The 144,179-nt window shown below is 37.6% G+C and overlaps 1 protein-coding gene across 4 annotated transcripts; it reads right to left on the bottom strand.

Moving 5' to 3' along the window:
- Positions 1 to 27,551: 27,551 nt before the first annotated feature.
- On the bottom strand, positions 27,552 to 132,059 carry UBE2E3 (ubiquitin conjugating enzyme E2 E3). 4 transcript variants are annotated; one of them, XM_067026414.1, is made up of 8 exons: positions 131,686 to 132,023; positions 130,427 to 130,645; positions 128,607 to 128,657; positions 48,457 to 48,589; positions 43,977 to 44,124; positions 30,422 to 30,457; positions 29,850 to 29,969; positions 27,552 to 28,224 (listed from the first exon to the last, which is right to left on the bottom strand). In XM_067026414.1, the coding sequence occupies exons 2-7, from the start codon at positions 130,618 to 130,620 to the stop codon at positions 29,869 to 29,871; spliced, it is 663 nt and encodes a 220-aa protein (XP_066882515.1). In that variant the 5' UTR covers positions 130,621 to 130,645; positions 131,686 to 132,023; the 3' UTR covers positions 27,552 to 28,224; positions 29,850 to 29,868. The 4 variants fall into 4 exon arrangements, with proteins under 4 accessions (XP_066882515.1, XP_058907971.1, XP_058907973.1 ...); XM_059051988.2 differs by lacking the exons at positions 27,552 to 28,224; positions 29,850 to 29,969; positions 30,422 to 30,457 and adding an exon at positions 41,742 to 42,380 and having other exon boundaries at positions 131,686 to 132,059; XM_059051990.2 differs by lacking the exons at positions 27,552 to 28,224; positions 29,850 to 29,969; positions 30,422 to 30,457; positions 131,686 to 132,023 and adding exons at positions 41,742 to 42,380; positions 131,277 to 131,575.
- Between the last annotated feature and the right edge of the window lie 12,120 nt (positions 132,060 to 144,179).

Here is a 144,179-nt window from a genome sequence, read left to right as displayed (position 1 = left end):
CAGCTCAGGTTTATGTGCAGATAAGTCATGTGTATAAAGCACATTGGATGCCACGCTAACAGATGCCCATAAAATGTGAGATATGGATGTTATTTGTTTTTTTGGTTATTTTTTAATCTTTCTTTTGGATGGATGTCATTTTGAAAGCCTCTCAGAAAGGAAGTCATTTGCAGAAGCAGTCTTAAGGGCCTAATAAGCCAATGTAAATTTTTTACGATTGTCACAGGATTAATTGGGTTACACAGAATTGCCCCCACCCCAAATTCTTTCAAACTTGAGAATGGAAGCATCCCTGCATAGAGGACGGACCTCACAAGAGGACAGAAACCACTTGACAGAGTGTGATTCAAAAAGATGCACTTGAGAAGGTCACCAGTCCCTCAATAATATCCTCATTGACTTTTGCCACAATGGTATCTTTCTTTCTTTGTGTGTTTGAGACGGCAACAGCTGAGCGGAGGGAAACAGAAGGCATGATTAAGGCACCACAGATAAAATTCATTTTCTCACAATCTTGGTAGGACCTCGCTTGATTATAAAGACACAACTCTGTGTAGATAAAGATGTAAAGAGCCTTTTTCTCCGAAATAACATGCTTCATTAATTTTGAAGCAAGATTACTGATCCAGTTAACCAGATAACTCCTTTTTTCCCCATATCTAAGGTCTAGTAAATTATAGGTGTTTTAGAAAAATTGGTATATATAAGACGCTATAGCTTGATTTATATCTATTATTGACTTCCATTACAATTTTAGGATTCAAAAAATATCAGCCCTAAAAATTAATTTTAAAATCACCTTTGAAAATATTGACAGTTTGCCTCAACATGCTCTGGATAAGGAAGCCCCACCCCAAGGCACTGCATTACCACTGGCAACATCTCCCTACTTCTGGAGTGTAGAATCTAAATCGTTCTGCCTCCTCTCAGCCTTGAATCTCATATTATCATACTTTATCAATCACTACTCCTCCCTGTGAATCAGTAACCAATTACTGGGTCATTTCCCATCATTTTTTAAAGTATTATTTCCAACTAGCTTCCAAAACTTTACATCTTGAGTCATGTTTTAGATTTATAGCTAATCCTCTCTGCTGTAGACTGAATGTGATCCCCACCCTAGCCCCACAAAACTTCATATGCTGAAACCTAATCACCGACATAATGATATCAGAACGTGGGGCCTTTGGGAGGCGATTAAGTCATAGGAGCAGACCTAATCATGTATGGGATTAGTGCCCTTATCAAAAAGATCCCAAAGAGTCCTATTGCCCCTTCTGCTATGTGAGGACACAGTGTGAAGACACGGTCTATGAACCAGGAAGCGGGCCCACAACAGGCCCCAGATCTGCTGGGCACCTTGATCTTGGACTTCTCAGCCTTCAGAACTGTGTGAAAGAAATTTCTGTTGTTGATAAGCCACCTAGTCCATGATATTCTGTTACAGCAGCCCAAACCAATCAAGAAAGCACTATAACCTGCCTAAATGTGTCTCCCTTCCTCTTTAAATAAAACTTGGTGACTTCTACTTATTTCAGCTTCTCTATAAGGCATTCCATAATCTTTCTGGCTTTTCAAACTTCAAGTCACTTGGGCATCTTGTTAAAAATGCAGATTCTGACTCAATAGTTCTGGATGAAGCGAGAGATGATGCATTTCTAACAAGCTTCAAGGTGATGCTGCTGCTGCCAGCCCTCAGGTACAGTTTAAGTAACAAGGTTCTAGCTGACAGCTGTATCTACTTCCTCTAAATTCACATAGGGCAGGGCAGGCACCATGCATGATTTATTCATCTTTATATCTCCAGTGAATCACAGAGTACTTGGCACATCACAACATTCAATAAATATTTGTTGAGTAAATGATTGCCTGAATGAATATATTCAATGTGACATACATTCAGTGTAACAGTCAATCTGGCAATTAGAAATTCTGCTTAAAATAGAGTTGTGTTTTGTTTTTTTGCGGTACGCGGGCCTCTCACTGTTGTGGCCTCTCCCCCTGCGGGGCACAGGCTCCCGACGCGCAAGCTCAGCGGCCATGGCTCACGGGCCCAGCCGCTCCGCGGCACGTGGGATCTTCCCGGACCGGAACCCGCGTTCCCCGCATCGGCAGGCGGACTCTCAACCACTGCGCCACCAGGGAAGCCCCTAAAGTAGAATATTTTTTACGTACTTTTTCTTTGACTGAAATTTAGTTTTGCGCGGGTATCATATTGTAGTCCTTTGCACCTTTAAAGAGCTATATATGCCCTTTGGGTCCACAGAAAGTAGACACTCAATATAAATATTGATTAAGCTGTCAATTGCTAAAAGGATTGACTGAGTAAGTAACTGTCAAAGGCCAACAATCTGCACATGAGCTACCTAGAATGCAAGGGTCATTTGACAAGCTGACCGCACTAATAAATGGAAAGCTTCATGTTCATCAAAAGGCTGAGTCAGGGGGCAGAAATGTTAAAATGAGCAACCAGTCAAAAGAGGTCCTTTGTAGACACAGACACACTCTAATGAGAAAAGTGCTTCAGTTAGTTAAAATGCCAAGCCAGTGGTTGATATGCTTGGGAATAAAACCAAGCATTATTACTCGGGTAGGCAGATGGTGCTTTTTTTTTTTTTTTTCTTAATTCAAAGCTTCACTTTTGTAAATAACAATGGAGATTGAACAACTGGCACATACCAAGCTTTGCAGGCTGTATTACGGGTGTTCAGCAATGAATTTCCTCGACAATTCCTGCCTTTGGAGTATTTAAATGTATACTGACCTGCAGTATGATTTATTCAGTATTTCCCATCTGTGTGTTATCTTCTCAATCTGGACGCAGCCGCCCAGGAGTAGGGACCTTATCTGTGCACATGGTGGGCACACAGTAATACTTGTTGAATAAATAAAATATTTAGACGAACTTGGATAGCACACAATTCTGGTTCCAGATATGGATCTGGTATTAAGCAGAGAAGAATAAGAAAGGTTCAGGAAGTGGAATTTGAGGCATGTAACTTGAGTTGATTCCCAGACTGGAGAGAGACTTCATGTACATTGGATATAATTTCTTTTTCTTTTTCTTAGTTATATCCCCAGAAGATGAACTAGCTTAGAATTCTGCCAGCGACTAGTTCTTTAAAAATATCATGTCATATAAATAAATAGATGAAAACTGCAGTGCCCTGAAACTTTCAGAACCACTTCACCAAACATTGACTCTGCCATGAGATTACAAATAAACAGATACAAATAATTTATCAGGGGCAATGTGCTGTTATCTTCTGATTATATTTGTATAATATATGTATTTGTATAATATGTATATATATGGCTCAGATTACTATATGGTTCAAAATATAATGCTTAGAACTCATGTTTTGATCTATTAACTACCTATTCTGTAATTACTTAGACAATTATGCTTTGATTCTGCTTTAAAAAGCATTCTGCAAAAACATAGGAGCTTCTCATACATAAAGTATTTAAAATAGAATGGAAATAGCAATCTGTAACTTAAAATTATACATAATGTTTAGCATCATTTAAAATTAGAGCACCAGAAGCAGATTTCCATGGCATTTTCATTATGCAGAGAGGCAAACAACAAATAAGTAAGTCATACATGAATATGAAATTAACAGCACGATAATTGCTTTATTCCTAGAGTGTGTGTGATATTAAATCCTCAAATAAACACTTACTTAACCTCATTCTCACATATGGCTATTGCTTTTATCAAAAGCAGCATACCTGGAACACTCAAACTAAGACAGCTTCCGCAAGTCCACAGAAATCACTGCCACCCGCTGGACATTTCATAGCGGTTTCTTAGCAAGCTCTAGTATTGGAGGGATATTAGAGAATCCGTGGAAGTGAGAGGAAATGTAAAAGTCAGTAAAAGATGCATTTCACATATTATGATTTTGCATGTGACATCATACTTCACTCCTCTGCTAGTTCTTTAAAAAGCCTCATCCGGATCATCAGCCCAGCCATTGCAGGGAAGTACTACCACCCCACTGAGACCAAGTCCAAGCTCTCCCTCTCTTGCACAGACCCCTGCTGACTTGTTTCACAACATTTATGCTGGAAACTGTTAAACCTTATATCTGCTGAATTTTTCCTTCTCTGCAGAAATTCATTTTTTTGTATTTTTCTTTTGACTCTTAATAGCAACCGAAGTCTATCTTGTGCTCTGGGCCCAGCCTTGCCCTAAGTTTAACCCAAAGTAATGGTTTCTCCATCTTACTCAGAGCCTGAAACTTACTCATTTATAAAGAGGCGTCTGACACTACTGGAGTTTTCCAGTAAGCAAGGGTTAAAGGGTCAGTAATAATGTTACCTCTACCCTTTGAGTATGAAACTGTTAATTTTCAAAGTTATTTGATGTAACCTGATAAAAACCATCTCATCATTTTCCACAAGGCACTCAAATGTAAGGTTCAGAAGGGATGTATAGCCCATGTACTATGACACTATCTTTCCTAGCAAGAAACACCAACCACTTCGTTGGAAACCAAAGACTGAAAAATAAAATAAAAGGAAAAACATGAGACAATTATGAGATCCAAAGAAAAGAAAATCTTGCTATCCCAAATAAGTATGTTTAAAAATTATTAAGTTCTATTGTTCCAGTGATGAAATTAGTATGTCTTTGTTGATCTAAACTTAAATTTGACACAATGGGTAAGTTTAAGCCTGAGGCTTTTATGCCATTATCAGAGCCTCTGTCAGTGAGTGCTTTAACCTAATTATATTTGATGCAGCAAATCAACAAAACCACTGCTGGTTATGACCTCTGCCAAGAGCACTAGCGAGCTAGACAAATGGAGCTTAAGATGCTATTAGTTGTTCTGTTGCAAAGTTCCAGATACAAGCCGACAGGAGGCTGTTGCTTGACTGGGGCATGCATCCACCAGATGGCATTCTGCACTGGCTTGTGGCAAAGCTCACAGGGATACTGGCACATTTTCTCTGTCAAAATGAAGGTTTTCCAATTACAAGGAGATAATGCGAGGAGATGCAAACTTAATCTCTTGAACAAAAGGTTGCAAGCTGTGTAATAGCCATTTCAGGGGAGTGATTTCACTATTGTTCAATTGATTTAAACATTGCAGATCACAAAATAGGCCATCTTTCCTAATAAAACCAAGGAATCGGCTGCAGTTGATTTTATTTCCTGGAACAATGTTGTAATGGTTTCATCATCTGAGCGAGGCTTCTTTTGAATTAATGCTCTACCATTGAATTGAACCCTGTGATTATTTATTTTTTTTCCTAATGTGTGAACAGGTACAAAGAAGCCATTTTTCCCTTTAGTGAAACACAAAATGCCTTAAATGAAGGCTTCAGGTGTGATGTTACAACAGACTCCTGTTGTATACCAGACCATAGAATTTCATTAGGAAGACTAGACATGTTAAATGTTAAGAAGGCACCATTATTGTCAAAACCTGTGAGACAATTTAGCAAAAACGTTTGCTTCTTCATTTTCTAACCCAGTGAGCACTGGCAAAAATTGTATGCAGAACTATCAATAGCTATGGAAATAAGGTGACATGCCTCAACACTTGTCCAAAAATACCTGACCCATCAAAGCAAGTCAGTAGGTACTTTGTTGTAAGGTTACTTCTCAGGAAGGGGTGAATTTGCCACTTGACATGAACACGCTGTGACAAAACAGGAGAGTCATTGTACATCCACTTCTGCAAATCCAACAGGGATGAGAGCTTGTGTGTGCGACTTCCAGCAGAATGTCTCACAGGATAACCACAACCACACTCCTATACCGAATACTTTATACAGAATTTCAGCAGAGAGTAAATGTCAATGATCACACAATTCTAAAATAAGCAAATATCCTTCAATATTTATGCTGGATTCCCGTGTGTGGTGTGTGTGTGTGTGTGTGTGTGTGTGTGTGTGTGTGTGTGTGTGTGTATGTGTGTGTGTGTGATTTAAGGAGAATCAACCAATCTCCAAAGTTTTAAGCACAGATTCAGGATATTAAAAAGGACAGGGTAGACTTCCAAACATTAATTAAGCAAAAACACACAGAATGTACTTTCACATCAAATTCCAAAATCATTTAAAACACCTATTTTACTCACTTAGATGAAGATCAATGTTGCAAGTTTGTATAAAACACCGAATTGCAGTCAATAGGGTAAAACCACAGTAAGCAGATGCCTTTTTTCGTTTCCATAGAAAGGAGCTGGGAAAGTGTCGTTTTTTTTTTTTTAACTGAAAATTCAGTCAGCTAAATAAAGCACGATTATGAAGTCTTAGTCTCCACTGTAACATTGTAAGATCTGTAAATCAGTCAGAAATAAATGCAAGTGCTTCAAATCACTCAGAAAACTTAGATTCCTATTGAAGAGCTAAAATTTTCAAGCCATGAGCATTTTTTAAAAGTCTCAACATCAATATAAAGTGGTCTATAACAGCTGTTGTAAAGCTCGACATCAATTTTATGTTGGCTCAACTGCTAAACAGCAATCACAACGACATCCCTTAGGAGGCATTTAAGGGCCCAAGTGGATAACAATTTAAAAACTGAGAAGAAAAAAAAAAAAAAAAAAAAAAAACTGAGCAGGAAATCAAAATTAATTCTTAGTCTGTTTACAAAAATACCTCTCCCTGTGTTCTTGTACCACCACCTAGTGGTTACGTAGCTCTCAATCCGCCCATTAATAGAAACCAAACAGAAGCTGTTGTGATCTTAACAAATGGAGAGGAGAAGAAAGGAAGGAGACAGAAGGAGTGAGGAAAAAAAGGAAGGAAAACAGGAGGAAAAGAAAAACAGAAAAGAGAATATAAAAAGAAAAAAGAAAAGGAAAGAGGAGAAGAGAGTAAAACCAAGCAAAAGCAAGTACACATAGCATTTCCAGGTCTTAAGATCTAATTCCTCATAAAAGCTATAGAATGCTATCAATTGAAATTAAAATATTATTTAAAACCATTTTGTTTTGTGCATTTATCAAGTACATGAAAATTCTGTAGTTGAGATGACAATGGCCTGTTCAAAAAAAATGATTGGTGAATTTCTAGAGATTTATCCTACACTACAGAACCTACAGATATATTCCCCTGTGTTTCTGAAGTGCTATAAGTACAAAATTACACAGGTATTTGTAAGCTTCACTGTTGATCAGTTTATGTAAATTATGGCACATCCATAAAGTAAAGTATGAAATAGAGCTTTATGTTGCTGTGGAACAATCTCTAAGATATTTGGTTAAGTTGGGGGAAAGCGAGATGTAGAACAATGTGTTTTACAAACTACCAATTGTACAAAAATATGTTTTCTTTTATATGTATACAGTCTCTCTGGAAGGATAGACAAGAAGCTGGAAAAATTACCTTCACAGAGGGGCCTGGGTGAATTGGAAGCCAAGGTGGGAAGGACATTGTAGTTTTGTAGTTTAAACCATGTGGATGTATTCCCTATTTAAAACTAAATACATTTTAAACCTAAGAAATAGTACATGATTAAAAGAAACGAAGTATTAATGTGACTTTTTTTAAATCAATAAAACCAGCTCTGAAACTTTCCATTTGAAGAAAAATTTGTCACATTGAATGTGAATATAAATTTAATCTAAATTTAGTGTAACTGTGACAAAACTGAAGTTTCCATTTTTTTTCTCTAAAAAGAAATACAGGGCTTCCCTGGTAGTGCAGTGGTTGAGAGTCCGCCTGCCGATGCAGGGGACATGGGTTCCTGCCCCGGTCCGGGAAGATCCCACATGCCGCAGAGCGGCTGGGCCCGTGAGCCATGGCCGCTGAGCCTGCGTGTCCGGAGCTTGTGCTCCGCAACGGGAGAGGCCACAACAGTGAGAGGCCCACGTACCGCAAAAAATAAATAAATAAATAAATAAATAATAAAAAGAAATACAGTGGTCCAAAGGAGAGAAATTATTTGTAAAAGGCATAAAATTAAAGTAATGAAATATTAAAACCATTTTACACTCACAGTTTGACACTCTCTAGAGACCTGGGTTGAGGAATATTCTTTCCAAAGAGTTAGGATGTTTTGGGCCCTCTACTCTGGGCTGAACTACTTGGACACTGAGAAAAGGACGTTGGAAGCAGCACTAGTTGCTCACCAGATATCTAAAAGTAGAAAAGTCAAGAACTATTAGGAGTAAAAAGAAGTAGGGAAGGTATACATAGTCTTTAGTAGAGAAGGAATGCGATCTGGACCATTTGGACTCAAATCAACCTTGACAAAGAGCTGTGCTTTTAGACCTTAGCCATTGTCTTCCAAATGAGGCCACACACACAGGCCCAGAAAGAGGTTGATAAAACTGGCAGAAGAACAAGGTCTATTACAAATTTTTGTGTTAAAATGTTCATTTGTTAAATACAAACATTTAACATATGCCATTGTTTCTTTAATCCTGATTCAGTAGTGCTTTATTTAGTATTATTCTAGGGGCCTCACAAAATGAAAATATCTGACAAGCCCTAGAGAAGACCCTGAGTACTCAGGAAAGCTGGAAGATAGGTTTAGAAAGGAAAAAGAAAACTCAGCAGGTTTTGAATCATGAGACCTGGGGAAACTGGGACTGGAAAGGGCTATAAGAGGGCTAAAGGAATAAGGCCGGCGTGGGTGAGGCACAGACAAGGCACTGCTTCTACCTTCTACCTAAGAAAACCACCCTAACAAAAAAGAAATGCATTGGAATTCTTGACTTTTGTTTCATGACCTGATAAAAACATTCTACCCTTGATATTGCCTCTTTTCTTTTTTGTTGATATTCATATTATTCACTATATTTCAAAGGTCAATATAAGCCATGCCACTGAGATAGTTAATTGTATGTGTCAACTTGACCAGGCCATGGGGTGCCCAGATATTTGGTTCAACATTATTCTGGGTGTGTCTGGGAGGGTGTTTCTGGATGAGATGAACATTTGAATCTGTAGACTTGAGACAGGCTGGAACCTGGGACCCTTTGCTGCAGTGCTGCAGTGCTGCACCTGGATACATCTCTCCTCTAGCAACAAAATACAAAGAAACTATAAGGGACTAAAAGTAACTGCAGGCATGTGCAGTTGGGGCAAATTCTGGACAACAAGGTACAAAAAGACCAAAAAACCCTGTAGGGTCTTAACTATACTTACACCCCTACTTCCCTATCGATACTTTTGAGCTTTGAGCTTTTTTCGGCAATAAGATACTGGAATGTCCCCCCCCCCCGGGCAGAAACCATTCCGAACAAACAACAAAGGCCTGGAAAACAGGACATATCTGAGACATGCCCTAACCGAGAGCAAACAAGTATGGCGGGGGATAAGACCTCCAGCAAACAAGCATGGCGGGTGATAAGAATGATTAAGCCAAAGAGTTTAAAGGTCGCCCCAGCCAACCATAACTCATGTGACTCAACCCCCCACCACAAAAACACGAAAATGTAAAGTAGGCATCCGACAGCTAACCAATCAAGGAACTAGAGCCAAGACCCCACTCCGGTCCGGAACAAACAAACCAATGAGAAAAAAACCCTTGATATATCCACACTTTGCATAATGAAAAATGAAAGCTATAAAATGTATGTGATTCCGCTTGGGGGGGGTTCCTCTTCGGCCTCCTGCGTGAGGACCAAGGAACCCCGGTGCACCGGCTCCTAATAAACCTCTTGCGTGTTGCAGCGACTCTCGACTCTTGGCGGTTCTTGGGCGAGCTGGGATCCCTCGTAGACCGTTCAGGTCTAACAACCCAACTGACACTTCTGAAGAGCTGGGAGCAAAAGCAGGTGTTGGGAGAAAAGCAGGGTACTGCACATGCCTCCTGCATAAAATACCACCAAAGGGGTGGGAAAAACACCTAAGCGTCCCCTCTGGCCCAACTCCTGGACACACCCCTACCCTCACCCTTGGGGAGCAAGCAAGGGAAACTGTTACTTGTTTTCACTCCCCCCTGCTGCAGCAGGGGCCCCCAATAAAACCTTGCCTGAATGCCGTGTCTGGCCTCTTATCAATTTCTATTGATTAAGGAAGGCCAAGAACCTTGGTCAGTATCAGACTGAGTAGAAGATTGCCCTCCCCAATGTGGGTGATGCTTATCCAATCATTTAAAGGCCTAATAGAATAAAAGGCTGAATAAGAAAGAATTCTCTCTCGCTGACTGTCTTCAGCTGGGATATCACTCTTCTCTTGCCTTCTTGCTCAAACTCAGACTAGAAGTTACATCATCAGCTTTTCTGGTTCTCAGACCTTGAGATCAGACTGGAATTACACCTGGCTCTGGGCTTCTCAGTCTCCGTAGTCATGTGAGCTAGTTCCTTGTAACAAAGAAATATCTACCTACAAACATATATACATACATACACACATATGCCCTATAAGTTCTCTTTCTAAGCAATCAGAACCCTAATATAGCCACTTTACCAGGTGCTAAGTTCTGTAAAAAGTTCTTAAATAAGTAAACATGTAAAATACTTAGACTTTAAACTACGAATAGATCATTGTTGGGAACGTGGTGTGAAATCAATACTACTACATCCTGTGAGGGCAAAAATATTCCTTAATTAACATATTCTGTGAACCTAACATTAGAAACATTAAAATATATTGTTTAATATTTTAGAATATTCAATAATCAGAAGTGACTAGGTTCTCTTTGGGCAAAGGTATGGGGAAGAAGATATGTCCAAGAAGCAAAGCAACAAAGAGATACTCCCATGACAAGGCTGGTCCAACCTCATAGCTTTTGTATAAAATTAGATCAGTGCTCACTAGCATAAGCACTGACCCTTGAAAACAATATAACAAATTTATTTCTGCATTAAATTCATATCATTCCTTATTTCAAAGTAATATTTCATCATATGGATATATCACAGCTTGTTTAAATGTTCACTTGTTGCAGGACATCTAGGTTGCTTCTAATTTGGGGCTATTACCAATAAAGTTACTATGATTATCTTTGTATAGGTTTTTATAATTATTTCTCTGAGATAATGTCTAGGAGTTCAATTACTGGGTCACATAGAAGTTGCATGTTTAGTTTTCTTTTTTTTAAACAAAATACCAAACTGTTTTCCAGAATGGTTGTACCATTTTACATTCTCACCAGCAATGTATGAATAATTCAGTTTCTCTGAATCCTTACCATCATTTGATATTATTACTGATTTTATTTTAGCTATTCTATTAGGCATGTAGTGATACCTTCATTGTGGTCTTAATTTGCATTTCCCAAATAGCTAGACTGTTGAATATCTTTTCATGTGCTTATTTGCCATCACTATATCCTCTTCAGTGAAATGCTTCTTCACATCTTATGTCTGTTTATATATTGGATTTTTAAAAATGTTTTCAAAGTTTTTTACATATTCTACATATCAGTCCTTTGTAAGATATGTTTGCAAAAACTTTCTCCCAGCTTTTTTTTCTGTTGCTTTTTAAAATTCTCTTAACATGGTCTTTCCTAGAGCTAAAGTTTTATTTTTGAATTTTGATAAACTCTGTCTTTAGGGATTGTGATTTTGCTGCTGAGTTTAAGAACACTTTGCCTAGCCCTAGACTCTGAAGATTTTCTCATGCTTTTTTCCTAAAAGTTTTAGTGTTTTATGGTTTATATTTAAGTCCATGTGTTCAAGTAATTTTTGTATAAGGTATATAAAGTATTTTGTATAAAAACTTAATGCAAAGTTCATTTTCATTTTTTTCCCCCACTGATGTTCAATTACTCCAGCACCATGTTTTTTAACAACATTATCTCTCCTCCATTAAATCACTTTTGCACCTTTGTCCACAATTAGTCAGGCATATTTATGTGAATCTATTTCTAGGTTCTCTATCCCTCTGCCACTACCATACAGTCTTGACTGATGTGGCTATTTAATAAGTCTTGAAATTAGGTAGATAAATTCTTCCCACCTAGTTTTTTTTCAAAATGGTTTTAGCTATTTTAGTTCTTTTGCTTCCCATATATGTTTTAGAATAACCTTTTCTATATCTACAAATAATCTTGCTGGTATTTTGACAGGAATTGAGTTAAATATGTATAACAATTTGAAGAGAATGGTTCTTTACTACTATGTTGAGTTTGTCAATCCATTAACATCGTATGCCTCTACATTTATATAGATGTTTGATTTCTTTCATCAGTGTTGTCTAGTTTTCAGCAACAAGTCCTGCACATGATCTGTTAGGTTTAAATCTAAGTGTTTCTCTTCTTTTGAATGATTTTAAATGGTATTTTATTTTCAATTTCAGTGCTCATTGTTAGTATACAGAAATGCTATTAATTTTATCTTATATCTTATGTTTATCTTATATGTTTATCTTATGTCTTTTGACCTTACTGAACCCACTTATTAGTTCTAGAGGTTTTTTGTAGATTCCTTGGGATTTTCTACAAAAACAGCCATGTCATCTGCAAATATGTACTGTTTCATTACTTCCTTTCTAATCTGTATTACTTTTATTTCCTTTTCTTGCCTTAATGCATGGGCTAGAACTTCCAGCATTATGTTGAATAAGGGAGGTGAGTGTGAATATCCTTGTTTTTTTCTGTCTTAGAGGGAAAGCATTCAGTCTTTCACCATTAAGTATAATATTAAGTGTAGTCATTGTATAGATTATCCTTATCAAGCCAAGGAAGTTCCCCTCTATTTCTATTTTTCTGAGAGTTTTTATCATGACTGTTTACTAAATTTTGACCAGTGTTTTTTCTGTATCAATTGATATGATCATGTGATTTTTTTCTTCTTTAGTCTATCAATATAGTGGACTACATGGATTAATTTTTAGATATTGAAACAGCCTTATATACCTAGAATGAAACCCACTTGGTAATGATGAATTCTTTTTAGATATTGATGAATTCATGGAGCACTGATTGAAAATTAAGTGTATTTAATTGTTAATTGGACACCTGAACTCCCACCCCCACCCTGTATGACCTTCCACCACTCTCAGGTAATAGGTACTTCCAGGACAACAGACAGCTAAAGAAAGGGTGAGGCATCTATGGAAAAAAGGGGGTATTAAAAGAAAGCCTGAATGCCAACAGTAACAGTCTACCCACCCCACCTCCCAAACCAGACCATGCTTCAGTCCACACACAGATTTTGACAAACAAGATATACTCCCAGGCTGAAAACTGGAAGATTCCTTTGGTTACTAAACTAAACCAAAGAGGAAAATCCTACCTATACCACCATTTATGTGTTTTTACCATGGAAAATCCTTTTTATCCTATAGTGAAACACACACACTCAGCGAACACAGCCATGCACATAGAACTTCCAATCAGCTTTTTAGTGACTCTTAAATATAAACAATCAAGAATCACCTGGCATTTAAGGAAATCTGCTGATGTGAAAGAGAGAAACCAAATGAAATAAGCAGAAAAATAAAAATTTGGAAGAATGAAGAACAATGCAGTAAGCTGAAGAAAAGTTAAAAGAGAGACAGAAGATATTGCATTCATGAAGAAAGAGAGCAAGAGACCAGAAAAAGGAATATTCAGAGAACAAGAACGAGCTCTTAAAAACCAAAAACATAATAGAATAAAAGATTCAAAAACAGGTTGGAAGGTAATGTTGAGGATATAGCTTAGAAAATTAAACAAAACAAAATCAGAGAAAGTATAAAAGCAGGAGAGGAAAAATAAGAAAATAATAGAATCAGATGAGGAGTTCTAATATCCATTAATAACAGTTCCAGAAAACTATTTCAGATAAAATAAACAGGGAAGATATTATTAAATAGTAACTAGTATGTGATTAGGACTGGAATAGAAGACAGAAGTTTCCAAGTGCTGACTTTGAGGAAAACATTTAAACTGATATGTTAGCTATGTGTGGAACCATATTAAGATAAGTTTTAGAGATGTAGTAGTATGGAAATGAGTTAAGCATAAGAACATAGAAAACTAAGTAAACAAAATAAAATTAGGCAATGAGGGGGGACAGTAAGCTATATAAGAAAGGAAATTTAATTATAAAATAATATATTGCTTTGCTGTGGAAGACATTTATGCTATCATAATAATGCAACACTAAACATATATTTAACCCAAATGTGATATGGTTTGGGGGGAATGGAATGAGGGAAATTGGCAGAAAGTATGGTAGGGGGTAGTGTAAAACTCCATCTTCCATGGTAGAGTGTTGTATCAATAGATGATGTCTCAAATTTGAAAGCCAAGACTGTATAAATGTGTTTTTGGAAACAGAGCTGTATAAATGTGTATAAACTCTCTGTTTTTGGAAACAGAGAGTTTAAAACCAGAAGAAAAAAAAAAAGTTACAAGAGTTAAAATTGAAAGCCTGTGGGAAATGGGAATCAGAAGTTGGGGAGGGCTGGAAGAGAGGCCTGGGAATCTCCACATAAGCTTTGTACTATTGTTTTACTTTAACTATAGGTATATTTTATTTTGATTAAAAACTAATTTGAAAATACAGTTGACCCTTGAACAACACAGGTTGGAACTGCTCAGGTCCACTTATATGCCGATTTTTTTCAAAAAATGCTCTAATACCTCATTATCCATTCTTGGTTGAATCCATAAATGCAGAACCATGGATATGGAGGGCTAACTACTGGACTTGAGCATCTGTGGATTTTGGTATCCATGACAGTCTTGGAACCAATGCCTCAGGGATACCAAGGGACAACTGTATAAGTAACAGTGATCACAATGCACTCTGAAAAAAATTTAAGCAATATAGAGTGGTCTGACCAAAAAAGTAAATTTCTCTCCCTTTCCCACTGCCCAAGGTGATGGATCCTCTCTAGTTGTAAAGTGCGTATACTTCAGGGCATTTTTTTTCTGCACATGCAAATGTGCACCAAGGTAAAAGAAATGGCTTGGTGGTAAGTAGTTTTTATTCTTAATTTTGTGTCAACTTGGTTAGGCCATGGTACCCAGATATTTGGTTAAAAAGTATTATAGATGTTTCAGTGGAGAAATTTTTTGGATTGGATTAATATTAAATCATTAGACTTTGAGTAAAGCAGATAATGCTCCATAAGTTGGGTGGGCCACATCTAATCAGTTGAAGACATTAAGAGAAAACAGACTGAAAGCCCCAAGGGAAGAAGAAATTTTGCCTCTGAGCCCGTCTTTGAACACAAATTGCAATTCTTTCCAGGGTCTCCAGCCTGCCAGCCTACTTTGCAAATTTTGCCTTTGCTTCCATAGTCATTTGGACCTGTTCCTTAAAATAAGGCTCTCTTTTGATCAATCTTGTGTGTGTATATGCACACGTCCTATTGGTTCTGTTTCTCTGGAGAACCTGACTAGTATAGGAGTGTTTTTAAGGATATATTGAGAATAGACTTGAAAGCTGAGAAGAATGAGTCTGAACTAAATAATACAGGATATGAGCTAAAGAAATCCTCAGACAGAAAACGGAAAAGCAGAGATAAACTGATTAGGTGTTTTGTGTGATTGCAGTACAGAGAAATGCATAAAGAGGATCATTAATATGGAGCATATTTGTAATTTTAATAGTAATTTAAGAGATGACATGCTGGTGGTTATGTTCACATTAACACAGCTGCAATTCTTCTTTCAGTCAAGACAAAAATGGAAGAAAACTTTGGAACAGAAGCTGAAATAGTAGAAAGTAGTAAGGAGTCAAACTAACTTACTCTCAAATCCCTGAAGACAGAGCTGGTTTCAAATCCTATTCTGTCTTGAATTTTCTGTATTGTCTTGGACAGGTTATTTCATTTCTCAAATATTATGCTCCCACATGTATAAAAATAGGGATAATTATACTTCTCTCACAGAGTTATGGAGATAATTAAATAGGAGAAGGTATGTGAATGTAAAACCCACATTATGTTGGGCAAGAAGTCATTAACGAGTAATGAATATTAGTTGCTTCCAAGGAGCATTGTAAAGCACACCAGGTCTTAAGTGACTTTTCCTGGCAGGGGGAGTTTTATTCCTCTCTCATCACCCCAGGGGAGAGAGGGGAGAAAAGCAGGGAGGGGTGGAGAGGGGAGGTGAGGGGAAGGATCCTGATCACCGGGAAATAAACCAACTGCCATTTACAAAGCGAATGTAGGTGGAGTGTCCAAGTTAGTGAGACAGAGAGCTTGAGCTACAGGGGCAAGCTAAGAGGACCTGGAGAGAATCCTTTTTGTTCTAGTCCTTGTTTGTCATTGTATGTTCAGTGAAGTTAATTTTTTCTTAGGACTTTCACAGCTGGCACCAGAATTTCTCTTAGGGAAAGAACTGCCTTTGTTCAGGAAGGTGTCATGTTTTTGTGCTCTTTCCTTTCCCCCTTAGTGCAGACCAGAGTGGAAAGCAAGATGTCAGAGGACCGGGAAGCTGCTCAGCATGGGATGAAGAAAGGGATTTCTCATTTGTCTTTTCCCCTGTAAATAAAAGGAGCAAAGATGGGTAAAGGTCAGAGAGAAGAAGGGAGGAGAGCCAGCAAGATGGAAAGAAACTAGGAAGAGGTGGGAGGAATTAACGAAACCTTTGGTGGTAGAGGGGCTGAGGAAGGACTATCTGATGTGACTGGGCTTTTTAAGGTATTTGCTTTCCAGTGATGCAAATTTGTATCTCCACTGTCTCCCCATTGGACTTTTGTGTGAGGTGATTTCTAAGAGGGGCTTTCATCTGTATGTTGGTACTTTTGTTCTCAGGAGCATATATTTTGAAGACCCCAGGGCAGAGATTTTGCATGTGCCCCATCATCCTCAAGGAAACTGTTTTCAGTGAATTCACTTTTTCAACCTTATTTTCCACTCCTTTTCAAAGCAAGTATTCTCCTACACCTATTCCTCAGCAAACCATTTACCAAATGTACTTTTTTTCATTATCATCAGAGGTATTTCCACACTCTTCTCCCTATTTAATTCCTATCAAAGTTCAGCTCAATAGCCCTTCTTCCAGGAAGTCTTCCTGATTAGTCCATCCCAGATCCAGTCTCCTCTCCACCACTGCCCCCAACATTAATGGCTTTAGGATATATGTATGTGTCATTAATTTGATGATTAATCCCTATCTTTTCATATTTATATACCTTAGTCACTAGACCAGTTCAGGGAAGGGGCCAGTAAACTCAGTAAAAGTAACCAGAAACATCAGTGTCATTGTTTAATGTTGTAGAGACAGATGACAAGGAAGTTAAGTTGTCTGAGTCTCTCAAATTTTCATCTATATGTTTTAAGCAGAATCATTCATAATAACAAAATCTGGTTAATTATCATTTCTTTGAGATTTTATACTAATTCTGTGTTACAATGCTTTGGCTGATACTCCCAAATTAATCTTCATCATAATCATAAGCTACAAAACATGTCATTTGTGGAGGGTAGGACTCGGGCTCCACCAGTGAGCAGAACGGATCTAGTGTGCTTATTTATCAAATGCTTGTTGAGGTACCTCTCAAAAAGCACCTCCCTTTTAGTCCTAAGTGTAGTTTTCTGGGCACAACATATTTTTGGCTGAGGGGTCTTCAATCAATATCTCTCACATTTAACAACATGGATGCATGCATCCATCAAATTACTTTATTGATCGCTCTATCAATATAAAAATAATGGCATTTGGAGCCAAAAAGCTGTGCACAGAAACACTTTGCTTTGCTTTTTCTTGGTCACTTCTGGTTTCATATGATACTATTAAAAATAATCAGTGATGATGACACGCTGTGCTCCCTATGGGACACAGTTTTGCTTCCAGTTTCACTGAGCATTGTTTTGGGGTACCCCTGCACAGCAGTTTACTAGTGCATTACTTGGGAGAAAAATATTCTTGGCCAACTCCAAAAAAATTGCAGACTACACCTATAGAAATTAAAAAAGGATGCTGTGAAAATCAAACACCAGTGTTTTGTAGCATATGAAATACCTCTCTTAACAAAGCACATATACTTTTAACCAGCAAGAGGAGAGGCAGCTTTTTATTTATTTATTTATTTTTTTTTTTTGCGGTATGCGGGCCTCTCACTGTTGTGGCCTCTCCCATTGCGGAGCACAGGCTCCGGACGCGCAGGCCTAGCGGCCATGGCTCACGGGCTTAGTTGCTCCGCGGCATGTGGGATCTTCCCGGACCAGGGCACGAACCCGTGTCTCCTGCAACGGCAGGCGGACTCCCAACCACTGCGCCACCAGGGAAGCCCGAGGCAGCTTTTTAGAAAGCTATTGCTATCATCTGTGTATCTTGACTGTAGCAGTATCACAGGTAAGTAAAAATGATGACTTCCTTTGTGCCCTTATGAAACTAAGCAGGACCCTGTGGGGCTCCTAGGTATGGAAGCCTTTCAAACATTTGGTAATCAGGGAAGGGAGAGGATGCAGAGACAGGGAGGAGCAATCAAGAAACAATGGTGCAACCTTGGGGCAGGGTCCTGGTTCTGCCTCGAGGGATACACATAACAATATCTTTGAGCTCTTCCACAGAACTAAAACCCCAACAAATGGAAGATGTTAGCATTCTTCATTCCAGAGAAGATCACAGTTTGATAACCTCCAGAAGCTCATCAGGAGACCACCTGAGATCAGATTAAAGGACTACAGGCCCTGTACATACCTTGATCCTTATCAACAACCCCGCCCTTGAACCATTGCTGTAAAACTCCTCACCAAATCCTCCTCGGTTGGTACACACAGTTTTTCAGGGCACAAGCCTGCTGTGTCCCCCTGTGCCTGGTAAATCAATAAAGCAATTCTTTTCTACTTAACCCAAAACTCTGTCTCTCACAGATGTAGAGAACAAACATATGGACACCAAGGGGGAAAAGCAGTGGCGGGTGGTGGTGGCGGTGTGATGAACTGGGAGATTGGGATTGACATATATACACTAATATGTAATATGTATAAAATAGATAACTAATAAGAACCTGCTGTATAAAATAAATAAATTAATTAAAATTTTAAAAAGCCAACTCTGTCTGATATTCGATTCAGCGCTGGTACACAGAGGCTGAGTTTTCAGCATCACTTATAGAAGGCAAATGACCAATAGATTGTTGTAGAAAAAACATTTCTAAGGACTCCGTTCTTGCCTGTTCCCCTGGGAGGAATCCCTCTGCTGTCAACAACACAATTGTAACAGTGCTCTGTCTACACACATCTTGACCAGCTGTTTCAAAGAGCATATGTGAAAATCATATTGGACGTTTATTAAAATGCAGATTCTTGGATCACTTTGCAATAATTTCTGTGAATACATTTGGAGTGGGGCCCAAGCACTCGAGTATTAGCTTCAGCCCAGATGAGGAGTGGTTGAACCACACTTTAAGAAACACTGCTTTGGATCTTGGACAACATGGGGCCTATGTTCTCAATAGTGAGAAATGGAAATAATGTTGATGGGTCTCCCGCCAATACTGCTCAGGACCTGGGCCAATCTGGGCTCTGAGATTGTTAGTAGTGTCTGCAACAGCATGCTGCACTAGGGAAGGATGGGCTCTAATATGAAGATTTCCAGTAAGGGAGATTTGCTATAACAAGGTCATAGAACTGGCAGCTGATTTGGTACAGAACGTTTGATGCTCAGTTTCAAGGCTCCCGTGCAAACTTATAATTATCAAAACAGCAAAACACTTCAGTGCTGCATTTTGGTGGTTCGATTGTGTGGATAACTTTCTCTTTAATTAAATAAATAGCATTTGATGTAAACTGAGAACGTCTGACTGGGCAGGTTGTTGCAGACATTGAGTCCTCACAATAATGATTAATTTGGGGGGCATTTCAATACATAAGATCATTTTTAGAATTGGGCCACAGTGCTAGCAGCATAAGAAGCATCTTAAGATAGTGTGCCTTATGGTCTATTCTCTTTGGTGTAACAAAAGGTCATTGGCTTTGTAGTTGCAGGGTCTTGAGTTTGAATCTTGGTTCTGCCATTAGCTTTGCAACCTTGGGCAACTACTTAGTCTCAATAAAATCTCCTATATTGAGGGTTTTTTTTTTTTAAGGAATCAAAGAAATCCCATATGGAGATGACAAGGCATAGCTGTAGTGAGTTCTCACCCTCTCTTACTCTTACTCCCCTCTTTAGTAATACATTTCCTTTCTTGATTGACAGCATGACTATGTAGCAAGTCATCCAAACTAGAAGGTTCAGGGTCATTTTAAAAAATTCACCCACTTCTTCAAGTTCCTTATCCAATTTAGTCAGCAAGTCGATCAACTCTGCCCCTAGAAACCTCACCCACACCATTCGCTCTATCAGGCCTTTATACTTGATGCCTCCTTTATCTAGATTGTTCTTCCCCTTCTATTCCTCTATAGGAGAGAGGGTGATGTCTCTTGCTTTGAGAATGTCACAAAGCCTTTGGCCATTCAGTGCTGCACAGGCTTCCTGCGGGGTAACAAGGCAGCTGAATGGCACACAGTTCTGTCAAAACCACAACACTGCACAACTGCATTGCGCCCTATGGCTCAGCTCCTTCTTCAGCTGGATCCAGGCTCTAGGAGTTAGAGACCTTTTAACACAAGCTCTGGGTGGAATCCTGAAGAGGGACATGATCCTTAAAGCAGACAGTCAACACCTATCCCTGCCCTCTCTTGAGGCTCCTAAGGCCTGTGCAAAACAATGTCCACTGCTAGCTTACCCCCTGGGGCTTACCCCTGAGGAAAGAGAAAGGGAATCACCCATTTCACAGGCATCTTAGGTCAGATAAAGTGAAGGCACTGTAAAATAAGTGATTCTCAGAAATCAATATATCTGCGATAAATGATGGGCCTAGATATTAAGGAGTACAATTATACAAAATAGAAAGTGATGACTGAAACAAGAATTTCATTGCCTTATTCTTGTTGCTGCCAATTCCTAGAACCAAGTTCTAAAGGTTTGAATGCCAATTATTGAGAGCACAATTATGTGCCTGGTGATGGCACACTTAGAACTGGCAGGAAAAGAAAAGCAGCACGCACGGGCCCCAGGGACTGTTCCATTGTTCCTAGTCGGGAAATCTGTCCTCAACTGGGTTAAACACATTTAGGACCTGACAATGGTTAAGAGATTTATTCAGACATTTGCCAAATACAAGACAGCCTCATGAGGTTACTACAAGAAAGTGTTCTGGGATTTGGGCAGAGGCATGGATCCTTTTGAAATATCATGACAAGGAAGACTTCCACGACACAAGTTACCTACTGCTTTATTGTTCCATCTTCTTTAAGTTCATCTATGGTCAGAAATGCTGACGCTAAGTAAAGAAATAAGCTCCCTATGAGAGGCTGGAGTAGGTGCAGTTAATCATGCAATTAGAGCTAGAAAAAGAACTCATCAGATTGTCTAGGAAATAGTGTTCCTTTTCTGAAAATAAAGATTATGAGGAGCTGTTTGATATTTTGTACATTCAAAAAACACAGTAACTGACACTGATGGAGCACCTAATTGTGCCAGGCTCATGCAGAGTCACACTATATACACTCCTGATGAAACCAAGCAGGACCCTGTGGGATTCCTGGGCATGAAAGCCTTTCTGTACCCTGTTCCTTGTTTGTAGGGAACAGACTCTAGCCTTCATGACCTTCCCTGAGTCCCAAAGGGCTGATTCAAACAGCTGCTAATCAGGGAAGGAAGGGGATGCAGAGACATGGGAGGAGCAGTCAAGAAACAATAGTGAAGCCTTGGGGCAGGGTCCTGGTTCCACCTCAAGGGAGATACATAACAATATCTTTGAGCTCTTTATGAATCGAAACCCCCAACAAATGGAGTTAGCATTCTTCATTCCAGAGAAGACCACCTGAGGGCAGATTAAAGAAACCAGAGAAGCTCATCAAGAGATTACCTGAGACCAGATGAAAGGAGTGCAGGCCTTGCACATACCCTAATCCTATCAGCAACCCCACCATTGAACCATTGCTATAAAACTCCTTACCAAATGCCCCTGGGTTGGGACACACGGTTTTCAAGGGAAGGAGCTTGCTGTGTCCCCCTTTGCCTGGCAAAGCAATAAAGCTATTCTTTTCTACTTCACCCAAAACTCTGTCTCTGAGATTCGATTCGGCACTGGTGCACAGAGGCCGAGTTTTCAGCAGCACTGACAACCGTATCTCATAACAACCCTAAAAAATATGTACTATTGCAATGTACATCTTATAGATGAAAAATTTAAACCACAGAGAGGTTAAGTAATTTACCCAAGGTTAAACAGCTAACATGGGGTAAAGAGACCATGTGGTTAACTGCCACACCATATGCACCATCTTACTGTGTGATACTGAGAGATTTAACTAATCAAATTTCATCTGCTTCTCATAAACTGGAAAAACAAACTCTTGTTAAAAGCTTTAAGGTAATGATCAAATCATACTTCCTTTCTACTGAGCATAAAACTGTAACTGAGTAGGACACTACGGGGCCTTCCAGGGACAGACCTCTCCCCAATATCCTCTGCTTTAGCTTCTCTCTGAAGTACCTAGATAACAGTATCTGATACACATTTCCTGAGTTGTTTTACAGATACTAAAACCCACACCATGTAGCCCTCCAGACTACTGGAGCCTAAGGATTGAGAATGTTAATCCCTGTGACACGGCCCTGTTACCTCACTGTCAACTGATCAGAGAATTGCCCAGAAGCTGATCACATACCCTGGGATGTCCCTCTGTCACCCTGTCTTTAAAAATGCTTTGCTGAAACCCTTCAGGGAGTTCGGGGTTTTTGAGCACTAGCTGTCCTGGACTCCTTGCTTGGCGCCCTGCAGTAAATGCTACACTGCTTCACCACAACCCGGTGTCAGTATATTGGTTTTACTGCACACAGGCAAGTGGACCAAAGTTTGGTTCCATAACAAAACTAAAGATTTAATTAATCCATATAACAAGATTATACTGTAAAAAAATATACCATAAGACTAGAGGAAAGGGAGGTACTATCTTGATGAAAACCAGGGTGGGGAAAAGCCAAAGTTTTCTTATGAAAAACAGAAATTGAAATGGTACAGATGGCCCAAGGTTTTTTTTATTTTAAACTCATAAAACTTGTAAAACGTTTTATATCTACAACCCCCTCCCCCAAATAGCAATAATGCTAAATGTAGAAATAAACTTCATGCAAAACATTTGTTTCTATATATTTCCTTCATGTCACATTTTAAGATAGGAATGTACATTTTCCTAGTCAAAACCCCCCTTGCCCTATCACAGGAAATTGTGCCAGGGGGTGGGAGAAGTGCTTGGCAGGGCAAAGAGGATCTGGAACATAGGTAGGTAGGACCCAGCCTGGCTGATGAGCACACATCTCCCTGCCAGAGCTAGGAGAGAATGCTCAGGCTGGGTTGGGTTGAGAATGGTAAGAGACAACTCAAAACAATTTCAGAAGCATTAGAAAGAGTGTGCCTGGCTAGCTAGCTCCTTTGATGATGGGCTCCCGTGGAGGGGTTGTGGGCAGGTGGTGGGATGGTGGTTCACTGTTACAGGAGAAGGAACACAATGGAGGCTTCAAGTCCCTAACACAGAAGTAGAAAACTAACCTCTCAACTACGCTTTGCTCACAAGAATTTACTAAGGGGACAAAAATGTGTCCATCATCAGGTTAGACTTTGATTCTAGAAAAATGACAACTGTGTTTTCAAGGAGCCTACTTGTAGTCTAGGATGAGACAAATAAGATTTTCCCCAGTCTCTCGTTATGAAGGGGCTGCTGCGTTCATCAGGAGCGGAAGCAGACAAGTATGGTTTATGGTTTCAGGACACGGAGAAGCCTCTCAAGCCTTGATGGCTCCCATCTCCATGGAAGATATAGCCTCTGTGTGAAGTGACGGCTCCAAGCACAGGGGTGGCGGCTGTGGAGCAGAGAGGCAGCAGCAGCCACGGCCCCTACGTTCCCAGGCCTGCCCACTAGGAAGTCAGTGAGAGAAAAAGCTGCCACGTGGTTTTTTTTTTGGTTTTGTTTTGTTTTTGCGGTACTCGGTCCTCTCACTGTTGTGGTCTCTCCCGTTGTGGAGCACAGGCTCAGCGGCCATGGCTCACGGGCCCAGCCGCTCCGCGGCATGTGGGATCCTCCCGGACCGGGGCACGAACCCGCGTCCCCTGCATCGGCAGGCGGACTCTCAACCACTGCGCCACCAGGGAAGCCTCAGCCACGTTTTAACAGAAGGAAGACGGCAGTTGAGAGACTTCCAAGCAATCACCTCTTCTTTATTTGAACTAGAGAGAAATGTGAGGGACCAAAGTACAAAATAACTATTAACACACATTCTGATCGGCCCCCGAGGCTGATGACGTAGGGAAATAATACCTGTTACTTGTGAGTATAGAAAAATCTTTCGTAGCATATAACTGCTAATAAAAAGTAGTTTGAGCTGCTACCACTATGCTGGGCCCGGGGCTTGCAATGAAGCGTAAGGCATGGTCCTCGTGCACATGCGCTCAGAAGCCCAGGTGAGGATGATGTATAGTCCAATAGACACACAAATAAGAAAATACGTTGGTTACAGACTAAAGCGATTTCTGCTAAGAAAAAAGCCTGCTTATGGAGAGCATATAACAAAGAAAAGTGGCCTGTGTTGGTGGGATATTGAAGTTTTCCCATTTGAAAATCTTTTATAGTGATAGAACAGCTGGTAATGTAACTGAACTACTAACACTGAAAGCTACCTAAGAAATCCATCCACGATAGTAGATGACATAGAGGTTTCTGTAAATGTGGAAGGAAAAGAAATGCACTCTTGATAGATATTATTGAGATTAGCACTGCTAAGGAGACCAGACTCTAACAAGAAACATTTGACAGGTCTTATTATTGTCGTTTCATTGAGTCCATGTTCTTATGTTGTTATGAAACCAAGGTTTCTTAGCTATTTCCAATTGTAATACCCAGCTGTGGCATGGGGTACTTTATTATTTATCAGTTCTCACAAATCTCCAATGAGGTAAGCTAATGTTCCTAAATGCATGCTTGCTGAGAGAAATTTTACAAATCACAGCACTCTATAGCTCAGAGGATAGCTACATATTAATAAAAGTAAAACTTATTTAAAAATGAAAGAAAACTCTACATTTAACATATTTTTAAAAATATATTTAAAAATAATATTTAGCATAGTTAACCTTTGAGATAAATTTTGATAACCTTAATTATTAAATACTGCTATATGAAGGTCGAGGAACTGTAACCATGTTTTCTCATAATGAAGATAACACACTCAAAGATACTGAAGACAGGAACTGATTAAAATGGAAAGGGAACTGCTAGTTGCAAACAATAATCTGTTCTGTATTTTAAGCTGTTTCAGTAATAATTAAGACTGAAATTTCTTTCAAGTTAACTTAAAATACTTTTATACTTAGCCCCATTTTTATCCTTCAGCTTAACCAGAATATAATAAGCATCATTATAAGGAGACAAGAACTTGAAGAAATTTTTTCCAGTACTCTGCGGATGTTTTTTCATTTTCAATGTGTTGAATTCTTAAATTCCCAAAACAAAAAACAAACCAAGAAAAACCCCTAAGAATTTCCAAGTTCTTAAAATATTTCTACCAAAGTTTTAAAGAGATTTTGCCAGGAAAAGTCTGCTATATTTACAACAGTATCATTCCTAACTCCTGCTGAGCAGCCATAACCAGGTTGTGGATTTCAACCAATTCAACCCACCAAGGCCAGGAAACTGATCAAAATGATTTTGAAGTCCCAAGCCTACTGAATTTTATTCTTTATCCTCCTGATAAATTAGTATGCAAGACATAATACAAAATCTTGATCCTCCTTTGTGTGACTAAGTTTGCAAAGACAAGAAACACAACATCACGAGAGCCTGAATGGGAGATCTCCGAGATGATACGTTTTGGCAAATATGAGGATGCTGGGCTCACCTTTGCAGCATGTCAGGAAGCGCGCACAACTTAGAACTTCAGCGTATGTTGGGATATCGGGTGCTCTGCCAGGGTTGCAGACACGGCTTGGAGATATGCAGTCTAAAGCACTGCTACTCAGTCAGTCCCAGGCATCAGCAATTGGAAAGGCAAACTCGCGGCCCTCACCAACTGAAGCAGAATCTCTGACGTAGGGCCCAGGACTTTGCTTTAACAAGCTCTCCAGGTGATTCTCAGTCTCACTGAAGAGCAATAACAAGAACTTCTGGACCCCTGCGTGCTGGGTGTAGGACTTGCTAGAGACAATAGGTTAAGGAGATGAAGCTCCTCCACACGAGCAGCAGGGGCCTCACTTAGGAGCTTGCAATGCACACTCTCCTGCCCCGAACTACAATCAGAGCCTGCATTTTAGTTAATTGATTTCCTCTGTGTGCCTGGAGGGTACTCCCTTGGGCAATCAGCCCCTGCTCCCTTCTGCCTGTCTTCTCAAGTAGTAGCTAGAATGCTCTAGGCTTCTTTTCCCTCTTTCCCTTATCAAAATCCCCATTTACCCAACAATTTGCTTCAGCCAGGGGTCAAGGATGAGGAGTGATTTTTCTGAGCTAATGAGCGTTAGTGTAGAGTTCCTGATAAAACTACTAAAACTCAATGTGTTACTGATTCCTGTAATATCAGCATTAAAAAGGAAAGATTTCTGGAGATGCCTATATATATTTTTTTTTTTTTTTTTTTTTTTTTTGCGGTACGCGGGCCTCTCACTGTTGTGGCCTCTCCCGTTGCGGAGCACAGGCTCCGGACGCACAGGCGCAGCGGCCACGGCTCACGGGCCCAGCCGCTCCGCGGCACGTGGGATCCTCCCGGACCGGGGCACGAACCCGCGTGTCCCCTGCATCGGCAGGCGGACTCCCAACCACCGCGCCACCAGGGAAGCCCTGGAGATGCCTATATTTTAAGCCCAAGAATGAATCTAATGGTGGGGTTCTAAGCACAGTGAGAAACTGGTAGAGAAAATAAAGGTTCTGTGGTCGCTGGAGTATTTGATATGCTACAAATCAGGCATGAGGGAGGCTGAGCTGGTCCCGGTCTTCCCCCTGGATTCCTTACCTTTCTATTTAACAGGAACTGATTGAACAAAGAATTCACCTCCAAATGGGAGCCTATCAACTCCATTCAGCTATCCCCTAGGTTTGTTCCAACTATCGAATAACTCTAGCCAACTGTGAGTCCAGTATTCAAGGCGTTTTAGTGGCTCCAGGGGCCCAAGAATTAACTCAAACTGAGGGCACGCCTGGGGTGGGAGTGACTTTGAAGGCCCCACGGGCACCAGACTTTGCAGCACCCTGAAAAGTCCCGGAATCGCACACTCTTGCGTTCTCCACCCACCCACCCTAGCGCCAAATCTGGAAATCTGTGATTACAGGATGGGGATGGTGGCAGGGAAACATGGGTCTTAAAAAGTTTTCTACGCAATTCTGATACACATGCCTGACTTCTCCAACGGATAATCACCGATCAGTTGTATACGTTTTATTATTGCCCATGAAGCTTTTATACACAATTCAAGGGTGGCTACACTGTTATTACTGAAATGAGACATACCATAAAGGTCCAAGTTTTCTTTTACATATGTGAAATGTTATTTTATACCTCAATTTGATCCATGCATGACTTGAGAAATACAAGTTCTCAACCAAAACATAGGTCCAAGCATGCAAAATCAATAGCTATTATAATTTTTAATTTTGAAAATCTCTTGAACTTTACTGGCAACTCTTTTAACCTTGCACCGTTTCAAAGGAGAACACAAATTGAAGACAGCTACATTTATTAAACATTTCTTCATCAGTATGAACATCGACAATGCACTGAACATTGCCAGCAAACAGCCTGCTGGGATTGGGGCAATCATTTATTTTCACTCAAAATTCCCAGTAAGGTTTGAAAATATGTACTTCTGCCAGTTTAACCTTGGTTTCTGTGATTAAACTAAAGCAACTGAAGTAAATCAAACCAAATCTTTTGAATTTTAGTTGTTTACAAGGTACCTCATTGACAGGAAACAAGTCTTTCTAAAGTGGAGATTGTGGCAAATTTTTACAAGACAATAAAAACCATTTTTCCCTTTTTATTATAAAAACAATGTTACCACATATAGAGGGGAAGATTAAATTCACCGGTAATCTCACCACCCTAATGTGTTATCTTTTAATCTCTATCCACAAACATGATTTTTACATAGCTGTAACTTGTGTATTTACACAATTTTGAGAAAATCACTATTTAAATCCTCATATACAGGACTGTATGTATACTCCTCTTTAAGAAAATTATACAGTGTAAAAACCTACAAAATGCAATATGTCCGTCAATCCCAAAATACCCAAGAGCTTCAACCTTCCAGACCAAATTACAATTGCGTTTCTTTTCTTCTGCACTTGAGCATATGAACTATGACAAGGCTAACACCGGTCTGAGTTCACCATCTGTAAAATATCATAGGTAAAACACTGCTATAAATTCTAAAAGTTATCTACATTGTTTAGCACATTTTCTTTGTGCAATCTTTATAAAACCTTAAAATTACATCTTAAACATCTCCATACTAATTGAATCAATAATCTTCAATCATTCGTAATTATCATTCCACTTTTCTTGAGCTTGTATTTTAGGCAAAGTGGTTACTACAAATGAGAAATAAAGGGCATCTGCATCCAAGTACACTTTCTATGCCAAAGGAGCAGCAGCACTATTTAGGTAGAGTAGGTTCTGTGATGGCAGAAATAACAGCCTGGGTTTATCAGATGTCGTCTGTGTGATCTTGAGCCAATCATTTTGTCCCCTTGCACTTCAGGTACTTTACTGTAAAATGTAAAATGAATACTTGCATTCTATCTCTTTGGGGATATTATTGCAAAAACTAGAATATAAGTAAAGCATTTAAAAATCCTCAGATGAAAGGTACATTTTTAAAAGATTTCATTTTTATTAGGATTGACAAACATAACTTATTATTAACCTGTATACTAAAAGTTCTCTGTATCATTCTGGTGAAAAAGTTATATATAGATGAGTTCCCATTTTCAATGTTTCAAGAACAGGTCTAGAGAGCGCGCTTAACTGGTTTCATTTGGTGACACACTGACACCTAGTGGAGATTTATGGTGTGCTATGGAATACCATACACCCCACAATAACTCCACAGTTCTGGCGGGGGCAGAGAGAAACAAAAGCACCTTTTGGTCTTTATGCGAAGCATCAAGAAAATATACAAATGAATTACGAAACAAAGGTACACTTCCTGTATATTTAAGTTTTCCCTTGTTCAATTAAAAATACCGGCCAATTCTCAAGACATTTAATCAGAAGTTGTGGGATGATGTGCAGTGGGTAGCAACAAGCTCCTCAGCACTGTAGTTTTGGGAGATCCCAGAAAACCTCCCTCTGATTCAGAGTTTAAAGGAACAGCATAACTATGTGCTCAGCTGCTCTTCTTTTCCTACAACCATGGCGAGCAAGGGGGCGGGGCGGGGGGGCAGCGGTGATGGGGGAGAAGACAAGGCAGGGGAAGGGAGGGAAGGGAAGGAAAATGTGTGGGAAGTAAGTTTTCTAGGTTTTTCATTACACCCCGTGAGTTAAATTTTGTACCTCTTTGTGGCTAGAATTTTATTAAATCCAGAGGGAGAGTTTCTTTAAGTAAATGTATGTGTAACCTTTTTGGCATATCATGAAACATTTATCTAAACCTGCTCACTTAGTACACTGCATTTACTTTGGAATAAAAAAATAAAATAAAATGTTTCTGCAATTACACTTAGCTTTCACAAATGTCTAGCACCATCATTAAAGTGTGGCTCTGTGTTTACTCTTCATCCCTTCCAAAGACTACAAGAAGCATAGCTGAGTGGCCTTGGAAGGAAGTAAATCTGACACTCACATTTTTAACACGTGACTATTTAAATTAAGATAAACAAATATTCACTGGAAGATTGTCACAGTCACATCAGATCCGCTTCAGTACCAATTTAATTTAAATTTTGTCTCCCCACTTCCTCACCCCCGTTAGTGAAAGTGGGAAGGTCTGAGTGAAGCTGGTCTACTTGATCCACACCTGCCTGCTTCCTTGTTTTCTACCGAGCTTCAACCACTGGATGAGACTTCTTGACACCACTGTTTAATGGCTTCGTTATTCCAGTGAACAGGAAAGTTTGAAGAGGATGAATTCTGGAAGCTGGAATAAAGAATTTGTTTTATACTGCTGTGTGCTTAGCCTCTGGTTCTGGCAGACCCTTCCACCACACCTCTTCTGGAGGAAAAAAAAAAAAAAGAAAAAGAAAGAAGAAAAAAAAAGAAAGTGAAAACATCTTACTGTTGGTCTGGAGGAAACATGGGATTAAAAGAAACCTCAAGGATTAGGAAAGTGTGATTTTTCTCTAGAGAAGAACGTGCATGAGTTTGTTCCCACCACACCCAGAATGAGTCTAAATTCTTTAACTCCTTCAGACTTTCATTTTTGTCTGGGAATCAGAAGAATCATCTAGAAATGATCAGACCAGACCAGCTCTCAAGTGTAAAATCTAGAAGAATCTTACAGCATCTACATTGCTTAATTATAATCAAACACTGAAATAAATATGTATCCATTATTGGTCTGTTAAATTAAAAAAAAAGAAATATACTCACTTATGTCCTTCTTGGCAATTAAGAGTAAACTCCAATCTTCAGAGCCCAGAGACAAAAACAAACAAACAAAAAACAACAAAAAAAGATGCGACACAACCTATTAGCACAAGCAAAAACAATGTTTTAATAGTGAAGCTTCATGCTGTACTCAAAAATATAATTATCCGTACAATTTGCAATTGTATTGTTTTACTGCTTAAAAAAAGCCCAAACCCTTTATTTACACTGCTCAGTGTTTACTACTAAACAAAATTCTCCCATCATTTTCCCAACATTTCTGCAGTGTTGTTCATTGTTTTTTGTTGTTATATAATTGAGGAAAGTCAGGCCCAGAGAAGTTAAAAAAAAAAAAAAATCCACTTACAGAATAAGACAGTACATAAGAAATTTGAAAGCTTACTCTATCACAGGCTGCTGTTTAATTAAACTATTTTGACCCTAGAGTTCAGAATCTGAAGACCCAGGAGTTAGAAATGAAATAACTACTAGTGCAGTGTTTTACTCACGAAGTAACTATTGTGGATACATCAATGACCTTTAATTACTCTAAGTGATAATACAACTAAAATTTAAAAGTTGTGATCTCTCTATTCATTTCTTTCAAGACAAAGTGTCAAAATATGTCAGGCATCAACTCTTGGTAATTGGTTTTCATATATGTGTAATACATACTTTATTTGAAGGTAACATTTTATTTTGGAAATTATGATTTTTAAAGATTCCTGGGCAGGACCCGGACTTAAGAGCTAAGGTTACTATCCCTACTGTGTTAAATAAGCAGATTGCAGTGATTTTCAGAGAAGCTGTGAGTCGTTTGGGTGTAAATGTGTCCCCCTAAGTCACTCTTCTAATTCCGTTGTTCCAGGTATGCCACTTCCAGACATGTTCCAGCCAACTTCCAGACAAGTTGTAGATGCTAAAGAAGCGGTGACTCTGAAGTTCAGTCCATGGGTGTGTTATATGAAATGAATCTAGAGAAGTGGTCAGAGTACCTGTGCACAATATATTCATTGTCAGAAAAAGAATTTACAGTAACATTATAGAATCAATACTAATACAGAATGCCCCAGTCTTTGTGATCTTGGCTTCTCTGGAAATGTAGAAAAAATAGAAACAGGTCTGACTTACAGAATTCGAGGAAACTTTTTATTGATCTCTTTATCCTTCCAGAATTAGGAGAGCAGGCAATACAGTATCTTTAACCCCAGCTCAAAGGAGTAAACCTTTTCCCAAAGCTTAAATGGGATGGACGTTTTCTCCACATCACAGTGCCCTCTCCTAAATCAACCATCAACATCCTCCATCAACAAACAGAACCCACAACCAAGTGCAGAAGGACGGTGCTTTTGCTGTTGCTCTTCAGATGTCCCCACTGGAGTGTTCTCATGCTGTGGGCTTTTGGCATCCTAACACCCAGTCTTCCCCTAATGATAACCACAGAATTACATAAATCCTACTTTGAAAATACACGGAGAGAAAATACATTTCCAGCAAATCACTAGGAAAGCTCTAACAAGCTGCAAATAAGAAAGAATACAAAACGATTTCTAATTTAAGTAACAAAATACAGGGCTTTAGAGATGCTATTCATTGCAATCTTCCAGCCAGGCCTTAAATAAGGAAATGCTGTCTTAGCAAGGTGCCTGAGGAGAGGTATTAACCAGGGGAATCAAATGAAACTGAGGAGAGACAATCACCATGAGACCTAAAAATAAAAACCTCTGCTCCTTTAGACTCACTTCAATAACATTTGCAAACCCTCCGCTTTGATGTTAACTATGGTTAGCCTAACAGTTAACTTTAAACCTGGAAAGTTTTGTGCCCATGTTTAAATGTGGCCGAATACTCGTTAATCTTACTAGAAACATATCACTATAATGAAAATAAAAACAAGTGGTGCCATACGCCAAACTGATACACAGTGCTCATCCACTGATTATGTACTTGCCTACACTTGGAATGTCATTTTATGAAGGCGCTTACATATAGTTAGTAAGTAAGCTAAAACACTTCCAAATATTCAAATCCAGCAAAAAAAAAAAAAAAAAAGTACAAAGTTGCCCACTCATCACTGAATTATTCTGGATTGAACAGAAGGCTATATTTCAGCACTGCCAAATGCTATTAGGCACAGAAGCAATGCACCATCTGTCTTGAAGTAACAAGTATATCAATTCAGATATAAAATACTAGTGTGCCAAGCAAAGTATCTTAAGCAATCTATTTTCTGATGCTTGAAACTTAACGCAGCCAGCAACAAGGTTATAGGCATCAATACTTTGAACCGCTAGTAGTAAAAAGAAATTATAAAAATGTCAGAGCATCAAAAAGAGTTGTAGTCCTATGAGCAAGAAGGCCTTGAAGAAAAGTCAGAAGATTAAGGAAGTTTCCTCAATGAGTCACTATTGCTATTTCTCGGAGAAAATATTTTTAAGTGATAGATAGAATGGCTGCCATTGGCCAGAATGACTCTGGTATTTCACTAAAAACCAGTGCATCTGAACCTACTACTGAAATAGATGCTGCTTCATCATATGGGGGCGTACTGATGTCATGACAGAAAGCTGGGCTTCTAAGGAGTTTGGACTTTACTCTGAAAACAGTGGGTAGCCACTGAAGTCTGTGAGCAAGGAGTGTGCTTACTCTGGGAAGATTAATGTAACGTCAGCATGAAGAAGAGATTGGAGTCCTTTGTATGGACAAGAGGGTGACTTAAGAGACTCCTGCAGATAAGGGCCTGAATTAGACCTAGGACTGAAAAATCTGAGAACAGAATCCAAACATGCTATCCTTCAGAAGTAAGGTGAAAAGCCAGCAACTATCAGCCTGTATAAGTGTGAGATAGTCTAAAGAATATTATTATGATTAATTTAGGTTAAGAAAGAAGAGTCATACCCTATTTAAGTTCAGATAATTAGTTGGGTATAAATGTGCAATAATCACACAGCGAAAGTACTGTTCAGCAAGACTCAATCAGGAAAAAAGCTAAGTATTTCTTAACTCCTGACTCTCTAGGCAAAATTAAGTGGTTGAGCCGATTGTGATTCGGGTCTGTCACTGACCAGGTTTTCAGAGAAAATAAGCTAAGTAGTGCCCAATTTCTTATGTATGAACCTTGAAGCAGGAAGTCAGGACAGGAGCAGGGAAAGGGAAACACAATAGAAGGTATGAGTCATCCTGGTCCTTAGCTCACTGCCCCATGGGTTCTCTGGAAATAAAACTTGCCCTTCAAATTCCCTACTTCCTGAGTAAGGTAAAGGGATAGAAGGCCTGGAACTGGAAGTGTCTTACCATGGAACCAGGGGTAGAAGTCAGGGTAATAGGAGTTGGCATCTCTGCGTCCTTCTCTCACTACTACGTTACAAAGCAGACCTGGGGTAAACACTGCTCTATTTTCTAGAATCATCTGAATGGGCAAGAAAGGATTTTTGATAAGCCATTTTCCTGAAAGCTCGCTGTGCTTACCTAGGACATCTCTTTTCCTGACTAGACTTTGATGAGCTCTTTGGGATATTTAAGTCTCTCCTGCTTCCAGCATGTAAAGCAGCATTAGTTATAAATACTTAAATTTGTTGATTTAAAATTTTAAATCTAGTTAAGTCTGGTGTCAAGGTAGACTCTTCAATGACAAGGAAAATCACTTTAAGAAAATATTAAGGTTCTCAAGATTCAAGTCAGCTAATAATTGCTAACCATACTTGATGAAGAACAGCCATTCCAGACACTAGGGGAATTTTAATTACTTGTTCACTATTAACATGTAACTATAAAATCAAAGGCCCATCTAGCTAAACAATTCACATAACCATTCATTTATTCTCTCAACAATAAATGACCACTCTCCTGGGCACAGAGGAGTCACACAGACACATGAGGTCTGGCCCCCCCATCCTCCCTTTCAGCCAATAACCACTTCCTCCTTCGTGGAGGAGTAGAAGCCACAAGAAAGCTTCCCACTACCACATCTACCTCCAGCCTGGACCTATCCCTTTGCCCTCTGCTTGTTCTCCTATTAACTATGGATTGGATGAGATGTTGCATTCCCAGCAAAGGACAATCACTTCACTTGTGTGCTACATCCCATCTTCTCCTAACTAGTAGAGCTCAAGAGTTTCGTGAAGGTCGGTACTGCTTTAAGTGGGGATACTGTGCTTCCCAAGAGAGCTCTTGGGAAGCACAGTCTAGTCTATTCAGGAAGAGAAAGAAATGTCCAAGGGAAGTGCAGGGAGCTTTGGAAACACCCCCAGTAAAGTACAAATGATTTTGTCGAGGACATTGCTTCTCTGCCCTACTCATCCGTTTCTCCCTCTCTGTTTATCTTTCCCATCAACATACAGTGTAATTCTCCCCCATCTTAAAAAAAGAAAACGACTCTACATTTCTCTATTGCAAAACTGTCAGAAGTCTACAGTTTCTATTACCTTTGGCACCTACTCCAACAGAGCTTTTGATCTCGCCACTCCAACAAAACGATGCTTGCCATCAGTCAGGTGCTAAATAAAATGGCCATTTCGGTCCACATCTGCATCTTAGGTGGCTCATCAGTCGCACCCGAAGCTGTAGATAATTTCCACCTCCATGAAACTTTTCACCTCCTTTTCAGGTCCCCGTGCTCTCCAAGCCTTCTCCTCTTGCTTCCTGATTGCTGCTCCTTCCTGGGTTCCTTTACTGATTCCTCGTGCCTGTCCTCAGCTTCTTAATGTTGGGAGTGCCCAGACTTCTTTCTTCTCTAGCAGCACTCATTTCCTTGATGATCTCATCCAGTCCCATAGCTGTAAATATCAGCTATCCACTCATGAATCCCAAATGTTGTGCCTGGCCCAGAACTAACTCCTGAATTCAAGATTCGGAGGTCCGCTGCTCTGACGCCTCCATCTGGATGCTTAACAGGCACTTCCAACTTAACCTGTCAAAAGCAAAGCTCTTCATCTTTCTCCAGTCCTGCTCCACACCACCACCCCCCACCCCACCTACCGCCCCCAGGTTCCTCATCTTAACTACAACTTCAGCCTTCTAGTTTGCTCAGGTGCCAAACTTTGACTCCTTTTTCACCCCACATAGTTAGATCTATGAGCAAATCTTATTAGCTACTTTGCACTAGAATCTGATCATTTCTTACCATCTACACTAATGCCCTCCAGGCTGAAGTCATCCGTGTCTCTAGCCTGGCTCCCTCTCCCCTCCCCACCAGGTCTTTTTCCTAATAGTAATCAGAAATTCTAAAACATGTCATAAACCTATCATTCTTTGGCTAAAAAACCCTCCAGCGGCTTCCATCTTACTTAGAGTACTACCCAAACTCCTCACAAGGCACTACACACACTACCCGGCCCTACGTGACCTGTTCAGCCGTCACCTTCCTGACTTTGCCTCTTGCTGCTCTAGTTGCTGCTTTCTCTCTGTGCCCCCTTCTCCGGGCCCGTTGGCTGGTTTGGGCAAGCACTGAGCAGGTTGCTGCTCCCAGGTCTTTTCATTTGCTATTTCCGTTGCCTGGAATTCTCTTCACCCCGCGTGCCTTATCCCTCACCATCTTTGGCTCCTGACTCATCTTTTTGGTGAGGTCTTCTCTGACTACCCTTTCACAACTGCACTGCAACCTCCCCTTTCTCCCTCAGCACATTCCCTATTTCTCTTCCTTGTTTTGTTTCTGACATAGCACTTACCGTCATATATATACACATTTCCCCCCTTTTTAAACTTTGTGGCCTTGAACTGGAAAGTAAACGCCCTAAGGATAGGGATTTTTGTGTGCTTTGTTCACTGCTAATCCTAAGTATCTAAACTAATGTTAATGAAATGAATTGGATTCCTGATTTCTAGGGGCTCAGTGATCAAGGGAGGTGAAATACAAATAAAATGTGTCATTAAAAAAATTACAGAAGAAAAAACTGTCCCACATGAATACTCAAAATGACCTTTACCATCTGGGAATTGTGTGGCCAGGGAAAGAGTTCAACAGAGGGCTAACATGCTCCTAAAAAATGATAAAGGAATCAGGCAAGGGGTGGCCAGCAATATCCCTGCAATATAGCTTTACTACCTCACCTTGTGTTCCTTATAATTACTCTTCTTCATCACTAGGGAGATGAAGGCATGAAATGCTCATATAAAGACTTGTCATAAAGCACTCCGGCCTCAGTCCTAGAGAATCTTTAACGTTCCTTACACACTTGCCCCGGAGTATCAGGACTTCTCTTGGTGACCAATAAGGCTCAGTAACCTGTTTCCCATGGGTTTATCTCTCTCCCCTCTCGGTGTGAGATGGGCCTTGGAGCAGTAAGCAGCCAACATACCTGAATTTGCTTAGCCAACTTACGAAATACTCATGTTACAATGAGAAGGTGGAATTACACTTCTGGAATTAGGGAGCTTTTACTCTGTCACCTTGCAATTACACCTATTGGCTCAGGAATAACATGGGGCAATAAAGAAAAAAAGTGACCTGTTTGGTTCTTTGTCCTATTCTATTTCCCTTTCTCACAGAAGATAGAAGTGGGAAAGAAAAACAAAATGAAGAGATTTGGATAATATTTCAATGACTAACTTTCAACACTCCAGGACTGCCCCCCACTTTGTACTACTATACAGTATACTTGTTCCTTTTTCCTAAAATATTTCTCTTAAAAGAAATTTTTTCAAAAGCTACCACTTTTCATTTTTCCTATTAGATAGCCCTAAAAGAATACTGTAAGCAGATACATGTATTCCACTGTCTTTTTCCTCTTTACCAGTAAAAAGGAATAGGAGAAATATATCAATTAAGACAGTAATGATAATGGGAAATGATGTACATTTTGTAGGACAGAAAGCATTTCGGTATATTTAAGGACTTTTAAAATTACAAGATTAATTCGTTCTCCATTTTAAACAAGTAGGCATGAAGTAGGTTATGAAAATAATCCATTGCTACTTCTCACATTTCAAGTTTACAGGAATATCACCTACCAAGTATAAAGCACTGAATCAGTATGATGGGGGATTAAATAAGACATGACTTAAATGCTTTACATGGTCCCTGGATAACCTTATGGAGAAGATTACACCCATGATATAATATTCATTCATTCAGCAAACATATATCATGTTATATATTGGGCTAAGATACAGAGACAAGGACTATAGATATTATCCTCCAAAAGCTCACTATCCAGATGTATGTATAAAGTGTTAAACTGAATATAATAAAGTATCAAAATGCATGCTAGAGATTGGATATTCAGAGTAGTTTGAAAGACAGTAATTATTTTCAAAGCATCAAATAGTATTAAGAATGTTTAACATCATATAAATTAGATAAAACTTACCTAATTATTATACTAATATTTTCATAGCTAAATCAGCAGGGACATCTGTTTGATTTCTCATTCAGTAGAAAATGGATACACATTAGCAAAGATGTGTTCTCCTCTGCTAACAAGAGGGAAAAATCTATTTGGACAGGAAAAAAACTATTTAAGAAGGTATTCATCTCTGCATGCATCACAGTGCCTGAAAGGACCTTCAATTAGCAAACTCTTAAAATTTGTAGAATAAACTCACAATGGAGGTCAGTTAAGGTGGTATATAGTATAACCACCCTCCCCCCTCCCCATCCAAAAGAAAAAAAGAACGAAAAAAGAATTCTTGCCCAGAAGGGCACCTGGCTTGTTTGATCACACTTGGAAATATGTACATGCTTGAATTACTTCTATAATTTCCGATGTTTGTACAGATGGTGTCTCAGAGAAACAGAGAGACTGACAGACTGAAGGTACATGATAGTAAAATGGAAAGGTTTCATCAAGAGAGCTGGACTTGAGATAAACTTTAGGAATTGGAAGATTTGGGGGAAAAACTGCTTTTAATGTTCTATGTTAAAAAGACCTGCATAATTGGCTTTAGCCCCACTGGATTTCAGCAAGGTAACCTACACATACAAAAGATTTAAAGTCAATTTATAGTTCTCTAAATGCACTCATTGGTAATATCTAGGTTGATTCTGTTTGACAAGGCTTTAACACCACTTATCCACACCAGTCCTAGAAATTCATTTCATAATCACTTTGAAAGGACTATCATTCCGCTGTGTAGAAACATCCCATTACACACTGGAGTGGTTCACTTAAATCGCTGAAGAACTTTACCAAAAAAGGTTAACAAACTAGTTACAAAAAATTGTTATTTCAAATAATGCCTATCTACTAAAATGTAATTATGAATTATTTTTTATTATTTCAGTATTACTTGAAAAAAACTTATTAATTGAAACATGAAACAAGGGATTTATTTACATATTCTATTCATCTAAAGAAACACTAACTGAAATATAAGTGGATAATTATTATAGAATCATTAGCTCAACCCCTTCAAATTATTTGCAATGGTTTTATGAAAATTATTAATGCTTCAAATCATGCCATGATTCTGTCCAAAGACCACAATATGTCAGCTGAAGACGTGCAAATGTACTGCATTAACATGACTAGGACACAGGTTACTATGTGATGCCACAGGACTGAAACTGACTTGAGTTTTACAATGCAGTCATTCTTGTATTGCTGTAAGAACACACATGGGCAAGTAGAGGACTGACTCCAAGTACTCAGCACCTCCACGTCCTTATTAGAAAGAGTAACATACACACGGGCCAAATCAAACCTACGAATTTTATCCCTGTGACACGTTAGGATATCCTAGTTTAGAAAAAAAAAAAAAAGGCAATGTCTAGATAACTAATGTATCTTCTTATTTTGAAAAAGGTCATCATTAAATGATTGATAAATTTATCAATATATATCTTCTGATGTGGTCATGTGATGCACAGTTAAATAAATTTAAAATAACATCGTTTCTCTCATTTTCCAATTTAAAAAAGGGAAGCCAGTGATATTAAAAGTATTCTTATGACAAATGTCTGAGACAGAAAATACACATACCTCATATTCATTGGAATCAATTAATAAAGGCTTAAAAAAATTAAATAAAGGCTTATTTTGTAAGGTTCCATTTGAGACTAAAATAGAAGATTAAAATAAGGATTGACTAAAATGCAAAATTGTACTTTATCTTATAAATTACCTTTCAGAAGTTTTCTAATTTATGTATACCCGCTTTTACATATAAACATATATATAAAATACTAACTGTAATGCTATAAACAAAAACTCTTAGCCTAGTGGTAAAGAATGGGGGCTGTACCTCTGCATCATACTGGCTGTGTAATCTGCATCAAGTTATTTAACCGGTCTGTGAATCAGTTACATTCTGTCAACTGAGGATCATCAGAGTGTCTCTCTCCTGAAGCTTTCTGAGGAATATTATACAAGATGAGGCACCTCAGTAACTAAGTGGAGCCTGGCATGTAGTGGTTTGTGCACTGCATGGCCTCTCTGAGGGCACACGATCATAATTAGAACACTCCAGGTTCAACAGGGTACATGGTGCTATGGCCATTCTTGAATACTTACAACATTACATTTGGACTTGTAAAATTTGCTCTTAATGAATGAGAAAAAGTCTAGGTTTTAAAATACACAATTTACATCTAGAACAAAGTTGCATGGGGGAAGAAAAAACTTATTTGTAGTACACATGGATGGACATCTATGTAACTGGGAAGTGGATCAAAAATAGAAAAGGTTTTTAAAAATTCAGAATTTTAAGAGAACCTAATAGTAGGAACCGAAATGTCCATTTGAAACTGTGGCCTGTTCCCCCAAGAGAAAGTGGAACAAGCATAATAAATTTTATAAGATTAGAATGACTGAATTTAAGGACTAAGGACTAATAGAGAACAGGGAAATAATGAAATTAACTTGAGTTTTACATAAGAGATGAAAGTGTCTTATTTAAGGCCACAAAGGTAGTTTGTGGAAAAGCCACAAATATTTTTATGTCACCAGTTCTCTCCACTCTGTCCCAGGTGAGTATGGGACACAGCCTACAAGTAAGCAGTTTGGTGGTAGTAATTAGGCTGATAGCAAATGATGGAAGTCAAAGGATAGCATCTCCAAACATCCTCATATTCAGTATGATGAATGCTTTTCTAGGACTAAGAGAGAAGTTTATTAACCTAGGATGCAGAATGTACAATATTGGAAGTGGGTAAAAACTACTTTCTACAGCTCACCTACATAGAAATCCTTATAGCTTACATAAAACATGCCCATTCTCATCACATTAACTTGAACTCCAGTACAGATTATTAGTTACTGCTTAAAATAGTCAAGGCTCAGAGGTTTTCATAAGCCTAAGCCTGTCTGGTGTACCTTTGTTAATGTGGAGAGATTCTTTTTGGGTTTTTTTGGCGGGGGGTAGAGAGGCGGGTGTGTGTTAAGTGAAAGATAGATATAGAAGTGTAATTTTATTTTTACCCTGATCTAAGACTTCTACTGACAAATACTCAAGTAGGAGTCCATTATTCTTTGTGAGGGTATATACAACTAGAAATGTTTTACTTTATTATCTTGGAGCAATGTATTTTTATGCTAATAATTCCAGCCTATAAATTTTAGGGTGGTATTTTATTTCCATATTTAGGACTGGAGAAGACATTTGCCCATATTCCACTACCTTGGTTACATGACCAGAATATTACCTCAATAACTATCCCAGTCCTGGAAAAAACCATTTATACTCTGTTGACCAATCTGAATATTGAAAAATAAACTAACTCTTATAAGAAATCTAATATTTAATAATTATAACTAGAAAGAAGGAATTCATATAACCTATTAAACCCTTAAAATTCCCTATTCTTTCAACTGAGAAATAATGCCACAACTGCACAATAATCCAGAGTTCTAGTCTACCTTCAGGGCAGACAAGGGTTTCTGTGTTCATCCCTGCCTCTGCCTGTATCTGTTGCACAAGTGCATAATAAGAATGGTAACGCACACCAAAGACACCATGAAAATTCAAGAACAGGATTAGAAGTCAAAAATGCATGAAAGACACAGAAGGGCTACCAGATTAAAGTTATTTGACAATGCTGCCCAATGGTGGACAGAAGTCACCATTCTGGAAACAAAATCTTGTAAGCCAGGATTTCATGTTATTTTTAACTCAAATATCATATTATCAAAGTAGAGCTTTATGTTTTTTTGAGACCAATGGCTAAAAAACCGCAGTTTTGTATATTTAAACTCATGTATTCTCTCATTAGGACTTAAAGGAAAAAAACTCTACACATTTATAAGATTCCAAATGTTTTCAATTTAATAAATGATTTATTTATACTAGTCCTCTGTAGTTAATCTTCATATTCACATTTTTATTTCATCAACAATCATCTCAGACACACCTTCTAACAAGACTGACTTAAAATATTACGACAGGAAACTATGCCTTCAGGAGCATGTTTATTGTGTTTGAGATGATACATCAGGTGCTCTCTGAGCTACAAAGGGTAAAAGGAAATCCTCTCGTTACAAACTGACAAAGGTAAAAGGTAAAACATTTTTCACAACAGCATGAACCACATACTCAGAAATAGATCTGGGTTTAATACAAATGACATAATTCCTAGTCATCTACAGCTACTATTATAACTTCATACAGATAATGAATTAGGCTAAAATGCACTATAATATTTGGTAGACTTCAGGACCAGTATCCTTAGTACATCACAAAATACACTTTGATATCCCAAAGAAGCAAGACTTGCAAGTAGGCGTTTTAAACATAACTAATCTACAGCTACAAAGTTCTACTCTTGATAGCATTTACCTTTTTGGGGAGTCTCCCAGTCTCCAAAGGATAAAAGCAGAGAGTAGAATCAGTATAACATATACACAGAAGTCCGTATTGTAAAGGCTATAAAGATTTGCAGCACAGCGAGAAGATGCCTTCTGCTCCTTCACACTGCATACAAATTATGTGAATTATGTTGCATATCGCTTGGTCCACTGTCTGGCTATCCTGTCATGTTCTGCTCTGTTGGTCAAATACTGAGTGGCTATGCTTCCAACCAGAGGATCCGCTGGAAAAGTGGAAAGAACATTAAAAGATATTATATTGTGTCTTAAAGGTTCAGTTCTAAGAGTCTACTGAACTGAAATGCTGATTTTTCAGCAGCAACTTGATATATAATGGCTAATTTCTCAAAAGAAAAATGTTTAAAGTAACATAATCATCTTTATATTTTAATATTCAAATTAGAAAAGCCTCTTTAAAAATAAATGTTGAGTTAATAAACCTCACTTTTTAAAATGTGTATGCCTTTAATATACAAAACTATTTTTCACTCTTTTGTATTTGTTTTTCTAACGATATTTAAAAATTAATTTTTTCAAACTCAGATCCTATGATGCAATGCTATTCAGAATGCAATATTTCCTTCATTCTGTACAATAACACGACTTAAATCATTACCCTTATCTCCATTTGAAAGCTTACTTGCCATTTTGTTTTAAATAGTGCTGAGTGAGAAACTGAATCTGAGACATAAATTTTATTTTGAATTTATTTTTCAAAAAAGGTGTGCTATGTACTATGTACAACATTTGAAGTACACCAAACAACAGCCAGTAAAACGTAAAGCTCTCTTCCCTCCTGATTCCAACTACTCAGAAGTTTCTCTTCCTGGCAAATAATTTATACCTGTTCACAGCATTTCTACCCAGAAACATTATACACATTTATAAGCATTTAGAATATTGTTACACATGTGTGTTTTTTTTCAGTGCCTGGCTTTTTTACTTAATTTATCTTAGAGAGTTTTCTCTATCCATTCACATAGAGCTACCTCATTAAGCTACATCCTCTATTAATGGATATGTAGGTTATTTACAATCTTTTGCTTTAATAAAAGATGCCACAATGAATATCCTTCTATCTATCCAGCTAGCTAGCTAGCTATATATTTTGGGTATATGTATAAACTGCTAGGCCTAATATAACAGTAATAACCTTTGGTGATTGATTAAATATTTAGAAAAAATAAGCCAATTTCTTTAAAAAATGACCACTTAGTAAGAGAGCATATGCGAAATCCCAGGTCTAAACATTATTTTTTCAAGTCAGCTACCCATATTAAAGATCATGTGTGGCAGTTAGGCATTTCTTACAGATTACGCACTAATGACTTTATCTCTGAGTTCTTATAATCATAATCTAGTCTAACTCTCATCGGCTATCATTTTAATATCGACTATTACCACATCTAATACAACCAACCATAATCCAAAAAGAAAGGGAGAACAAGAAGCCCTGCATTACTGAGAGGCTGCGTTAAAGCACATGGCAGCACGGAAGGAGCAAGAGAAGGAGGCAGTGGTGTAAGAAACATTACTTTACTCCCATTAAAAGTGGTTTGTACAATTACATTAATTTAGAAAACAGAGAGCCACCAATGACAGGGAGAAAATAATTATAGGGTAGCATGCCATTAACAAATTAAAGGAAGTTACTGTGAAACTTTTGGTCTATTCTAATTGAAATGGCATTGATAATTTCCTCAAAAAGTGTTTTATGCTGATCTTTCTACCAACAGCATTTACTTCTCAGATTCACTTTAAACTGAAAATATGTACTGTTTTTGTAGCCTCATTGTATGTGTTAATAAAAATCTGCTTACCAGGGTTGCAGTCTGTCAAAAGAGAACAAATTGACAGCAAAACCTTTGAAATAGTCAAAGCAGGACTCCAGTTGTCTTTAAGGATGTCCAGGCAGATGACTCCCTGACTATTGATGTTGCAATGATAGATTCTGGTGCGGAAAGTAACCTAAGGGCAGTGACATTAAAGACAGAAAGAAAATAAAAAGCTTTATTACCAACTAAAACTCTCACTAGCAAAAATGAAGTGTAACATATCGCAGATCATAGCAAATAGCATATAATTTCATTGAAGAGCTAACAAACACTAGGTTTAAGTAAAAGCAAAATTAAATGGTTTTATTTAATTCAGTTCAAAGAAATTTTGTTTTTACCTAGTATAGCAGGAACTATATTGTTTTTAAACCAAATAAGTCGCTGAATTGTTTAAACAAATGATACGGTAATTCTATGAATGTATGTGTGGGCATGCACACATACACCACTATTTAAAGACAGGAAGTGAGGGAGAACAGAAACGTTTTGGTGCCAAAGGTAAGAGAAACTAGTGAAGAATTTTTTTAAACCTAAAACTAAAGTTACATTAGTTTCTTAGTAGAAAAAGGTCACCAACTTAGCTAATCTCTTGCCATGTGTCAGAAAATACTGGAGAAGACTGATGAAATCACCAGCCTTTTTATTTCTCAGACTTTCATTTCCACAAATGGCTCACTGTCTTGCTAGACTAAGACAGTAAAATGAAACAAGTAAGGTCTTAAGCTACTGAATAAAGGAAACTATTTTATCCTTGAGATAGGTGAAAAAAGAGAATAAATCATAGAAACAAACACTCACCAGTTTCAAACAATCACAAACACAAATTGGGTGGTTAATTCTTAATTTGGAGTTGCAAAGAAAAAAGACAGTTCCTGATCCCTTGGAACTAGCAATGTACTGTGATCTCCCAAGTGGAGTCTGGGAAGAAATGTTTAAAGCACTCAAAAGTGTATTTCTGATAAGGATGCATAATTAAAAACAAGAAAGAAACCACTGGCATAGTGGGGAAGGAGGAGAAAGAGACCACAGTAGTACTCGTTTTATCCACAGTTTTGCTTTCCATGGTTTCAGTTTTGGACCCCTGAGGTCAACTGGGGCCCAAAAATATTAAATGGAAAATTCCAGAAATAAACAATTCCTAAGTTTTAGATTTTGCACTGTTTTGAGTAGCATGATGAAATCTTGCACTGTCCTGCTCTACCTTGCCTGGATGTCCAGCATAATCCTGCCCAGTCAGTCTACTAAGTAGCATCTTGGTTATCAGTTCAACTGCTTCAGTATCACAGTGCTTGTGTTCCAGTCACCCTACTTTATTTGATAAAGGCCCCAAAGCTCAAGAGCAGTGATGCTGGCAACTGAGATCTGCCAAAGAGAAGCTGTAAAATTCTTGCTTTAAGTGAAAAGGTGAAAGTTTTTGACTTAATAATGGCAGGAAAAAAAAATCTACACCGAGGTTGCTAAGATCTATGGTAAGAATGAGTCTTCTATCCATGAAATTGTAAAAGGAAAAAACCACTTGTGCTAGTTTTGCTGTTGTACCTCAAGCTGAAAAAGCTACAGGCATAAGTGCTTAGTTATGATGAAAGAGGCATTAAGTTTGTACAAGATATTTTGAGAGAGAGAGAGAGACCACAATCACCTAACTTTTATTACAGTATATTGTTATAACTGCTCTAACTTTATTATTAGTTATTGTTAATTTCTTACTGTGCCTAATTTATAAATTAAACTTTTCATAGGCATTTATGCATCAGAAAAAAATAGTATCATATAGGGTTCAGTACTATCCGTGGTTTCAAGAATCCACTGAGGGGCTTCCCTGGTGGTGCAGTGGTTGAGAGTCTGCCTGCCGATGCAGGGGACACAGGTTCGTGCCCCGGGCCGGGAAGATCCCACATGCTGCGGAGCGGCTGGGCCTATGAGCCATGGCTGCTGAGCCTGTGCGTACGGAGCCTGTGCTCCTCGACGGGAGAAACCACAACAGTGAGAGGCCCACATACCACAAAGAAAAAAAAAAAAAAAATCCACTGAGGGTCTTGGAACATACCCCTTGAGGATAAGGAGGGACTACTGTATACAACTCTAGAACTGTTCTAACACAGTACATACTAGTTACACAGAGCTCTTAAAGTGTGGTTACAAGAATTAAGATGGGCTAAAAGTGTAAAATACATACCAGATTTCAAAGACAATATCAAACAGAATGTAAAATATGGCGTCAATGATGCTTCTATTGATTACATGTTGAAACGACGATATTTTTGGATACACTGAGTTAAGTAAAATATTATTAAAATTAATTTCACTGTTTCTATTAAAAATTACACATGTAGCTTGCATTATATTTCTATTAGACAGCCCTGCTCCAGAATATGGGAATAATGTATGTGTATATCATTGACAGCTGACTACAATAGATATGCATGGCTTACAAACACAATTAATACTCTGATTCCTTTCAGCTTTTAACAATCAATGAACAGAAGAGAATTAAATTTCTATTATTCTTCAAGAAGTTCAACACCTTATCTGAACTTCAAAAATAAGCAGAACTGTAGAGAAATAATTATACCTAAACCAAGATAACAGAAGAAGTCTTATTTCTTTTTCACTTGTCCAACTATAGATATGAAGAATGCTTCATAATACTGCATAAAATATCTTAGGGAAGAGGAAGGAATCAACATTAAAGGGTTAGAAAATAAAAATACTGAGAGTTTAGCAAAAAAATTAACATGCTAAATTAATAAACAGCCATATTAACCAAAATAATTATGACAAATCATGTACAGAACTATGCTAGTCAATCTCTATTTTCCATTAAAAGATTCTAAGAAAAATGTCTCTTCCTTTAACAAAGTTTCCCTCATGTATAAAAATTTCATAAAAACTAAATCTTGCAAACTTTTTTTCTAATTTTGCTACCATGTTAAAACCAATTTCCAATATGAAAAATGATGAAAGTAGAAATAAGCTTCACTATAAATACAGTCATGTGCTATTTTGCTAAGGTTTTGTTTGCTATAATACAGAAAACTTAAGCACTGAGGGCAAACTGAATAGTTAATGATATATTGGCATTTAACGTGTCATTTTGAATATGAATACAATCTGCAGTATTATTAACATGAAGGTTTTGTCCCTTTCTTCGACTGATCTAGCAAGAGATACTAGACATACCCGAGAACATTAAATAAGACAATTATTTAAAGATCTTAGGTTCTGATGGGACCACACAGTAAAGCACTCAAAAACTGACAGCTGTAGTTGAGAGCCAATACCTCCAGGTGATAGGGAAACTTGGTATGTGCAATTTGAGGTAAATACCACTAGGTGGAATCGTCGTTACCTTGTTAGATAAGGGAGAACCGATCTGCAAAACACCTTTGTTTTTACACACACACATAACAACACACATGCACATGAGGCAGGCATTAAATCGCTACATATATTTTAAATAGTGAAGGGAACATAAGGAACTACGTTGAAAGTTAAGGGCTTGATAACACTTCTCCCTGACATGTCAGAAGTCTTTCTAACTACAGCATAATTATGCTCAGGCTTAATACTGATGGTAAAAACTGCTGGCTTGACCATTTTATTGGGAGAAGTCAGAGGAGGAAGCTATTCAAGTAACTGTTATGTTTAAGACTTGAAAAATAATTGCCAGTGATCACAAGACACAACTCAACGCTTCTCGCTGTTATCCACTTAATTCACATTAAAAGACAACAGGAGGCCCAAGTCACCCAGCCACCCTCACTCCCATTAATGCATCATACTTACAGAGGGCTCAAAATAAGTTTATTAAATAGCACTAGTTCTCTCTTCTTTCCTATAGGTGTCTAGTCTTTGCTCATCTATAAAGATAGGGTATTTAGGGGCTTCCCTGGTGGTGCAGGGGTTGAGAATCCGCCTGCCGATGCAGGGGACACGGGTTCGTGCCCCGGTCCGGGAGGATCCCACATGCCGCGGAGCGGCTGGGTCTGTGAGCCATGGCCGCTAAGCCTGCACGTCCAGAGGCTGTGCTCCACAACGGGAGAGGCCACAACAGTGAGAGGCCCGCGTACCACAAAAAAAAAAAAAAAAAGGGTATTTAACACAAGATTCAAGTTACTTAACTCTTCTTTCCGGAAGCTGTCAGCCAAATTTACTTTTTATCCCAATAGGTTTCTTAAGCAAGGTTCATAAGATACTTTTTCTCATATCATAAATCTAAAATTTATGTGCTTACTGATGTGCAAAGTGGCATACTTTTATTTACAATTAACAAACTCTCCGCTGATTACAAAGTTATTTGTAAAAGACACAAATCAATTACTTCTAGTTTTAAAATCCTTGGTTACATGAGAGTTTCTGTATAATCCATGAAAAACAATTAAATAAAAATAACTGCATCCATCCTCTAGAATAAACTGACTGTGGAAAAGGATAAGTATTAAAGAATGCAATTCTAGGTTCTTACCTTTGGTGGCTTAAATGGATAATCAGATGAAAATGTGATATCCAGAAAAAACACACCACCTTCATATACAGAACCTGGTGGACCAAGTATAGTCGATCTCCATTCATAAATGTTATCTCCTTTAGGCCCAGCACTATTTAAAAGAAATTAAAAATCAATGTGTATATCTGTGATCAATGAATTTAACATCTTAAACCAATTAAGTATCAAAGGTAAATTAGCAACCTAGAACAATAAGAGATAAGTATAAAAGAAATAAGTCTCAACCAACTTGTGCATGCATGTGTGTATAAACATATTTGGAAATATTTCTAACTTACAGAAAAATCACAAAAACAAAGAACACCTGTATAACTTTATCCAGAATCCCATTTTGCTCATTTGCTTTATCAACTCCCTCTCTCTCCCTCTCCATCTCCTCCTCCTAAAAACAAAAAACAAACCTCCACACACAAACACAACACCACAACACACACACACAAAGTGCTTTTTTTCTGAACTGTTTGAGAGTAAGTTGAATGTATAATGCCCCTTTCCCCATAAATATTTCAGTGTGCATTTTCTAATACAACTGCAATATAGCTACAATTTCAGTAAAAGTAAAATCTATACAATACCTACAATCTGCAAAATAATGTTGTCAACTGAACCAATTACACCTTAGAAAAAAATCTTCATTTTCCTCCAGATACAAGATCCCAGTCTTGGGATCAACCATCTATATATCCTGTGCCTTTAGTCTCCCTTAATACAGAGCCTTTTAGCCTTCCTTTGCCTTCTATAATATTAATATTTTTGAAGAATACAGTTTTTCTTTTAATAGAATGCTCATCACTTGGAACTCGTCTGATGTTTCCTTATGATTAGATGCAGGTAGTTCAGTCCTGGCTAGAAGAGAACGTAAGTGATGCTGTGTTCTCCTCAGGGTGTCACATCCAGAGGCACACTGGTGATGTTAATTTTCACTATCTAGATCAACTGCTGTCCAATTTTCCTACTGCAACCAATAAGCAACCTTTGCAAATACCCCACTCTTCATCAGAATTTCTCCTCTAGATTTAACATCGACCTGTGATTCTTGGCTAAACTAAACCTTACTATAATAGTGATAAAATCATAATTTTCCAACATCAGCATTTCCTCCACATTTACCAGCTGGCCCCTGAGCCCTCTCTTCTGATTCTATGAATATGTATATGTATTATTTGGTGAGGTCTCATGGATTCCTATCTTTTATCATAATGATTCAGAATTCTTACTGAATTTAATTATTTTGATAAATCACCCCAGATTTTGCCACTGGGAACACCTTCAAAATGACCCTGCATCCTTGTGATAGGCCACCCTCATTTTTTTGAACACTTTCTTATTTTCTGGCCTAACGATATGTTCCAGGCTTCCATCCTTGGAATCTGCCATTTCTTCAAGGAGCCCTGGTTCCTTTTAGTGGGAATGTTGTTCAAGGTCTGAGTGCTAGGTGCTACTAAACCCCAAGTACGTTACATTGTGTTCAACACCATCATTTCATTTATAAACTACAATGAGAGATAATTCAAATAAAGTCTAAACTCACAGTTATTTGTTAGTAAGACACATCCAATACCCCCTTAAACCCTTTTCAAATTTACCTTACAGACTTCCATTTTTCTCTAACCTTTGCACTATAGACTAACTTGACTTTCTGCACTAAGTTATGTATAAAGCTTTTCTTCTTTTAAAATGACCATCAGTTTATAAATGATCTGCATGTTTGATTTAAAATAAGTGCAAACCAGCATTGATAAAGCAACCACATTAACTACAATAGGACATTCAAGTATACGTTAAATGATTTAACTATAGCTTATTAATTCTGTAAAACATACACTGCAGACTGTAAACATCAAGTAGGCGATGCTATCAAGAATCACTCTGACCACAGTTCATACAGAAAGGGTGGAGAAAACTTGATGGTACAATCAAAATGTTTACAGGATGTTTCAAAAACCTATTTTGAAGGCAGTATATATGAACTATAAAATCTTACTTTTATGGCCTATTTAGGGAAAATACACTTTTGAAAAATACTATTTTCTAAGTTTTAAGTATACATAGCAACTGGAACTAATTACAGTAATGGCTCATTGTTCTGTCATCATCTGAGAATCAGGTATATTCCCCAAGGGAATTTTCACTGTAACTTAAAATTTAAGCATACAAAATGAAGTATCAATTTTGTTTATAAAAAGTAGTTTAAACTGATTCAGTGGCATTTCCTTTTCTAAGTTAATTTTTCCCTTCATGACTCAAAGTAATCGTTATAAAACTAAATTATAGTATGAGACTTTTATAGTACAGCTGCTATACTAAAATGTCTTAAACTACACATGTCACACACTGATGATAATAATGATGATGATTATGATAATAACAGCAGTTAAGGTTTACTCCATAATAAGCCAAGCATTTGTCAAATCACCATAATGCATATCTCATTTAATTCTCCTTACAAATCTATGAAGTAGGTACTATTATTATATTCCTATTTTTAGATAAGGAAACTAAAGTTCAGAGAGTTAAATAACTCCCATATGTCCCACAGCTACAAAATACTCAGAGAATTTGGACAAAGTCTGAATAAATCTCTATTGACTTCAATAGTTTTGCTATATTTGTATTTCCTCTTATAATTTCAGTGCTACTATGTGTAATTTAATCTCCAGTCAAATTCTGCAAATACTTACTTGGGTAGGAACCCAAGGAGAGCAATTCTCCAAAGAAACCAAATTTCCTCGGTGATATTCTTTGGTTCTTGGCAGAAGAACTGTTATGCTTCAGATGGCTGGGGAGTACTATATTTTTAATGAATCACAGAATTTCAGCATGAAAAGGATCTGGTTGAAGCCAAATCCCTCCTTTTACACTTGAAGAAACCAATTCACAGAAAGTAAGTGAACCATTTTAACTATGCTCTGCCAGTTGGTAGAAGAACTGGGATTCCCACACCAAGTTCTTGGTTCTTAAATTTGCTGTCTTCTCAGTTATGCTATTCTGCTACAAGACACTAAGGATATGGTTATTGCAGCAGGATATGAAATGTGACTTTCCCTACTGTTTTGGAGTAGAGCTAGTAGGGTTGCAGCTTATGGCTGTGTTCTAAGGAACCTAGCCTAAGGTCAGTTAGGGCTAAAAATCCAGCTCTTGTTGGCTGCCTTGTCTGGAATAAGAGCCCCCATTTTCCTTCTCACAAAAGTGCCGCCTGCTAATCAAGATGGGGGGTTGGGGGCGGTAAGGAGGGGGTGTGCGGGTGTGCCGGAGACTTACTCCACCCTAATGTAACATTTTATAGGCTAGTAACTGACCTGCCACTGAGGCTTCACAGCTGAGTAGAAAATGGGTGCTAAATGCTGACAATCTCAAGATAGGTGCTAGCCACACCTTTTCACTAGTTCTCAATCTTCTCTCTTTCTCTTTTCCAAAAGGACAACACTCCAGCAATTCTACACTCCATCCTGGATCATCTATTTTTCCCTCTCTGGTGAATCATGCCCACAAGAATACTACAGCACCATTTCTCCAATCTTTATTTAAAAACTAACCACGATTCCTCTACCCCTTCCAGCTCTCATTTCAATGACCTCTAACAGGCTCTTACTCCCCCCGGCCACTCCACTGAAACAGCTCTTGTCCAAGGTCACCAATGACCTCATCACTAGACTCGATGCTCATTTCTCAATCTTCATCTTATTTGACTGGCCCAGCAACATTTGACACAGTTGGTCGCTTCTTCCTCCTAGATATGCTTTCTCTGCTTTGCTGCTAGAATAACATACTTACTGGTTTTCCTCCTAACTCTCTTGGCCTCTGCTTCTCAATCACTATTTCGTTATCTCCCTAACCTCTAAATATTGCCAATCCTCCAGAGCTCAGTCCTTAAACCTCTTCTCCTTTCTAACTACATCTACTCTTTTGTTGATCTCCTGCAGTTTTATGGCTTCCAATAGCATCAGTAAGCTCTGAACCTACAAACCTGTATCTCTAGCCTACATTTCTATACTAAATTCCAGAGCTATACATCTAAATGCCTACTAACACTCGTTATTTTGAAATCTAATATTTTGTATCCAGTAATTTTGAAAAGTTTAACATGCCCCAAACTGAATCCCAGACATTCCAATTCCTCTTACAAGCTTCCTTAATTCAGCTAATGGCAACTCTTTATTATTTTAGTTCCTCAGAGCAAACACCTAGACCTCACCCTTGACAACACTCTTTCTATCCCACCTCCTGTAAATTCCACTGGCTTTATCTTCAAAACATACCTCAAATTCTACTACTTCTCCCTACTCCTACCACCTCAACCATAATTGAAAACACCAGCATTCTCTGTCTGGTTAATTACAATAGCCTCCTTGCTTCCACCTGAGACCCTAAGCCCCACCGTAGTCTATTCTCAATGACAAGCAGGCAGAGAGATAAGGAAATCAGACCACAGGACTCTGGTCAAAACCCTCCAACGGCTTACCTCCTTATTCTGTGTTAAAGTCAAAGTCTTCTGACCTATAAGGCACTGTATCATTTGCTGCTACCATCACCACTACCATCCTTCTTATCTGCTCCTCCTTTCCTTGCTCAACTGGCTATAGCAACCTGTTTCTCCAACTAAAATGTACATTTCCACCTCAGGGTCTCCATACCAGTGTCTCTGCCTGGAATGCTCTTCCTCAAGATATCCACATGGTTTGTGCCACCACCTTCTATAGGTCTTTCTTGGCTCAAAAGCCACCTTCTCAGTGAGGCCTTTCTTGGCCACTCTTATCTAAAATGTCACACACAGTCTCCATACATTTCATCCGCCTATTTTTTCTCCATAGCCTCTATCACTCTCTAACATATATTTTATCTATCTTACGTATTATTGTCCATCTCCCACTAGAAATGGAAGCTCCATGAGGCTGCAAGATGTGGACCACGCTCTTCAACTTACAGTGAAATGGGCTTTTTATGCCCTGAAAATCAGATGTATTTTAATAACTCAAAGTGACTAAAGAGTTGTGGGATCTGCCCAAGGGGAGAGGAAAGAGAGATCACATGGAGCAGCGGGCCCCAACCTTTTTGGCACCAGGGACTGTTTGCGTGGAAGACAATTTTTCCAAGGACCGGGGATGGGGGGGGGATGGTTTCAAGATGATTCAAGCACATTACATTTATTGTGCACTTTACATCTATTATTATTACATCAGTTCCACCTCAGTTCATCAGGCATTAGATCCTGGGGGTTGGGGACCCCTGTCATAGAGCATGTTTAATGGCAGAGGAAAGGGAAAAGAGGAAAGGGGGAAGCAGAAAGGGAACTTTTTCTTAAATGGGTATACCTGCTTTTAAAAAATTCACTTTATGCCACTTTGCTCTTACAGAAGACTTACATTAGTACCTGTTTTCACCAACCAAAAGAGATCCAAAGAAGATTTTAGCTTTTACAAGAACAGGTGAAAAGCAAAAACAGCGTTCAGTCTGTTCTTCAGTGAACATTTTAGAGGCAGGGAGAGCGGCACCACCAAGCTCCTTCCCCGGGAACTATACTCAGCAACTCAGCAACAAGCCTCCGTAGCTTTGAACTGTGTCTGTGAGTATCTGTGCTTTATCTCGATTTATTTTGTGCAGCCATTAGCAAGATATGTCCTAAGGTAACTGCTTCTTCGCTTTATATCATTTTAGGCTTACAAAAGGTTTTATAGGAACACTCTACTTTCAGATAGTGGGGTAAACGTATTAATTTCATAAGAAAGGGTTCATTTACTTAGCAATTTACTTCACTGATACAGCAGAAGTAAAATTCATTCCAGTTATGAGTCAAATTATGAAAAAGCAGAGACAATTTAACAGGGACTTTGTTTACTGCAACCTCAAAATTTTGCTAATGCCAAAAAGAAAGATCAATTGTTAAATTCCAGAATTGAGGACGTAAATTTTTGTTTAAATACCACTAAGAAAAAGAGTAGTATTTTATTTTACTGTTTTCCCCCTGCAAACATTACTTTCCTCCCTTTAAATACCATGTTTCCCATAAGCTATTATATCTTCTGCACAAAACAAACAAAAGTAAAAAGCAGGCAGAAAGTTTAGATAGAGTGACAAGCTTGCACCTGGGAAATTTCTGTTACTAGCTGCTCTTATTGTTAATGAGTAACAATATTTTAAACATTAGCAGCAAGAGGACTGATCTTAGCAAAATCCATTTTCTCATCACTTGAATAGTCGTTCAGCAATTACTGTTACTGCAGGGTCACAAATACTAGCCTTTTACAGCACTGGAGTTATTCCCCACAAGAACTCTCAAATGCTTAATTTAGTAACAGATTCTATTTTACAAATATCCTTTTTTTAACACAATGCTTTTTTATACAATTTTAAAATCTCATACTAAGCCAAATGCAAAGATTTACACTAAAATCTGTATCATTTTTATCCCTATGGCAATCTTAAGAAGAGCTGAATTAAATTCAAGGAGAAAAGAATATAACATAAGTCTGACTTAAGACGGACATAACTATGAAAAGTGGTGTACTGGTGAGTGTCCCGTTCTAAACCATTAAATTGTTAAAATAAATATACCTGTGTGTGTAATGTGCATTTTTTTAAAAAAGTACTAATATAAAGTTCTTATTTAAGCATGGGTTTAATTTTACGGCTACAGAAATGAAAGAGCTTGAACTAAGATGCCATATTGGTATAACTTCAATAGACTTTATCCACCATGACTAAATTTTAAAATACTATATATTAATATAAAATCTGTTAAAATACAAATAAAATCAAAGAAGAACTAAATAAATGGAGAATATTGTATGTTCATGGGTAAGAAAACTCAATACTGTCAAGATATCAGTTCTTCCCATCTACAGATCCAATGCAAACTCATCAAAATCCCAGCCAATTATTTTGTGGATATCAACAAACTGATTAGAAAGTTTATATGGAGAGAAAAAGATCCAGAATAACCAACTCAATATTGAAGGAGAACAAAATCAGAGGACTGCCAGTATCCAACTTCAAGACTTACTATACAGCAACAGTAATCAAGACAGTGTGGTACTGGCAAAAGAATAGACGGATAGATCAATGGGACAAAACAGAGAGGCCAGAAATAGACCCACATAAATAAAGTCAAGTGATCTTTGACAAAGGACCAAAGGCAATACAATGGAACAAAGACAGTCTTATCAAAAAATGGTGCTACAACAACTGGACACCCATATGTTAAAAAAATGAAATTTAGACACAGACTTTACACCCTTCACGAACATAAACTGAAAATGGATCACAGGCCTAATATAAAATGTAAAACTACAAAACTCCCAGAAGATAATACAGGAGAAAACTTAGCTGCCCTTGGGTATGGTGACACCTTTCAGATACAGTACCAAAGACACAATACAGGAAAGAAATAATTGATAAGCTGGACTTCACTAAAATTAAAATATCCTGCTCTGCAAAAGACAACGTCAACAGAATGAGAAGACAAGTCACAGACTGGGAGAAAATATCTGCAAACGACACATCTGATTAGGACTGTTATCCAAGATGCACCAAGAACCCTTAGAACTCAAAGAAAAAAATGAACGACCTAATTAAAAAATGGACAAAAGACATGAACAAAGATACCGCACCAAAGAAGATACACAGATGGCAAAAGAACATATTAAAAGATGTCCAACATCACATTTTGGTGTGAACTGAGTGTTTGTGAGCTGTCTCCCATCCACCCCCCCCAAAGTTAATGTTGAAATTCCAACGCCCAACGTGGTGGTATATGTGTGTGGGGGGGGTGTGGTGGTGGCTATGGGAGGGAACTAGGTCCTGAGAATGCAGCACTCAGGAACGGCATTAGTGAGTGCCCTTATAAAAGAGACCCCCAGAGCTCCCTTGCTCCTCCTGCTATGGAAGGACACAGTGAGAAGACAGCCATCCACGAGCCATGAAGCAGATCCTCATCAGGCACCAAATCTGGAACTTCCTAGCTTCCAGAACTGTGAGAAATAAATTTCTGTTGTTTATAAGTCACCCAGTCTAGAGTATTCTGTTAGAGCAGTCCAAATGGACTAAAACATCATTAGGGAACTCCAGATTAAAACAACAAGATATCACTACACACCTATATTAATGGCCAAAATCCAAAACACTGACAACACCAAATACTGGTGAGGATGTGGAGCAACAAAACTCTCATTTATTGTTAGTGGGAATGCAAAATGGCAGAGCCACTCTGCAAGATAGTTTGACGGTTTCTTACAAAACTAAACATACTCCTACCATACAATCCAGCAACTGTGCACCTAGGTACTTAATGAATTGAAAACTTATGTCTATACAAAAACCTACACAGGAATGTTTATAGTAGCTTTATCCATAATGGTCCAAACTTTGAAGCAAACAAGATCTCCTTCAGTAAGCGAATGGATAAATAAAGTTGTACATTCAGATGGTGGAACATTATTCAGCACTCAAAATAAATAAGCTACCAAGGCATTAAATAAAAGACATGGAGGAAACCTAAATGCATATTACTAGAAGCCAATCTGAATCATACATACTGTATGATTCCAACTATATGACATTCTTGAAAGTCAAAACTATAGAGATTGTAGAAAGATGAGTGGTGGCTAGGGTTTAATGGGGAGGATGGGATGAACAGGCAGAACATACAGGATCTCTAGGACAGTGTAACTATTCTGTATGATACTACCATGGTGGATACATGTCATTATACATTCATCCAAACCCACAGGATGTAGAACACCAAGAGTGAACCCTAATGTAAACTAAAGACACTGAGTGATAACAGTGTGTCAAATGCAGGTTCATCGATGGTAGCAGATGTACTGGTGTGGTGTGAGATGTTGGTAGAGAGGAGGCTGTGTATGTGGGACAGCAGGTACACATGGGTACTCTGTACTTTCTGCTCAATTTTGCTGTGAAGCTAAAACTGCTCTAAAAATAACGTTTATTAATTAAAAAAAACACAAATGAAGCTTAGAACAAGTAAATGTTTCCATATTAAAGCAAAAAGTACTGTTTCTTTAAGTGTTGGTTTATAGAAAGAGTTCAAAACACAATAACGTGTTTTAAAATCAGGTAATTTGGAACTTTGGATCACATTTTAACCACAGTAATATAAATGGTGGTTTCAATGTTGGCTCACAAGTCAATTTAAACCATTTCCCCCATAACTTTAAGTGAGGTACCATGTATGTGAAGATCCAGACTTTTCTTTTACTAATGGAGACATCAAGAATACCTATCCTCCCCTCCAAATTGCTAATGCAAACACCCATCACCCTTTCTCCTCCTAGTCCCTTCTGTCTCTTGGCTGAAGCCTATAGAGTTCTACCTTCCCTGTGACACAGGAAGGTGGAGTGGGGGAAGAAGGTATGTGTGAAATAGACTAAACAACCTTTGTACTGGGAAAATGTGTCCCAACAAGAACAGCAGCTGCAGCAACAGCAGCAACCATGTGCACTGACTGAGCATTTGGACGTTGCCAGGAGTCACTACATTAAATGCTGTATATCCCATTTAATCCTCACAGTAATACTATGAGATAGATACTGTAACTATCCCAGCTTCCCAGATGAGAAAACCAAGGCTCACAGCAGTTAAATGGCTTCCCCTAAATTCTCATGGCTAATAGGTAGGCAGACACAGTCAGTCTATCTAGAGAGAATACAATCTTAACCATATCTTTATTATTTCTTTCCGAACTTCAATTGTTTTATAAGTGAACAGGTCTATTCCTGACTGCTCTGGGAAAAGTTTTATTTCTCTAGGTTGAAAGTAATTAGGAGATCACCATTTATTAGGGAAATATAAGACAATGGGAGAGGGGAAATGGCTTAGGAAACAATACAGGCAAATAATTCCACTAACTACAAAACAGACCTAGAAATCTGCTAGCAGTTCACAATTATCTTCCCATTCCCTGCCCCCCGAATGACCTCTTTCTGGTAAACTTAAGGCCTTAAGAAGTCTGTGGTACATACTACTTATTAAGCCATACTGTGCCTTGTGGAGCATATGGATTCACTTTGAACCTGAAATATGTATTTGAGCCTTTGCAAAATTTTGCATACTTTCCACAAGACGAGTCAATGGAGAAAACAGAAACAAATTTGTTCATTTATTCATTAAAGATATGAGTGTCTACTATTTTGTGCTGAGCACCTGTGCAGGAAACTAAAGATATAAAGGCCACTGCCTTCAGGGAGATTACTGCCTACCTGGGTATATCGTGATTAGTCAAATGCTAGCACACACACAAATGCAGCAGAAAATGTGCTACAAAGGAGAGGTATATGTACTTTGCTCAGTGACAGGAAGATGTGACCTAGTCAGGAAGTTCAGGGAAGATTCACAGAGTTAAACAATGTTTGACATGATATCTGAAACTCTTAAGTGGGAGTTAACCAGGAGAAGGTAAAAGGGAAGAGCTGGGGAAGACAGAACAGCATATGTAAATGACCTGAGGTAGGAAGGAGCAAGGTGAATGGCAGCACCTGGAAGTTAAGTCTAGTGTGGTAGACTCAAAGAGAACTGGGGGTTGGGGTGCAGTAAGAGATGAACTGAAGAGGGAATTAGTAACAAATATCCGTGCAGGACACTGTTAGGCTATATTAAAGATTTTGTCTTGGGCTTCCCTGGTGGCGCAGTGGTTGAGAGTCCGCCTGCTGATGCAGGGAACACGGGTTCATGCCCTGGTCCGGGAAGATCCCACGTGCCGCGGAGCGGCTGGGCCCGTGAGCCATGGCCGCTGAGCCTGTGTGTCCGGAGCCTGTGCTCCGCAACGGGAGAGGCCACAGCAGTGAGAGGCCCGCGTAGTGCAAAAAAAAAAAAAAAAAAAAAAAAAAAAGGATCTTGTCTTTATCCTAAAAGCAACAGGGAGACATCAAAATATCTTAAGCAGGGAAGGGGGTCACACTAATATTTACATTTTGAAAACATTCCTTACATTGTTGTGTGGAAAATGGTCTGGAAGAGGCCCAGAGGAGGCTATGTCAGTCGACTACTGTGATAACTCAGGTAAAGATTATGGCAGACTGGACTAAGGTAATATCAGAGATAAAGGGAAGAGGATGGATTTGAGAGAGATTTAGGGAGTAAAAAAAATCAACCAAACTTATGTTTTTGGAATATGGGAGGTGAGGGAGAAGGAGATATCAAGAATAGTTCATAGTTTACCAGACTGTACAACTGAGATGGATACAGATACCTTTTACTAAGATAGAGACAATGGAAAAGGAGCTGGTTTGGGACACACTAGGATTAAGCTGCCTTTGAGATACACAAGAAATAAATATGTCAATGTTGTGTGTATGTGGTGGAGGGAAGTGGGCTGTAGATATAAATTTGGGAGTCCTTGGTACACAGGTGGTAACTAAAGTCCTGCAGATGGGATGAGCCAGACTGTGGAAGGAATACAGAGTGAGATGAGGAGATGACACCTGGAATGAGAGAACCACACATAAGTCATGATAATATATGGCAGACCTGTGACAGGTGTGTAATAGAGGGACAAAGAAAATAAATGGGAGCAAAGCAGAGGAGAGATTAATTACATGAAGAGATATGGGGGAAAGCTGGGTTTGAAAAGGATGTTATAGACTAAGGAAGACTTCATCTGGTAAGGACATGGGGATCATACCAGCTCACTGTGAGGAAAATAAAAAAGTAATTTGGGGCTTCCCTGGTGGCGCAGTGGTTGAGAATCCGCCTGCCGATGCAGGAGACACGGGTTCGTGCCCTGGTCCGGGAAGATCCCACATGCCGCGGAGCAACTAAGCCCGTGAGCCATGGCCGCTAGGCCTGTGCGTCCGGAGCCTGTGCTCCGCAACGGGAGAGGCCACAACAGTGAGAGGCCCGCATACCACAAAAAAAAAAAAAAAAAAAAGTAATTTGGAAAGATCTCTAAGACATATGTTAAATGGGGTTGGTGGGTGAATAAAAAAGAAGAAACAGAAAGAAAAAGGAAGGTACAGAACAGTGGATATGAAAAGCTATCTGCATGTGTATGCTGGCAATATAAAACAGACTCTTTCTGGAAAGATACACAAGAAGGGGCTTCCCTGGTGGCGCAGTGGTTGAGAATCCGCCTGCCAATGCAGGGGACACGGGTTCGTGCCCCGGTCCGGGAAGATCCCACATGCCGCGGAGCGGCTGGGTCCGTGAGCCAGGGCCGCTGAGCCTGCGCGTCCGGAGCCTGTGCTCCGCAACGGGAGAGGCCACAACAGTGAGAGGCCCGCGTACCAAAAAAAAAAAAAAAAAAAAAGATACACAAGAAAATGGTAATAGTGGTTTCCTCTAAGAATAGTTCTCTACAGTAGAAAGAAAACCTACTTTTCACTGTATACTCTCTTCTATTCTATTCTGAATTGTTCATTATGTATTTAAAAAAGTATTTTTTTACTTGTTTCTTAATTTAAAAAATAAGTGGGGGGTGTGGGGGGGAACAACAGAAAACCCAGTGAGTAAGGCCACAGGAGAAAATCTAAACCATAAAGGTTTTTAAATAGGCAGAGTGAATTTGTATGATATGCTATTTATCCTCAATCCTAGCACTCTGGCACTAGAGATTTCCTAATTCTGGAATAACAAAGATTTAATAACAGCTTTTAGCTATCTTAGGTAACATCCTTTCCCCCATTCTTTGCACATTATAAAGTTTAGAGCTCATCCAAAATTTAAGCCTTTTGCCAATGCATTGTAAATCTGTATCACAAGTCAACCATATTTGACAGAATCATGTCATTTTAATTTACCACCTTCTACTTTAAGACAGACTATGACTGGGTAAAATACAACTAACAAGCTGAAAAATGTACCAAGCTCTAGTCTAGTTTATCATGAAGCTTAAACTAAGCACAAACTCTAAAAGTACCTGTTGGTTTTTTCAGTTTTTCTATGTTTTGTTTTGAAGTTTGATTTGAGAGCCAACTATGAATTGTGTTGTGTGCCGCATCTTTGTTCAAAACTTAATAATCCACACTGAATCCCTGACCTGCAAAAAAAACTTTCAAAATTAAATAAATCTATTTCCTGTTAATGTTGTTTTATGGAAGATCTTTTTCCTTAGCAGATAATGTAATTATAAAGCTTTATAATATAGACAGTACATATAGATATAAAACTGTAAGTGAGATACTCCCAAAACTCAGGGCTAATGATTCATTTTTGTAACATTTATTGAGTAACCACTATATGCTGGGCACTGTTAGGTACTGAAAATAAGAGTGATGAACAGAATAGACATGACCTCTGCCCTCACAGAGATTATACAAATACTAAACAAACACCACAAAATTATTAACATGAAATAATACTGGATAAATGCAAAGTTACTTACAAAAGTGGAATATCTCCCAAAAAGAGTATAGGAAAAAGAGTACTTAACAAACTGATCCTTTGTTTTTTTTGTTTGTTTGTTTTTGTCCTAACACATCTAAGGAGTGGTTTATACTCCTGTCAGTTGACACTGGTTCACTCCAGTAACAGGGGGAGAGGAAGGGAAGGAACAGTATGGAGAAAAACTCCCAGGTGATTTTAACAAGCAACCCTCTTAAGAACTACTAAGTTGCCGCAACTAACGATCCCATATGCCACAACTAAGACCCGGCGCAGCCAAATAAATAAATATTTTAAAAAAATAAATAAATAACTACTAAGTTCACTGATGGTATTACTACAGCTGAAACCATGGGTTGCAACTTTGGCTTCCAAGTGGAATCACCCATGGAGCTCTAAAAATTACTGATTCCTAGGCTGCAGCCCTGAGAGATTCTGATTTAATCAGTGTGAGAGTGTGCTCTGTGATCTGAGTTTAGAGAGATTTAAAAACTCATCAGGTGATATAAAGTGCAGCCAAGATTCAAAACAACTTGGGGGAGCAGGAGATCTGATATGCAGAAGAATGGGAAATGGCAGAATAGAAACACAAGAAAATATTCTAAATCTCAGATATGACATAATTATCTAGGCTGTGTAACTGTTACTCCTATTGTGCAGACAGATGTTAACAGGCTATGATAACTTCTTGCCAAAACTCACTATCATCTGTGGATTATAGTGAATTTATGAAGGTAATGCTACTCTGGTTGGGCTCAGCCAGGGGCATGCCAGCCTCCCTGAACAGCTTCCCTATCACCACCTCAAAAAGCTACAATGATAAGCAGCAGAATACAACAACTTGAAAAAAAAAATTGGTCAAATGAGAAAATGTCTCAAAAATATTCTTACTCATATAAGGCACAAATAATTTTGCCTATACATCTGTCTCTAAAAATGAAAATGTTTTATGATAGTTTAAGATCCTTGTTCTTGCTGTTCTCTGCTTTCTTGCCTTTTCCCTCCCTCTCTGATTATAAAGCAGAAGCAGACTTAAAATCATAAATACAGAGTAGAGCAATTAGAGATGGGTAAAATACTATTTAAAATAGTGTATTTTGCATTTAACATGTATCATTAAGTCTAGAACATTAATCAGTAACATCACTAGATACTATTATGACCACTGTGCTATAAAATACTTTTAAAACAGACCTGAACAGTTTCAGACCTCCAACTACCATTTGGGGTCTTTAGTAATATCATCTAAAAGAATATAAAACAGCAAAAGGTTCACTAAGAAGATCAAAAATATATTAATCTATGTGACATAAAACAGTTCTACTGGCATAACACTGGAATATTGAAACTAGGTTAGAAATGTGAAATTACAAAAGCAGTTGCTGCACTGTAAGCTAAAATACTCCTTAGGGTAAGACCTTACAGAAAACACAACGTCCTACTGATATTAACCCCGCATTGTCTATCACCTTGAAAGATCCCATTTTTCCCCACTTCCATCTCTTACTATCTGGGTTTGCCCTAAAGTTCATCAGTCTTTAACTACCCTACTTTGCGTTATATATACCACAGATATCATTACACACACACTATATATTTATGGCTTAGAGATAACTTATTTCACATGAACTACCTATAGATGGTTTCTAAATCTTTAATTGTAGTATGCATATTTTGCATTTATCACTCTGCTTCTTCAAGCACTACTTACTGAATGTTATACTCATCTGTCCGTCACCTCAAACTTAACAAGGTCAAAATAATCTTCAAAATAAAACCTGGCCCTTCTAAAGACCAAAAATTATAGTTCTTGATAGCAAAAGTGTGGGAGGAACAGTCATGCTCACACAATACTGATGGGAGGAGAGAGGAGTATAACTTTTTAAAGGTTAGCTACATGTCTCAAGAGCCATTTGATCAAGTAATCCCACTTCCAAGAAGCTGTCCTAAGAGAATAAACAGATGTGGATAAAGATTTTTGTACAAGGAGGCTCAAAGTAAATTAACAATGAGACTCAAATGTACAACAAAATGGTAATAGTTAAATGACGTGGTTTTCAACGAATTATAATGTAGTCACTAAAAATCAAGATTCTGAAGATTTACTGACATTGGAAAATGCTCATACCAGATTAATGTGCAAAAAGGTCACAACACTGTATTAGTAGTAATCAAAGTGTAAAAAATATGTATATATATCATACTTTAAAGAGAATAGATGGAAACATTAACAGTGGTTATGTCTACACTGAAATCATAGTTGATTTTTATTATGTATATTTTTGCTTTTGATTATCAAATATTCTATAATAATTACACTTTTATAATCAGAAAACAAGTTGTTTTTAAAAAATACCATTTTCACTTATTGTTCAAGTTATACAGACTTGAGTTTTAAGCTTCCTTCTTCTCCAGGCCCCATAGCCAATCATTCAACAAGCCCTTTCAAGCAATCATTCTTATAACACAAGAACAAGAATGGAAGTAGCAAACTAACTGTTTTGGGAAGGCTTAGAAATCCTTGGAAAAATTCCTCATGTCTTTGATCATGCCATTTCTCCTGCCTCCATGACCATCCCTGTCTCTTTCAATATACTTTATTGGAATTAATTAATAAATAGAAAGCCCTCCCTAATACTAAAGTGATTTCTCCCTCCTTCTGAACTAATTTAATACACACTGCTGTTTGGTTTTATAGTTAGGTTACACAGATGGAGGGGCAACCAGAAGAAGAGCACAGCAGCTTGAGGTCAAGGCAGAAAACATGAAACATGTAAACAACCCCTGAAGGCACCGAATAGTAACATGTTACACAATAACAGCCTTGAGTAAACTGGACAAGACTGAGTGATGCTCAGTACATATTCTGTTTCCTGAGACAAGTCAAACATTAATTTTCAAACATCTGGAAAACTTAAAATGTTCTTGAAAACTGATGTGTTAGACCAAAGAGACATGACAACTAAATGCAATGTGGTATCCTGGAATGGATCCTGGAACCAAAAAGAGAATATTAGAGAAAAAAAACAATAAAATCTGAATAAAGCCTGCAGTTCAGTTAGTAGTAATTTACCAGTATTAATTTCTTAGTTTTGACAGATATAGCAGAAGGTTTCACAAATATTTTCTCATTTCCAATCACTTTCTATTGCCTAAGGGATAGGCACCATTATAGTACTAAGTCAATAGTGCTAAGGTCTGCTCAGATGACAGACGAAGTCTTCTGCTTCACACTCCAATGCTCTTCTAGACTACGTCGCCTCGTGTCCAAGTCTTGGTTGTCATTCAATCCACCGAGTGAGAGCACCAGCCATGGAATGAATATAGTTCTATTTGACAAAACCTTATCACAATTTGCAGTATTAAGAATCCTTTTGTTTCACGGCACTCACAGAAAACCCTGACATCCATTTTAACCATTAGTACATAAAATATATTTCATACTAAGCTTGCATTACTGTTCAGTGCCCCTATGAGGAGAGGTAAAGGGCTTTGTCTCAAGTGCTATTAAACACTCTAAAATCTACTTTAAAAAGTAAAAAAAAAATGCCAGTGAATCTTTGAAGCACCACTCTTCACTGTACTTCTTTAGAGAAAAGGAAATGTGCTGAAGCATCAGAAGGAAACACTAAGAGCCTACTTATGAAAATTCAAGTCTCCTGTTCTTCCAAGGTAAAGACTATTTCATTTACTGCACAGTCCAACTCTTTTGATCAACCTAACAATATGACAGTAAGGAGAATAATTTTATAAAAATCCCAGAAACTGTTTTGTTAAATGATATTTAAAGTATGATTACTTTGATATTATAGTTGCTGAAAAATGATTTCCTTTGTCATCAGGCTAAACAGTTTTTCCAGTATTTTAACCTATGATACACCTGAAAGCTGTAGTGATTACTCACCCTCATCCTTTATATTATACTTTACACTAAATAGAGATTACAATTTCTTCTAACCTTAGAAGTTTAGATGTTATAGCATTTTTATACGTCCCAAAGCAGCTAGTATAATACTTTCCACAGAACATTTAATAAAATGCTTGTTGAGTAAATGTCAAGCATGATAAAAGGCATCATGGCACAAGACTGATTCTTAATAAAAATATTTTTTGTCCTATCCACCGATATTTTATTTTACGTACATCAGAAATCAGGCACTGTAGACCGTGGTAGGGATAAAAAAGATAAATAAAATGCCACATAACTAAATTTACAGAACGGTTGCAACACAGTGTAACATGTGCAGAACTACAGACAGTTCAATGTCCCATGGAAGGATGAAGGAGGATGTATCAACTCTGCTTAACTGTGTAGAACAGAAGGCTCTATGCATGCCTGAATATAAGGCAATCCACCATTTTCCCAGTACAAAGAGAAAAAAAGTTTTTTCCCTCCAATCTAATTACATCAATTTTTAGGAATGTCAAGGAAACAGCCATTTAAAATATTCACTAGTTTTGAGATATTTAAAATCACCCAATAAGAAATTAACTTGCAAATAATGCTTTTCTCTACTCATGTTTCATTAAAATTTTATTCAGCTCCTTGACACCAGTGTCTTCATCATCACCAGAATCCTTTTCTAGAGTACACGATCTTCACTTCTAAGTTATCGAGATACAGCACTTTTTGATTCTACAACTGACACCATTATCACAAATTTTATGGTGGCCAAAAGTACGATTTATACAATCTTTAAATGTTTTTTCGTTCAACCTAAAAGTATATTCATTATACACTCAATGGGACCACTTATTATATTCCTTTTTACATGTTTTAATCAGCTTTGTTGAGTTATAATTTATATTAAAATTCACCATTTTGAAGCGGACAACTGGTTAAGTTGCAACAAGTATATATAGTGCTGTAACGTCACCACAATCATCATATAGAACATTTCCACTATCCCAAGAGTTTCCTCATGTTCCTTGCAGTTAAACTCCTCTCCCCACCCCTGTCCCCTAAGAACTACTGATCTGCTTTCTGCCATCACAGTTTTTCCTTTTCTAGAATGTCATATCAGTAGAAGTATAGAGTAAGCAGAACTTTGAGACTGGGTTCATTCATTCAGCATAATCCCTTTAGACTCATTCATGCTGTGGCATGTATCAGTAGTTCATTCTACTACACAGATATATCACAATTTTTATGCACTCATCCAGTTTGTAGACACTGGATTATTTTCAGCTTTTGGCTATTAGGACTACAACTGCTATAAATATTCAAAGTACATCTCTGTAAAAACATGTTTTCATTTCCCTTAAGTAAATGCCTGTAAGTGGTATTGGTGGGTGTATTCATTTCCTAGAGCTGCCATAACAAAGAATCACAAACTGAGTGGCTTAAATAACAGAAATTTATTCTCTTCCAGTTCTAGAGGTTAGAAGTATGAAATCAAAGTGTTGGTAGGGCCATGCTCTCTTGAAGCTTCTAGGAAAGAACCTGCTCCATGTCTTTTTCTTAGCTGATGTTAGTGTCTATAATCCTCAGCAGTCCATCTCTCCCCTCTGTATCCTTCTTGCTTCTCTCCTCTTCTTGGAAGAACACAAGTCATATTGGATTAAGAAACCCCTACTCAAGTAAGACCTCATATTAAGCTGCAATGACCCTATTTCTAAATAAGGTCACATTCTGAGGTACTGAGGGTTAGGACTTAAACATACTTTTGGTGGGGGGTGGGGGGCGCGGGCACAACTCAAACCGAACAATGAGTCATACGGTAAGTGTATGTTTATAACAACAAATTGCCAAACTATTAGTCAAAGTGGATACACCATTTTGCCTTTTCAACAGCAAACGTATGACAGCTCCAACCCAACCACTCCACATCTTCCCCAACACTTAGTATAATTTTTTAAAAATTTTAACCATTCTAGTCTGTGTGTAGTTGTATCTCACTGTGATTTTAAATACATTTCCTTCGTGACTAATAATGTTAAGCATCACTGGAATTTATAGTTTTGTAGGTGGCATGTACATTCAGTCTTTTGCCCATTCTGAATTGGTTTGTTTTTCTTAAAACTAAGATATAAGAGTTCTTTATAGGTTCTGGATACAAGTCTTTTATCAGACACAGGTTTTGAAAATACTCTCTCCCTGTTTGTGGCTTGACTTTTCATTTTCTCAATAGTTTTCTATTTTGATGAAGTTCAATTTACCCATTTTCGTTCTTTTATTTCATGCTTTTTGAGGCCTAAGAAATCTTTGCTTAATCCAAGGTCATAAAAACTGTCTCATATGTTTTGTTCTTGATGTTTTATTACATTAGCCTCCACATTAAGACATGACCCATTTTGAGTTAATTTTTATATGTGAGGCAAAGCACAGGTCAAGGCTCACTGTTTTGCATGTGGATATGCAGTTATTCTAGCACCATCTGTTGAAATCCTTTCCCTACTGAATTGCCTTGGCACATTTGTCAAAAATCAACTGACCATTTTTGTGTTGATCTATTTTGGGGCTCTCAAGTCTGTTCCACTGATCTATATTTCTATCCTTACGCCAATACCACACTATCTTGATTACTATAGCTTTATACAGTATGTCTTGGAATCAAGTAGTCCGAGTCCTCCAACTTTGTTCTTCATTTCCAAAAATTATAATGTCCAAGGGGGTACCAGTTGTATCCAGTACTTCCACCCTGTCATTTCAATTAAAAATTTGGTATTTCAATGATACTACTCAAGAAAATGAGGATTATGTCTCTGCTGTTTAAAATACGTACTGTATTGATATTACCTACCACACTGGAGACTTACATATATAGGTAAGTATAAATATGTACTTCGAGTGTGTGTATGTGGATATATATATACACTTACTTAAGTGTGTGTGTGTATATACTTACTTTACTATATACCTCTAGAGTTCAATATCACATAAAATAAATCTTGAATCCAAAGACAGCTGACTACTGAAGGATTAAAAAAATTCGTTATAAGCATATATTGCCCATTATGTGACCCTCCTCTTATTCCCATACTGCCATTTGCCAAGAACCCTGGGAACATATAAAGTAAAACTTGTATTAACAATAATAATTATTTTAAAGTGAACTCATACTCTTTAGGAACACATTTAAAAATCAATAGAATGGGGGCTTCCCTGGTGGCGCAGTGGTTGAGAGTCCGCCTGCAGTGGTTGAGAGTCCGCCTGCCGATGCAGGGGACATGGGTTCGTGCCCCGGTCTGGGAAGATCCCACATGCCGCGGAGCAACTAGGCCCGTGAGCCATGGCCGCTGAGCCTGCGCGTCTGGAGCCTGTGCTCCACAATGGGAGAGGCCACAACAGTGAGAGGCCCGCGTACCACACACACACAAAAAAATAAATAAATTTAAAAAAAAAAAAAAATCAATAGAATGATGAAAATTCTTGCACATAAAAAAAGGAAAAATTACTAGTTGTAAGAACTATTTTAACAGCAAAAAGAATACCCCAGGAAAAGGAATACTTTGAGTGTGTGTGTATAACAAATACATACAAATGTTCTTATAAGGATATTTTATATATATCATTATATATCCATCCTTATATACCTTATCTATCTATGTCTGTCTGCCTATCTCCATATATATACTTTCATATATATCCTTGCATCATACAAATCATAGAACAGCAGGTACCTTAGAAATTTTTCACTTGGAGGCTTAAATTTTCATAGCTGAAAATGGTTTTGTCCCTTAAAGACAATGCACACAAATACTGCAACAAAATAGTTCTTTTGCTATATATACACAAAAATTAAAAGTTATGAATACTAAGCCAGAATTTTGTCATTTACCTACATAGAATTTATTTACCTGGAATTATATAAAATACTAGTATCTTACCTTACCCCTTTCTCTACCTTTCATAAATTACAAGTCTCAAACCAATTCCTCCCTGAAGATATTATTATATATCCTTTAACTTTAGAAAAATTTCCATGACAATGATACGAAGTTGTGTTTTCTATTACTAAAACCATTTCACCTGTCCTTCATATTTTGTCCTCCTCAGTACCTGCTTTGAAACTTCAATATAAATAGAAATGAAATACAATTCAAATACATACTAAAATTTCAGTAGGGCATAAAATAATATTATATCATGCTAGCTCAAAGAAATTTCAGATAGTGTTAGATAATCTTAAAATTATGTGAAACATTTGCCCATAAATTTCAGTGATTCTGAATCATAGTTGGGAATAAGGAAGCACACTTGAATATTATATTTTTTCAATCTCACTTCCCTTACATGTCCAAATTATAGTGATACACTTAAAATTTTCTCTTTTACATTCAGAGACTGTCAATTTTTCTTATTCAGAAAAAAAAAAAGAAATACCTGGTAAAAAGATTGAGAGAGCTAACTAAAAAGAAATGCACACAAATGAGAAAGTTCTAAGATGCAAAGAACATATGCAGAAACAGTGAATGAGTCACTGTAGTATTTTTTGAAACTTCATTATCCTATCCATACTATCTACGTTATAGAGGTTCCCTTTGATAGGGGTCATTTGAATAAGTTAGCTAAATGATTTTTCTGTAGTCTATATATATGAAAGAATAATATACATTTTTATCAGCAGAAGCTGGCTCTACAGAGAAATAAATGTCACCAATTAAAAATTAATGTTGTATGTTATTTCATACAATTACTACCAGATGAATAAGTAGGGCTGTGTTCTATTTTTCTTTCCCTTTGAAATAATGAGGTTCACTTTAGCTTTCATAAGATATTACTTCAATATGAAAGTTCATTTTGTCAGAGATGTCTCCCAAGGAAAACTGAACATAGAATCTGCTCAAAGTAGCACTAGAAGCTTCTGCTTCTTCAGAGAAGAAAAACCTCAGAAGAGTGATTATCAGTAGGTTTTGGTTTCCAGGTTTTGCTATTGGAGTCCCTCCCTGATGTAGGTTTCCTATTGCAGAAAATAACTCTTGGATGATAAACACAGGTTATATGGAATTTCCAAAGTGGCATTTGTGAGCCTGGCAAACTCTGAGTTAGACAGAAACAATGGCATTTAAAAAATTGTTAGTCTGGAACCATTTCAAATCAGGAAAGGAGCTGATTGGAGTTAAAATGTTCCATAGTCCTTGTGTTACATAAGAGGCTGTTAAGATATTAACTTAGAACTTCTTTAAGTAGGCATGGTAAAATTTCAAGGGAACCATAAGAAAACAGAAATAGTGTGTATCTTCTAAAAATAAAGATTAAAAAAAATGAAAAAAAAAAGAAACTAATAAACATGTAAAAAAGCTACAATAAATTTAAAAAGGGAGAAAGAAAATGTGCAGAAGGTAGTAGTGAGACACGGATAGGAAAAGACAGAAAAAATAGGAAGTACTAAGTAGATAGTAGAAACAAGCCCCAATCCAATAAATATAAATGGATAACTTTTCAAAGATTGTCAAAGTGAATTCTCTCTGTCCCACACACACATACACACAAAGAGTAATAAGGTATTTTTAAAAGACAAAACTTAAAAGCTATAAAGATAAATGTTTCAGGGAATTCCCTGGCTGTCCAGAGGTTGGTACTCGGTGCTTTCACTGCCATGGCCCGGATTCAATCCCTGGTTGGGGAACTAAGATCTGCAAGCCATGTGGGAAAGCCAAAAAAAAAAGATAAACATTTCAATTTACTGAGGCATATGATTTCAAACTTGCTTTAGCTAATAAAATAGCCTCAAGATACACTGCTATGGGAGAGATTAAACAAATGCACACATTTTCATGCTTGTTTTTGATAAGTAGGGGAAAAAAAAGAAGATATAAAATATTTGAACACACAATTACTGAGCTTTATATAATGGAGACAAACAGAACCCTAAAACCTAACAATCAGAGAAGACACATTTTTTTCAAACATACTGAAAATACTTACAAAACCTAACAATATATTAGGCCAAAAAGCACATCTCAACAAATTTTAGAACCACAGTATCGGAGGAACCACAAAAACAGTACTTAGAGGTAAATTTACAGTTCACAGGCTTACATTACAGAAGAAAAGTTGATGATTAGTGAGCTAAATACTCAAACTAAAAAAAACTACAAAGAGAACAACAGAATAAGCTACAAAGATTAAAAGTGTTTTTTATTTATTTTGGCCAAGACTAATAAAATATACAAAGCTGTGACAAGACTGACTGAAAAAAGGCACAAACAACAGACAAGAAAAAAATCTTAGAAAATGGTCTTACTCCTAGAAAAATATTAATATTAATATAACTTACCAAAAGAAACAGACTATGAGAATACTGCTATAATCAATTAAGAAGTGGACTAATAGATAATCTCTACCTTTTCTTTATACCAAGCTACTCCAAATATAAAATTACCAGGTCCAAATATTGTTTTACAGAAGAGTTCTATTAAATTTTAAGCAGAAGATCATTCCAATCTTAAAACTCTTTGAAGAACCAAAAAATTTCTTCTGAGACCAATATAACCTTGATATTAAAAACAGGCTAATAAAGCAGAATTTTAAAAAAAGAGTTAAAAGCTAATTGCACTAACGAACATAGATGCAAAACTCTTAATAATAAACCACATCCAGAAGTGTTTATATTAAAAAGGATGATATATCATGACCAAATTGGGAATGCAAAGTTAGTTTGACATTAGAAAAATTATACAAATGCAATTTCTCATATTAATAGACTAGAGAAAAAAAATGACTATTTCTTTCAATAGCAGATAAGCATTTGATGAAAATTTTAATACCCAATGAAGAGTTTCCATAAGAACACCACAAACAACAAAAACACCATCTTAGAAAATTAGAAAAAAGGACCTCATTAACTGATAAACAGTAATCTTTCAAACATACACATCAAACATCATTTTCAAAGACAAAAATTTGTACCACTGTTTAAAATCTCAAACAAGACAGGAAACCCACATATGACCTAGTGGATATTACAGTAAGATAAAGAACTAAATGGAAAAGGGATTAAAAAAGAAGAAAGAAAACTGTCATTTAGAGATAATAAAATTGTCTACATAGAAAGCACAAAAAATGTTTAAGCAAATTATTAGATTTGATAAAAGTGTTGAGGTAAGGTTGCTAAATACAAGGACAGAAAAAAAAGTCAACCTTATTTCTAAATAGAAGAACAGGAACAAATTGAAATTTTTAGATGATGTAATTTATCATACCATCAAAATTCTAAATACTTAGGAATAAATCTAGTAAAATATGTACAATACTTACATAGAACAAGTTATAAAACATAACTAATCAAAGAAGTCCTAAATTAATGCGGTTATGTATATATTCACAAACAAAGAGATTCAACTTTTTTTTTTTTTTTTTTTTTTTTTTGTGGTACGCAGGCCTCTCACTGTCGTGGCCTCTCCCGTTATGGAGCACAGGCTCCGGACGCGCAGGCCCAGCGGCCATGACTCACAGGCCCAGCCGCTACACGGCATGTGGGATCTTCCCAGACCGGGGCACGAACCCACGTCCCCTGCATCGGCAGGTGGACTCTCAACCACTGCACCACCAGGGAAGCCCTCAACATTTTTAAGAATTTCACTTCTCTCTAATTTGATAAACAAGTTCAATGAAATTCCAATCAAGACCACAAAAAGAATTTTTCAAGAATTTGATAAGCTGATTCTCAAATTATACGGATCAGTCAAGCAGCTCCTGATGAAGGAGGCATGGATTCTTGCCCTAACAGATATCAAGACCCAATAGAATTTTAGTAATTAAAACAGTACCATGTAGTATCTGTGCAGAGACAGAAAATCTGATCAATAAAACAGAAGAGCCCAGCATGGAACCATGCACAGAATCATGAAATGACAGAAGTGGTACTCTGGTCAACAGAGAGACTATTCAATAAATCATACTAGAACAAAGTTATCCATACGGGGAAAAATGCAACTGGACCATGAACTTACACTATCCAAAGAACCAATATTCCAAATAGATTTAAAATAAATATGAAGGACAAGACTGTAAAAATAAAATATTGATAGTATCTTTAAGACCTTAGAGCAGGTGAAGAGTTCTTAACCATGACTTTAAAAAGTTCTAACCATGTAAGAGAATGATACACATTGACTAGGGAAAAAAAATCAAGAAGTCTGCAGAGTGTCAGTATTGATAAGCATATATAGCAAAGAGAATTACTGCACTCTGACGAGACTATATAATGGTGTATGACCAATGTAGCGTTATCTTGCACGGATGAACACGCACATACCTTGTGACCCTAACTCCACTCCTAGATATACATGTAAAGAACTTACTCACATATACCAGAACACATGTTGAATAATCATCACATTAAAAGTGCTCATGACAAAATAAACATTGAACACTTGATATTCTCTACTATAGAATATATCAAGGTATTTTCACATAATGAAATATTTAGTATACAACAGTGAAATTAATGAACTACACCTACATGCCATGGCTCAAATAAATCGTGAAACACAATTTAAGAGAAAAAGGAGTTTCAGTTCAAGATGGCAACATTTAAGGCCTGTACCTAAGAGAAAGGCCCCAAAAATATCAGCTCTGAAAGACAATGGGACATATGTCCATGAGACCCAAAAGGGTATAATGAAATGAAAAACAGGTCTTAAAGGGCACAAAGAGACTCACCAAGGCTATCCCACAGAGCCCAGCACAGAGCAGCAGACTGAAATACCCTATTTTTGCATAAAAGAGGTCATCTGCTTATCTTGAAAGCTTCTGCCTGAGGGAAGGCCTTTAATTTAATACACATCTAGGGGCCTACAGAAATTCTCCCCAAAGAACAGGAAGCCAACGGGTATCATCTTCACTCTCTCCTTCTACTTGACTCCAGGTTGTTGGTATCTCCAATCTCCAAGGAACTTGTGCAGAAGTCTGGCCCCACCCTCATACCCTGGCTCTGATGGCCAGCAGGGCTTGTGATCAACAGATGGTAGCAAACAAACAATTCTTAATTGGCTACCACCCCAAGGCTCAGTGCAGAGAAAGCATACAGAAACACTCATCTCCCAGTCCTCCCCAGAAAGAGGTATATCTGAATACTTTAAAAGATACTACCTGAGATTTTAGCTTCCAATTTGCCTGAATCTAGGTGCTGATTAAGAGCCTTCCCTTTGGGACACTGACACACCCTGAATTACTGGGAGCAACTAAGAACAAAGTAGGCTGGCTTGTACTATCTCAAGGTTTCAAAGACAACTAAGAGCTAGGGCAAAGTTAAACAATAAAGTTCATCTACTACACTAAGTCAGTACTCCTTTAAGAGATGGCTGAATTATCTAATGCATAGAAACAAACCAACACAGAGTCAAGGAAAATGAAGAATCAAAGGAATATATTCCAAACAAAAGAATAAGATAAAATGTCAGAAAAAGACCTTAATGAAACAGAGACAAGTCATTTACCTGATAAAGAGTTCAAAATAGCTGGCATAAAGATTCACACTGAGGTCAGAACAATGTATAAAGTGAGAATTTCAACAGAGTTACAAAATATAAGAAAATACCATGCAGAAATCACAGAGCTGAAGAATACAACAACTGAACTGAAAAATACAATAAAGGGGTTTCAACAACAGACTAAATGAGGAAGAAAAAAGGATGAGTAAACTCAAACAGAAGGCAGTGAAACTTGGGACTTCCCTGGTGGTCCAGTGGTTAAGGCTCTGCATTCCCAATGCAGGACACGCAGGTTTGATCCTTGGTCGGGGAACTAAGATCCTGCATGCTGCACAGCATGGCCAAAAAAAAGGGGGGGGGGCAGGAAAACTCATCCAATCAGAGCAGCAAAAAGAATATAAAGAGTAAGTAAAGCTTAAGGGACTTATGGAAGATCGTCAAGAGGACGATATTAGCATCACAGGACTCCTAGAAGGAGAAGTGAGAATCAACGGAACAAAAATCTAAAAATATACAGAAATCTGTTTCATTTCTATACACTAATAATGAACTATCAGCAGGAGAAAATTTTTAAAAATTGAATTTAAAATTGCATCAAAAAGAATAAAATACCTAGAAACAGGATAGAAAACCCAGAGATAAACCCACGCACATATGGTCACCTTATCTTTGAAAAAGGAGGCAAGAATATACAATGGAGAAAAGACAGCCTCTTCAATAAGTGGTGCTGGGAAAACTGGACAGCTATATGTAAAAGAATGAAATTAGAACACTTCCTAACACCATACACAAAAATAAACTCAAAATGGACTACAGACCTAAATGTAAGGCCAGACAGTATAAGACTCTTAGAGAAAAACATAGGCATAACACTCTATGATATAAATCACAGCAAGATCCTTTTTGACCCGCCTCCTAGAGAAACGGAAATAAAAACAAAAATAAACAAACGGGACATAATGAAACTTCAAAGCTTTTGCACAGCAAAGGAAACCATAAACAAGACGAAAAGACAACCCTCAGAATGGGAGAAAATATTTGCAAATGAAGCAACTGACAAAGGATTAATCTTCAAAACATACAAGCAGCTCATGCAGCTCAACATCAAAAAAACAAAAACCCAATACAAAAATGGGCAGAAGACCTAAACAGACATTTATCTAAAGAAGATATACAGATTGTCAACAAATACATGAAAAGATGCTCAACATCACTAATCATTAGAGAAATGCAAATCAAAACCACAATGAGATATCACTTCACGCAAGTCAGAATGACCATTATCAAAAAATCTACAAACAATAAATGCTAAGAGGGTGTGGAGAAAAGGGAACCCTCTTGCACTGCTGGTGCAAGAACAGTATAGATGTTCCTTAAAAATCTAAAAATAGAACCACTATATGACCCATCAATACCACTACTGGGCGTGTAACTTGAGAAAACCATAATTCAAAAAGAGTCACGTTACCGCAATGTTTACTTCAGGACTATTTACAACAGCCAGGACATGGAAGCAACCCAAGTGTCCATCGACAGATGAATGGATAAAAAAGATGTGGCACATATATACATGGACTATTACTCAGCCATAAAAAGAAACGAAATTGAGTTATTTGTAGTGAGGCGGATGGACCTAGACTCTGTCATACAGAATGAAGTAAGTCAGAAAGAGAAAAACAAATACTGTATGCTAAGACATATATATGGAATCTAACAACAAAAAAAAGAGGTTCTGAAGAACCTAGGGGCAGGACAGGAATAAAGATGCAGACATAGAGAATGGACTTGAGGACACAGGGAGGGGGAAGGGTAAGCTGGGACAAAGTGAGAGAGTGGCATGGACATATATACACTACCAAATGTAAAACAGATAGCTAGTGGGAAGCAGCTGCATAGCACAAGGAGATCAGCTCAGTGCTTTGTGACCACCTTGAGGGGTGAGATAGGGAGGGTGGGAGGGAGATGCAAGAGGGAGGGAATATGGTGATATATGTATACATATAGCTGATTCACTTTGTTATACAGCAGAAACTAACACACCATTGTAAAGCAATTATACTCCAATAAAGGTGTTAAATTTTTTTAAAAATAATTTATTTAAAAAAAAGAATAAAATACCTAGGAATAAATTTAACTAAAGAGGTGAAAAGCCCTGTACAATGAAAGCTATGACACTGATGAAACCAACTGAAGAAACAAATAAATAGAAAGGTATTCTGTGCTCATGGATTGGAAAAATTAATATTGTTTAAAAGTCCATACTGTACAAAGCAATCTAAAGATTCCATGAAATCCCTTTCAAAATGCCAATGACATTTTTCACAGAAATAGAACAATCCTAAAATTTGTATGTAACCAAAAAAGACCTCGAACAGCCAAAACACTCTTGAGAAAGAAGAAAGCTGGAGACATGACACTTCCTGATTTCAAACTTTATTACTAAACTATAGTCATCAAACCAGTACAGTACTGGCATAAAAACAGACACACAAAATAAATGGAACAGAATAGGGAGCAGGAAATAAACCTATACATATATGGTCATTTAATATGCAACACGGGAGCCATGGGGAAAGGACGTTCTCTACAAAATGGTGATGGGAAAACTGGCAGTAACATGCAAAAGAATCAAATTGGACCACTATCTTACACCAAATACAAAACTCAACTCAAAATGGATTAAAGACTTAAACATAAGACCTCCAACCATAAAAAGCCTGGAAGAAAACAAGGCAGTAAGCTGCCTGACATGGATCACCAAAAGCAAAAATAAACATGTGGATCTACATCAAAAGTAAAAGTAAACAATTGGGACTACATCAAACTGAAAAGCAGTTCTGCACAGCAAAAGAAACCATCAACAAAATGAAAAGGCTGGACTTCCCTGGTGGCAGCAGTGGTTGGGAGTCCACCTGCCAATGCAGAGGACACGGGTTCAAGCCCTGGTCCAGTAAGATCCCACATGCCGCGGAGCAGCTAGGCCTGTGCACCACAACTGCTGGGCCTGAGCTCTGGAGCCCGCGAGCTGCAACTACTGCTGAGACCCACGCGCCTGGACCCTGTACTCCACAACAAAGACAAGGCACCACAATGAGCTAGAGAAGGCCCGTGAGAGGCAACAAAAAAACGCAACACAGCCAAAATAAATAAATTTTTTTAAAAAGGCAACTTACAGAATGGGAGAAAATATTTGCATATCATATATCTGACAAAAGGTTAATATCCAAAATATATTTTAAAACAAATATGACTCAATAGCAGAAAAACAAAGCAAAAATGAAAGCAAACAAAACAAAAACATAACAAAACAAAAAAACACACCAGAATCTGACTTTAAAATGGGCACAGGATCTAAATAAACATCTTTCCAGAGAAGACATACACATGGCCAACAGGGTACACAAAAAGGTGCTTAACATCACCGATCACCAGAGAAATGCAATTCAAAACCACAATAAGCTATCATCTCTTACCTGTTAGAATGGCTACTGTCAGAAAGACAAGAGATAACAATTGTTGGCAAGGATGTGAAGAAAAGGGAAGACTTGACACCACTGATGGCAAAGTATATTGGTGCAGCCACTATGGAAAACAGTATGGAAGTTGCTCAAAAATTTAAAAATAGAACTGCCATATGATCGATCCAACATTTCTACTTCTGGGTATGTATCTGAAGGAAGTGAAAACACCAACTCAAAAAGATATATGCACCCACATATTCACTGCAGCATTGTTTACAAGAGCCAGGATATGGAAACAGCCTAAATGTCCACTGATGGATAAGTGCATTAAAAAAACATGGCGTAGGGCTTCCCTGGTGGCGCAGTGGTTGAGAATCTGCCTGCCAATGCAGGGCACATGGGTTCGAGCCCTGGTCTAGGAAGATCCCACATGCCACGGAGTAACTAGGCCCATGAGCCACAACTACTGAGACTGCACGTCTGGCACTTGTGCTCCGCAAGAAGAGAGGCCGCGACAGTGAAAGGCCCACGCACTATGATGAAGAGTGGCCCCCGCTCACCGCAACTAGAGAAAGCCCTCGCACAGAAACAAAGACCCAACACAGCCAAAAAAAAAAAAAAAAACATGGCATATATATAATGGAATATTACTCAGCCATAAAAAAGAATGAAATCTTGTCATCTGTGACTACATGGAGGGAATTTGAAAGTATTAAGCTAAGTGAAATCAGTGAGACAGAAAGACACATACCATATGATCTCATTTACAGGTGGAATTAAAAAAAAAATGATACGGAGAACAGATGGCTGTTGCCGGAGGCAGAGGGATGGAGAGCGGGCTAAATGGATGAAGGTGGTTAACAGGCTCAAACATTCAGTTATATAATAAACAAGTCCTGGGGATGTAATGTACAGCCTGTTGACTATAGTGAATAATACTGTGTTTTGTAGTTGCTGAGACAGTAGATCTTAAAAGTTCTCATCAGAAGAAAAAAAATGTAAAGTATGTGTGGTTACAGATGTTAAGTAGACTTATTGTAGTGATCATTTCCCAATAAGTAAATCAAATCACTGTTATATACCTGAAACTAATATAATGTTAACCCTCAATTATACCTCATTAAAAATTTTTTTCAGTTTCAAAAGAGAAAAAGATTGTAGGAGTCTAACTACATTATGATACCAAGCATATAGTTCTCAAAAATAAGCAAAAGATACACTGTTTAGGAATATACAGAGAACCTATATTTTTAAAGTAGTAAGGGAATAATTTTTAAAATCTCATCTGGGTGAGGGGAAACACAGGAGTGGATATGGATGGACAATACATGTTCAATGATGTATTCTAGTCCCTTAGGTAGGTGAGAGGTCATCAGTGTTTATTACTATGCTTTATAGCATGTTACATCTATTTTCTTCTATGCATTATGTAGTGCATAGATACTCAATAATAATATACTTACAAACAAAATAAAAGAGTACAATTTTTCTGCAGAATCAAATGACTAGGAAAGTAGTTACAGCAATGTTAAGAGTGGGAGATAGCAAACAAAACCTAGCTGAACTACATTCAGCTTCAATACTTTATTTAAAAAGTGATACTAGGAGAGAATTTAGGCTTTTCTGTCTCTAAAAGCCTTTAAAAGACACAATATGCTACAATTCTCTTGCATCTCATAATTATATAATGCTTTCCTCCCAGACCTTAAAATAATAATTTAAAAAAACTCCAAAATGTCTAGCCTCCATAATGCTCCAATGACAAAACTTTTAAAAAGTCTACCCATAAATGAATTGTTTAAGTTAAATCTCAGAATTAAATGGCTTTACATCTAGGAATTCCTGCTAAGATTTTTTCATTTAATGGGTCAAATAGTTCCACTTTCAAATTTATTAGGTATTTTAAATCATGGTTAACCATTCCTATCATTTCAAACAAGAGGTTTGGCTGGCCATGATGTAGTTACTAACTTCTAAGCCAGAAAAGCAAAAAGCAGGATATTGTTACTATAAAACTTGTCTACTCTTTTTGTTACAGCGCATCTTATATTCTAAGATTTCATTTGTACATGCATGCACATACATATACATATACGTATATTTGCTATAAATTTGAAATTAACATGTGTTATAAAATACATGACCTTTAATTTAAAAAGTTGCAGGTAACATTTTGAAGGAGTACAGATTACCTAAGAAATTTTGAATAAAGTTTCACTAAAAATGCTGACAACATTCATAAATGTAGTTTAAATTAGGAAATAGATAAAATTAAGTTTGGATATGCTGCACAATGCTGGTTCACAAATCTTTTTACTAACAAATAATTAGCTTCATAGAGATATTTCTGACTGATTAGATAAATCCAAATCAAAACATTTAAAATACAATTCCCTAGGTAACTGGTTATCAGTTTTATGTTTACAATAACCATAGAAATTATACAAAATGTCACATGGTCAACAGACTCAAATTGGACATGAATTTCAATCAATATCAAATAAATACAAGATTATTGACAATTTATGTACAACAGATCCAATACTGGCATTGCCACAGATTTAATTAAACATAACCATATTGACTGACACAACAGAAGTATACGCAGCCCAGTCAAGGAAATGTAATCTACTTGAAGTGATGGTCGAACAAATCTCATACACAAAATTTAAATTAATGGCATTGTTGCAACTTTATCCTGCTTAATTCCTTTGAAACGCAGCTTTCCTCCCATCTCTTTCTTTATTTCTCAGCCTCTGGAGGGAATTTTCCCAGGATTATCAAAACATAGTTTAAAGATCTAATAACTCCCTGACAGAAAATATACCCGCAAAGATGAGCCTCTTTCTTACCTTCAGACAAACAAGACATAGAAAGCACCAGAAATAAAAATTCTCTATGAGCCCACAGGTGTCTTTTCAGGGAATTTAACTGAGGGAGTTACCTAGGTTTATTCAATGTCTTCTAAAATTAAAAAAATCAGATTACAAGAAAATGCCAAAACAATCTATAGAATATGTAATCTATTGATACATTTACCTATTTTTCCGTTTCTATGAAAACGTCTAAAGTATTAGGCTCAAATCATTACTTTTAAAATTTATGACTAAATCTCCCAAAGGATTGAGTTTGCTGTTTCAGTTTTTTCTGCTGTTTTAATTCAAACTATTTCTTCACTATCCCAACACACTTGATCCTATCGGAAAAGTCTCTTCAGTTCTATCATCACTTTATTAACTACTCTGTTGACCCTCTAAATGAAGTAAAATTGCTTCCTGGTATTATTCAAATGTTAACATTTTTGAACATTAAAAATAATTTTTATACATTTTAGATAAAATATGAGCACAAGTTTACTGTACAACTTTCCTTAAGTCCACTGCCCGCTCTCTTGAAAACTGTTTTCATATAAAGTTTAATTATCTTAGAGAGTTTTAAAAATAAAAAAGGGCTGTACACTTATATTAGAGTTATAGAAGATAAAATGTGAACTTAACATTTTTCTTTTTTTCTCTTTTATTAAGTCTAACAGATTGTTACTAAAGTGATTCTTTACCACTAACATATGTAGATGTGACTCTGGAAGATCATTAATAGCCAATAATATGATCCAAATCCAGAATTAATTTAATATAATGACCTGGTATTTCTATAATTTCTGAGACAAGTTCAATAAAACAGCCTGTTAGCCACTTAAAACCAAAAAAAAAGTGACAAGTGGTATTTTACAACTATGATTAAAGGTACCTCTTAGATAACTGTTCTAAAAGAATATCTTTAAATGTATATATTATAGGCAATTATACCTGTTTTCACAATATATACTGAAGGAAAACTACTGAAGCTATCTTGGCCAACAACACTATTCACATTTTAACATCAACTACTGGGAAAAAATAGGTAACATCCTCAGTGACAAAAATCAACACAATGACCCTGTGCAAATTATATTTATTTGTAAATAAAATATTGCTAATAAAAATGAAAACATTTTCAAAAAGTAAACTTACTGCACTATTTTATGTACTATTAAGAGCAGGGTTTCTGATTTATGTAGGAGAGTGTTTAGGCTAGTGAGTACATTTATTTAGTAATTCAAGCATATTGAGCAAAGTGGTCTGGTCTCTGGACAAATGCACAGACCCCCGCTAAATCCGAAACTGTACCTCAAAACACTGTTGACCCTAAAAATTACTTGATATTATTAACAATGTTTTACAATTGGCCGTACTGTCAATGGAATCATGAGAATTACTTTGCTATTTTTCTACTTTTATTAGTGGAGCTGATATGAAACAGTATGATAATACACAACAGAAAGACCTACTTTTGAAATTACTTCATCCGAATTACTACAATTTAAGCAAATTACCCTAAGTAAAAAAAAAAAAAAAAAAGACACCTTTATTTAATTTCTATTAAAGACTGGGGGAAAGACATATTTGTTTTTTAAAGGGTACAGCTTTGTTTATGAAACTGAGACATAAAATTACCTTTATAGAAATAAACTGCTCAGTGACAGATGCCAGGTGGTGGGCATACAAGTAGTCACTAAAATTTTTAGCTTTGAGGAATAGGGGAGACCCTTCCTCCCCCCAAATACATCAGAGATACATCTACACATGGAACAACTCCTACAGAACATCTACTGAATGCTGGCAGAAGACCTCAGACCTCCCAAAAGGCAAGAAACTCCCCATGTACCTGGGTAGGCCAAAAGAAAAAAAGAAAAAAACAGAGACAAAAGCATAGGGGCGGGACCTGCACCAGTGGGAGGAAGCTGAGAAGGAGGAAAGGTTTCCACACACTAGGAAATCCCTTTGCGGGCGGAGACTGCGGGTGGCGGAGGGGGGGAAGCTTCAGAGTCACGGAGGAGAGCGCTGCCACGGTGGTGCTGCAGAGGGCAAAACGGAGAGATTCCCGCACAGAGGATTGGTGCTGACCAGCACTCAGCAGCCGGAGAGGATTGTCTGCTCACCCGCTGCTGCGGGTGGGGGCTGGGAGCTGAGCCTCAGGCTTCGGAGCTTAGATCCCAGGGAGAGGACTGGGGTTGGCTGTGGGAACACAGCCTGAAGGGGGCTAGTGTGCCACAGCTAGCCAGGAGGGAGTCTGGGAAAAACTCTAGACCTGTCTAAGAGGCAAGAGACCATTGTATTGGGGTGCGCGAGGAGAGGGGATTCAGAGCACCACCTAAATGAGCTCCAGACACAGGCACGAGTCTCGGCTATCAGCTAGGACACTAGAGATTGGCATGAAATGCTAAGGCTGCTGTTGCAGCCACCAAGAAGCCTGTGTACAAGCACAGGTCACTATCCAGACCTCCCCTCCTGGGAGCCTGTGCAGCCCGTCACTGCCAGCATCCCATGACCCAGGGACAACTTCCTTGGGAGAACACACAGTGCGCCTCAGGCTGTTGCAACTTCACTCTGGCCTCGGCCTCTGCAGGTTCGCCCCACATTCTGTACCCTGCCCAAGTGAGCCAGAGCCCCCTAATGAGCTGCTGCTACTTTAACCCCATCCTGTCTGGGCAAAGAACAGGAGCCCTCAGGCAACCTACATGCAGAGGCGGGGCCAAATCCAAAGGAATCCCAGGAGCTGTGCGAACAAAGAAGAGAAAGGGAAATTTCTCCCAGCAGCCTCAGAAGCAGCGGGATTAAATCTCTACAATCAACTTCATGTATCCTGCATCTGTGGAATACCTCAATAGACAAAGAATCAACCCAAAATTGAGGCAGTGGACTTTGGGAGCAACTGTAGACATGGGGTTTGCTTTCTGCATCTAATTTGTTTCTGGTTTTATATTTATCTTAGTTTACTATTTAGTTTATTATCAATGGTAGATTTGTTTACCGATTTGATTGCTCTCTTCCTTTTATTTAATATATATAGATATATATTTTTTCCTTTTTCTCTTTTTGTGAGTGTGTATATGTATGCTTCTTTGTGTGATATTGTCTGTATAGCTTTACTTTTACCATTTATCTTAGGGTTCTGTCCGTCTGTTTTATTTCTTTTTTCTTTTTTTTTAGTCTAGTCTTCAGCACTTGTTATCATTGGTGGATTTGTTTTTTGGTTTGGTTGCTCGGTTCTTGCTTTCTTCTTTTTTTCTTTCTTTTTTTATTACCTTCTAATTTTTTACCTCTTAATAATTATTTTTTATTTTAATAACTTTATTTTATTTTACCCCTCCCTCCCTCCCTCCCTTCCATTGTTCTACCTTTTCCCCTGAGCTGTGGCTGAAAGGCTCTTGGTGCTCCGGCCGGGTGTCAAGCCTGTGCCCCTGAGGTGGGAGAGCCGAGTTTAGGACACTGGTCCACCAGAGACCTCCCAGCTCCATGAAATGTCAAATGGCGAAAGCTCTCTCAGAGATCTCCATCTCAACGCTAAGACCCAGCTCCACTCAACGACCAAAAAGCCACAGTGCAGGACACCCTATGCCAAACAACTAGCAAGACAGGAGCATAACCCAACCCATTAGCAGACAGGCTGCCTAAAATCATAATAAGGTCACAGACATGCCAAAAAAAACCCCACCAGACACAGTCTGCCCACCAGAGAGACAAGATCCAGTCTCGTCCACCAGAACACAGGCACTAGATTCCTCCAACAGGAAGCCTACACAATCCACTGAACCAACCTTACTCACTGGGGGCAGATGCCAAAAACAACAGGAACTACAAACCTGTAGCCTGCAAAAAGGAGACCCCAAACACAGCAAGTTAAGAAAAATGAGAAGACAGACAAACACATAGGACATTAAGCAGCAAGGTGAAAACCCACCAGACCAAGCAAATGAGGAAATAGGCAGTCTACCCGAAAAATAATTCAGAGTAATGACAGTAAAGATGACCCAAACTCTTGGAAACTGAATGGAGAAAACACAAGAATCATTTTAAAAGGACCTAGAAGAACTAAAGAGCAAACAAACAATGATGAACAACACAATAAATGAAATTAAAAATTCTCTAGACGGAATAAATAGCAGAATAACTGAGGCAGAAGAACGGTTAAGTGACCTGGAAGATAAGATAGTGGAAATAACTACCGCAGAGCACAATAAAGAAAAAAGAACAAAAAGAATTGAGGAGAGTCTTAGAGACCTCTGGTACAACATTAACTGCACCAACATTCGAAATATTGGTGTCGCAGAACAATAAGAGAAAAAGAAAGGGACTGAGAAAATATTTGAAGAGATTATAGTTGAAACCATCCCTAATATGGAAAAGGAAATAGTTAATCAAGTCCAGGAAGCACAGAGAGTCCCATACAGGATAAATCCAAGGAGAAACATGCTAAGACACATATTAATCAAACTATCAAAAATTAAATACAAAGAAAAAATATTAAAAGCAGCAAGGGAAGAGCAATAAATAACATACAAGGGATTCCCCATAAGGTTAAAAGCTGATCTTTCAGCAGAAACTCTGCAAGCCAGAAAGGAGTGGCAGGACATATTTAAAGTGATGATAGGGAAAAATCTACAACCAAGATTACTCCACCCAGCAAGGATCTCATACAGATTCGATGGAGAAATTAAAACCTTTACAGACAAGCAAAAGCTAAGAGAATTCAGCACCACCAAACCAGCTTTACAACAAATGCTAAAGGAACTTCTCAAGGCAGGAAACACATAAGAAGGAAAAGACCTATAATAACAAACCCAAAACAATTAAGAAAATGATAACAGGAACATACATATTGATAATTACCTTAAATACAAGTGGATAAATGCTGCCACCAAAAGACAGAGACTGGCTAAATAGATATTAAAAACAAGACCCATATATACGCTGTCTACCAGAGACCCACTTCAGACCTAGGGACACATACAGACTGAAAGTGAGGGGATGGAAAAAGACAGTCGGTGTAAATGGAAATCAAAAGAAAGCTGGAGTAGCAATTCTCTTATCAGACAACATAGAATTTAAAATAAAGACAATTACAAGAGACAAAGAAGGACACTACATAATGATCAAGGGATCAATCCAAGAAGAAGATATAACAATTGTATATATTTATGCACCCAGCATAGGAGCACCTCAATACATGAGGCAAATGCTAACAGCCATAAGAGGGGAAATCGACAGTAACACAATAGTAGGGGACTTTAACACCCCCCTTTCACCAATGGACAGATCATCCAAAATGAAAATAAATAAGGAAACACAAGCTTTAAATAATACATCAAACAAGATGGACTTAATTGATATTTTATAGGACATTCCACCCACAAACAACAGAATACACTTTTTTCTCAACTGCTCACGGAACATTCTCCAGGACAGATCATATCTTGGGTCACAAATCAAGCCCTGGTAAATTTAAGAAAATTGAAATCATTATCAAGTATCTTTTCCGACCACAACGCTATGAAACTAGATACAAATGACGGGAAAGAATCTGTAAATAACACAAACACATGGAGGCTAAACAATACGCTACTTAATAACCAAGAGATCACTAAAGAAATCAAACAGGAAATCAGAAAACACCTAGAAACAAATGACAATGAAATGATGACGACCCAAAACCTATCGGATGTAGCAAAAACAGTTCTAAGAGAGAAGTTTATAGCCATACAATCCTACTTCAAGAAACAAGATATATCTCAAACAAACAACCTAACCTTATACCTAAAGCAATTAGAGAAGGTAGAACAAAAATCCCCCAAAGTTAGCAGAAGGAAAGAAATCACAAAGATCAGATCAGAAATAAATCAAAAATAAATGAAGAAAACAGCAGCAAAGATCAATAAAACTAAAAGCTGGTTCTTTGAGAAGATAAACAAAATTGATAAACCATTAGCTAGACTCATCAAGAAAAAAGGGGAGAAGACTCAAATCAATAGAATTAGAAATAAAAAGGAAATAACAACTGACATTGCAAACATACAATGCATCTTAAGAGACTACTACAAGCAACTATATGCCTTAAAATGGACAACCTGGAAGACATGGACAAATTTTTAGAAAAGCAAAACCTTCCGAGACTGAACCAGGAAGAAACAGAAAATACAAACAGCCAATCACAAGCACTGAAATTGAGACTGTGATTAAAAATCTTCCAACAAACAAAAGCCCAGGACAGATGGCTTCACAGGTGAATTATATCAAAAATTTAGAGAAGGGGTAATACCTATCCTTCTCAAACTTTTCCAAATTAAAGCAGAGAGAGGAACACTCCCAAACTCATGCTAGAGGCCACCATCACCCTGATACCAAATCCAGACAACAATGTCACAAAGAAAGAAAACTACCGGCCAACATCGCTGATGAACATAGACGCTAACATCCTCAACGAAGTACTAGCAAACAGAATCCAACAGCACATTAAAAGGATCATACACCATGATCAAGTGGGGTTTATCCGAGGAATGCAAGGATTCTTCAATATACACAAATCAATGTGATACACCATATTAGCAAATTGAAGGAGAAAAACCATATGATCGCAATAGATGCAGAAAAAGTTTTCGACAAAATTCAGCACCCATTTATGATAAAAACCCTCCAGAAAGCAGGCATAGAAGGAACTTACCTCAACATAATAAAGGCCATATATGACAAACCCACAGCCAACATCATTCTCAATGGTGAAAAACTGAAACCATTTCCACTAAGATCAGGAACAAGACAAGGTTGCCCACTCTCACCACTATTATTCAACATAGTTTGGGAAGTTTTAGCCACAGTAACCAGAGAAGAAAAAGAAACAAAAGGAATCCAAACTGGAAAAGAAGTAAAGCCATCACTGTTTGCAGATGACATGACACTATATAGAGAGACTCCTAAAGATGATACCAGAAAACTACTTGAGCTAATCAATGAATTTGGTAAAGTAGCAGCATACAAAATTAATGCACAGAAATCTCTTGCATTCCTATACATTAATGATGAAAAATCTGACAGTGAAATTAAGAAAACACTCCCATTTACCACTGCAACAAAAAGAATAAAAAATACCTAGGAATAAATCTACCTAAGGAGACAAAAGACCTGTATGCAGAAAACTATGAGACACTGATGAAAGAAATTAAAGATGACACAAACAGATGGAGAGATATACCATGTTCTTGGATAGGACAAATCAACATTGTGAAAATGACTACACTACCCAAAGCAATCTACAGATTCAATGCACTCCCTATCAAACTATCAATGGCATTTTTCACAGAACTAGAACAAAAAATTTCACAATTTGTATGGAGATACAAAAGACCCCGAATAGCCAAAGCAGTCTTGAGGGAAAAAAAATGGAGCTGGAGAAATCAGACTCCCTGACTTCAGATTATACTACAAAGCTACAGTAATCAAGACAGTATGCTACTGGCACAAAAACAGAAATATAGATCAAGGGAACAGGATAGAAATCCCAGAGACAACCCACTCACATATGGTCACCTTATTTTTTATAAAGGAGGCAAGAATATACAATGGAGAAAAGACAGCCTCTTCAATACGTGGTGCTGGGAAAACTACATGTAAAAGTATGACATTAGAACACTCCCTAACACCATACACAAAAATAAACTCAAAATGGATTAAAGACCTAAATGTAAGGCAGACACTATAAAACTCTTAGAGAAAAACATAGGCAGGACACTCCATGACAAATCACAGCAAGATCCTTTTTGACCCACCTCCTAGAGAAATGGAAATAAAAACAAAAATAAACAAATGGGACCTAATGAAACTTCAATGCTTTTGCACAGCAAAAGAAACCGTAAACAAGATGAAAAGACAACCCCCAGAATGGGAGAAAATATTTGCAAACAAAGCAATGGAAAGGGATTAATCTCCAAAATATACCAGCAGCTCATGCAGCTCAGTATCAAAAGAACAAACAACCCAATCCAAAACTGGGTAGAAGACCTAAAGAGACATTTTTCCAAAGAAGATATACAGATTGCCAACAAACACACGAAAGGATGCTCAACATCACTAATCATTAGAGAAATGCAAATCAAAACTACAATGAGGTATCACCTCACACCTGTCATAATGACGATCATCAAAAAATCTACAAACAATAAATGCTGGAGAGCGTGTGGAGAAAAGGGCACCCTGTTGCATTGTTGGCGGGAATGTAAATTGACACCACCACTATGGAGAACAGTATGGAGGTTCCTTAAGAAACTAAAAATAGAATTACCATATGACCCAGCAATCCCACTACTGGGCATATGCCCTGAGAAAACCATAATTCAGAAAGAGTCATCTACCACAGTGTTCACTGCAGCTCTATTTACAATGGCTAGAACATGGAAGCAACCTAAGTGTCCATGGCAGGTGAATGGATAAAGAAGATGTGGTACATATATACAATGGAATATTTCTCAGCCATAAAAAGAAACAAAATTGAGTTATTTCTAGTGAGGTGGATGGACCCAGAGTCTGTCATACAGAGTGAAGTTAGTCAGAAAGAGAAAAACAAATACCATATGCTAACACATATATATGGAATCTAAAAATACAAACAAACAAACAAACAAAAAAACGTTCCTAAGAACCTAGGGGCAGGACAGGAATAAAGACGCAGACATAGAGAATGGACTTGAGGACATGGGGCGGGGGAAGGTTAAGATGGGAGGAAGTGAGAGAGTGGCATGGACATATATACACTACCAAATATAAAATATACAGGCAGTAGGAAGCAGCTGCATAGCACAGGGAGATCAGCTCGATGCTTTGTGACTACCTAGAGGGGTGGGATAGGGAGGGTGGGAGGGAGACCCAAGAAGAAGGGGATATGGGGATATATGTATACGTATAGCTGATTCACTTTGTTTTAAAGCAGAAACTAACACACCATTGTAAAGCAATTATACTCAAATAAAGATGTTTAAAAAGTTTTTTTAGCTTTGCTGTATGTTTAAACATTTTCATAACAAAATGTTGAGAAAAACTGGAAAAACCACTGACTCATATCTACACAACAGCACATCAAAATTACAACTTTACTTATATACAAGGATATTGTGTGTGTACATATGTGTGCATATATATAGGTATAATGTGAAATTTGGAAATAAATTGAGGAAAAATATTAAGGTATAATTTATAGTTCCACAACTCTATTTTATTGGAGCTTTACCTAATCTTGTTATTGCTTGTTCATTTCATGATGACCGAAACTCAGTTCCCCAAATACTTCATTAAATATTCCCTCCTTTTTGAAAACTTTTCTGGATTATTTTTCATGCAGTCATTCATGCTGAATGACTGCAAGATGGTAGGATAGAAGGATGGAGTCTCACTTTTCCCTGATCAAGTCTTAACATAATCCATTACTCACTTTAAGAGTCAATCTTATATACACTGTCAACCATTTTCTAAGAAAAAGTCAGTCCAAAGACTATTCTTGGGGGAAGAAAGATGAAGATATTAATAAATATTTTTTAAAAATCATCCTTTGGTGACTCATTGCTCAAGTCCCCATATCAACTTTTGGCTCATAATGGAGGACTGTACGTACATGTTTCTCTCTTCCCCTTCCTGACCTCTTACAATGATAGTAAAAGGGTGGGGAGTGACTAATTACATCAATGATAAACAGCAATGCTAGGAGAGGTTACAAATATGAAAGCATGGGGTTTTCAATTGCTCTGTCACTCATGACAGTAAGGGGCAGGGAGGAATAAAATGGGTCTGCTTAAACTAAGGATGGTAACAATAGTAATAATGATGACAGCTAACATTTACTGAGCAGTAAGTTAAGTGGTGGGCACTATTTTATGTATGTTCTATGTATTAGTTAATTTAATTGTCTCACCAAAATCATGATTGTATTATTATTTTCCTCATTGTAAAAAAGAAACTGAGGCATAAAAAACTTAACAGAACTAAAGTCACACATCTTACTGATCTTACCAAGACAGACAAGAGTCCATACTCTTAACCCCTTTGCTATACTGGATGCCCCTGATTTACACCCAGAATTACCCAGAGGTTGTCAGAGTGCAGTTGCTTAGCTACTGCTGAGTCAGCTAGTATAAGGGATGCCGCACATTGGTCACACTGGCCAAAGTCCTCTGTCATCTTTCTGATGCCACACAGCATTTCGTGATTCCTTGAATAGCAGATTATATTTACTTATTTGTTACAAATATCATAGATAATGGAGATTTTTGTGGTTATATTGTTTGAGAAATCAAAAGATAGAGTTTATTTACTGTAAACATAAATTTAAGAAATTAAGATGAAAAAGTCTCTGAATCCAACTTTAGCAATTTAATAGGCAGTTGATCTTCATTTATTCATGGATTTTATATTTGAATTCACCTACTCCTCAAAATACATTTATAAACCCCAAATCAATACTAGCAGTGCGGGCTTTCCTGGTGGCGCAGTGGTTGAGAGCCCGCCTGCCGATGCAGGGGACACGGGTTTGTGCCCCGGTCCGGGAGGATCCCACACGTCGCGGAGTGGCTGGGCCCGTGAGCCATGGCCGCTGAGCCTGGGCGTCTGGAGCCTGTGCTCCGCAACGGGAGAGGCCACAGCAGTGAGAGGCCCGCATACCACAAAAGAAAAAAAAAAAAAAAATACTAGCAGTGCTTCTGCAGTCATTCAAGGCATGTGCACAGTGGCAAAAAATTTTAGTTTCAGCTAAGGTAGAACAAGACAAAACTTTCTTTGGGACTTCCCTGGTGGTACAGTGGTTAAGAATCCGCCATGCAGATGCAAACCCTGGTCCGGGAAGATCCCATGTGCTGCGGAACAACTAAGCTTGTGTGCCACAACTACTGAAGCCCGCACGCCTAGAGCCCACACTCTGCGACGAGAAGCTGCCACAAAGAGAAACCCGCGCACCGCAAACAAAGAGCAGCCCCAGTTCGCCTCAACTAGAGAAAGCCTGTGCACAGCAACGAAGACCCAACACAGCCATAAATAAATAAATAAATAAATAAATAAATAAATAAACTCTGCCTTCTTGTTTCAGCTCTCATACTGTAAACAAGTGCTCTTATTTTCATCGTCTATTTAGTACCACGTTTTTCCCATTTTTTTGTCCTTTTTGTGGGTGACTTGCTGTTTGGAATGGCCCCCGAAGCATAGTGCTGAAGTGCTGTCTAGTGTCTGTCCCGAAATGGAAGAAGGCTCTGATGTGCCCTAAGAAAACATATGTGTTACATAAGCTCTCTCCAAGCCTGAGTTACAGTGCTGCTGGCCACTGGTTCAATGTTAATAAATTAACAGTATATATTAGATAAGGTATCTTTAAACAAAAACAAAGTTATGCCTTCATCTGTTGATAAAAAGGTAACCAGAGGCTCGCAGGAAACTAACCCTGTACTTCCTTTAGGGACAATGGTTCAATATTCACTAATTCAGTGTCTGTGGCAACACTAAAGAACATAACCACTGCAAATAATGAGAACTGACTGAATTTTTTTCCTACCACCTGATAAGTCTTCTTGAAATGGATTGAGCTAGCAAAATTAATCTTATTTTCAAGACAGTCTTAATAAAAGGTTAAATTTCATAACCATCAGATAACTATTAAATATTCATTAAAAAGCACTCCATAATTCCTAGATTTATAGTATATTTACCATAACAAACATTAATCAGAGGACATCACACATTCCCACTTAAGTTCTAATATTATTAATGACATCTTACTGTGTTTTACAACTGTACATGTTTTACAATTTCCAAAATGATACACACATTATTTTATTTTTACAAAAGTTGTGAGTGGGACACGGCAGCTTTTTCCCTTAACAAAACAACTGATGAAAAGAGAAAAACTAATGGTTTCACATATAAGGAAGACCTAGGTCATGGATTCTCAGGACTGTTACTCTGAACCTGCAGGTATACTTAGAAATCATTTAAGTTAAAAAAACAAAATCCAAAAACATTTTCCAACCTACATATGATCCCTGAAAAAGATGAAGTACAAACTAACAGAAACAGATAGTCTACAAGAATATTAAGAAATCCATCGCTTCAAAACACTCCTAAATTTAAAACAAAACAAACAAAAAACCACTACTAAATTACTTTACTTGGTTCCATGACCACAGCTGTTAATAGATAATAGCACATCTAAAAAGAAAAACTGTTAACTCGGGGGTGGTAGGGGTTTGCAATTATGTGAAGAATTAATTTTTAAAACAAACCTGAATAAGGACAGAAAAATATAATTTAAATGAATACATAATTTCAAGAGGGAGAACAATACTCCACTGGGATTAATATTTTGTTTGCCAGTAAATACCACAATCTCAACTAATCTCATGTTTTTAAATTCCAACTATATTAATATATATGCAAGTCCACAAAGAGTGGTATACTGCTGTAGCAATGATCTACTCCATTATTTTTGTACCTGTTAAACCATCTTTCCTGAAATAATTACTGCTTTTTATGCACAGTAGTCTATAAAATTATTGACAAAGTATACAATAACCCTTTTATTAGTTTCAAATGCTTATACATTAAAATACAGAAACATTTCCAAATAAAACATTATGAAACAGGAAGGATAAAATTCCCCCTTTCTTTTCCATCTTTTATCAATCTCTGAATCTAAAAATTTAATTAGAATTGTAATCTACCCAGTCAGCTACAACCACATCACTGGATTTTATACTCACATCAAGGAATTCCTGGATATGTTAAGGTGAACTTAAAGTTTTCTACTTCCTATGACTACCTAATATTTTTTTCTTGTGCATTACATATGTAACCCACTTCTAACTGTTCACCTTCTTTCTCTTAGCTTTATATGAAAACTAGTTTCAACATTTCTCTGAATCTACTGTAAGGCTTTTATTTGATCTTAGATACCAGAAACAAACAGAATTCAGTAACGTTTGCTCAGCAGATGGAAAGGTGGTAGTGGCAGTGTTGAAAGATTTATGAAATAAGGAGTAAGAGGACAATAATCTGGTTTTAGTACATTAGTACTTAGGATCATAATCTTATCAACAATTAAGGGTTGAACTGTGTTTCTCCCCAAACCCCTGCAAAAGATATGTTGAAGTCCTAACCTACAGTACTTCAAAATGTGACCATATTTAGAAACAGAGTCATTGCATAAGTAATTAGTTAAGACGAAGTCATATTGGAGAAAGGTGGACCCTTAATCCAATATGGCTTCTATCTTTTTAAGAAGAGAAGAGATACAGAGACACTCAAGGAGAAGCTGGCCATGTGATAATGGAAGCAGAAACTGTAATGATGTATCTACAAAGCCAAGGAATGCCAAGGACTGCCTGAAAACACTAGAGACTAGATGAAGCAAGGAAAGAGTCTCTCCTACAGGTTTCAGAGGGGAGCATGGTCCTGCCTACATCTTGTTTTCAAGAATTTCTAGTCTCCACAACTGTTAGATAATAAATTTGTGTTTAAAGCCACCCACAGTTTGTGGTACTTTGTTACAGCAGCCCAAAGAAACTAATATATCAACCTTTTGAAAAAAAAAAATAACAGTAAATAGACAAAAACAAAAAAAAAAATCACTGTACATTGTGCCCTCCAATGAAAATAAAATTTGATATAATTACAAATGAAGCCCCCCACTCCTGAAAGTTCTGTAGTTACTATTATTCCTTCAAAATGTGAAATGAAAATAAAATCCATGTTGTGCTTTCCAAAGTACCAAACTGAAACAAGAAGCTAAAAAGACCACTGTGGGACTTCCCTGGTGGCACAGTGGATAAGAATCTGCCTGCCAATGCAGGGGACACGGGTTCAATCCCTGGTCCGGAAAGATCCCACATGCTGCAGAGCAACTAAGCCCATGTGCCACAACTACTGAAGCCCGAGTGCCTAGAGCTCGTGCTCTGCAACGAGAGGCCACCGAAATGAGAAGCCCACACACAGCAACAAAAAGTAGCCCCCGCTCGCCACAACTAAAGAAAGCCTGCATGCAGCAATGAAGACCCAACGCAGCCAAAAATAAATAAAATTAAATCTTTAAAAAGTAAAAATAGGGCTTCCCTGGTGGCGCAGTGGTTGGGAGTCCGCCTGCCGATGCAGGGGACGCGGGTTCGTGCCCCGGTCCGGGAGGATCCCACATGCCGCGGAGCGGCTGGGCCCGTGAGCCATGGCCGCTGGGCCTGCGCGTCCGGAGCCTGTGCTTCGCAACGGAAGAGGCCGCAACAGTGAGAGGCCCGCATATCACAAAAAAAAAGTAAAAATAAAAACAAAATAAAAAGGCCACTGCGCAGTGCATTTTGCAAGTTTGAAAGTATATAGTGTAGGGAGGAAAAAGAGATTAATGCAAAGTTAATATGTTTCTGAATGACATTTATGGGCAGCAAATTTTGAGCACTAGCTGAACATGCTCCAAGGATTTAATGTCTGTCAACTAAGAATTTCACGAACCCATATTCTCATAAATTTGAGCTGGAGAGAAACTTCAGAGTTTTAGTATTTTCAACTCCCTCATTTTACAATGAAAAATCTGAGTCCCAGAGAACGTAGATCTCTCCTGCTCCTACCCCAGATAATCATTTATCAGGAAAATGATTCTCCCCTACACAAAAAGCATGAGCTTTTCTAGATCCTCCAGATACTGGGGGAAAAAAAATTATATGTGTTATACTACTACCCTACATCCATTTATTGATATTACTATTGTATCAAATCAAAGATGAAGAATTCTAGCAGAAGGGAAAACCAGAATGAAAAAGCCCTAACTCCTGCAATTAAAATGATTTCCTTCTTCAAGCTCTTCAGAACCTGCTTATTAAGAGGTCTAATAAAAGAACAAACATTAGAAATTGAAACAAAATACAGAGCTGCCAGCAAGTAAGAAAGGCACACAGTTTTTAACTACCTACATTCCCCTGGGTCCTCCGGCACAAAAGCTAATAATGAATAGATCATCTACACTGAAATATGTATATGTGTAATATAGGTGTATACACACACACACACACACACAAACACACCCCACCCCAATAGATATATAGTACAAAAACTGTGTCTTCCTACAGGTCAAACATATATATGTATACTTCAAAATATTAACCACATGTGTAAACATGGGTGCTTGTGTGTTTATGTATGCATGTACACTACCAGTATTTAGTCCTCCAAGAGGGACAGAATCTTTAAATATAAACACTGTTCTTTAGGTTTTACTGGCATAAAGTACCACTGTAATATAACCTTTTTTATTAGTTATTTAAGAATATTCATTTTATTAGAGACAGCCAACCAAGTACCAAGAGCAAAGCAAATTAAAGTCCAACAGGCATGAATGAAACCAAAGCAAAGCCACTTTGGCAGTCTCATTATAAACAAAATTAACTAGGGTGATCTTCGAGGTAGAAAGCAGAAAGTAAAGATACTGTTGAAAGGAAATGGAGAAAAGAGTAAACCAAGCTTGCAAGTTGGAAGATGATGACTGCCGACACGAGGGATGGGATTTCTGTAACCAAGAAAATCTGCCGTCAGTAGGACTCAGTCCCTCAGGTCAATAGCTCTCTTTAGAAAGGCAGCCTAAATCCCCTATTCTCTGGCTATCAAAGCCCTCTTTTTAGTTGGGAGTTGAAAGATAAGGCAGGCCGAAGGAGCACTCTGGATCTAAGTAATATTTAAACAAGAGATTTTTTTAAAACTTTTTATTTACTACTTTTCAAATAAGCAACAAATGAAAGGAGTACTTCTACACAAATTAGATCAAGGAAGAACCCAGAGCTATGACAGATGAATCAAATTTAGAATCAGTCACATTTACCAAAATGATACATACAAACTATCTACCCTTGGAGAAAACTGCCCAAGCTGCAGCATTCATGGTCTAGTCTTAGAAGAAGAAAAACTGTTAGCTTAGTACGAGACTCATACTTGGTTCCCCACCCTATGCCCCCAACTCATCCTGCAGGGACCCAACCTCAGATGTACCCAACTCTAAACTTTCATTTCTGAGCTCCCCTCACCAGCCCTGCCCTTGTCCTAGTGGCCCCTTTAGGCGTCAGACTTTACCTGCACACTTTTGTAATCTCTGGAGAGTCCTGGCCGCCGTCCTGCTTTAATCTGAGCTGCCAGTCGTATGCTTCTTCCAGATTTCCCAAACCCTTTGGCCCTCCTTCAGGCTTTACACTCTTTTTCCCTGTCCCAGGGAGTGTTCCATCCTCAGTTCCAGGCTTTCCTATAATCCAAGTTCCATCTCTGGTCCAATTCTGTCTTCTACCCTTGAGCTCTCTTTTAAATCAGACCCAGGTGCTCCTCACTCTCTCCCCCAATCTTCTTGTTTGTGACACAGCCCTCAGATGGGATCCAAACTGCTACTCCCAAACACACCTATTCTGTGAACTGTTCTGGCATTTCCAGGCCTCTAACACAAAGAATTTCTTTCTCTCTGGGTGCCTGGTTCTTCCAACCTTTTAGAAATCTCTCTAAATTATTAAACACACATTTCAAGTGTCAAGCCCTTTCCACGTAGAAAAGAAAACAATTTTAATTTTTTTTAACTTCATTTTTACTTCATTTTCCTCTGCAGCTACTACTGGCCTCAGTCCCCCTCCTCTCCTCCTTAACCACACTTCTTAAAAGAGTTGACTCATCAGGCATCGCCATTCCTCCCTTCCCACTCACTTTTCACACCACTCAAATTTGTCTTCAGTTCCACTCTTCTACAAAAACAATTTTGTTAATGTCACCTCCAAGAGGTCAAATCCACAAAATATTATTAAACCTTCAACTTACCTGACTTTTATGCGCTCTGGTAATACTATCTTCCTTAGGTTCCCTTGACATACTTATATTCTCCTTGTATTCTTCCTACCTCTCAGGCCAGTCCTTTTCAGTCTTATGCGCCGATGTAGTCTCCTCTAATCAGTCATTTAAAGATGACATTCCTCAGAACCTTTCCCCCCTTTTTAATCTTCTCAGTTTACATTCACCTAAGTGAACCTACCCATACCAATTGCAATCTATATACCTAAAATTCTCAAATAATTATTTCCAGCCCAGAGTGCTTCTCTGAACTAGACTAGCACCATTCCATTCCCATTGAATGTCCCTCATGTAACTCAAACTCAGTATGTTCAGAAATAAACTTAGAATCTTCCCAACTCAGCCCACCATAGCCACTGAAAACAAAAACAAAATCTCCTTCCCCACTTTGGTCTTTATACAAAATTTCCCATCCCAGAATATGACACCACATCCACTTGACTGCTTACGTCTGGAAGATGGGAGTCTTCCCTAACATCCCATCTTCTTTACCATCCCCATCTTTTCAATCACTAGCTTCTGTCCACCCTTCTGGCCTATCTCTTACATGTATCTTCTTCTTTCCACTCCCACTACTACCACCATCATCTCCCTCCTGGACTGCGAGAAGTTAACTGATCTCTCGGCATCCTCTCTTCCTCTCCCTTCTGCAACAGACTGTATTTTCCAAAAATGACCACATCAATACTGTGGTCCAAATGCTTTTTCCAGAACCTTGCCATTCGCCAGTAAGAGGTATGGTTTCTTCCTCTTTTTCTTGAGTTTGGGTGGGATTTTGAGACTACCTTGATGAGCAGAATGCAGCAGAAGTAATGCTGTATGACTTCCAAGGCTAGGTCAGAAAAGGCAATGCAGCTTCTATCTAGTTCTCTCTCTCTGTTTTTCCCTCTCTGAGAATGCTTGCCCTTGAAACTCAGCCATTATGTTTTAAGGAAACCCAGGCCACATGGAGAAGCCAAACTCCAACACCCTCCCCGCCATCGCTTACTCTGCAGGCAGTTAGCTGCTATGTTATACGGAAATTTAAGCAGCCTATGGAGAGGCCTATGTGGTGAAGAACTAAGGCCTCCTGCCAACAGCTATATGAGTGAGCCATCTTGAAAATGGATCCTCCAATCTAATCAAGCCTGCAGATAACTTCAGCCTGCTGATACCCTGACTGCAACTTCATGGAAGATCTTTCACCAGAATCATTCAGCTAATCCTCTCCAAATTCTTGACTCACAGAAAGTATAATAATGTTTGCTATTTTAACCACTGAGTTGTGGGGTAATTTATTAAGCAGCAATAGATAGCTAACAAAATCCCTATGGCATCTATCATAACAGTATTTTTCCTTTGTTGTACTTAATATATTTGCAATTTTAAAAAATTAATATGTATGTCTTCCTGACTAAAAAGGAAGAAGCATATGGACAAAGGCTGACTTGTTCACTATTATATTCTCAACACCAAGTAATGTTTAATACATAGTAGGGATGCCAGAAACATTCAATATGAGAAATGTCAATGTTTATCTATATATCTAAATTCATGACTACAAATGTGTTATTAGATAATAATACAACTTTAGTCTAAAGTATGACATCATCAAATGGCTTAACACCTTAATTCAAAACATAGATGTTAATTACATATATATGTATATAAAATGACAGATATAGGGGTATGTATGTGTGTTTAATCAAATTGTTAGTGTTCATGGAATATACTGCATTTTTTTACTAGTCAGATCTTCCAAACTGGCTTCAGGCATAACAAAGAGATTACTTCATTGTTAAATGTTAAACCTCTGTGCGCTTACCTGACGATGTGTAGTTGTGTAGATAAACGACTTAAAATCAATTATACACACATAAACATGAATCCATGAGAGTGCACGCACTTGTGCGTGTGTATGTATACAGACACACACAAACCTCCCCCCACCCCAACCATGTTTGTTTGTTTTTAAAAAGCTAGTAAAGTACCTAATTATACAGCAAACTACCTAGGAAATAATGTTAATCATCAGACAACACTGATTCAAATGATAACTATTACTGACAAACATCTTGGCTCTCTATCAACTCAATAAGACAAAGTAAAATATTTGCCTGACATGTTTGAAAATTCCTAGCATACCCTATATATGTAATAGATTTGTTAAAAACCAATCTAATTGGTGTTGTTAATCTAATCAGGATTGCCACACAACAAAGGAATACACATACTATTAAAAATTATCATTCTTGGCAAGGGACAAAATAAATCTGTAGCTAGTGACCAATCACACTGCTTTCTCTCAAAAGAAGACAATAATTAATTTTCCCCCTCCCACCTAATAACTGAGTCCTCTACCTCACAGTGGAACAAAATAGATCTGCCCTTACACATAAAATGAAAGTTTAATTCTGAAAACACTAAAGTGACAGGAAAACATGATGTATTCTATGGAGTCCACTTTGCCTAATAAGCCTCACTCAGGGAATTTAAGAACAAATGCATACAAACCATTGTTCATAATGTGAAATTAAATAATTGGAAAAAATGTTACAGTCAATCTTTACCATTTGTTCTTCCTAAAAGCAGCTAAAAGGAAGATACACGGCTCATTCGCTTCAAAAGCTAAAATAAAACAATAAATGTTATGACCCAATTTTTATAACACTACTTGCCAGAGGATCTCATGATTAAACTGTTATAGCTCACACAAAGCTGGCATTAAGATGAAAGCTGAAGAATGGAAGAACATTACCTGGCAACTAATATAATTAGAAATGATGATTCTATATCATGGTTCCTTTGCAGCTACTGGGTTATCTTTCTAAAAGAAAATTTTGCTTGAGGAGCACTAGAAAGAACAATGGACTGGAGCCTGGCAATCTGGACTTTTGTTCTGGCTCTGATCAAAAATGAGTCAAGACCTCATGGCCAAGTCACCAAATCACTCTTTGATTTTACTAACAACATGAAGGGCTAACAGTAAATAAGTCCACAAAGGCCCTGTGTTTTATGATTTGCAGTTGAAGTAATAAGTCTTCAGCAGTAAGTTTTAACTCAGGGCACTCACTAATAAAGAAATCAGTAGGTTCATTTTTGCAGAGGCACCCAAGGCACACATAAAAGTCTGAGACAGATTTGAATATTGCCAATAAGCACATCCATGTAAGAATAAAATGCAAAAATAAGAGAATATAACAAAAACTACAAGCAGGAGGTACTCTATAACATTGTACTTCTTTTTATCAGAAAGGTTTTTTTTTTCCCCTAAACAGGTTTTAAGAGTCACAGGCTGTTTTAGCTATTCTTAACTCCCACTAGAAAACACTATTTATCCAAATGGAGAAAAAGGAAAAGTATAACATGATACTGAGAAAAATTCTACTAGCTACTGTTTCCCTTTTATATCTAACTGTGAAAATCAATTTCACGTGTAACTTCTGAATCCATTCTTGGGAACCACGAAACAATTATCAAAGTCTAACTAAAACAACGCCAATCCTAATAGAATTTTTATGCCATAGTGAGGAAAATTTTCAATCTGATAGGAATATTAAAAACCTGCATAGTTCCTGCACATGATCTCCCTTTTAGTAGTAATAGCAGTAACCTACTGTAACTGAGGAGCACACAGCAAGATTTAGGGCAGGTAGGCACATCTGAAAATATATGAACATCCCTTTGACTTCTTCCACAACCAATAATATCAACCACTACTCCTATTTTAAAAAGAAATCAGCTAAAAGCAACCACCTCAAAAGATAACCCTTCAATATTATAAAGGATAGGACAAACAAGAAACAGTAGTACAATAACATGTTAGTAACCAGCTCTAAGACACTGGAAATTGACCATATTACTGATTTCTTTGAAAATAAGAACTACATAGGACTTCCCTGATGGCGCAGTGGTTAAGAATCTGCCTGCCAATGCAGGGGACACAGGTTCGATCCCTGGTCCAGGAAGATCCCACATGCTGTGGAACAACTAAGCCCGTGCACCACAACTACTGAGCCTGCACTCTACAGCCCGCGAGCCACAACTATTGAGCCCACATACCACAACTACTGAAGCCCGTGCACCTAGAGCCCGTATTCTGCAACAAAGAGAAGCCACCGCAATGAGAAGCCCGCTCACCACAATGAAGAGTAGCCCCTGCTCACCGCAACTAGAGAAAGCCCGCATGCAGCAAAGAAGACCCAACACAGCCAAAACTAACTAACTAACTAACTAAATTTATTTTAAAAAAGAAAAGAAGAACTACATAGAGAAACACAATAATACAAAAGAATACAGTCTACCACAAATATATATCCTCTAATTGTTGTACCAGTACCATACCAGAAGTAATACTTTGGTAGACTTTCATCTTACTCTGTTTCTAGTCGGTAAAACATTACCATGATCCAGAAAGGGTAAAAGAATGGATGTAACTAGAATCCCATTACAACCACATATCTGGCTAGAATAGAACAGAACAGAAATAGTGTTTATGATATCAAAATACAAATACATTAAGAAGACAACTGATGAAGAATAAAAAATGTATTAAAGAAACTGTAAAAGTTAATTAAAAAATCATAAATTGTACTTTTAAGATAAAAAAGCATTTATAAAGTAGCTAAGTGCCAATGTCCTTATTAATACCATCCTGCAAATCTAGATATTAACATATCCTTAAAACAGTGTTTCTTACATTTCTTAAATAAATGAGGGCTAGCACACACTTTGGAGTACAGGAGTCCAAAGATATGTTCACAATCAACACTTCAGTAGAACAGAAATACTGAAAGGAAGAAATTTATACTTGTTCATGACTTCAGGCAGGTGCATATATTACAACAGACTAAAGCCATATGATAACTTAATAACTCATAGTGTCTCTGAAGATAAATGGTAGAAAAGATAATTTATTTTTTAGTCACTTATTTTGTAATGTGCCCAATCTGTCAACATTAAAAATAGTACATGCCTAGGAAAAATAACACGTTAGCATTAATTACTGAGGAAAATCAGGATTAGATAGGACATTCTTTCAAAAGGAGCAGGCAGGTAACAAAATGTCAAGAGTTGGCTAAAAGGGAATTCCCTGGTGGTCCAGTGCTTAGGACTCTGTGCTTTCATTGTTGATGGTGCGGGTTCAATCCCTGGTTGGGGAACTAAGATCCCACAAGGTGCTTGGAAGCTGTGTGGTGTGGCCAAAGAAAAAAAAAAAAAAAAAGAGTTGGCTAAAAGAAATAACTACTTCCTTTACCTTATACAAACAGTATAAAATATGCTGTTTTAGAACAACTGTCTTTAGCACTGCCATAGTATTTTTAGCATTGCCATAGTATTCAATGCATCAAGACCCAGTGTTATTCTATTCAACTAATTTTATATTTCCATTGGAAAATAAAACAAATTATAGCCTGGTCTGATGAGGAACAAGTACTGTTAGACTGAATGACTCTGTCAAAGTATATGGTCATAATGTATCAAATTATTATTTTGAATTTAGCTTTCAAGGGATTAATCACCTCTCAGTAACTGTTTAATGTTTGCTTGTAAAAAGCTGACCTGCCTTAGCCATGCCCAGTGCTCTTCATCTGCTTTAAGTATGCCCTTTTTCCAACCCAAAGCCACTGAGGAATTCCCTTCGGACTCCACTATCCTCAGCACATGAGCCACGCCCAAGCTATCACTCAGCTAGAACCCAGAGCTGACCTCAGCCCCTCAATGGCTTAGAACCGGGATACTTTTCCTTACACAATCAGGGCTGCAGTATACATCCCTGGACCTCAACTGGAACTAAGAACACATTTTCCACCAGTACTCAGCTTGTAGGCATACAAACAAAATGTCTATGGCCACTTTAACAACAACTTAACAAGATCAGTGCACTACGGAAGTTAAGAGCATGAACTCTGCAGCCAGTATGCCTGAGTTCAAATCTTGGTTCCACCTTTTACGAACTGTGTGATCTTAGGCAATTATTTTCTCTCTCTGTGCCTCAGTTTTCTCTTCTTAAAGTGAGAATAACATCCATAAAGCTGCTGTGAGACTTGGAATAATGACCGGCATAGTGATTGTTCAAGAAATATCAGAATTATTTACTTGCAAAGCATTCAGCCAAGTCTCATGTAGAAAAACAAAACCCTCATACAAAATAACTGCCTGACTGCTACAGCAATCATATTTATCTATACTGTAGAGACCCATGATGTCACAACTGGTAATTTTATCATTAAGGCCAAAGCTTAAATGATTAGATCTTGATACCTGTCAAGCCCTACTTTAAAAAGCCAGGCTATAGACTATTCAAAATACTATATTTGTTTGGTTTTATTTTCAGTGTATGCTTGGGGAACAAACACAAATTGACCTGTCTATTCCTGAAGAAGCTTGGATAAAGATTTAAGACTCCATTCACTATGGTAGCCACTAGCCACATATGGTTATTAAAATTTTAAATAAGTAAAATTAGGGAGGGATAAATTGGGAATCTGGGTTTAACATATATACACTACCTTATATAAAAAAAAGATAAACAAGGCCCTACTGTATAGCACAGGGAACTATATTCAATATCTTGTAATAACCTATAATGGAAAAGAATCTGAAAAAAAATGGGTATATATATAACTGAATCACTTTGCTGTACACCTGAAACATTGTAAATCAACTATACTTCAATAAAAAATAAAATAAGTAAGATTAAATTACAAATTCAGTTCCTCATTTGTACTAGCCACCTTTTAAGTGCTCAGTTCCCACACGTGGCAGATCAAACATTACAACTACTGCAGAAAGTTCTTTGGACAATGCTGTTGTAATCAGAGCCCTGCAGCAGCACCACTGCGGAAAAGGCCTCCACGCACTGTCTTGCCTCCCAGGGAGTGGTGATACAAAGAACATATCAAGGCAGTGTCCCTCCAGAGGAGGTAAAGCTGGAGACCAGAGCTGACCCAATGGAAGGTCCAGTGGACCAATTAATTCCAGCTCCAATTTTCATCTCTTCATTAGAGAACAATGTTCTAGAGCTATTTACCAAACTATTTCCAAGCATAAAGGAAAAAGATGATCAATTTTTACTAAGTTTTACTTAGTATACAGTTTTACTTCACAGTTCTACTTCCTCTCCTTTCCCCCAGTTCAGTCTATTCGAAAATAAAAGTACTAATGAGGTTTGTTTACCAATGAAGAGTAACAACTGGGACTGACTAAGTAGCTGTGTGGGAAACAAGCTGGTCATGTTTCTCCCCATGCTTTCCTGTCAAGATGAGGAAAAAGGACAAATTGAAACAAGCTAGCTGATTCAATTTGACCCAAGAACTCTGAAAACCGGAAGCATCCGGTCTTTTCTGTTTCCCATCTTATTCAAAGGTGTGGTAGGCAAATTATAATTCCACAGTTCTGAAATCACCACAAACTGCTAGAAAAGACAGAACTATAAACCCTCTTGCCAAATCTGGGTCAAAGGAGTTGTAGCAACTTTAAAGGACTGGGTGATGAAAGAGATCTGAGACTACCTGGCTCAAAATACTACCTGTTCAGAGATGTCTCAAGCTTAATTAGTTCATTGTTTCCTAACATTTCCAATGCAGTATCCTGCATAGCTTTTAAAGGAATTTTATTCTGCAATTTTGAAAATGTTCAAGTACTTTTAGTAGTATCTTACCTCAAACATTATTCTTTCAAAAATCAGTCTTCTCTGAAGTATTAAAGGGTCTCCAAAAGATTTCCAACTAATATTTATTATTGGCAAAACACAACTGCTTTGAGGTTGGGTTGCCTTATGATGAAAAGACCCAGAAGAGGGTTGCCAAATTTAGCAAATAAAAATACAGGGTGATCTCTCAGAATTATTTTTCACAACAGCATATGAATCTACAATTATCTCAAAATAAAAAGTTTATTTGAAGAAAAACCCAGCACACCCAGTTAAAATTGAATTTCATATGAACAAGAAATATTGTATAAGTATATCCCATGTATATTTGGGACATACTTATACTAACCAGTTATTTGTTGTGTATCTGAAATTCAGATTTAATTAGGTGTCCTGTATTTTATCCGGCCACCCTAGACTCAAAAGGATTAAATGGCAAAGAGTGGAAGTCGACAAAATCGGAAATCACAATCAATATAGAGAGAGTAAATATAGACAATGGTTGGAGAGGTGTGTCTTGAAAACATGCAAAGACATGCCTGAGAGCAAACTCTAAGGCTCTGAATCTAATGCAAGAGAATCTAGTGCAAGAGAATCCTGTCGGAAGAGTTTTTTCTACATTAGTTGTACTCAAGTCTAGATCCCACTCTTAATTTTAACCTGTTGACACAAATCCCAAATAGTGCCACAGACTTGTGCCTCTCTACCCCATCCAATAGAGATAAGTAAAGTCATTAAAAAAATAACCCAACCCTTTGTAAACATCTTTGCCATTCCACAACTCAAACAAATGTAATTTCCTATTCAAAAAGTATGCCACAGATATCCAAAAGATTAAACTATAAAAATAGATCTGTTAAATTCAGTAGAGAAAAATATACATTTATATAAACACAACAAATTCTTCAATAATTTCTGGTAACAGGAAGATATAAACCAGAGGAATTAAAACCAAGTGCTCTAAAAGTACCAAGCAGGTGATGTAAATTACTTAAATAAGCCAGCACGCTTGACAGAGTAAGGACTATGGTGAAATAAAGAATACCTGCCACCCCAAAAGAAATGCACATTGGTTTTGCTACTCAGCCCCACTCACCTGACTTGTGGTAAGACACTTCACATTTGCAGCCCTTCTCATAACCTATACGCCTACCCCAATATCAGGGACAAGCATGAACCATAAGTGCATAACATTTCACCCTTACTCCACTCACCCCATTGTGACTGACTCAATGATGAACCCAATTAGAGTTATGGAGATGCAACCGGACTTCTGATAGAAATACTGGGGTAATCTCACACTATTTCATACTGCATCTGAACCTGAAGGATGTAGCTGGGAGGTACTAGCAGTTATTCTATAACCACAACAACAAAGCCTGTACAACATTGGAGTCAACTAAAAGGAAACAGACCTGGCAGATGGAGAGGTAAGTCAAGACATTGAGGACATGCCTAAGGCCAACTCTACCCTGAACTTTCCAGTTATGTGAGACAACTTATTCAGTTGTGCCATTATTCAGTTAATGCCAACAAATTAATGCTTTTCTCAAACCAGTTTGGTTTGAATTTTCTACTACTGCAACCAAGTAAGTCTCGATACAGGCATTCAAAATCAGTTTTTTAAAACAGTTCACACAAACACACAATGCTACATTTGGCTTACAGGCTGCCGGTATGCAAGTAAGTATATACAAATATAAACTCTTGGGTTTTATTTAAATTTTTTCAAAATATTTTCTTTGTAAGATATAGTATACCTTAAGACTTAATATATCAATACTAGGCTTCAAAACTACATTTGGCAAAAGGCCAAGAAGCAACAGCAGCCTTGATCGTCACTACATAATATATATTACTTTCTTACAACTATAGCAGACTATAATGCCTAGGCCTCTTTAAAAAGAAGCAAGCCCTAAGCATGTGCACACAGCACAAGCATAAATTGACAAGTATTCACGGAGTACTGTGCTAAAATGATTATCCTCATCTCTTCACCCCACCCCACATACACATTCTCACACAAATACACACAGCTGTGCACTAAGGCAAGTACACACACACACACACACACACACACACACACACACACACACACTCTCTCTCTCTCTCACACCTGATGCCATCAGAATATCTAAGGCATTGTGATCAACAGCATGGCTTTTGGGATCAGACAGACTTGAGCCTGAAGCTTGCTTCCGCAATTAATTAGCACATTTTTAGACTAGTTACATAATCTCTCAAAGATTTACTCTTCTCATCTTTCTAAAAAGATGATTATAATATCTCCCTGAGAGAACTCAGAAAAAAGATAATACATGTACATTACCTAGCAAAGTACCTACTATAGGGCTTCCCCTGGTGGCGCCGTGGTTGAGAATCTGCCTGCTAATGCAGGGGACACGGGTTCGAGCCCTGGTCTGGGAAGATCCCACATGCCGCGGAGCAACTGTGCCCGTGAGCCACAACTACTGAGCCTGCGCATCTGGAGCCTGTGCTCCGCAACAAGAGGCCACTATAGTGAGAGGCCCGCACACCGTGATGAAGAGTGGCCCCCGCTTGCCACAACTAGAGAAAGCCCTTGCACAGAAACGAAGACCCAACACAGCAAAAGTAAATAAATTAATTAATAAACTCCTACCCCCAACATCAAAACAAACAAAATCTTAAAATAAACAAAAAACAAAAAAAGTACCTAGCATAGTCAATAAGTAATAGCTATTGCATCAAATGGGCATGCATACCTGCAATTAAGGGACACTTGTCATAATTCAACACATAAGAAAAAAATGGTATAAAAATATAAAAGATTAGAAGCCTTGGAAAACATAGTCTGGTTCTACCGTGTACTATAAGCAAATTTTGTTTCATGAAGTTTTTAATATTCAAATTAAGTGTTCAAAAACTGCAAAATGACTATGGCATTAGGGTAGTAAATAAAAATCACAATCCAGAAAAACAGAGAACTAACTATCTTATTTAAAGTTTACATCAAATAAGGTGCAACTGTAATTAGATTAAGTCAACTTTACATCTTGAGATAATATTATCCCTCCAGGAATTAAGTTCTTAGAAAATAAGACACAAATAGTTTGAATTAAAGTAGTACTTCTAAAAATGCCCAGAGTGAGAACACCATATTTGCTCATTAGAGACTGTCTAAAACATGAGTGCTAATGGCAAGATTACCTGTAACAAGGTAAAAGAGTTACAAATACATAAGCTTACATTTGCTTAAAAGGTGTTAATATAAAAAATTAAACTCATAACAAATGACATTTCAGATTAGAAAACCAATAATAATACATTTAAGTCCAATGTAACCTCCTTACTAAATAAACTCCTCCATCTAGGAATCCTAATTAAGCCAAATATACTTCCTGTCACAAAAGTGATGTTCAAGACATACTCTCCATTTGCAAAAAGAAAAGATTCTTTCTCAAGTAAAAAGGATGCACATACTACCTTAAGACAGCAATAATGAAGAATCATAGGCAGAGAAATATATTTCAAAACAGAATCCCTTGGAAAACAACTTGCATTTCTACACTGGGTGCTGAGCTTTCTTTTCGACCTTTCACATCTAATTACCTCCAGCCATGAAGGGTTATTAATCTTACTTTTACAGTGCCCCAGTTCTTAAAATCTATGCACAATAAAAAGTGGTAAAAGGGAGTAAAAGACAAGTTAACCCATGACAGATAGAAAGACACGGCAAACATTCCAAATCCATGCTGTCCAATACAGTAGGCACTAGCTACCTATGGCTATTAAGCACTTACAAAGTGGCTAGTCTGAAATGAAATATGTTGTAAGTGTAAAATACAGACCAAATTTCAAAGATACTGTATATATTGTTTACATGTCAAAATAATAATTTTGGATATCTGCATTAATAAAAACTTTAAAATTAATTTCACATTTCTTTATATTTTTAATGTTACTAGAAAATTGAAAATTACATATGTGACTTGCATTATATTTTTATTGGACGGCACTGTTCTAAGTCATAGCGTCTAAATCAATGAGTTTAGAGGACTTTCTTCATTTGTAATCATTCCTAAGTTTGTCTTTAACAATGAAAAAGAGATAAGCATCTGCCAATTTACACAATCTACATTTCCTGTCCCACCTCGGTACTTTTCACACAACCTCTTAGGACTTGTTAACACCAGTGAACACTACAAATACAGAATAAACGTATTAATATATAATATAGATTATATACTTGAACATTATGCTGTTACTAATGTACTAGTGCTTTTGTCATGCAGCCAACAACTGATACACATTTTCATTAAAACAAATCCATTTCAAGAGGTGGTTAGTAGGCCAATCATAAAGTCCACCTAATTCCCAGAATTTTATTTGCCAGCTACGCGTGGAAGGCCACATGTAGTTCCTACTACTGACAACTGGGCTTCTGTGATAATGTAATTAATGCCTGTTGCTTGTGATACCCAAGTCCTTGAATCCCCAATGTGCAACAGCTAGAAAAGTACAACTTCCTTGTAAACTTCCATTATTAAAACAAAGACATATATAAACATCACTTTTTTTAGTCACCGAGTATTTAAAAGTGAGAATAGCACTGTCTTACAAGAGGTTTAAAAAGGTAAAATTATAAAATCTCCTCATTCATATTTGAAAATAATATATTAATTGATTTGAACAATGAACTGCATCCAGATCATTTCCCCCTAGGAGCATCCATGTGTCAATTAGTTACCTAAGTCTAACCACTACAGCTCACTTTACAGGCTCATCTGTTACACCTCTAAAACCCAACTCCTCTTTTCAATACTCTGCAGATTTCCTATTGCCCTTCCATGTCAGGATCCTTATCTTCAATTTTGAGTTTCATTAGGCTAATCTCTATTTTTTCTCTACTTTCCTGCCTATTCCTTCCATTGTGCTTGAACAAACCTACTAATCTGGTGCTCCATTAGCCAATCCCTTCTCCAAATCTTCTTTTTTGTTATATTTCCACTTCTTGTTCCCCACACATTCAAAAGGGGGAAAGTCAAGGCAAAACATAATTTTATTTTTCTTTTCACCAGCTATTTAAGAAGCTCTTTTAATTCTACTTTCAACATGCAAGCTCTCAACTTTCTAAAGGGTATAAAGTTATTTCTCTCCCAAGTATCTTTCCTGAATAAGTGACAAACTTTAATTTGTTTCTTCATACTCATTTACAGTAAATATAATAATCCATTTATAAAACTAGAGCTTGGAAGGAAATTTGTGGTCCCCAAACCTCCTGAAATGTTACACATAAGTATTTGACTTTTTACAGTATATTTAAGATTTTCATCCATATGGAGATTATACTGTAAAAGTTAGATTAACAATTTTTATTTATTTATTATTTATTTATTTATTTTTGGCTGTATTTGGTCTTCCTTGCTACGCACGGGCTTTCTCTAGTTGCGGTGAGTGGGAGCTACTCTTCAGTGTGGTGCACGGGCTTCTCATTGCGGTGGCTTCTCTTGTTGTGGAGCACGGGCTCTAGGCGCACAGGCTTCAGCAGTTGCAGCACACAGGCTCAGCAGTTGTGGCACGTGGGCTCTAGAGCAAAGGCTCAGTAGTTGTGGTGCACGGGCTTAGCTGCTCCGTGGCATGTGGGATCTTCCCGGACCAGGGCTCAAACCCATGTCCCCTGCAATGGCAGGTGGATTCTTAACCTCTGAGCCACCAGGGAAGGCTGATTAACAATTTTTAAAATCACTATTCATTGACCTCAACTTGATTTAATAAGTACTCTTAATTCCATGTTTTGGAAAGTTACTTTAACAGATTTTTTTTAAGGTGCTTGTTTAATATACTCTCTTGTCAATCTGAACCTGTATTCAACAAAACTTTAAAAACTACATTTGTATCTTCCACATGCTAGAAACTGCGCTAAATGCTGATAATGAAAAATGCAAAAGATGGCTGCTGAACACAAAAATTTAACTCTTACCAGAGAAATAAATTACCATGTTGTATAACATTTTCTTATTCTGTCCCACTCATCACTGCTATTTGTGGACTAGAATTATTTTTTGTACAATTATTGGTTCTAATACCTCATTTTTTCAAAATGTTCTTCCATAAACATGCCTGTTTATTTTTCCATATAACTGCTATTTACCATTACATGTAACATATACAAGGTATGTAATATCTAACTCACTAAAAAAAACAGATGAAATAGGATTATTATCTGCATTTCTGAGAGAAGAGTTAAATAACTTGCTCAAAAGCTCACAGTTAATTTGTGGAGCTGGGACTTGAACTTGTATTTGTCTAACTCCAGAGCCCTTTATCTGGGTCAGCTGGACTTCCTGGATGTACAACAGGACAGTTTTTGCTCATCTGTTTGTTTTGCAGGCGGGGCGGGGCAGGGGGTGGGGGGGAGAATCTGTCTCTGCTTTCCCAATAGTTGGGAATTTTATAGTCACAGTTATTACATAACTATAATGGTGGCACCTTTGGTTTCCCCCCACCCCTAAATTTAAAAGAACTGTTCGCAAGTATTTTCAACAAATAGAATATTGGCTTTTTGTTAAAGAGAAGCATATTTTATTATTTTAAGGAAAAATTCTCTTCTACTTCACTGTTTAAGATTTGAAAGTCAGTTAAAATATATCAAATGGGGGCTTCCCTGGTGGCGCGGTGGTTGGGAGTCCGCCCGCCGATGCAGGGGACGCGGGTTCATGCCCCGGTCCGGGAAGATCCCACATGCCACGCAGAGCGGCTGGGCCCTGTGAGCCATGGCTGCTGAGCCTGCGCGTCCGGAGCCTGTGCTCCGCAATGGTGAGAGGCCCGTGTACTGCAAAAAAAAAAAAAAAAAAAAAAAAAAAAAAAAAAAAATATATATATATATATATATATCAAACGGTGCTCAACATCAGGAGCGATTAGGAAAATGCAAATCCAAACCACAATGAGATGCCACTTCACACCCACCAGAATGGCTATAATGAACAAACAAATAAACAACAGAAAATAAGTATGGCAAGCACGTGGAGAAATTCGAAACCTCATACGTTACTGGTGAGACAGTAAAGTAGCACAGACTTTGTGAAAAACAGTTTGGCAAGTATATGACCACAATTCCACTCCTAGGAATGTACCCTAAAGAACTCAAAACAGGTATTCAAACAAATGTCTGTACACACAAGTTCACGGCAGCACTATTCACAACAGCCCAAAGGTGGAAACAATCAAAATGTCCATAACTTATGAGTGAATAAAATGTACCAAGTGCTTTTATTTCATATTGTGTTTCTTTTTTAAAAAAACTGAAGTACAGTTGATATACAATATTATATAAATTACAGATGTACAATATAGTGACTGATAATTTTTAAAGGTTATATTCCATGTATAGTTATTATAAAATATTGGCTATATTCCCTTTGTTGCACAATATATCCTTGTAGCTTATTTTATACATAATAGTTTGTACCTCAATCCCCTACCCCTATGCTGCCCCTCCCCCCCATAACCACTAATTTGTTCTCTGTTTCTGTGCGTCTGTCTGTTTCTTTTCTTTTTTTTTAGTTGTATCATATTATGTATCTCTTGAAACGCTCAATAACTTTTCTTCTTTAGCCTACTGTTGTGATATATCAGAGGACCGGGAACTGCCATTCTTCAGTCTTGCAACAAACTTCCTTTGTTTGAAGAGTATTCTTTTTGTTTTTACAATTTTAATGCTCTTTGTTCATCAATGAAATTAGACCATTGTCATTTTGGCAGTACTAGTATCATGCTTGGGGACTTAGGTCATATTTGCCTCAAAACATGTTTAAGGTAGTTTGTCATCTTTTCCTGTGCTCTAGAATAAAAGATAACATGGGAAAGAGCTACCACTTGGAAGTTTAAAACATCTTAACTATAAATCTATAGAGGAAAGTATTTAATAAAAGTATTAAGCATAAATTTCTAAAAGTTATTTTACAAATAATCTAATCCCTGTTTTCAAATGAATCATCCTGTCGATTATCGTTAAGAGACTGCTGTTGAAGTTTGTTTAAAATTTTCTTTTTTTTTTTGTTTTAAATAAAAACGTCTAGTAAGATTTAGGGATGTATCTGGTGCTTTTAGCTAATGCCATCTTCCTCCAAAGTTGCATCTTATTAAGTTCTGATTTACTTTTATTTTCAGCTGTTCGCACTAAAATTTCATGCCCTCATTAAGTCATTAGCTACACACACATACATATACACACGGCCCTAATGTTTCACACACTCCTCCCACACACTTTTACCAATCTTTTGCATTATGACACAGGCAATCAAAGTATAGAGAGTGCTTATGGTAAGAAACAGCTAGCCATTAAAAACCAAGTAAGAAACACGATCTTAACTGTTCTCTAGCTTCATAGAGAATAAATGGTATTTCATTATATCCCCTGTCCCTTCCCAACTCTCCTCATCCCAACAATGACCCTGAATCTCAGAGCACTATTTCTCAAAAAAATGATTACAGTTCAGCTAGTAGGTGAATCCTAAGACATCCTTCTCAAAATGCACATTCTCAGGCCACCCTTGGACTACAAAATTAGAATCTCTGCTTTGGACAATGCTTGATTACAAGAATCTTTTGATTCACCAATCCTAACCAGAACACTGCCCACATATAGCATTAGGGTAAGGTAACCCTACAACTTATCATACTAACTGGGATATTTCTGAAAGTGAAAGGAAATGCTATTAACTATTACACCAAGACAAAAGATATAAACCAGGATGTATGGTCAAAGTAGGGTTCCTGTGGTATGCCACACCTTTGAGAATTTGGCTAGTTTGAGAACTATTTTCAACTTAGGAGTTCATTAACATTATCCTAAAATGTAGTGCAAGAGTATTATACTAAGAGGTGAAAATATAAAGAAAACATAAGATCCACACCCAGTTCTGATGCCCAGTTCAGTTGGAAAGAAAGGGCATGTGACAAGAGGCGATAAGTAGCAGAGAATAAATATGTAAGTCTCTCAAAAGAGAGATATGAAGGAAAGCCTTCACAAGATGTAGGATTTGAAATGGATCTTAAAGGAGCACTACTGTTTGGTGGATGAAAGCCATTCTATGCAGTGAGAGAAGGTAAACAGAGATGCAGAGCCTAGAAACCCATGTTATGCCCAGGGGGTGGGAAACAGACCACTTCTGCCAGAGCATAGCTTTTATACATAACAGAAATTAAAAATAAAGATAAGAACCAAATGCAGAACATTTTGACGGACACCCACTAAAATTCCTGAGGGAATTCCATAATCAAAAAGCAGCTGTGACACAATGTGGCATGAGTGCCCAGGGGAAATGAGAAGGGATAAAAGATACAAGAGTGAAAAAAAAGAATAATACCCCACATAAGAGGAAATACTAAATACTTAAAGAAGAGTAATTAGGAGAAAGAAGAGACATTTCAGGGACATCAAAAAGAAGGTGAAAGTAAAGGCATATAAGAAGGCAGGCAGTTAAAACAAAAAAGAAATTAAAAATAAGTCATGAAGAAAACACTGACAGCTAGCTTACCAAATAGCTTTTACAAATAAAATAGAAGAGGAAAAGCCAGATTACAAAAAGATGAAAGAAATACAAGACAGAAAAGTGGAGATGTGGCTATATATATGGCTCAGTAAACTAAAAGATAAATGGGCAGCCAGATAGTGGATAAGAAGAGAAAAGATGACAATTAAATGGGCTTAAAAAAAACCTTCTCAGAAACAGGATAAGGTTAATAATTGGAAAGAGACTGGAGATAAATGAAAATGAAAGGTTCAGTTTCAGGCAATGGGCTAGCAGAAAAATCCTGTTAAGAGCACAGATTCTCCTGTAAATAAAATCAAATTCACTCATAATAAAAAGATCAAGGAATATACAAAGATACATATATGCCAGAGAGTGTGTATATGTGCACATTAAGGTCATACAAAAGGCTTAAATTTAATGAAAAATTTCAGAGTTTAGGGGAGGTGTAAAAAGTAAAATGCTAGAAGAAAATATCTATTTTTTGCATAGAAGACAATTTCATATGCAGTAAAATCATACACATTTGGTCATGATAGATTTTACATAAGAAGTCTATTACAAATTATACATTACTTAAAGCAATGCTATACAAAAATATATTTATTACAGCATTATGATTTGCTATCATTATAATGTGGAATCTAGACCAGTAATTTGCAACTGGAAACGATAAACCTTCTTCCCCCCTAGACATTTGGAAATGGGAGGAGGAGCTGGTTTCTGGTGGCCACAATACTGGGAGAGGCCCTACTAGCATTACGTCAGAGAAGTCCAAGGATGCTCAATGTCTTTTTTTTTTTTTTTGCGGTACACGGGCCTCTCACTGTCGTGGCCTCTCCCACTGCGGAGCACAGGCTCCAGACGCGCAGGCCCGGCGGCCATGGCTCACGGGCCCAGCCTCTCCGCGGCACGTGGGATCCTCCCGGACCGGGTCACGAACCCGCATCTCCTGCATCGGCAGGCGGACTCTCAACCACTGCGCCACCAGGGAAGCCCTCAATGTCTTTTAAGGCAAAGCACAACCCAGTCCAAAATGCCAAAGTGGACACTGATAAGAAACACTGTAAACAGACAAAGAAGGTGGATTTTCTTGTGTATTCTTCTTGTATATTTAGATAAAAATGAACAAAGTTCATTTCTTAATTTAATTCTTGTCATAATTTGATTCTGATAAAGGTCTTTGCATTCTACCTTAATCTATTTTAATTCAGAACTTAAGGACATATAGTTCTAATAAAGGAATTTTGGTTATTCTAATGCTAAGACATTGATTATCCCTTGACAAATGAAGAGGTGGCCAGGAAAATATGTTATGTTTAAAGCAATAGTTTCAGTAAGTACTCAGTTTTTAAAATAACACCTAGGGCATTAGTTAAGTTGAACAACAAGCATTTGCATTATTTTACCACCAAATATGTCCATGCAATTTTTATACATCCAGTTTCCTAAGGCAAAGCAATTTAAGTTGAAGTTTATTTAAAATTAAGAAGGTCTGTAAGGACCAGTAGCATACACTGAAGTACTGCAATGGAATGAAACACAATAAATACAAGTTCACAATGAGTCTGAAAAGGGTAATAGGAAACCAACTCATTATTCTGAAAAGGAAAAAAAAATAAATCTGATAAACAAGGTGAAGAATTAACCACTTATTCTGCCTTCACTATGTAACTCACCAGATTGGTAACCAAATAGAAGATGTGGGTAAATTTCTCTTAAGAGATGTATTCCAGTGGCTACCAGCATCACAAAAAGACAATCAGATCTTAAGTGTTTCCTGATAGAAAAGCTCACTACGACCTATAAAGCAGTTTTGTCAAAAGAAAAAAAGGAGGGGCGGGTAATCAATCCTGAATATGAACAAGCCTCTTGACCTAACTCCCAAATTTACAGGAAACACTGAACACAAAGAAAGATATTATACTATGACTAAGAATGCAATAAGCAAATCCAGACTTAGAAACTCAGCCCTATTTCATTAAATAAATTGCAAAAATGAAAAAGAGAAAGACAAAAACAAAAAAAGAGAGAACTTATAGATTGGAAGATACATAAAAAACATCAACCAATCACAGTGTCTCTACTTTATTTGGATACTGATTCAAATTAGTTGTGAAGAAGGAAGGTAGACATCCCTGAGACATTTGTAAATTTGAACAATGACCGATTCAGGGATTTTGATATTTTTAGGTGTGTTTAATGACATTGTGGTTAAATTAAAAGAAGTCCTTACCTTTTGAAAATGCACACTGAAATAGCTGTTCTTTTAAAAATGCAGATAAAATGATGTCTGAGATTTGCTTCAATGTAATAGGGGAGGGTGAAATGGTTTGGTGTTATAGATGAAACAAAATTGGTCAAAGGTTGGTAACTATTGAAACTGGGTGAAGGCTACAAGGGTATTTATCACACTAGTCTGTTTACTTCTGTATATGTTTCAAGTTCTCCATAATAAGTTAATTTTAAAAAGTTAAGAAACCTCAGCAGGAGGGAAGAGCAATCATTTGCAACATGTTTATTTTGGGGCTTATAAAAGAACAAAATGAATACTTGGCATAGTCCTCTAATGGATATGGGGATACTAAGCATCTGGGAGGATATAACAGAAATGTCTTTAAAAATTTTAAACAGACACTGATGTAAATAAAATAAAGAAAATCTAAAGGTGCACTACTTAAAACCGTCACTGAATTCCACACGGGTCACATGCATCTAAGTTTGTGTTTAAACCCTTCAAATGCCAGATTTCCCCTCTTTGTGATAGCAGGTAGATTTACTACAAGTATTTACAAATCCAACAAATATTACCAATACCCTTAGAAACAAGTGTAAAACAAAAATAAAACCATAAAACCAAGGCTTTATGATGCCCTCTATATTTTGTTGTTGCTACTGTTTAAATTGAGAAGACTACAGAAAGCAGTAGGAAGCCATAAAAAATGTGTAGCCACAATCTTCTGAGATCGATTCTCTTGGGGACCCTAAATAAATAGATTCTTGACCTACTAAAATTTAATGTAAAAAAATGATCCATTCGTAAAGGACCTATAAGATTGTAAATGGCAAAACAAACTACAAATAACCACCCTCAGAAAGGGAATGAATGGTGTTTATAAAAAGCGAGTCCCATGGATATAAAGGGAGAATCATCATGATGATTTATAAGTAAAGGAAAATAAAATAAAAAGGTAACAAAATTCATGTTTCCCTAGGCCTTTTACTCAGACCAAAACATGTGGAGCTATACTCCCAAAAGCAATTTCAGACTAGAGATGTCTTTATTTTTCCCCAGACAAGCTAGAAGTTAAACAGAATGACAAAGTATATTTACTCTGGGACAGTGAAGCAGCAAAGAAACTTCAGAATGGCAAAACTGGTCCAAATCCCTCCAAAACAGACAGACTAAACTTTGGACAATGAATGAACAAGGCAATACTGCGACTCCTTTCAAAGTTTTATCTGTTGCAAATAACCATAAAATTAAAACAATCATTATTTACAACAAGGACCAAACAGGAGGCTGGGATTCTTAAAATTTAATAACTCTAGAAATTTGACCCTCTTGCTATTACTTAAGGTTAATCACATCTTACTGACCATCACATCCAAAACAGGTGCTAAAAACAAGCTAACTCTATTTCCTTTTATACCCTTATAAAACTGATGAAATGTCAACAGAAAGAAAAAGCTGAAAGCTTTAGAATTTAATTTTAATACAGCATTTAGAGAAGATGCAAGACACAGATTTGATTCACAAAACTCATTTAGTTTTATCAATCTAAAATGAACTGTATCAACCTAGCAGGTCACACTGAAAACATCAGGTCTGTTTTGCTAAGTGGAACAGTTCCTTTTCCAGAGACTCCTAGGAAAAAAGCAAATCTCCATACTATTATCTGGAAATATTTTTGTATAAATTCACAAGTTTAGGAAAAATAGTGTTTAAATAAACTATGAAACGATATAAAACAAGACAAAATTAAGAGGGATATAATATAAAGCCAAATTTCTATAAAAAGTCAGATCTAGTACCAGTATTAAAAAATAACAAGTGCACATGTTGCTGAGACATCAGCATTAAAATACTCCTAAAATCCTATGTGATTAGGACTTTTCTCCATAAAGCTAGAAATTCTTATCCATAGATTTTTTTCCAACTTCAAAGCAATTCATAAACATAGACTGCTTCACAATACCCCAGACAAAAAAAGTAGAGGCAGATTTAAAGTCTCATTGCTTTGCCCAAAGAAAAGCCTTACACAAGGAACTACAAGCCAGAGAACAAAGATTTGTCTTTTCCATTACGATCATATTCAATCCCTGACCTTCTTCCTTACAAGGCAAGAGAATAGGAAAGAAAGCTGGCAACTTGGGGAATGCTCCTTGAAAAGAAAATGCTTCTGAATGATTTAAAAATAAGAAGAAGAAGAAAAAAAAAAAAAACCCAAGGCGAGCCTAGCACCCCCAAGCCAAAGAAGGCAACTCTTCTTTCTCCAACTCACCATTTGGACCTCAACTGCCAGGTTCTAAAACCATACAGTATTTTGGATCCTTCAAGAGACTACAAGCAAACAAATGGGATGTACTTATACTAAGTATGCACCTACAAACCCTTAAACAACTCTGAACGCTTTCACCAGATTTCTCAAGCAGCAGTGTACAAAAGCAAAAGTGCTTACCTTCACGTAAAAAGCAAGCCTAAAGGGCTTCCCTGGTGGCACAGTGGTTAAGAATCTGCCTGCCAATGCAGGGGACACGGGTTCAAGCCCTGGTCCGGGAAGATCCAACATGCCGCGGATCCCACATCCCACTTGTTGCGGAGCAACTAAACCCACGAGCCACAACTATAGAGCCCACGCTCTAGAGCCCGTGAGCCACAACTACTGAGCCCACGCGTCGCATCTACTGAAGCCTGTGCACTCTAGAGCCCATGTTCTGCAACAAGAGAAGCCACTGCAATGAGAAGCCCACGCACCGCAATGAAGAATAGCCCCTGCTCCCCTCAACTAGAGAAAGCCTGCGAGTAGCAATGAAGACCCAACACAGCCAAAAATTATAAATAAATAAATGTATATTTTTTTAAAGTAAGCCTAAATTTTTGGCCTGTAGCTGTTATGTATATGCACTACATGTGTGACAACTCTCAGATTAGCTTTTGAAATCTTAACAAGAATGATACTTCAAAGGATTGTTTTTGGAATTAAATAAAATAGCATATTAATAGGCACTATACTATGGAATCCAGTAGTGTCAGGCTGGGTGCTCACCTATTCATGAAGTATATATCCTTTGTATATAGGGAGAGAAATCGATTTCTCACTGAATATCCATATGCTCCCTGACATTTTCCAGCCACCTTGCAGTTGGTCGAGGCCATGTGATTAATTCATGCCTTACTTCCAGACCAAAGCACTTAACAGTTAGCCAGCACATGACCCTCTAGCTACCTTGCCTGGACACATGTTCCAAATGGCAGGGCTACAAGATGTAAGCTGCATAGATCTGAGCCGACACGTGGAAGAGCTAACCAGGAGAGTCCCTGGACCCACAGAGGACTTCATACAAGTGAGACAAACATTTATAAGTTCATGTTATAAGCTTTCTAGGTTTGTTTGTTAATGCAACACAGCTTAGCAAAATTCAACGTCTCCTCTTACAGTCTAACTGCACTCAAATGCTAGACAAAATGCATACATAAAAATGGCAAGTCCTGAGCTTAGGTATTAAAGGATATCTTCCTTTCTGTGTAATTTTGTATATCCAGAATGAATAGAATGATTAAAAGATAATTCTGATAGCAAAGTAGAAAAGTAATCCAATGTACACAGAATAACTTAAAAAGAAACTGATAGTTTCACCTTAAGGAGAAAAAATTCTAAAATCAAGAGTCTAAACTTTTTTCTAGTTAAGCACACAAGTTATACCAAAAAAAAAAATTAAAAAGTACAAAAATAACTAAAAACAGCTATCAGGAAACAGGTAAAAGAAAGAAAAGCTGAACAAGACTTTAAACACCCTTTCACCAGGAGTAAAATAGCTGAAGTCACTTGTCATTGTAACAGAAGTATTACAGAGCCACAATTGCTTACCCTCAATTCTGGAATATGCAAAAAGCTCTAAAAATCAAAGATTAAAAAAAAAGTAAGTTTGGAGAAAAATAATTCATACAATTTGACTGTAGGAATATGAATGTGTTTGATTATGGAGTGCTTCTCCAGATCCCACTGGCAGTGTTACATAAAATACAACAAATATATCACATTCCCTTTCTAAAATCTTAACATTTCCAAATTCTGAAACATTACTGGCCCCAAGAGTTTGAAATAAAGGACTGTGGACTTGGAACAATAATAGAAGTAAACAATCTCTGTATTGTCTTAATGATAAAAATAAAAATAAAATGAAGAGCATGGCTTTCTAACCTGTTTGTAGTTCAATCAATGTACTGAATCCCATTGAATTTTGATGACTTTCCAATGATATTTCTACTTGATGATACTTCAATATTCCCAGTAGCACACAGATACAACCAGCCTAAAGCTAAATCATGAGAGGGTATAATTAACTAGAAGGAGACTAGTTAATTAAAAAATACTGCTGTAAGCATTTCTGGCCTCAATAGACCATAATTTAGCAGGTACTCAAGGTAGCCATTCCTGTAGGTTCACATAAAAAAACAGACATGTATCAGATAACACTAAGATAAACTACAGCACAAGAGTAGTGGGAGATGGGGACACCAACTCTGAGGAAGGTATAGGAGAATGTATTCAGTAGGCATCACTAGTAAGATAGGAAAATGGTAAAAAGCAAACTATGTAAAAATTAAAGAGGCAAGGTACTGGAATAAACATCTACAGCAGGATTTCTCAACCTCAGCACTACTGACATTTTATAGCCCAGATAAATCTTTGTTGGAGGGAGCTGACCTAGGCATTACAAGGTATTTAGCAGCATCTCTAACCTCTACTCACTAAATTATCAGTAGCAGCCCCTTTTCCCCCAGTTGTGAAAAGTCTCTAGGCATTGCCAATTGGCCCCTAGGCCAGGGTGGGGTGAGGGAATAAGAAGGCAAAAACTGCCCCCAGTTGAGAACTGAGGCAAGAGAAATATTGAAAGTTTAAAGATGTTTATTCTTCTAGATTCTAAAATGCCAAATATACTTCCCTGTTAAAAGCAGTATGGGAAGGGAAAAAAACTATTTTCTATTTCTCTACATCTACAGGTGGTTTTATTCTATGTTTTTAATCTTAATTTTGTAGGAAAGACTAGAATGGCAGATCAAGTTCTCCGTTATCAATCGGAGTGCCCGGCACTCTAAGGAACAATGACTCGTGGACTTTCTTATAACTAAATATATCCATCTGCTGTTACAGCAACTTATTCAAGGAGAGAATAAGGTACCAGTTGCTTATGTATAGAAAGGAACAGAACAATTTGAGTCTTGCATGCAGCAGCAAAGTAACCACGCAACTTTTTAAATGCACAGTTTTCACACACTTTCTAATTACATTATCTGCACTGAACTTAATAGATCCCTAATAAAAATGTGACCTTTAGATGGGGAAGAATATTATTTTCAATCACATCATTCTTTTGGAAAAAACTTTTAGTCACAACAGAACTGAGTCCTTCTGCTACACTGGCATATATGAGAGAAATAATTAGCTTTACTGTGAATCAACTTCCTTTTATAATAAAAATGGTAACCAAATACCTCTGAAAAATCATATTAAAAATCACAATTATGAAAAAGTAAAGAATATATGGGATATTTAATAGATTTTCTCCAATCCAAACTCATTGTTTTGCCTGGAATTTCTATTCCTGTCAATCTGACAGACTTCAACTTATTTATTAACTTAATCTTCACATGAAAAGCACTGTGTGAAGACAGAAAAATGTTCAAGACAATCCTCCTTTCAAAGGAACACTAACTCTTGCAGAAGACAGACAAACAAGTAAATAATTATAGTACATAGTATTAACATACTGGATTCATGTATTGATATTACAGCTGTGCTGAACCAACTATTAGCTTATTGAAAAATAAAACAGTTAAAATTATCAGGAATGTCCAAGTACCAAGAAAAATCCTCATGATTTTTGAGGTCTATGCTGATGCCCAAATGTAATTAATTAATAATAAAATAAGAACTATCCCTTGGTAGATGACTACAGTAGAGTGAGATGGAAAACACCTTCAGTCAGAGTAGTCCTATACTTATGTTTTACAAATCGAGCGTCCAACTGAGATTTAATTTTTATAAAAAGGCAATTGCAGGATTCTTTTTCAAGAGTTGAAAACAAAAGGACTAGATGATTAATGACATAATTTTGTTTTGTAAAATAGGGTACCTTCACATAGGGTACCTTCATGGCTAATACTGTTGGCTAATAACAATCAAATATATAAGTAAAAAAGAAAAAGCTATCTATCCATATGTGTGGGAGGGTTTAAAACCAAGTATTGTATAAGCAACCAACAAAGCTATGTAGATATCACATGTTATTTTGATCATGACCTGCCTTCATAAACCAATTAGAGAAAGCTTCCAAAATCTCTCCCTAGATCAGAGAGAAGGAAAGAATGCTATGTTTAGGTAACAAGTGTATCAATTCAGAATCTAAATTTTACAAAAACATTGATATAATCTCATTCTCAATACAGTAAAACTACAAATTCCTACAATGGAACATTTAAAAGGGAAAACATAACTATCACCATTATTTAAAAATTTTTTATAATTTTATTGGACAGTCAGAGCATTCTCTACTGAATTAAGTATCATTAACCTTATGCATATTCCTTTAAAGAGGATATACTATTTGTTCAGCTTTACCCAATGTTCTTAAGTTTATTTTCTTTTTTACTCAAGTTCCAAGGAACTGCTTTTACTAACATCAAAAAAACAGCTGCCTGACATAGTCTCAATAAATAGGTGCGGAGCTGATTAAGATGAAATTACTCCTACAGTCGGATGCTGATGCACTGGAGAAAACGCCAGCAAGAGTGAAGGTATACTGCTATAAACTAGCTCTTTAACCATGCTACAGCCACTTTACTGACCAAGTTTACATTGTTAAAAAAATTTTAAACATGTTAATTCATCTAATCCTCACAACAAATTTATAAAGAGGGATATCATTTTAATCTTCATTATACAGATAAGACACTGAAAGACAGAAATATTCCATACCTTATCTAAGTTAACATAGCTATTAAGTGCCAGAGCAGGAATTTGGACCCAGACAGTCCAGTTCCAGTACCACTGCTTTTCAAACCTTAATATACATACAGTTCACCTGGAAATCTACTTGAAATTCAGATCCTGATTCAGTACTTCTGCAGTGGGGGAGGCAAGATTCTACATTTCTAAGAATCTCATCTGTGATGCAGATGATGGTGGTCTGAAGACCACCCTTTGAGCAGCGAAGTTCTATCTTCCCTAGAAATGGTGCAAAGTGGTGGTAACCCTCAAAGGGAGATAGAGCTCATCCACTTAGACAATTAGGCTTACAAATAAATCAGGGCTTGCCAACTTCTGGTTTAGAACTTAACTGCTTATCTTACTTTTTTTTTTAGAAAGAAGGAAATGAGCAAAATTTGCAAGCATTAGTACCTACTTTCAGGTTTCGCATATTAATACTATAACTTGATACCGTCACAACTCCCTCCCAATAAGGTCTTTCCCACATACAAAAACTATTTACAAATGTCCCTGAATACCTACTTTAACACAGATTCAATCTGAACATATTAAAGAATATTTTTGGAGAGTATTCTTCTACTTTCTCAGATACAGAAAGAATTAGAGGCTAAGTTCAAAATCCAGCACCTTTCTAAACTTCCGCTACCTGTCAAGTCCTGAGAGGACAAGGACACTCTTTGGATGGAACATAAATGTCTTAATAGCACATACAATTTCCCTTCATTCTCACTGGTGTATCAGCTGTTTATAGTCTAACCTGGAATACAGTAAAGAGTATGAATTGAAGGCACTAAATGTTATATCCCTATGTTTAGAATGCTTTGGCCTAAAGCACTCCAATACCTAAAAACTGAAATGCCATCAAATCATTGGAAATAACATTTTATCAAACTTTTATACTATTGGGAAAAGAAATATCAATACTATCAAAATGTATTCAAACATGTTTAAAGCCACACACTTAATTCAGTAATTAAGTCTATCCTATAATCACCCTGGTGTATACATATTTGACACAGCTGTATAATAACTAAAGAATATTTTATTAATTAAACATAGGAAGGAATTTAAGAAAAATTTTAATCAAGTCTGAGTAATTTTGGTTTTGTTGAGTTTTCTTGTATTCCATTCAACTTTTTCCTGAATGTACACAAACATACTTTACATTTCTTCCCTGAGGAAGAATTAAATGTGTCAAGTACTTCAATAAGCTTATAAAAATCATATTCAAAACCATAATGGAATTCTGATTAACTACACATTCAAGTCAAAAGAATTAGGTTTCATAGATTTTAGGCAATATGAATTCACATACTCTAGAATTTATTAATATAGAGTCCCATTTTTAATTAAGACAAAAATTAACAAATTTAAACTGTACGATCATCATAAAGCTAAAATTCTCACCAATGCACCTGTGAATTACAGGAACACCACAAGTATGACACAAAGGTAAAAATACAATACAAATTTTAAATTAGCTGTCAAAATCCTAAAATGCCTCCAGTAAACACTCACTATTCCAAATTCCTGCTCAAGAACAAGGACTAGATGTTCTTCCACCCAAAAGAATCTGAAGACTTATAGAAAAATACACAAAACTATGTGGGTATTTTACTTGTCCAGCATATGAAGGAAGGCTGTCCCCAAACTAATAAAAAAAACTTCTCCAGTGTCCTACTAAGACTCATATTTTCTGTTTTTTTTTCTTTAATCACTCACAAAGTCACAAAGAAACTCATACATAACAAGAAACAGAACTGAAAGATGTCATTTGCAATAGTTGACAGTGATCACAAGTTGTGACAAGGGAAAGCACAGATGGTGTATTCCAAGTTACTGCACACGGGCAAGCCCAAAGGTTCACTATTTCACTAGCCTAATCACTAAATGTGAAGCATTATTTCATGGACTGAAAGGAAATCTGGTAGATAAAGAGAAAAATAATAACAAGTTAAACTTTCTATCTCCAAGAAAGACTCTACTTCCTCTAAAATAATCGTCAGTGACCTTGTGGAAACATTCCTGGGCTAAACATGTAGAGCACATTTCTTCAGCAACTGCAACACTAAGCTACTGCTCTGAGGGCATCTCACACATCTCTACTGGGTTCGCAAGATTTACACAAGAACACTAGTTTGTGCCATTTGCAGAAAATCAACAAAAACCTTTAAAAAATGTTTGACCTTACATGCAATTTTAAAACATCTAAGACCTTTGAACTGATAGATCTTTACGTCTTTTACAGTGAGAAATACCAGAATACACTCTGCAAGTTAAGTGATTCTTCCAGAGAGCAAATTTAACTTGACCTCCCTAAATGGCTACAGATTTGACACACCATTTAGAAGCCTGAAAGGAAATACTCTGATTTACTTATTCTCTAAAGCAGTGCTGTTCAACAGAAATATAATGCGAGCCACATATGTAATTTTAAATTGTCTAATAACCGTATTAAAATGGTAAAAAAGAAATTAATTTTAAAACATTTTATGTAACCCAACATATCAAAAATATTAATATTTCAACATGCAATAAATATTTTTCAGAAAATCAGTAAGATATTTTACAAAAGTTCTCTTCTTCATACTAATTTTTCAAAATCTGATGTGTATTCTACACTTAAAGAACATCTCATTTTTGGACTACAACTGAAATGGTCAATAACCACAAGTGGTTAGTGGCTACATTACTGGACAGTGCAGCTCCTAAGCACTACTTTGAGATCTGACATACCACTATATTTAAAATTAGTCTACATTCATGTTTCCTTTTTGAACTGAAATGTCTGATTACAAGTATGAGCAAATAAGGATCAGATCACCTTATTGGAAGACCCAGTTAACACACATGATAAGAAGCAGTTGGATTATATCCTATTATATCTCAAGTAGACTTCAGAAATAGGTCTGATCATCACAAGTGAACACAACTTGTAGCAAAAATATAGGTAAGATAAGAAAACATTTTCATATCAAACCACAACACTGCCTTATTTCTAGCAGCCACTCTTGTTCTTGAGCAGGTATCTCCATGCAAATTATCTAAAGACTGGTTTTCTAAGTTTGATGAATTTTGGAAGCCATAAAGTCACTGTTGAAAAACTGAGCACTAAGTAAGAGGAATTAAAAAATTTTTTTCAGGGAAAACATTATCAACCAGTTACTTTTAATACACCTATACCAACCAACAATCTCAAATTATTCTACATGAGTTTCACTGAAGTGACTTCTTCCCACAAATTCCAACTCATTCACTGCTTTTTAAACACGTATTTCAAGTACTAAAATTACTAAGAATTTTCCCAAGTAATTAGGCCATTTAATTAAAATGTAAATAATTCCAGCAATGCATTCTCTAGAAAGCAGCAACTAAAACCATTAGCTTAGCATGTAAAATTTGTCCTTAAGGCAAGTTACTGAATAAATCAAACAGAAACAACTATGCTCTTGTTTACTGCATTTACATTTTGTAACACCACATTCAGCAATTTCTAAATTTGGAAGGTCAGTTCAGACTGCACACAAGCAGTAACTTTAAAGCTTAGCAAAATTTTAGAAGTTTCTGCAATATACTTCTGAATAAACACAGTATAGAACTATTACAGCAGAACAAAAATCAGCACTATTCATACTAATCCCAGCAAGGAGCACAAAATCATATTCGTAAGTCCAAAGTGTATGATACACGCTAAAAAGGTTTTTTTCCTCCCAAATTTATTTAATTCACCCAAGACAATTTTTGTTTAATCCACTTGCAAAGCTTTAAAGAAACTAATGTAGCCTCTTCTGCAGCACACATATTCAAGGACAATACATGAATCTCTTGATATTTTTCCACAATTTGAAATTAAAACAAAATTTGTTTCTTACCTGCAGTTAGGAGGAGGATCAAGGGTTATTTCAGCTAGCTCCTTCTGAATTCTGTTAGTGAAATGAGAACAGACAAAAAGGATTTGAGAGAGTCTACAGAATAACCGGGGAATTACACTGCCCTCTACCACCATGCAGTTAAATGCAAGGCTGGCTTCGCCTTCAGTAATGCTAACATGGCTGCTTCCTCTTTGTTCTCAGAGGCATAACCCAAATCCCTTAACAGAAACTTTGCAGCTTTTTTTCTCACTTGCTACTATAAATAAGTAAGACATTTACACCTGATTTGAGAACTAGCCCTCCACTAGTAGTCAGTAAAGGATATAAAATGTATTTTAAAACACTTTTTACCAAAGAAATTCTCTTTTCAAGCTTATATGCAAATGAGACAAGAAGGGAGGAGGGAAAGCACTAGAATATTTGACAATGACTTCAAGTCACTTTTACCAAGGTAAGAGTTAACAAGCTACTGCAAGGGCACATTAATAATTTTGACAATATTTTATCTGTAAAAAAAAAAGTTTGAAATTTACAAATATTTTTACCAGTGAAAAACTTCCAAAGGATTCTGGCATTCTTATTTAACTGAATCTTTTTTCCCTGACCTTAAGTACAGCCCTTAAATTTAATAAATTTGGGAGAAGAGATAATGACAGCCCTGAGGTGAGAAGAAAAAATGCAGTCCTTATTTTATTCAAATTTAACATGCTTTCAAAACTTAAGATGTGTCTAATATGTTCATCAACAAGATTACAACAAATTGAGAATGCTAAATTATCTCAAAGACTGCTGTTATTTCATATTCTCGTTATTAATACTTGATTATTGATGTAATAGAGGTGAAAATCCATAGAATATCACTACAGAATGCCAACATTTGATCAGCTTTTATATTTTCTTTTTCTTTTGGTTGTGATCAACAAAAATCAATAAAATGTCAATATTGGTTAATGCTATAGAAGCTTTTGATGTATAATTACTAGAAATCATGGGTATTCCACTACTACTACCACTGATGGAGTCCCATTGACAGTCTTTTTTTCACCATTACAGATAACATAAATCAACAAGAAACAAATGATCTTTCACTTATATCCAACAAAATATGTTTCTCCTGCTGTTGAGTATTAACGTGACAAACATATCCACAAGTTTTAGAGTGAAGAGGAAAAATGACAAAGTTGTCACTCACCAAGTGCCACCTAAAATGTAAATGGCTACTTTTCAGTTTTATTTACCCTCACAAGGACACAGGGCTATATAACCATAGCTTAATTACAAAAAGTAATAGCTGGGATGCATGACTTAAAGTAATGTTTGTAAAACTGAAAGCAGATTTGGAGCACAATTTTAAAATCTGCTTTCAAATATAGCCAAGGCCTTGGATTTACAAATTTTCTAGCAAACATGACCATTTCTGATCATTAAGTTTCATGAAGAGAGACACTGCTGATCTAAGTGTCAATTTCAAGGAAGCCAAATATGACTCATAAAAAGGAAACATCCTCAATGTACCAGCTAATTTGGGTTCACCAAATTTTCCTTGCCAACTCCTTAAACAATCGGTCAGACGTTAGTCCAATCTCTGCTCAAGGACACTCACTGAAGTCACCAAAGTACAGAACGAGTTTGCTTAAAAGTCTAATTCTAGGGAGGTGGATTATATGCCACCTAAAGAATGACAACTCATTCAAGTGCAAATAAAACTGAGCGCAAAGGAAATGTTTTCGAACTATTGCTACTGATATAAAACCAACAAAAGCGTCCAGCCATTTGGAAGACAACCTGACAACGTGCTTAATCCTTTTTTAACACATTACCTTTTAGCACTAGTGGATAACTTAGCAGTGGTTTTGCTAGAGAGTTTGGTGTTTTTCTTCTGCTGGGTGGCAGAAGGTTTTCTTTCTTCTTGTTCTTCAGGCTCTGGAGCGGCTGGGTCTCGCTGGTCCGCATCTGAACTACCACTGCTGGTGCTGGGGCTCTCATCATCGGACCTTTGCCGATCACTGGACATCTTGGTGAAGTTATTTCTTGGAAAACTTTTAAAGAGAAAAGGGGCAAAGAATAGAAATGTAAGTTTAAGAAATAAGCCAACAGCATTTTCTTCTCTTAATCTTCACCTAAAATCATATTTTAATGAGAACGCTTCAAAAGTGTTCACACATCTCATCGTACAGGAAGGTTACATGGGGGGTGATGAGTCTTACAAATGCAGCGTTCAGGGCTTTACCGAACTCAAGTTAGAAAACCCACTCACATTTTTTTCCATCCCTTGGACAATCTATCAATTGTCTACTTTCTCAGAAGGCATGAAACAGATTTGCCAGGGAACTTAGGCAACGAGCATTAATAACATATGACACACTGTAAATAACAGATCTCGCTGAAAAAATGTTAAAAAGTCACTAATAACGTCTAAATATTTACACACTGACATTGGTCAAAGCTACCAAATTCCCTTTCCGAGAGGAAAACATACCCTATTAATAGCCCATATGCTTATTTAAGGTGGCGATTCCTCCTCTGAGCCCGTAAGCCTTTAAATACAACACTTAACGAATTTAAAAAATCAACTAACAAGCTGCTCTGGCCGTTTTCACGGCCAGCAGAGAAGATTCATCCGGCCAAGACCGAGCTGCCACCCTGGGAAAAGCAGAATTCAAACTGCACCTTCTGCAAAGCTCCCCGTGCCATCAAGGTTCCTCGCTCAATTTTTACATCACGGACCGACATTTTGTCCAAAATAACGAAAAAAAAAATTTCAGAGAAAAAACAAACAAACAAACAAAGCCCCAAGAAGTGCAACAAATTTCCGCGCCCGCCGAGGCGAGCCGCGGCCGGCGACGGCGGCCACGCAGCTCCGCGGCCCTTTGTGGGGAGGGCCGCGCGGGGGCCGCGGGCAGCGCTCACCGCGCCGGGCGCCAAGTGATGCGAGCAGCCCGGCCGGCCCCGCCGCGGCTCGCGGACACCGGCGGCGCGGGCTCCCGGCGCGAACAAAGCTGCCCGCCCCCGCCCCCTCCCCCACCGCCGCCGCCGCCCCGGCCGCCCCCCACGCGGCCCCCCGGCCACGCCGCCTTACCTCGGCCGCCCGCCCGGCCCGCTCGCGCGCCGCTACGATGTGGGGGAGGGAGAGAGAAAAAAACCCTTCCTTAAGGAAATGGAGGCAGCTGGGGGGGGGAAAGGGGGGGGAGGGAAAAAAAGAAGCCGAGGAGGCTCTGGCCGGGGAGTGTGGAACATTGAAAGTCGGAGGAGGTTGTGCAGTGCCGGGCTCCGGCCGGAGGGTGGCGCCGCCCAGCGCCTTCGGAAAAAAGGTGGGGGGGGAGCTCTGCTGGGCGAGGGCGCGAGCTCCCGGCGAGGCGTAGGGGACGCGGGAGACCCCCGCGCACCGTGGCCTCCCGCCGCCGCCGCCGCCGCCGCCCGGCTCGGCTCCTCCCGGCCGCGCAGTCAGCAAGTTCCGAGGCGAGCGCGGGGGGAGGGGAGGGCGCGGCGGCGGCGGCGCGCGTGCTCGCTCGCTGCTTGCCTGGCGGAGGGGCGCGCGCCGCCGGCGGCCGGCGGGCGCGAGCTGTTCCCGCGCGCTCTCGCGCGCTCTCTCCGCGCCTCCCTTCACCCGGGGGGCGCACGCGTCCGCCCGCGCGCGGCAAGGACAAAGAGCGCGGCGGGGACCCGGCGGGCTGGCCCCTGACGCCCTTGGCCGCGGAGCCGGTACCGGAGAAGGCGGGGACGCGGGCGCCGTCTCGCGGGGCCGCTGTGCCGCGGGGTGGCTTCCGGCCTGAGCCCGCCTCCGGAGCGAGGCTGCCCATTGGACTACCCGACCCGCAGGCTGGGGCCAGGGTCATCCCCGGGGCTGGCCGCATCTCCTGTTCCTACACACGGGCCAGCGTGGTCAACGGGGCCCCCACGCCTGGGCAAGGGCCCGGGGCGCGTGGCCGGGAGTCCCCTGGTGCCCTGGAAGACTGAAGACTAATGGGTGTCGTTGACGAAGCCAGGCACGCAGGCGGAGGAAAGCTGCCTCTTGCCCCTCCTGTGAGCTAAAGGGGCAAGATGGGGTCATGGGCATTGAGGGAGGAAAAAAGGATTTCTAGACTAGGTGAACAGCCTCTGCTTCTCCTTGGCCCTCAGCCTTCTAAAAGGGAAGGTCCTTCGGATGCTTTGAAAACTTAAAAATTCAGAACAGTTATTGAAATGTCCCACTCAAGATTTTTTTAAGTGAATAGGGTCCTTGTAAGGAGGGTTCATACCTGATGCTTTGCTGGATGCCCTTCTGACGTGCCTGCTAGACGCCAGTTCTGGAAAGAGAAGCCCTAAGTGATACTGGGTCAGAATGTCTACACAGAAAAGCTTCAGATGGGGTTAAGGGAAGGTTAGTTTTGTTCTGTCATTCTCGCCTGCAATCTCCAGGTGGACTCTGCAGTTTTTGCCCCGGGCACAAAGTGACCAGAGTACAAAAACGTCCTGTTTGCAGCCCAGACCTTCTCCTGCTACTGAGAACTTGCTCCAGTGATGGAGCCCCTAAGGAATTTGGGGATTCCTCTCCCACAAGTGTCAGGGGCAGGGGTGCTGGGAGAATGTGGAGTTCACAGAGGGAGTGACAATAGCAGAGTCATAACATCTGAACTAGAATTAAAGGAAAAAAGGAGAAAAAAAGGCTGAGTGAGCCAATATATTTACTTATTTTTCCTCCAAATAGAAAAATTTTGGTAAATTGTTGCTTACAATTCTGACGAGTAAGTTATATTTCTGTGATTTTCCAAAGACAACAGTCATTCAGCGAACCTTTCAGAGGGCTATGCCCTAGGTGCTGGACACACAAAATTCACTCATTCAATTACTGTGTGACTCAGGCCAGGTCTCTACTCTGTGCTAGAAGCAACCAGTCCAGAAGGGGAACAGGTCATTAAAGTGCACCAGGTCGATTAGGAGGAAGGACACTCTAGTCAGAAGGAGTAGGAAGTCTCAGATGTGGAAGACAGAGCATGGTGTGTGTGTTGACAAGAAGTTTCACTGGGCTGGATCAAAGTGTACCTGTGGAAAGAGCTTGTTAGTGAAAATACAGGCAGAAGTTTCCCCCAACTTTTACACTATGCTGCTACAGCAAAAGCCAACCAATTTGGAGTTTGGATTTTGCTCTATTTGGAATGGGAAGTTGTGAAAGGAAAACTATGTATAAAAAAGTGGGATATTTTAGGAAATTTAATACTACAGAAGTAGACTGAAGGCCCAATGGCAATTTGCTGATAGGATTAGGGTGGGGCTAGGAGATTGGTAGATAAAGATATTTAGTTGTGTTTGGTAGCATTTTACATGATAAAAGAAACAACAGTGGACTGAAAAGCAAGGGAACAGGATTCTAATCTTATTCTATCAAATTCATGTGACCTCAGGCAAGTTACTCTTTTTTAAAAAAATAAATTGTATTTATTTATGTATATATGTATGTATGTATGTATTGGCTGTGTGGGGTCTTCCTTGTTGTGAGCGGGCTTTCTCTAGTTGCTGGGAGCGGGGGCTACTCTTCGTTGTGGTGTGCAGGCTTCTCATTGCAGTGGCTTCTTTTGTTGCGCAGCATGCGCTCTAGGCGCTCAGGCTTCAGTAGTTGTGGTGCGCAGGCTCAGTAGTTGTGGCTCGTGGTCTCTAGAGCACAGGCTCAGTAGTTGTGGCTCACTCACGGGCTTAGTTGCTCCGCGGCATGTGGGATCTTCCCGGACCAGGGCTCAAACCCGTGTCTTCTGCATTGGCAGGAGGATTCTTAACCACTGCGCCATCAGGGAAGCCCAGGCAAGTTACTCTTTCCAGTTCAATCTTTCTCGTATGTAGCAGAAGTGTAAATCCTTGCTCAAAAATTTCATGATTCTTCAATGAGTTTGAAGTCATGGAGTTCCACTCAATATTCATGCAACAGATTACTTAGGAACTACCAAATGCTAAGAAATTGGAGTGAAATATGGGTGCTGCTCTTATTGAGCTCAGTGGGCAGTGGAACAGCCAGAAATGTAGACTACAGGATGAGAAGTGCTGCATTCAAGGAGTGGACAGAATGAGTGGAGTGTTATTAATTATGAATTAAAAATTAGTAATGGAATTATTAATTCAGCTTGGGGTTATGCACCATGGGGTGTGGGTGAAAAGAAGTTGCAATGAACTGGGCCTAGAGGGATCAATAAGTAATAATATAGATAATGCTCTGGGCAAAGTACCTGGGACATAATAGGTGTTCAATAAATAGTACTTACCAAATTGTTAAAGTCACCATAAAGAAAATGAATGGCTCCATAAGGTGAGGGACATTAGTGGCCTGCCCTCACAGTATTAGGTACCCAGCTACCATTATTCACTTGACTAAAGGGGTTTGTTCAAGAAATTCTTTCCAGCTCACAGCTCTCCTCCAGGGTCATCTGACATCACTATCTTGACCAGAAGCAACTTGTAAGTTATGAATTGTTATCTAACTTGAAGTTCTTCCTCACAGGACACCTGTTTTATAATTGTTTTATCTTTCTCTTTTTTTTGCCGTGTCTACCCTTGGAAACAGGGATCATGTCTTATAGGCATTCCTGAGCACATACATATTTCATCTAGTGCAAATTATTCTATAAAGTATATAATAAAAATTTTTCCCATATGACCCCTCAAAATAGTACCACAAAGTAGACATCAGCTACCACAAGAAGATTGTTCCCTCTTGGTTTCCTCTTTTTCTCTTCTTGGTATGGGGTCCTGCCAGCTTCTCACTCACAACTCTAAAAAAGGCAGAAGTAAGAGGAAAGATAAAAAATTCAACTGCAGCAGATATTGCCACAAAGCCCTCTTCTCTCTTTTCCCCCCAAATGCTGTGACCAAAAGGAACTGGTCATTACAAGGGCAGACAAGGCAGGACCCAGAATCCTTTAGACTAACCTGGTTTGGGAGTTGCTTTCTTCCATGCCTTTGAATGGGTCTCAGTGTTATATAGGTACATGAGTATGTGTGTGTGTAACCAAGAATTCTACAGGAATATACGTTTGATTTGCTTAATAAGTTTCTGAATTGAGTGATTATATAAGCTATGGTAGGGCCACAGATCTTTTAAAATCACCCACCATGGCCAACAACATACTTTACATATAATGGATATAGAATACTTATTAATTTGTTTTGTTGATTTCAGAGTGCTTTCGTTTGTTTCCTTCCACACAATAACCTTTCTCAACATCCCTTACTTTTACCCTTCTTTTTTTCAGGCTGTTTCAGATGCTATCCAGTTACTTGTATCCTTTTGTCCTCTGGCTATAAAACTCTACCCGTTCAAAAAAAGAGTTTGGTTTATTAGGAAGTCATTTCCTGGCCCAGGCTTAGTTTAAGTTTAAGAAGCCATGATTGCCATTGTTAGTCTCAGTGTCTCTGGACCACCAGAGTCCAATGCACTGATTGACATCTAGTGTTCCTCCATTGTGTCATGTGTACAAAACCTGCTGTGTGCCAGACCCTGGGCTGGGGTGTGGAAATGGAAAGGTGCATTACGCATCTGTTTAACTTCAGGGACTTCAAGGCACAAAACTTAGTGATCATTTCCCGCTTTTCTCCTTTGAGAAAAGGAGAAAAGTTCTTTATGGAATAAAGAACTTGTACACATGAAATGAAAACATAAGCACCTTAATAAGACGAAAGTCATGAACAGATACATTTTTTTTTTTTGGCCACGCCGTGCAGCTTGTGGGATCCTAGTTCCGGCTTGCAGGATCCTAGTTCCCTGACCAGGGATGGAACCTGGGCCCCTAGCAGTATAAGTGGAGAGTCCTAACCACTGGACCGCCAAGGAATTCCCTGAACAGATACATTTTAAAAGAAATACATTTATTTAAACTTATTTTAACAAAACAAAACCCTCAGCCTTGCTAGGTATCAAAAAAAGGAAAATTAAAATGAGATACATATCAAAATAACAAAAACAATTTTTAGTGATTATAATCATTGCTGGCAAATTAGTAAAAAAATTTGCCTTTGTCCATTTCGAGTGGCAATGAAAGTTGGTACTAACTGAAAAGCAGTTTGTAAGTCTGTGTGTGTCAGGAATCTTAAAGGTGTTCATAGCCTTTAACCAAATTTCTCCATTTCAAGAAATGTATCTTAAGAAAGTATTCTAAATGTGGAAAAAATAGCATTGAAAAATTGGAAGTGTCCAACTATAGGAAAATGATTACACAAACTGATTCACCCACACAGTGAAATTTGCAGTTATTAAAGTAATACATATGAGGAATATACAAAAATGGATTATGATAAAATGTTAATGAGGGCAGGATTTGTCCATTTTGTGAAACCAGAGTGTGACTCAATGCCTAGGAAGGTATCTGGCACAAAGTAAGTGTTCAATAAATATCTGTCAAATGAATATGCACTATATCTGTACAGCTAGCAAGACAAAAATATCTGAAAGGAATATACTCTAAAAGGTTAACTAGGGACTTCCTTGGTGTTCCAGTGGTTGGGACTTCACCTTTCAATGCAGGAGCTGCGGGTTAGATCCCTGATCAGGGAGCTAGGATCCCACATGCCTTGAGGCCAAGAAACCAAAAAACATAAAACAGAAGCAATTATGTAACAAATTCAATAAAGATGGTAAAAATGGTCCACATCAAAAAAAACTTTAAAGAAAAATAATAAAAGGTTAACTATGCTTATATTTTAGAGCAACTATGAATAACCTTTTTAATTCTTTCTATATTCAGCATTTTGTTTTTAATGAGCAGGCTACTACTATTATAATGAGGAAAAACTGGTGTGAATAAATACAGAGGTGTACATTTGGTGAAAATAAATACTGTTTTAACTTTTTAAAATTATTATTTTTATAAATTAAAAGAAATGTAAATACAAGCAGACTTTCAGAATTTGTCAGAGTTTTAAGGTCGATATAAGAAAAAATAAACGACCATTTTTAAAATCCTTAAAAAGCTGTGTGAAGGGGCTCTTCATTAAATAAAACAGTAAGCTCTGGCTCAAGGACAGATAGATCACTGAAACAGAAGAAGTAAATAAGAATTAGGTGATTTAATATATAACAAATGAGACTTCATCTAAAACAGAAAAATGAAGGATTATTCAATTAATCATATTGAGGTAACTAGTTCCCAACGTGGAAAACATAACTTAGAACCATACCTTATACATCAATATAAATTACAGATGAATTCAAGAGTTAAGTTTTTTAAAAAATCGCTCCTTGGGAAAGTTAGAATAATTTGATTACTTATTATAGATAGAGATGAGTTATGCTAAGCTATGCTAAAAACCAACAGAAAAAAAAAAATCACAGAAGAAAATATGTATTTGACCAGGTACAAAAATTGAATCCTCAGTATGCTTCCTGACGCACATAACACGTGTAGTCAGCAAGCTGAAACATCAAAATAGACAAAGCAGTTTGTACTATGAAAAAAGATTAATATACATCACATATAATTCTAAATAGACTTATAAAAATATCAAATCATCATAGACAGTTAAAGGACAGATTAGAAATTGGAGGTTATTGAACTACATGTTGTCTTAAAAATCTAAGATATATATATATAAGATATATATATAAATCTAAGATATATGTAAAAATCTAAGATACATGTGTGTGTGTATGTGTGTGTGTGTGATCCACATATTCCACAAAATTTACAAATCTAAAAGCCGTATGATGCCAAATACTTGTGAGAATATTATGAGAAGGGCACTTTCCTGTATTGCTGGTGGCATTGTAAATTCATATAACCTTTTTTTGGAAAGCAATTTGGCAATGTGTTTCAGGAGTCATAAAAATGTTCATACCCTTTAACCTAGTAATTCTACTTCTGGGAATCTATCCTAAGGAAATAATCCAAAATATTAAAAAATGCCATATGCTTGACAATGTTTATCCCAGTGTAATTTATACTATATAAAAATGGAAACCACTCAAACTGTCCCACATAAAGGCTATGCTTTAGTAAATTATGGTCCATTCACTCAATGGACTGTATGTGAATATAAAATAGTGAGTATTATAACTATCATTTGTACTAACAATTCCTTCTCATGGTAAATCCTTTTCTGTGAGATCAGCTCATGTCCTACTTACTTAATAAAACTAACAAAGATGTCATGCATCATCTTTTTAACTGTTGTTTTTACTTAACATTACATCACTTAAATTTTTCCAAGATGCTTTACAGTATGTCATGGGTAAAATCAGGTTAAGTGTATACTTTCTGCTTCAGAAAACAAACTCGTATGCACAATATGATTGCCTGGAAAATGTATACAAGAAATTTGGAAGAAATATGCAAACAATCATTCTGGGTTAAGGGCCAGTTTACTTGTGATTCTGGCCATCTTTTCCATATTGCACAAGTGGTTATCTAATTGGAAGAGATTCAACAAGAATATGTTTTAATTTGGGGCTGCAAAGAAAGTAGTTTAATTTGCGATGATAAACAAGTTTCCATTTTACTTAAATGTCTTTATATCAAAGAAGTAAAACAATATTTTTTAATGGGGATATTAATTAAGTATGTTGTTATATTTTAGTTTTTTTCAGGTCCATTATCTACAGGCTTGTGATTTATAAAAGATCTCAAAGATGTGCCTAGTAAAATGTCAGAATGCATATGATTTTAACTTCTCTGAATTATAACATCCCCAAATAGCTCAGATAAAGTAAATATCACAGAGTGATGTGAGTGGGTTAAAAAAAGTGATAGTTTTCAGTGTGTGGTGAGGGTAAGGAGAAACTTGGACTCATATTAAGGAATGACTGCTTAGTAGCAGTATTTATAATCCAAGAAGAGGATATTGAAGTGCTAGACTTTTAACCAAGGAAACAGTCTCAGAGATACCAAATCACTCTCCTCAAGTCTGCATTCTGCCCTCATTTCACTATGCTGTCATATCCACCAGGGCATATAGACCACTTTTCCAAGTCACTAGCTCCTGTAGAAATGTCAAAAGGATATCATCAGAAAGTTCTTAAAAGTGTAACAGTCTTTTCTCACCCACGTTCATAAGCATGAGAAAGAGCTCCGACACGCCGTGATAAATTTGGTAATCTGGTAATAATCACTCATAATATCCTATATATATTGTATAATACTTATCATGGTTTGTAAACAAATATTTTGTGTTTATTTCTTTGATATATATTTTTTAACATCTTTATTGGAGTATAATTGCTTTACAATAGTGTGTTAGTTTCTGCTTTACAACAAAGTGAATCAGTTATACATATACATATGTTCCCATATCTCTTCCCTCTTGCGTCTCCCTCCCTCCCACCCTCCCTATCCCACCCCTCTAGGTGGCAAACCACCGAGCTGATCTCCCTGTGCTATGTGGCTGCTTCCCACTAGCTATCCACCCTACGTTTGGTAGTATATATATGTTCATGCCGCTCTCTCACTTCGTAACAGCTTACCCTTCCCCCTCCCCATATCCTCAAGTCCATGCTCTAGTAGGTCTGTGTTTTATTCCCGTCCTACCCCTAGTCTCTTCATGACATTTTTTTTCTTAGATTCCATATATATGTGAGCATACTATTTCTTTGATATTTTTATCCCCCTCCTAGAATGAGGGCAGGGACCATATCAGTGTTTTGTACCTAATACAGTGCCTGGCATATAATATTTAGTAAATAATACCTGAATGAATGAGTGGATGACCAAGTTACCTTCGCACTCAAAGTCAGTTGAAGGGACTGTTATAGAATAACAGCAACAACAAGAAGAAAGATCTTTTCCCACTGTCTGACATACTTATGGACATGAAAAGTAGCACAGGCTAAGCATATGGGAGTCCAAAATTATTTAGAGAAATTAAAGGCCAATAGGCTCATACATTCAAATAAATTAAGGGTGTTTGGTATGTGACCCTAAGCTCTGAAATACGTGTCAGGAGAACAATGACCAAACTTCTTACAGAACCATAGTCAGAAAATGAATATTGGCTTATGTTCTTTTCTAAAAATACAGTAGGGCAGCAAAACCTTTTCTAATCTGCTTTATACAGTGTCTACATATAAGAGGTGGAGTTACATGTTCTATAAAGCTAAATGCTGGCGACTTAGATTAAAATTAATCAACCTCAATCAATCTCAGACTCATTGGCAGAGGCATTTAAAAGGACCAATGGAAAAATAAAACTGTTACATATTTGGTCCAACTTTCTCTAGCTCTTAATCAGAACATCATGGTCATTGACCCAGAAACCTGGCATCTTGGGTTCTAGTTCCCATTACATTGTTCAGCCTTCTAGATGCCAGGTTCCTCATCAGCACAATAAGTCTGGATGTTATGGCTGATTCTGGAATCTATGATTTATGCTATTGTATAAGTAAGTGCTGTTGAGCAAACTGAATTAACTAGTATGGCTGGTAGTGCTTTGTAAATTCTAGCATTGCTTAATGGCAAGATTATGCCAGCAATGATTTTTTTTAACATCTTTATTGGAGTATAATTGCTTTACAATGGTGTGTTAGTTTCTGCTGTATAACAAAGTGAATCAGTTATACATATACATATATCCCCATATCCCCTCCCTCTTGTGTCTCCCTCCCTCCCACCCTCCCTATCCCACCCCTGTTGGTGGTCACAAAGCACCGAACTGATCTCCCTGTGCTATGCAGCTGCTTCCCACTAGCAATCGGGTTTACATTTGGTAGTGTATATATGTCCGTGCCACTCTCTCACTTTGTCCCAGCTTACCCTTCCCCCTCCATATGTCCTCAAGTCCATTCTCTAGAAGGTCTGCGTCTTTATTCCCATCCTGCCCCTAGGTTCTTCAAGACCATTTTTTTTTGTTTTTTAGATTCCATATATATGTGTTAGCATACGGTATTTGTTTTTCTCTTTCTGACTTACCTCACTCTGTATGACAGACTCTAGGTCCATCCACCTCACTACAAATAACTCAGTTTTGTTTCTTTTTATGGCTGAGTAATATTCCATTGCACATATGTGCCACATCTTCTTTATCCATTCATCTGTCGATGGACACTTAGGTTGCGTCCATGTCCTGGCTATTGTAAATAGAGCTGCAATGAACATTGTGGTACATGACTCTTTTTGAATTACGGTTTTCTCAGGGTATATGCCCCGTAGTGGGATTGCTGGGTTGTACTGGCCAGCAATGATTTAAGGCCATATGTAACCACACAAGTTAATTATCCATTAAAATTCAGTTTGGCTTGAAAAAATTTGAATGTCCTTCTTACATAAAGGCTACCATAACCAGCTATCCCTCCCCACCCCACCTTCAGTTATTTTGGCTATATGAATATACGTGCCTCCAAACCAGCTGTCAATTTAAGTGGAAAATATATATACCAGTAATTCTAGTTGTTTGAAATTTTCCAAAGAAAATAATGTCATTTCTAATAAGGTTGTTTACATCAGGTGAAATTTCCACTTCTTGGTTAGATAATTCTAAATTTAAGTTTTTTCCTTGTCCCTGGAAAAATTTCTTAGGAAAAAAAAAAAAGTCCATAACTTACCTATGGCATTTTTGCCACCCACACAAAAACCCCCACTTGTACTTAGGAAATATAATTATTTGCATATCTGAGCCTTTATTTACTCGTTTAACAAACATAACAAATGCCTTTTCAAGGACAAAGCACAGTGCTAGAAGATGTGTGTCAAACAAGACGTGATACCGTCTCTTCTCTAAAGGGTTTATAATCTAGCAGGATGGTTTAAGAGGGAGGACTTCAAGATCCAAGAACAGGAGTTTCCTGCCTAAAAAACAATAGCAGAATTTCACTCACCTCCTCTTCTTATAATAAGCAGCCCCTTAGAATTGTGCTTTTACTACCTTCAAATACATTAGAGGAGAAGCCAGAGGGTGTAAAAGAGGGATTTTATATGCTTATTCAACAAACAAACATTGAGTACCTACTGAACAACTGGGAAAACTATAATTTTGAATGTAGATGACATGTCTGTCAAAACACACACATACACACACACACACACACACACACACACACACACAGCAGGCTCTGAAGAAGTAAGCACTGGTTGAGTAGATGGAAAACAAGTTCTATCTTAGGATAATTATATGGTTAAAAAAGCAGCAGCTGAATTATTTTTGCATCGTTGCAAGTTATCCATTTTTTTCTTTTCTTTTTTTTTAAAGGAGAACAGAGTTCAGAGTTCAACCTTCCAGCTAGGATACTTCAGATATTGGTCTCTTTCACTCACTCCCTGCCATCACAACTGTATCCCCTGTGCCAAGCATGTTGTTGGAGCTCAAGAAATATTTGTTGGATAATAGCAAACACTTCTGTAACACATAATTGTCTTTAATGCTATATTTTATATGCACTGACTCATTTAATTCTCTCAATAGCCTCCATAAGGCAGGTACTATTATTATATATTAATGTTACAGATGAGAAAACCAAGGCACAGAGAAATAAAGCAACTTGCCCAAGGTCACGTGACAAGTAAATGGTGGACTCTGGCTGGGAAGCCTACGCTCTTGACTGCTATGCTATGCCACTTCTAGATAAGTAAGTGGCATTCCGAGTGAGGGGATAGGAGGGAAGAGAAGGAACTAGCATCACTGGCCCCATAGCCAGAAGGGAAATAATTGGGACCCTTGGGACAGGCTGGAGATGTTGACAGCCAGCGAAGAAAGAGGAAGTTTTAGGCATCCCATCAGGGTTACTTTTGGACTGTCTTTGGTTGCTGGGGTTGACAGAGAGACCGTTCAATGAGAAAGAGACATGTAAGGAAGCTCTTATAAAAATCAGAAATGATCTGTGGTCCATTTGGGCAATTTTTCTTCTGCTAATCTCTCTCTAGTTTTTTCTTTTTTATGCCATTCTCTTCCTTTGTCCCTTTTCTTTACTATCCCTTTTAGCCTGTTATAATCTTCACCTAAATTTTAAATTATTGTATTTATTAAATCAAGTATATATATCATCCCACTTTCCTCTACACTTCCATTAAAAAAAAAAAACAACAGAAGTTATTTCAAAATTGTTCCTTATTAATGCTGTACATGCAGGTCAGTGATTCTTAATAGAAAAAAAAGTCTCCCAAAGTGGACTAACCCTTAAAAAGTGAGAGATTATGAAACTAAATCTTGGTACTCTATCACTTCAATATTAGTAGAAGAGATGGCCAATCTTAAATACAAAGCAGTTCATGCTGAAATTTAACATTTTCTTTCAAATTTTAAAAATATCTCCAAGTGTAGACTGAAGAACATTTTAACATTGATTAGACTCTTCACTTTATGATAGGATCAAGAGTTCATTTGTGCCTAATGTCAGCTAAGGGATAGTTTATAGAATGCTGAAATTTCTGGGTTTCTGAAAAGAACACTAGAAGATTAAGAAATTATATTTGTTCATTTAACTATGTGAGAATATAAAAATAATAGTGAGTCATTTCCAGGAGTTGTCTAGAGAAAATTCTCAGGATAACTAGGCAATTTGTGCCTAGCCTGGTACAGTATATGGATTAATGACTTAACTTGAGTAAATTTAGTCTAATTAGTAAAAAAGTACAAATGTTTATACATATATGAGTGTATGTATGTGTGTGAACAGATAGTCAATTTGCTATA

This window comes from Kogia breviceps, chromosome 2 (assembly GCF_026419965.1).
Source record: "Kogia breviceps isolate mKogBre1 chromosome 2, mKogBre1 haplotype 1, whole genome shotgun sequence".
Taxonomy (NCBI): Eukaryota; Metazoa; Chordata; class Mammalia; order Artiodactyla; family Physeteridae; genus Kogia; species Kogia breviceps.
Note: the sequence above shows the minus strand (reverse complement) of the source record. Positions and strands in the feature narration are given on the sequence as shown.

What these genes read in the sequence shown, in the direction of transcription:
- UBE2E3 (XM_067026414.1), bottom strand. Translation starts at nt 130,620, where the DNA reads ATGTCCAGTGATCGGCAAAGGTCCGATGATGAGAGCCCCAGCACCAGC. An exon ending in GATCCTCCTCCTAACTGCAG is followed by an intron (nt 48,590 to 128,606) that starts GTAAGAAACAAA and finishes TCTTTTAAATAG; the next exon opens with TGCTGGGCCTAAAGGAGATA. An exon ending in ATCCATTTAAGCCACCAAAG is followed by an intron (nt 44,125 to 48,456) that starts GTAAGAACCTAG and finishes CACTGCCCTTAG; the next exon opens with GTTACTTTCCGCACCAGAAT.